At 38.0% G+C, this 130,684-nt stretch overlaps 8 protein-coding genes and 1 long non-coding RNA gene across 11 annotated transcripts; 5 read left to right on the top strand and 4 right to left on the bottom strand.

Moving 5' to 3' along the window:
• Nucleotides 1-1,621: 1,621 nt before the first annotated feature.
• LOC132106742 (Krueppel-like factor 11) lies at nt 1,622-5,289 on the bottom strand. Its single transcript, XM_059512706.1, has 4 exons — nt 5,114-5,289; nt 3,887-4,132; nt 2,434-3,313; nt 1,622-2,350 (listed from the first exon to the last, which is right to left on the bottom strand). The coding sequence occupies exons 1-4, from the start codon at nt 5,141-5,143 to the stop codon at nt 2,064-2,066; spliced, it is 1,443 nt and encodes a 480-aa protein (XP_059368689.1). The 5' UTR covers nt 5,144-5,289; the 3' UTR covers nt 1,622-2,063.
• Nucleotides 5,290-10,528: 5,239 nt separating this feature from the next.
• Nucleotides 10,529-15,240, bottom strand: taf1b (TATA box binding protein (Tbp)-associated factor, RNA polymerase I, B). Its single transcript, XM_059512704.1, has 15 exons — nt 15,215-15,240; nt 15,034-15,132; nt 14,720-14,807; nt 14,530-14,627; nt 14,352-14,444; nt 13,877-13,976; nt 13,617-13,791; nt 12,684-12,783; nt 12,449-12,596; nt 12,137-12,314; nt 11,954-11,994; nt 11,794-11,875; nt 11,640-11,710; nt 11,324-11,558; nt 10,529-11,200 (listed from the first exon to the last, which is right to left on the bottom strand). The coding sequence occupies exons 1-15, from the start codon at nt 15,230-15,232 to the stop codon at nt 10,948-10,950; spliced, it is 1,779 nt and encodes a 592-aa protein (XP_059368687.1). The 5' UTR covers nt 15,233-15,240; the 3' UTR covers nt 10,529-10,947.
• LOC132106741 (uncharacterized) lies at nt 15,070-18,849 on the top strand. Its single transcript, XR_009424191.1, has 3 exons — nt 15,070-15,215; nt 16,738-17,069; nt 18,334-18,849. It is a non-coding gene; the product is annotated as an uncharacterized LOC132106741 (long non-coding RNA).
• Nucleotides 18,850-37,509: 18,660 nt separating this feature from the next.
• On the top strand, nt 37,510-54,843 carry LOC132106738 (14-3-3 protein zeta-like). Of its 2 annotated transcripts, none has more exons than XM_059512702.1 (6): nt 37,510-37,616; nt 38,347-38,767; nt 47,881-48,004; nt 49,027-49,190; nt 53,513-53,608; nt 53,772-54,843. In XM_059512702.1, the coding sequence occupies exons 2-6, from the start codon at nt 38,474-38,476 to the stop codon at nt 53,829-53,831; spliced, it is 738 nt and encodes a 245-aa protein (XP_059368685.1). In that variant the 5' UTR covers nt 37,510-37,616; nt 38,347-38,473; the 3' UTR covers nt 53,832-54,843. The 2 variants fall into 2 exon arrangements, with proteins under 2 accessions (XP_059368685.1, XP_059368686.1); XM_059512703.1 differs by lacking the exon at nt 37,510-37,616 and adding an exon at nt 37,663-37,804.
• Nucleotides 54,844-55,336: 493 nt separating this feature from the next.
• On the top strand, nt 55,337-64,989 carry adam17b (ADAM metallopeptidase domain 17b). 2 transcript variants are annotated; one of them, XM_059512701.1, is made up of 20 exons: nt 55,337-55,457; nt 55,973-56,183; nt 57,039-57,171; nt 57,255-57,388; nt 57,476-57,564; nt 57,640-57,829; nt 58,036-58,163; nt 59,400-59,486; nt 59,574-59,684; nt 60,560-60,704; nt 60,785-60,876; nt 60,949-61,101; nt 61,185-61,384; nt 61,597-61,700; nt 62,678-62,812; nt 62,926-63,056; nt 63,171-63,249; nt 63,328-63,416; nt 64,406-64,462; nt 64,534-64,989. In XM_059512701.1, exons 2-20 carry the CDS (start codon nt 56,096-56,098, stop codon nt 64,915-64,917), a joined length of 2,529 nt encoding a protein of 842 aa, XP_059368684.1. In that variant the 5' UTR covers nt 55,337-55,457; nt 55,973-56,095; the 3' UTR covers nt 64,918-64,989. The 2 variants fall into 2 exon arrangements, with proteins under 2 accessions (XP_059368684.1, XP_059368683.1); XM_059512700.1 differs by lacking the exon at nt 55,337-55,457 and having other exon boundaries at nt 55,636-56,183; nt 60,785-60,880; nt 60,953-61,101.
• Nucleotides 64,990-66,664: 1,675 nt separating this feature from the next.
• Nucleotides 66,665-72,517, bottom strand: LOC132106735 (cleavage and polyadenylation specificity factor subunit 3). Its single transcript, XM_059512699.1, has 18 exons — nt 72,303-72,517; nt 72,024-72,087; nt 71,850-71,947; nt 71,646-71,774; nt 71,383-71,560; nt 71,218-71,307; nt 70,952-71,102; nt 70,699-70,874; nt 69,979-70,137; nt 69,750-69,896; nt 69,521-69,673; nt 68,813-68,921; nt 68,632-68,730; nt 68,435-68,529; nt 68,247-68,334; nt 67,345-67,411; nt 67,167-67,263; nt 66,665-67,078 (listed from the first exon to the last, which is right to left on the bottom strand). Exons 1-18 carry the CDS (start codon nt 72,371-72,373, stop codon nt 66,977-66,979), a joined length of 2,073 nt encoding a protein of 690 aa, XP_059368682.1. The 5' UTR covers nt 72,374-72,517; the 3' UTR covers nt 66,665-66,976.
• A 448-nt stretch (nt 72,518-72,965) lies between these two features.
• On the top strand, nt 72,966-93,230 carry asap2b (ArfGAP with SH3 domain, ankyrin repeat and PH domain 2b). The gene is made up of 28 exons (XM_059512697.1): nt 72,966-73,382; nt 80,083-80,155; nt 81,378-81,523; nt 81,738-81,812; nt 82,460-82,509; nt 82,957-83,086; nt 83,543-83,628; nt 83,714-83,789; nt 83,897-83,983; nt 84,077-84,180; nt 84,266-84,335; nt 84,813-84,900; nt 85,035-85,083; nt 85,213-85,379; nt 86,265-86,398; nt 86,479-86,570; nt 86,733-86,922; nt 87,145-87,230; nt 87,346-87,461; nt 87,631-87,698; nt 87,856-87,963; nt 88,339-88,585; nt 88,730-88,822; nt 90,914-91,172; nt 91,307-91,386; nt 91,511-91,578; nt 91,781-91,900; nt 91,983-93,230. Exons 1-28 carry the CDS (start codon nt 73,257-73,259, stop codon nt 92,055-92,057), a joined length of 3,063 nt encoding a protein of 1,020 aa, XP_059368680.1. The 5' UTR covers nt 72,966-73,256; the 3' UTR covers nt 92,058-93,230.
• Nucleotides 92,895-98,172, bottom strand: LOC132106734 (transcription factor E2f1-like). Its single transcript, XM_059512698.1, has 8 exons — nt 97,728-98,172; nt 95,596-95,734; nt 95,446-95,508; nt 95,152-95,353; nt 94,903-95,037; nt 94,703-94,817; nt 94,036-94,210; nt 92,895-93,414 (listed from the first exon to the last, which is right to left on the bottom strand). Exons 1-8 carry the CDS (start codon nt 98,097-98,099, stop codon nt 93,245-93,247), a joined length of 1,371 nt encoding a protein of 456 aa, XP_059368681.1. The 5' UTR covers nt 98,100-98,172; the 3' UTR covers nt 92,895-93,244.
• Nucleotides 98,173-99,205: 1,033 nt separating this feature from the next.
• On the top strand, nt 99,206-130,275 carry mboat2b (membrane bound O-acyltransferase domain containing 2b). The gene is made up of 13 exons (XM_059512696.1): nt 99,206-99,477; nt 117,022-117,167; nt 118,453-118,530; nt 121,900-121,995; nt 122,085-122,140; nt 125,502-125,556; nt 125,808-125,991; nt 126,206-126,398; nt 127,348-127,451; nt 127,536-127,600; nt 128,434-128,566; nt 128,759-128,910; nt 129,007-130,275. The coding sequence occupies exons 1-13, from the start codon at nt 99,394-99,396 to the stop codon at nt 129,161-129,163; spliced, it is 1,503 nt and encodes a 500-aa protein (XP_059368679.1). The 5' UTR covers nt 99,206-99,393; the 3' UTR covers nt 129,164-130,275.
• The last annotated feature ends 409 nt before the right edge of the window (nt 130,276-130,684 follow it).

The raw sequence follows: 130,684 nt of genomic DNA, 5'->3' as shown, positions 1-130,684 counted from the left end.
AGCCGTACGTAACCCCTAAATAATTATTTTTAATGGTGAACACAAAACTAGACGTGATCTTTGATATTACTAACGTTACCTTCATAAAATCACCTTATTGACGTGGCGAAAATATTTTGTTCCCCTTCTTCGTTTACAAAAAAATGATCCAACAAAAAAGATGATGTTGAGCATCATTCAGTAATATAGCATGCTACGTACGTGTCTAAAAAGAGAGATTCTAAATTTATGTATTTTATTGGCGATTAAACTTCACGCCACAACAAACTAACGTTATCAGCTGATAAGCCAGTTGCTCACTACAACCAAACCAAAACACGAACTCCCATGAGCTTTGAGATTAATTTAAAATAAAATCAATAACCCAAATCGTTTAAAACGTATTTTTCAAAAATACTGAAATCCATATGACGTTATATATTTTTTGTGTTTCATAACAAAAATATTTTCAGGACGCGGGAGTCGACAAAGAACAAAAAAAAAACGCCTAAGAGGTCACTGCCTGGGACAAAATACAGCATGCTTTTGAGACACTGCACCCTCGTGGCGGGAGGACAATAACCACACGTGTCTTTATACTGTTTCAGTCATAGAATGTGGTTTCTCGCCAGATAAGCTGTGATAACAAAGCGATACATCTGGGTTCATGAAGAAACTGCATACATGTCTTTTTCATAATATTTATTCTCAGACGACATTATTTATTTAGTTATTAATGTAATAATTTGTTCTATCTATTGTTTTGACTGAATAATAATACAAACAGAATAAATATTCCAACCCAAAATAAAGATATAAATAATTATACCAGATAGTATTTTCAGCTCTGGTGTGGAAATAAACCAATTTCTCGAACAGTTATGTAATACAGTAAACGGACTGTAATGCTAGAGAGACCAGCAGGGGGAGTCTCACCTCTGTTTAAATTTGCCGTTTTAGGGAAATTTAAAATAAATTGTATGCATTTGCGAAAAGTTGTTAAAATGCTTTTATTGTCATATATGACAAACAATTAATGGTCAGATATGGCATAAACTGGTTGGTTCTCCACAAGATAATAGGCCATTGTCGAGTCTTCCAATTTTGCTTACTTCTCACTTTAGATAATTATCATTAAAACAGAAAAAAATCAGCTTTCGGTGGAGTAAAATTATCTTTTGTTTTTTCTTTGTGCTTTCATTTTTCGTTTGAAAATATCGGTCAGTAAGGCAAATGGGCGGAGACCAAGGCTTGTCAGTCAAGCTGATGTTTACAACTCGTCATCCTCTGTGATTGGTCGCGCCCCCTAACCGCTCCACAATGAAGCAATCTGATTGGACGAGGTTTGTTACTGGGTGCTGTGGGGTGACAGTGTTGAGAATTGATGTTGAGCTGGTGTTGTGTAACTGTGTTGTCACCCCGGTTCATGGCTATGTAATGAATCTATTGTTTTCATCTTCTACGTTTTACACGTTTTGTAACGCCTGTAAACCTCCGTTTATAGTACGTGTAATATTTTTTGTTGTGTAATTTCTTAATTTTATCTGGTATATATATATATATATACTGGTATATATATATATATGTACTGGTATATATATTGAGGTCTCAATAAAATATCAGAGACAACAAATAAAACCAATTCTATATTCTTACTACAAATGTTTATTAAATAATATGGAATATTGCAGGTAGTATCACATACAGGAATACTGTCCAATTAACAGAAGTAACATCAATAACATTTATTCATATATCAACAATAAATGCCAATTTGAATACACATTACATTCATATAGATAGAGATATTTATATACAACTATACAAAAGTAAAGAGTAAGTAACAGATGAACTGATGCAAAAACTTTGGCAAAGGAGTAAATACATATTGGGAGACATAACTTATATAAAAGTAAACAAGAATTCCTTATAAACAACAATGATTAAAATAAAGATCCAGTGCAATGTCACATTGTTTTATGTACATGGATGTGTAGCAGCCTTGGTTTTCTTGTATTCCCCCTATTAAATGGTCAGTGGGATATTGTCCTGAGGTGACAGAGGTGAGAGGTCGGAGTCTTAACCTAGTTTGAGGAAGGAAGAAGCACACTAAGGGGCAAGGAAGATGCTGCTTGGGAAGTGGCCATTTTGTTCACATCACGAACTTCGTTGGGCCACGCTGTGGACCTCTTGGTTGTCATGTGACGTCTTGCATGCTTGGTCAGGTGGTCGCTTCGCATGAACCGACGCTCACAGACAGGACAGACAAACTTCTTTTCACCAGTGTGTGTCCGACGGTGCCTGGACAGTTCATCTGAACGGGCAAATTTTTTGTCGCACCCTTCCCAATGGCAACTGAAAGGCTTCTCACCTGAGATACAAAGAAACATGATCAACAACCATATTTTATGGGTACAACCTATTAGAACAAAAACATACCAGATAGACACAAACCTGTATGGGTTCTCAAATGAGCCTTCAAATGGGAACTTTTGAAGTAAGTCTTCTTGCATCCTTGGAAGTTGCAGACGTAGTTCCGCCTGCGCGAGAAGTCAGACTGTGTCACTCCGCTGCTCTGACCTGAGGGCACGTAGACTGGAGCAGGTGCCAAGGGCAGGAGCTTCGTGTTCCCAAGTGTAACAATGCTCTGTTGGCAGGTGGAGGATTGGGAAACCTGAGACTGCGGGACGACAAACATCACAGTGCCCTGAGCCACAGGTGAGCCCACCAGAAGAGGTTGAGAATGTGGGAGAATGGGCTTCGACCCCGAGGCCTGCATCTGAACTGTCTGCATCTGAGTCTGTACAAATGCGGAGATGATTCCAGTCTGCCCATTAACAGGAAACACCTGACAGAGCACCGGCGGGCTGGACATGGGCGACTGAGGAATGGCAGAATGTGATGCTGGAATAGCAATGCCTGTGGAGTGAGGAGAAGGGGAAGTTCTCTCCGTTTCTGCAGTGTCACATGGGCTACTGCAGCTTTGCAGTTCTGCTGTGAGGTTGGCAATTGGTTCTGTGTGCTGTAGAGAGTTTTCTGAGTAACATGGCTTCTCCTGCCCTGTGTGTGGAGATGGAATGTTGTGGTCCACTGATCTGTCAGCGGTGTGCCGTATAACGCTGGTGGCTCTGCAAAGTGAGGGCTGTTCTGTTGGTGGAGCTGGGCCGAGTAGGACTGTGGTGCTGGGATGCAAGTTGATGTGACATGCAGCCCTGTTGGTCAAGGTTGAGCATAGTCTGGGATGTGGTTTGAGACCTGAGCAGGCCACTGAGGTACTGAGAACCGCTGTACCTGAAGTTTCCGCAAAGCTTGGGCTGTGGGGAGGGGTCATGCACTGTTGGAAAGAAGAGATTTGCATTGAGCATTGGGAATTGCCTTTAACTGACTTAATAACTTGTACCCAGATTTTTGGCCCAAATTTAGCCTGGACGAGTTGACGCTAGTTGCCAAAAGTCACAGTGAGTCAGATTTTGGCCAGTCTGAGCTGACACAGAAAATATAGTGTGTGATAGACTTATTTTACCTTCAGACTAAGTGTCTATTCAATTGGAGGATATCATATATATTATATGTGCCAATTTTAGAACAAATATTGTTTTCATTTTAATGCATCTTGTTTTTGTGAGAGTTTTTAGTATTTGTAATGACTTCATAGTTATAGTCCTCTATGATGTTCAATGTTTCTCTGCAACCATTTTCAAAGTCGGCAAGTGTATGTTGCCTAGTGTTTTAAAATCACTTGTTTTAACACCACTACAATACACTTTTTTAACATTTGTATTAAGCCCATAACAACTTTTGCCTCAGCAGCATCCCCAAGCCTTTTTTGGATATATATATTTATAATGCATATAAAGAACTAGAACACAATCAGGTTTTTTTTTTTTTTTTTTGAAGAGTCACTCACCAGTGACGAGAGGGAGACCAGGTCTTTAGGGGACTCGTTGAGTTCAGGCTGCAAAGGGACAGAATCGCAAGAGTCTGAGGTGGGCGTCAGTGGGCGAGGCTTGTGCGTCCTCTGGCCCCAGGAGCTCATGCAAACCAAAGCCTCTGCAGCCTCCAGGTCATTGTATTCCAGAGTGGAGGAGCAGGACTTCTCAATGTCATGCCTGTTTCTCTCCATCATCACCTCACAGATGTCCACAAGGCTGGGCTACAAATTAAAAAAGCACATTTGTAATTTATTGCCATTGTAGGCTGATTGTTGAGCTACAATAACACTGAATATGAAATAACATGATCACTGTAATGAAACACATTCAATAAAATTGCATGATATAAAATAAAAATGGCAAAATGGCCAATGTTTGTCTTGCATCTGCTGTAAATAGCTTCTGCCATAAATAAGCAAAGAAAGGGCCCCAGCACTGGTCGACTACACCCACCTAGAGTCTTGCATAGCGTTAACCATGAGCTGCTGGGAACGACCCATTGCCAAATATAGATATAAGAGTGACGTGCACCCAACCAAAGCGCCATGTGAGAGTGCAATGCAAAAAGTAACATCCAAGGGTGGTAAACCATATCAAGGCATATTGCATTAATGTTACTGTTTTTGTCATAACGGAGCATTTATGATATACCAAGAGTGATAGAAACTATGCACATCGTTGCTGTTGATGTAATAACACAAACAAACAAAGCATTCTAAAATAACTGACAATTAAATGCAAAAATTAAGTGAAAACGTTCAAATTCAAGTATGTTCAAGGTTCAAATAAGGTCGCTAGCAATATATATATATATATATATATATATATATATATATATATATATATATATATATATATATATATATAACAGTTGAACGTAAGTAGCACTGCAGCTTAATGCAGGGGGGAAATGCACAAATGATTGCGGCAAACGGTTCGTCATGACTTAATTTAATTAAAGCAGTGTAACACAAAGAATGTTGCTCGTTGTTGCAAGTGTCAAGAACATCAGATATGTTTTTATGCGTGTAGACAAAAATTATAAACACTGCTCTGTTCAAAGTCAACAGTTCTCCGTCAATGAACATGAAATTATTTTATATGGGTCGCAACTTACAGCAAAAGTGGATGTCATTAGTGGGTCAATGCGCAAAAACTAAAAAAGAACCAATAAAACCACTTTTGCAATATAACCAACTTACCCGGTCGGAGTCAGAAGCAAAATTCAGCATATGTGTAGGTTTATGGAAAAACAACGGGAAGACAGCTGTGATACGAAGCCTCTCCGCATAAGTCTAACCACTTTTTACAGCAAGGTTCAAGCTCAGCTGAGTGAATCAGAAGCTCAAAAAAAAAAAAAAAACAACAGAAAGAAAAAGGAAAAAAAAAAAACAGAAACAAAATTCAGAGAACTCTGGCGGGTGGTAACATGTTACCAATCAAAAACAAAGGTGTATTAGGAACGCGCCAATGGGAAAGCAGGCAGCGCGTGATCAGTACGTGATCGCTCTCTGATTGGCTGAAACGGGGTGCGTGGCTGTTGGGGGGCGTTACAGAGGAGTCAGCGGTGTCAGAGTAAACCCGGTGAACCCGGTGCTGGAGAACTGGGGGAAAGGTCGGCGCGGAGAACCAGTGGAATCGTGAGATACTCGCACGCGTCTGGAGTGTGGCATGCGCAGACGAGAGTCCACACTGAAGTACGAGAGCCAACGCCTGTGTTCAAAACAAATTTTAAACAAAGAACCAAAGCCGTGTAGTGCACATTCTACAGAAAATATGGCCATTGTTTTGTTTTTATGGATAGACTGTATTGCTTTGATTATGGAAACTCTTGTTTAGTAGCCTCCCGCGACTGGTGCACAAAGGGGAAACGGGGACACGGTGAGGTGCTGCTTATGAAAGTAACAGCCTACAATGGAAATAATGGATAAGCTCTGAACTAATGATGAAACCACAATAATAGTGCCTATAAAGCAATATAATATCATATATAATTTATTTGCATATTTACTTCGCCTTCGATGAAAATAAACACTTTAAGAAAAATTTTATTTTGTGAGAGAATTTGTGTTTTTCTGTCATTTTATGTCTTCTCACAAAGACAGTTGTCACGAGCGTCGTCCGGAAATCATTGGATCTCCGTATCACGTGTACACACAGATCAGGTTTTAGTGAACTAAACTGAACTCAGGAACCTCTGCTTTCTGTGAAAGAATCCAGGGCGGAGCCTGAGTGTGCTGCATCTCTTTGTTGTAACTACGCTAACCTTGATGTGTCTCTTTGTGTTTAATTAGATTTGTGATAATTAGCTGTTTCTACACTAAAAAGATTAGTGAGAACAGGTGGAAATGTGTGCAAATCATATATATTCTAATTGTGTATCTCTGCAGGAGGGCTGTGATTTTGCTGGTCTGTCTGTGTGAGTAGAGCTGAGCAGACAAAGGCTTCATCAGTCGCCCCCTCCTCTTCAGAGAGTCAGATATCCAGTGAAAAAGACCTTATTTCTCTGATGTGCCATCATAAAGCCTAGGAAAACATTTGCTGTCCTTGGAAAATCTCAGTAATCATTAATATTGTTAGAATGGCAGTTAAAAAAATAAAGTCAATTTATTGTTGACATTCTAAAAGTAGTCTAATGTATCACATATAATAAGACAATGCTTAATGTCTTAAATAATATACATGATTTTTATTTAATTTTTTACCTACAGAGATGAACCAATAATATAAAACGAGTCCTAAACACATAATTGACACATGAACACAGGCAAGTATTACGTCCTTTATTATACAGCAATATTTTATTCTATATAAATACTAGGTTCAGCAAATTTGACTGATTATAAAGTGTGAACCTCTCTGCCGTCTGGTAATATTTGGTAATCCAATGGCACAGATTTTCTTTTAGAAGTGCTAAACGTATTAACAACAAAAGAGGATTTTTATTAGAGGAACACATTTCTTTATAGGGGTGTAAAAGGCAACATCTGGTTTTGCTTCATAGTTGTTACATTTTGAATGCAGAATTAGAATGTATCTGTAGTTTTTATATCTGATAAAATTGGTATTGTGGGTGTCACAAGTAAAGAAAAAAGAGACTTAGGTCTTTAAATACTGCACAGATTATTCCATGTAAGTCTCATTTAGCAAAATCTGTTAAAATAAAAAAGCAATATACTGAGACTGACAGTAAAGCAGATCTACTGTTGATGGAACAATGAAAAAGGTAAACGAATTAGAAGAAAAGTTGCATGAAAACAGTCAAAAGTCTCTTATGTTCAACAAGATTACATTTATTTGATCAAATATGTAGTAAAAACAGTAATATTTTGAAATATTACTAAAACATAAATGTCTAAATCTCTTTACTGGTAAGTTTGATCAATTTTATAATGTCTTCGTTTAATAAAATTCATTTCTTACTGTCCCTAAATGTCTGTAGTAGTGTGGATACTGGAATGCACAGAGGGCTTAGCTCTTTATATTCTTATAAACAGAATACTTTGTGTACATTTGTATATTTAATAATACAAATATATTTTGATATATTATTTAATATAACACCATTAAGCAGCTGTATTCAGAAATTAACGAAGGAATTAAAGGATAGAATTGTGTCATTTAAACACTTACAGAAAGCAGTTGTAATTTTAAGAAAAAATATCCACATATTAATCAAAAGCAGTACACTATTGTTCATTGTATCACTATTATCACTATTGTACACAAAACCAGATGTTGCCTTGCACCCAATGGAGTACTGAGAATGTAGTTTTGTTTCTCAAGAACTATTACACAAATAATGTTGTTCTGCTTCCTTCCTTGTGAGCTGAACTGCATATGAATGAAGATTTTAACTGGTGTGGGGTGTTGAAGGTGAAGTCTTGTTAATGAAGAATACAATCCTATAAACAATTCTGGTGTTCTATAAAACATGTATAACCTTTGATTGCTTTGCACACAAATTTAAAATGAAGCCCAGAATATACAAAGATTGTCAGACCCAAAATAACCCAATTTTGAAGTCTTGTAAAGACTCTAGATCCATCATCTGTGTTTTCAAGAGGCAGAGCTTCTCCTGATGGATGGTATAAGCTGTTTGAACACAGAGACCGTGGAATCTTGGGAGGGTAGTGAGGCCATTTATGGGGGGGGGGGGGGGGGGTTAGACTGTGGGCCAGAGGAGACAAGAGTTTGTGTGTGAAAGAGAGAGGCCAAACAGGGCATGCAAACACACAGGCTATAGGAGGGTTGGGTGGCAGATGTGCTGTCCGCTTTGGGCTGATGAAGAAAAACAGTTGAAACATTGGGGCTCAATCCAATTTGTGCTGCTGCTGAGCGTCTGAACCGAATGACTTGAGTTCAGATGGGTGGGGTTCTTAAAAAGTAGGTCACCCAAAAAGGGCGGGCATGCTTTTAACCTCTGAGATGCAACATGCTTTCTGTGTTGCGTAGCCTGAATCTTCTGCATCCTGCCCGTAAAAAAATAAATGTCCATATATAAATTATCATCATAAATTAAAGTAAGAGCATCTAGTGCTGGTGCTTTATTCTCACCATTTCTGTCCAGGAATGAGACACACTTACTCAGCGTTTTAAACAAGTTACATAAATTCTCAGAGGCACCGTCACATGAGTTGAGACTGTAAGAGCAAAACAGCTCTCGCCTCCACACCAACGATCCATACAGAAGGATGGAAAAATGTTCACAATATTCACACCAGTCTGTACTGAATATTAAATTAAATTCATGCATTTAGCAGACAACTTACAGTACATTCAGGCTATCAATTTTTACATATCATGTGTTTCCGGGGAATCGAACCCCCAACCTTACGCTTGATAGCGCAGTGCTCTACCAATTGAGCTACAAGAACACTATGCAACATAGTGCAAGAAATGTCAAGGTGTTCAGATTGAACAACACTGACCAATTTACTAACAGATACTAGCACACAACTAAAACAACTGTACACCAGATGGCCTACTCTTGGTTTAACTAAAATTAGTGATATATTGTAAACTATTTATAGTTTTCTATCTAAACAGGAAATGGATCTTAAACCATTCAGAATGTAATCTATTAAGTGGAACTTTGCTTTTGTGAACAACTGGAAAACACTTACTACTGCTACACTTCAGGTCCTGTCAAAAAGTAAATTGTGCACAACATATATTGTGGAAAATGCATACTTTCGTTCCATTTTATATTTTGCAAAGCACTTTTTCAAAAGCAGGCGTTGCGTATTGTATGGCGCAAACAAAGTAGGCCTAATACTCACATTTTAGTATTACACCATTTTATATACAGAGCTTTAAGGTTTTGTCACTGAAAGAGCATATTTATTAGTGATCTGGTAAAAGATAAAAAAAACGCAAAAATGTTTGAGGCAACGTCGCTTTTACGTCAAATATTTTAACTTATAAATGTAATGTAAATGTATTATATAAAACATAAGCTATAAATGGTTGCGAACACTTTCAGAGCACTGAACACTGATAGAGAAAAATATACGAACTAAACTTCAGCGTCAAAGCAACAAACACTGGAAGCATTGTTGCGGGTCAAAGAATGAAAGAGAAACATTGTTGGGGGAGGAGAGGAAGCATGGAGTGAGATTAAACATTAAAGATAAGACTGTCGGTTGTTTACAAAGAAATGAAGCCGGAGACTTCGCGGTCAGCGTGTTTATCTGTATGTACACAAACCCTGGTCAGCTAGAATGCGCTCGTGCAGCACAATCCACAGACCGAGTGTTTTACTTTCGGCACCGTGTGTGCAGCTCAAAATAGTGCTTGTCTGTTTGAGAGAGCACAAGTCAAACAGAAATCATGCCAGTAAAACTCTGCAGACGGTCCCTCTACACGTGAAGGGGAAAACAACAACAAAGTTTCTGAGTGTGTATGCATGTGCCTGTCATTGCGTCTCTTGCATACACAGTCAGCTGGTTTGGCTGGAAAATAATGCCAGAGAAACACCCCTGACAGCACACTGTCCTGGTTTCCCCTCTGGCTCCATCTTTCTCAAATTTCATCTTTCTTCCATCACTCCTGCCCCGCATCCGTGTTTTTCTCTCTAGAACACGCATGCTGGACTTAACTTGCTACAGAACAATTCCTCTTTGGCTGGTGATACTGTAGTCCTTGTAGTCATCAACTAAAAGTTTCAGTGTTTTCGTTTTTTCCTGCCTTTTTATTTTTACCTTTTTCATTAACACAAATGTGTATACTGTAAGCTATATAGAAGCTATATCAAAATAATTCCTATATTAGCTGTTCAGAAGAGCAAAAGAAACGCAATTAAAAACCATATAAACTCTTGTCATAAGAACCCTTATAATCATGTATTTAAATAGGTGTTTTTTTTCTCATGAGGCTTTTAAGACAAGCCTTTGCCATGTTATATTTGAGGCATAATCTTTGAGGCTTATCAAGGTGTATAGATAGTAGTGCTGATGTTGAGTACAGTGTGACATTAGTGGATTGTAAGTACAAAAGGACAGCATATATATATTAGTTTCAATCACAATGTGATCAAAAAACATTCTCCTGCGTGAGTCAAATCTTGGACTGAAAGGGGTGAAATGGCTAAAACTAATTAAGACACAAAACCCTCGTTCAGAAGAAAGACCTAGTATAATTACTTTACATTTATTACAACTGTCACTTTTGATCACACAAATGAAAAGACAAAAAATATTTTAGTGAGCTGCAGGACAAAGGAATCTATCAGCACTCGATTGTCAGGTACATTATGCCCCCTGTTGGTTCATCTGTGTAGCTACACTCAGTGTAAGTGGTCAATTTTTAAATCAAAATATAAAATACATAAAAAAAATACACTTTTGAGGGAAACAGATGCTGTTCATTTAAAGTCTCTTACCAGGTAAAAATACTGCAAGACACTATTGAAAATAATGCTCAAAAGTGAAAATCTGACATGACAAAGAACAAATCAGCTGCTGTTGGTGCAGAGAAACAAAAGAGCTCTTGGGAACTGATATGCAGATTTCATTCTCCATCAGTGATATTCTCTTCATGAACACGGGTTTTCTTTCCTGAGTTCACGGGTTGCGGTTTTGGACCTTTTTTTCGTCTTTTTGCAGGAAGTTAAAGTCCATTGAATCTTGGCCTGATGATTCCTTTTCAAAAAACGACGTTCAACGTTGAGGACCTCTTTGTGCACTTCTGCCCGACGGACTCCCAGAATGAAAGAGAAGAGATCAAGGACCCACACGTACATCCGGGGCAAACTGGGCTCAATTTCTGAGAAATGATCCCCACACATCCTGTGAGGAATTAAAAAAAATATATATTTTTTAATAGAAATAATAAATCACACATTACATTATTTTATTATATATAATAACATACAATAATATAGAGAAAAAAAAACCTTTGTTATGACTCACTTGCGTGGGCATAATCTCAGTTCAGGATGCCAGTATTTACGGTTGCAGAGGTACTTGAACCCATCTTTCTTATGGGAACAGTCCAAACGTTTGTTAAACATACTGGGTCCATCCGAACCTTCCTCTTTTCCCCAGCTGAAGTGAAAGCTGGCATGAGGGTTTGTTAAGGAAGACGACTGTTCTGGTGCAGAGTCACTATACTTCTGAAATTTCTGCTCCAAGTGTTCAGCAACGCCTGGAGAATGAAGGCAGAAAATAGATGACGTACTGAGATACAGTTTTGAGATCATTACTAGATGTTACTCGATCAGCTTACGCCTTTTTTTGAGAACCAAGCTCTTGCGTTGCAAAGATGTAATGAGAGGCTTAGTGGTTCCCCATTGCCGTCTGAAAGTGCAGAATGAAAACAGTTGTAGTAAAAGATTTGTTTTCAATAAAAGTCATGTAAACTATTGAAATGGTTATCTTACTTGGCTTCTTCTCGTTCTTCCCTCTTTCTGGCTTGCTCCAAGACAGGTTGTACAACATAAAACCACCTTTTTAACTTGAAAACTGTAAAAAGCATAAGAACATGCTGTGAACCAATAAATAAATAAATAAATAAAAATACTAGCTAAAAAAAAGTGTTACCTTTCTTTTTCTTCTTCTTGGCTGCTTCCTCAGATAACTTCCTTAAGACATCAGTGAGAAAAAGGGAACATAATTAGCATTAAAAAAAACATAACTTTACAATCCAGTGTAGTACTAAATCGACTTTTTGCATGGACTTGGATAACTCCAAAACCTTTAGTTACAAATTATGAAGTTATCTACCACTCCACATGATCATCCAACTTGAAAAGGAGCTTCAAGGCGACAATGATGACAGCTACTGCTTGAATGTCATAGCGCAATAGATGAGGCTTCTCCTTGCTGGGGTCAAAGGTCAGAAAAGAGCTGTCCCCCATAGCAGCTTGTCTAATAACCTTGTGGACCCAAACATGAAGTTCATCTAGGAAAGATCAGTAATATATGAAGTCAAAAGTATCAAAGAAACAGATCAAAAGACTATTATATGTGTTGGGTAAATTTATTTCAGATCTTATGCCATCGTTTGCCAAACACATTACTGTCAAAAACACGCACTTGGGAGGTTTGCCTCCAACAGATAGCGGACAGTGAGCGGTAACGGGTGGAGAAGGCAATCCTGAGAAACCGTTGGAAAAGAGGGTAACTGCAAGATCCGAGCCAGAGTCACAGCTTCTTTATGAACCAGCGAGTAGGACGGAAGGTACTGTGGAAGACCAGAAGTCGTAGCTATTAGAAATACAAAACAATGTTTCATGATTGAAGAAATGCAAACCAGATTCGTCTTCCTCACCCGAACATTAAAGAACTGGACATCTCTTCCAAACAGTCTCATCTCCGTGGGAAATGCCTCATGAATGTTCATGTAAGGAACACGTCTCTCTGTGACCAGCCTGCATGAAATATGTTTTTCAAATTATCCGGTACAAGTATACGCAGTATAAAAGCCATCATGTAATCAGGATATTACATCTAAACACACTGACAGCAATGTTAAATGCTGCACACCAAACAGAAACATTGCTTAGGACAAAACTTTGGGCCTAAAAATCATCCAGAGCAAACCTATTAAAACACATATAGCATCAAGTCAGTAAAAAAATTTGACTCCATTTAAATGCACGTAAATAAAGGAGGATATTTCGGTGTATGTTATGCAAAAAATAAAAAATAAAAAATCTTTACACCTTTAATTAATCTTAAAAGTGGACTGCATGATTTGAGAAAAAAAAAACTAATTGTTTTGTCAAATAAAGTTTTGCTGTGATTGTTTGTTGGACTACACCATTTTGTATATATCAATACAACTATACAATTATAATAAATAAACCCAAAAAATCTTATTATATACAATTTTACATTTAAGTAATCTCAAAAATAAATCTTAAAAAAAAAAAGTATTTAAAGAATTAAATTAAGTAAGTAAAACTAACTATAATATCACAATACTTGTATTGACATCTGGCTTAATTAAGTGAAATGGTTGGCACATTGCATTACTAAATGCTTGTTATAAGCGATCTAATTCTTTTTTTTTATATCGGAGTAGATGCAGAGAAAGCGATCATGTAGAGTGGGATTTACTGTGAGCCGAGCCGCTTTTATACTATGAAAGCACAAAATCAAGAGTCTGTAAAAGAACACAGTGCCATGCTAGAAATCCTGCTCGGTCACTTGTAAATGTAATATTTTCAATATGTGTTGGGCTGTTTTTGTCCTTTCAAACCTCAATAAGTCAGCCAGAGTGATGGCTTCTCGGACCCACAGTAGAGCCAGATAGCACAGGGCCAGTGTCCGTGGCATAGTCATAAGATTGTGCATTTTTGTTCCCTTTATATTTTGGTACACAACAGCATCCAAAGACCCTGAACATACTGATGACTGTGCTTCACTGGAGTAACCTGCAGGAAAAGAACTAAATGAATTTCAATCAACACTGTATAAGATGTAAATGGTCCAGCTGTCTGACAGCAATCACTGTCATACCTGAGACTGACATCTCTTCTGACATCTCTGAAGCAGCTTCGGTGTGATAAGACTGCTCACTTTGAGCGTTAGACTCCGAATCACTCTGTGCCTTCATGAACTTGAGGGCAAAAAGGCAGGAAGAGAGCAGAGCAGTGCTGTTAATCATTTTTGTTGGCAGAAATAAAGCTGAAGTAAAAATAAAATATTAATAAAATTGAAATGAAAATTCAAAATGTTTGGCTGGCAACTATAAATACAACAAAACTGAAGAAGTAAATAATTAAAACTAAAATACAAATAAATTAAAGCTAAACATGTTAAAAAAAAAAAAAAATCAAAATGACAAAAGCACAAACAAAGTAAAATATAAAACAACGCTAATTCAAAATAATCTAATAAATACTATAATAGGATATAAACAATACAAAAATAACACTGAAACAGAGAAACCAGAGAAATGGTGTTATTTGTACACTACACACTTTAAACGTACCACTGTAAACTTTGGAGTGTACACTGGATTTCTGGTGAAAGCTTGCTGTGTGTTGTGCAGGTATCTCTTCCACAAATTCCACAAAACTTCTGTCTGTCAAAACAAATTGCGATACTTTTTTTGTGTCATCCATACCATTGTGTGGGTTTAGTAGTCTAACCCAAACTAAACTACCAACCTCAAACTTGATGCAGACACCGAGACTGACCAAAGCCTTGGCCTGGTGTTTCAAGATTAACTGAAATCCCTCACAAACCAGCCACTCTCGCTCATTCTCTAAAAGCAGACAGAAGATACCACAAGATCAGAGAAAGGGAAGGATCTTAAAAATATACAGCTGAAAACGTCGACAGAATACTTTGACTGACCTTGTCTTTTCTTTTTGGGTCTTGTTATTTGTGAGATCCTGCTGTTCATACTATGAAGTGTGTTCACATCCACCACCTCCCTCGTTTTCTAGAAGAAATTGGGACAATATATAGCATGATTTTTTTTAAGTGTATAATGCAAGATTAATTTACAGTTTCATTAATTTCACCCCCTTACAACAAATTAATTCCAACTATCTATTTAGAATATGAGCCAGGGACTACATTGTCAATAAGAATTACTGCGTTAGCATTTGAGGATTTGTAGGATATCAAAGCCCTAGACATCTGATAATGTTCGTCTCTTGACCAACCTCGATCACATTGTGGCAGCTCTTGCAGTAGAACTGACCCTCATCGGACACTCCCCAGTCCACAGCAGCGCACTGGCCGCAGGGCTCACTGTATCCCCCCTGGAGGAAGAGTCCAACAGTCAGATATCGACTACATAACAGCACAGACCGCCAAACAATACTACCGAAAGGAGAAACTCACGGTAAGTTGTTCGTCCATGACTTTTTTAAAGACGTGCTACTGAAAAGTCGCGCGCGTATAAAGTTCCGTGTGTTTCATAGACAGTTGTTTTCGATAATCAAACAGCATGGGCACCACGCATTCAATATGGCCTCCGAAATATTTTTCATAATAAAAGTCCACCGTCATCTAAAAATAAATCATTATGTTATACGATTTTATTTTTATGGTTTATTATTATTGATACATTGCTTATGGCTTAATAAATAAATTGTTTTATACATAGGTCTAATGTAAAAACTGTAATGATTGTATACAAAACAATTATATTGCATAGTTATTTACAACTTTAATACATTATTACATTTTAATTAGGAAGTAAAACATATGTAAAAGGCATACTTGGGTATAATACTGCACATTTGCACACTATCTCATGTATGTAAGAATATTATTCTAGCCTTTATTATTTTATATATGTACTTCTAATTGTACTGTTTAATCTTATTTTTTTATATATTATTTTATAAATAGGTGTAATATAAAGAACTGTGTAATAATTGTATTACATAATTATATTATATATTTCTTATATAACTTATAGATCAAATAACTAAATTAAAAGGAAAGTAAAAAAATTGTAAAATGCATGTTTTTTGCACATAACACATGTGCAAAGTGTAAATGATTTTTTTTATTATTCTAACTCTTACTATTTAAAATATTTATTTTCATTTTATTATATTATTTAAATATAATTTGTTATTATTTTTTACGTTACCAAGTGCTATAATTAATGTATTGCATATATTTACTCGTCTATTCTTTTTTATTTTCCTCCAATGCTTGCTTTGGTAATAAAAAAAAACGGTTAAAATGGCTATTTACTAAGCCAATAAAACACTACCCCAATGTGCCATGTCCCTTCCTACATAACTAAGAAAGGTGTCATCATGGACAATAGACACTAGATGGCGTGTTAGTCCATGAAGCTGTCAGTACCTTTGGGTGTAAACTATATCATGGTAGCTACTACCTGAACTATACTGTACACTCCCTCCAAATTTTCTTCCCAAAAAGACCCGAGCAGCATTCAGTTTTTTCCATCGCTCTCCTCACTCCAGGACGACAGATATAAGAGTGTCCACATCTGTATGATTGTTATGGCATTGTGGAAAACCTTGGAAATTAGCAACAGCAAAAGGGAGATATGCCTCACATCAAGGGCCTCTAATTGACATAAAAAAGTACATTTACAGTGGTATTCAAATCAAACTTTTTTTATGACATTCCTTTTGTCATGTATAAGCACAACATATTTATAGCCTAATATGTTTTTATGAATGTAAGATGATTCTGTCCAGTAGATACATTTTATGTTCAAAATGAAAGCTGTAGGAATTTTTAAAAACACATTTTCAGTAAATAAATGTGCCAGACAAATTGAAGTTGGCTTCGCAATGTGGCATTTGTCTTTTGTGTCAGTGTGTGTTTGTGTTTGTGTGCATATGTGTGTGTTTTTTTTTTTTTTACATGTTCATCAGCAAACCTCCCTCAAATCCCCTTCCCCACCTCTTGGAGAAAGCTGCTTGTTTTCACCACTGGGCCAATTTCATGGTTTACTGCCTCCCACGCTCTCTAGTGTTCTCTATGCGAAATGCAGCATTGTTGCCAATGGAAATCAGGAACAGTCAGTAACTGCAGGTGTGGGTATTATTCTTCACACTGAAGCACAACGGACTGCTCTTCCTCAACTATGGCACGCTTTACAATCCCAGTCATCCTCCACAAATGTCGCATGGCGTGATTAGGGATTGTGGGAGGCTGTGGGCGAACAGAAAATTACACTGAGTCTTGCTCACTTGGTTCTTATCTGGTATAAATAATACATGCTCTCACTGCCCTTCCCATCATGACTCTGCTCCTGCTGTTCACGGCAGCTGAGCTGAAGTTGGCCCAAAACCAGCCACAGCTTGCTGTGTGCTGCACGAGACAGAGTAAGAAACCTTTCTGTAATTAAAACCAAAATATGAAACAATATTAACTACTATATATAATACTTAGTCTTAATTTAATGCACACATGCAATGCTTGATTGGTGTAACTGCTGTCAATTCATTGGAGTGAATTATTTACACTGGTTTCGACAAATTCGCTGGAAATTTATCTTACAGGTTCTCTGTAATTAAAACAAAATCATGAAACAATATTTGCTATGCCAACATATATGACTTTTGACTTAAATTTAACACTCCAGATAGTCTGGACTAGAGCCATTGAACTGATTCATTGGAGGGAGTGAATTACTTTGGAAACTTTGTGATCAATTCAACCCATTCAAAAGCCATTCATTTTCATTTTTCTTTGTAATTACCTAACCATGAAAGAATATTTGCTACCGTATATATAACATTTAACTACAAAACACGTACATTTGTATATAAACATGCAAGGAGCCGCTAAACAAATTCAATTCAATCGACTTAAAAGAGTCGATCATTCCAGAATTGCACTTTGCTTGTTCTGGTTCATAACAGCAGGCAGAAAATACTATAGCCTACACAAATCTTGTTAAAATATTGTCAAGGGAGCAGCAAAAAAAACTTAAAAAGCTAGACTACATGATCTTAAAATGAGAAATGTAGTGAAACTAATTGCTACTTTTAGCAATGCTTCTGTTTAACCCATTTACCTTCCTTGGTCGACCAGCTTCATTGGAAAGATGTTCTTTTTGGTAAACAGCATGGCTATGTTGGTCCACCAAGACCAGCACCAAACAAGCATAAACTACCTTGAACAAACATGGTCTAAAATGTTATTTTCAGCCACAAAATAGTCTTTCTTGGTAGGCACCAATATTTTATTTAGTTGGGATGAAGTCTGGTGTGATGCAATAATTTTAGTGAAGGGAAAGCCAAAGAGAATACTGATCAAGCCACGCACAACCAGACTCACAGCCATATTCAAGTCTCAGTTGAAAAGCACTGTACTGATATAGCTACTAAAGCCTTCTGTTTACACACTGCTGTTTAACTAAATAAAATGGATCGCATTTATGCACAAATACACAATATGCATTACTAAATAAGCCTAAAATACATAAGGCCTACAGTATCTTAATTCTTGCTTCTATTGTACAGATTCTCTCCAGCATCAGATACAGTGTTTGATATGAGATGAAGGCAGTGGAATCTTCATACACGGAAAATCCTATTGTTGCCCACCTCAGGTCTGCGTCCTGTCGGTTACCATGGCAACTACGTAGTGGCAGCCGGAGCGAATGGAGGGGGTAGATCATGCATAATCAGAAGGAGAGCGTGTGTAGAGTGCACAGTTCTCATCTCAAAGAGGCTGTCAGAACTGCTAGAATTATGCGCCCACAAAGTAGAAGATGTTTTGTGGGCTCTGGGTCGACCACCGTTTCTATTGGAAGCAATTAAATGTTACACATTCATAAGATGATTTGAATATACCTGTTTTAGTAATCATCTAAGGGTTAATATGCAGAGGCACATTTGAGTGGTGGTGTCATTAACCAATATTTTTTGACTTTGTTCATATTTAGGGTCCAAGAGACCCCAATGTTATACGAGTAAAAATAGTAATAGTAATTTAAGTTTGTTGCACCATTAACCTGTGGAAGTATAACTTTTATTCAACCCAGAAAAAAAGAGACTGTATTCAGGTTTTTTTTTTTTTTTTTTTCAAAAGTTCCACGAAAACCTAAATAGATATTACATTTTTCATGGGAAAAATAATCAAAATTGAGTTTATAATCTGTTCTCATACTATTAAAGTCAAAATGAATCAACCTAATGCTTCAATGTTTAGTATGTTTTCTGAGCTATTAAAAGTAAGAGTCAGACTTGTACATTAAATTTTACAAACGGCTGCAGCAACTCTTATGTAAAAAATAAGGTGAATATCACAGTATTATAAACAAGGCTACACACTTACATGTAATTTTCACTCAATCTATGGGTGAAACTTCACACACACACACACACACACACACACACACACACACACACACACACACACACACACACACACACACACACACACACACACACACACACACACACACCAGATTTTAGTTCCTCCCATCACTCTTGAACAAATGACCTCATTGCTTTCATTAGTCACTGTGGTAGCCTGTTTATCGATAACGATAATTACACTATTTTGCTGAGTGTTATTGTGCTGATATCTTATTTTTAATTGTGCTGACACCTGATTTTTTTTGTTTTGTTTACCTTTACACCATTGTTTCTAAAAGTGTGCACCATATTTTAGGTCAAATACTTGCATTTGGGCTGTTACCAAGCAAATGCAATCAGTATCAACAAAATTGATCTTTGCAATGCAGATAAAACAGAAGCTGCATCTGAAGTGCCATTTAGATGTTTTTACACACTGTTTAATGCAGCTCCGTGGATCATGGAATACTTTAACCTGCAGTTACAAATGAATAAATAATGTTTTGATATTTTAAAGAAAAAAAATTGAAAAATGATGTTTGAAATTATTTAAAAAATGAAAAGGTTCCATTAAATGTGAAATTAAAACCGCCAATAGGTGGCAGCGAGTCACTGTTAATAAGTGACTCATTGCGATTGAACCGAATCATTTAAACGGTTGATTCATTCAGGAACGAAACACTTTAATGTTGCTCAGAGACGCAAAACTGTGGCTGCAGCAGGTGCTGCACTTTTTTTTCCACTTCTTAAACTATTGTGAATTTACATTCTGCATTTAAATTAATAGGACCCACTGCAAATAATCCTAGGGGTGGCCGCAGGGGTGGCTTTATACCCCTTGGGGGCGCCCCTGAAGCTGACCCGTTGTTTACTTAGTCCGCCATCACTATGGTAATAAAAGCTGCACATATTTCCCCTTCTTTCAGAAATACTCTAGACAGGCATATGTTTAGAGGACAGCAGAAATCAGTATGACTGACCCATACATTAGCTTACACAATATCTCTGGAACACTAAAGCTCAGCATGCTTCCTAGATCTAATTGATCAAAGAGCTGCTCAGATTTTCCAGGTTTCCATGCATAAAGCCATCCAGACGGTTATTTATTCTTGCTTCTCGGCAGACAAAAGACTTTCCTACTTCCCCACAACAGCAATATGTTCTTCAGAGCATGATCAGTTATTGACTGGCATTACTCTGCCAGCCCCTTTAGGATATACTACGGTCAGCAGAAAGGAATGAGGCATTTCCCAGTATCCTGGGATGACTTTTGAAATCCAGCTGACTCCTTCAGCTTTTGAGGAGAGTGATTCACTTTCTATTTCTGGGGTCATTCATCAATAAACTTGCACTGAAAATTAATCTAAATTTACAATAACATTTAAAACCAACTGACACCATGCAAAAGTAACATTCCTGGAAGCCTAAGAAGCAAATTTGCTAAAACATTTTAATAGAAACAGAATAGCTTATAATGACTCTATAATAATGTTTGAGTATCAATTAAGTCAAATAAAAAAAAATAGATGAAGTGCAGCCTATAGACATTCAGTCAGAGCACCATATTTTGACAGGAAAGAAAATGAGAGATAAAAGGATGAAGGATAGAAGTACTGTGTGTTCAAGGATTATACTGTTGTTAACAACTGCTCAGCTGAAGAAAAGAAATCAGTGGACAAAAACTCAATAAAACAAATTTGAAAGTAGTGAGTTGTAAAAATTGCATGATGTAGGACCTTTATACAGTGTGCGCCATTGTAAATCCTGCAAGTCTATTACTCACAGCCTTGTTTTCATCCGTGTCAAATTCAATATGGCTTTTAATCTGAGTAAGGTCAATATTTAAATGCACAGCGAATGAGAGTCTGAAACATGATTGGGTGTAGTCTAGGCCTGTATCAAATGTGAATGTGTTTGTTTTAACTGGTTTTGAAAATTTGCACTGCAACATTGGAAAAGAGTCAAAACAGAGATGTACAGAGCGTGGCCTATTACACTTACAGAAAACAAGGTGCAAAAGTTGTCACTGGGGAGGTACCTCTTCAGAAGGTACACATTTGTACCTAAAAAGTCCATATTCATCCCATAAAGGTACATATTAGTACCTAAAGTGTACATATATCTAAAAGACACAGTGACAGCTTTTGTACCTTTTTTCTGAGAGTACTTTCTTCTTACTATTATTGGAACAGTATTGCACTGTGGCAGTCACATTACTTTTTTTTATTAAGCAATGCATCATGAGAGGCCATGTCATATTATTAATACAGACTGTGTTTGAAACCGAACAGTAAAGCATTTTTACATTAAAGGTACAAATATGCAGGGTGGCCCTGTGAGGTATGATCTTGTGATTGGTTACATACCCATCAGCAGATCTGATCTCCTCGGATCCCCCACCTGCTAAAGGGTCGTTCAGAATACAATTCCAAGCGTAGGATAACGGGGCTGTCTCCATAGCAACAAACGCTGGACTCTGTGAGAGATGGCATGTGTACGTGTGAGAGAAAAAGAGGCACAGAGAAAGAGGGAATCTATGGTAACTACCTCCTTGCAGCGAACTAAGAATAGATTCATCGTATGGCACGTCTCCCACATTCCAATGCTCCTTTTACAGTTATTGCATAGCCTTTTATAAAACACCTAATTTGAACATGCTTAATATCTTTTGAAGATAGTAAAGAACAAAAGATTTGTGTGGGTAGTGCATAGTAAAAGCCTCTTTGGTTTTGGTGGAGTGGCACACATGGAGATTTAAACACAAAACAAAGGCTTACTCTATTCAAGTGCGTGATTGCAGATACTTTTAGAAACACAAACTCAATTTTGTCTGCTCTTGTGTTCAGAAATGTATCAGACTGCAGGGATGCCAGTGTTTCACAACAAAACCCTCCCAATTGCTACTCAAAACTAGCCCAATCGCGTTTCAAGGGGGCCCCCGATAAAATTGCATTCTGTGGGATAAAATAAAATTTTTTTTGGAGGGGTTCCCCTGGTGAAATTTGCATATTAGGATCTAAATATCACGTTAAAGGGGTCGCTTTAACCTGCGGCAACAGTGTTAAAGTAGACCAATTCCACGGGAAAACCGCGGACTTGGCAGACTGTCATAATGGAGTGCAAGTACATGTTGCATTCTCAACACTGCCTCAAGTGATGATATAGTGGATATAGTGGATATAGTGGAAGTCTGTTTTTCTAGCCTGATCTTGTGAGAAAAAAAGTGATTGTGATCATTTTTATATGATTAAGTATGAAAACATAAACTTTTTTTCAGGAATAATCAGCAAGAAGATTCACCCCTAAATATAACCAGCAGTAGGGTTGAACAAAAATGTATTAATGAGAACGTACAAATTCATACAATTTAGCTACCACCAATACATCAACATGTAAAATAGTTATGAATTGCCATAACAGTGCATTGGTTCATGACAAAGAAAACCTAAGGAGAATCTTGCTGAGCAAGTTATGTTTATAGCTTAATAATAACACATCTTATATGGCACAAACATTCAAAAGGGAACACTATTGCCCTACAGAAGTTTGTTAGTGGCAGAACAACACATGGTTTCCAGTGCTAAGTTTGTTTGTGCAAAAAACATTGCATTAAAGCATCCCTGATCATGTCATGCCTAATGAAGCCTAGTCCACAGCAACTTCGAAGTAGCTATTATGGTGGAAACTGGCTGCCAGGTTTTACTAATTCATCCCTTAGGGAGGGTAATTTCATGCCTCATTCATAAAGCATTGCTTCATTTATCTAATTGCATACTGTTATCGGTATCTCTAACTGAGTAGATAAGAGATATTACATTTCCTGTTCACATGGGATGTGCAAACAATGACAAAGCAGCACAGTGTTTTTTTTCCCTAAGTTTTGTCTAATTTGGACGCATTCAGGGTGACATGGTTTAACTGATTTGTATGTTCCTGTTAGCTCCTGCTGGGATGATGTAACTACACAGTATGAGAGGAAAAACCATCTTTTTTTAGGTTCTTTAAAGTCTTTTATGCTTACCAAAGCTGCATGTATTTGATTTTAAAAATACAATAAAACAGGAATATTGTGAAATATGCGTGTGTGTGTATACATTTTTTTTGTGGAGGACTCTTTAAAACACAAATGACTTATATTTTTTGTTTTCTGCTGCATTTCATGTCACAGTTCAGAACAGTCAGTAGAAGAGAGAGAAAGAAAGAGAGTGGGGTGTGTGTAGGAGCATTTGTTTTACAACCAATTCCTGTCCCGATGAGCAGCAGACCACCTGTTGTGTGGCTCATTGATATGTTGTGGGAGTCTGGCTCCATCCTTTCTCACACAACTCTGTGAGGGTTGCAAGGACCAGCTTTGCAGCATTACTAACATTTACAGATGGACTGTGTTGTTAGCATCATTTTGTTTCCTAAAAACCACACATCTTTTATACTTTTTTACCCACTCACATTATAGGACTATGTAGTCCAGCTGAAAGCAAGGCAGACTTTTCCTTCTTTCTTCTAAAATTGTTTAGTTGTTTAATGTTAGTTTAACATTAGTAAAACCTACATGTTTTTGACATTCCCTGATTATTCCTGATATTAGGAAGAGAGATGTTTCATCTGTAGGCATTCAGTTACTGCAGTGCATTACCTTTCTTCTTCTCAGAGGACTCTAATTGCTGCCGTGGCTATATTGACCCATTTACTTGAATAGGACTTTCACACATCACAGAGATTATCAAGCCAAACATTAACCTGCACTTCAGTTTGATGACCTCAGGAAAACAGACAAATAGTAAGCCTATACACCACAAAATCATATTTCTGTTTCCATAGAGATATGTGTCTCCAAACTGCATTATTTGTTTGCCACATAAAATGTAAGATGCATTAGCTAGAAAAAAAGCACTATTGTTTCATGATTACTCTGCTGGCATGTAGCTGATACTCATCATAGAATAATGGCATCAGTGGGTGAGGGTCAGAACAAAGGATCACCATCTTATTTGTCATCAGTGTTAATTTGAAGTTATGTGGCTTTTAGTCACTAGAATTCATTAAAATTCTCTTGTCAGAATGCTGTGACATCTGCCCACACACATGAATTATGCACACACAGAATGATTGAGTTTACATGTGTGAAAGTGAGTGTGTGTGATTAAAGAGCTGGTCAGACATAGTGCTTTTTAAAGGACGTTTAAATATCATGTGACAATTCTTCAGCAGAAATGTACCAAATATTTTTATCCATTACAGTATTTCATACATCAATCATTCATACATTTGATTCTTCATAACATTAACATTGTGTTTATGTTAAATTTTACAATTCCACACATTTCTTTACAATGCATACATTTGTGCAAGTGAAGACCGCTGGACATTGAAAGGAATACTCCACATAAAAATGAAACTCCTCTCATTTAAATCAGATTCATTCATGAACAATGCAAGTGACCACTGTGTTAATGAATGGGCCATTGAATCATTGACTCACCTGAGTTTTTAAAAAAAAATGCAAAAACAAAACACTATATTTCTGGGAGACATAACTGTTCTGCGTTATTTGGAAGAAAAGAAAATTGCTGGCGAAATAAAGTAAAATCTGTCAAAATTGACAATGGTCAATTATTTAACTTAATGCATGTTTATTAAACTGTTGTATAAAATTAATATTAGCAGCCGTGCAGAAAGATATTCAGTAAAAGAGTCATTTGTGCAGCTTGGTGTCAATAAATTGCCTTTTTAGAAGTTTTGGGATCTGACATTGGCAGTGTTTCAAGCATCAAGGACTTTTATCACAAAAATGTGATTCTTTATAACATGAACATGAAATTCTTGTTATAAAGTGAAGCTGGAGAATTACAGTGATAGTCTCATTCTCTCCTCTCTTCATGTCAACTCAGTTGTATATGACTTAATGCAAATAAAGAAACTATAAACCATTATTTCAGACCAACTGTAATTACATTTATGCATTTAGCAGACACTTTTATCCAAAGCAACTTACAATGCATTCAGGCTATACAATATTATTTTACCAGTATGTGTTTTCCCTAGGAATCAAACCCATGGCCTTTTGCACTGCTAATGTAATGCTCTACCACTGAGCCACAGGAACATAATGAGCAGTTTCATTGATTCATTCACTGAGGTTGTATACCATCATGTTCACCTTGTGTGGTTTTTGAAGCATCACGTTTTGGGTGGACTCACAGTTTGTGTTTATCTGAAGAAAGTCATACATTTGGGACAGCATGAGTAAATGATGAGAGAATTTTTATTTTTTGGGTGGAGCATCCCTTTAATGGAAAGCACAGCAAACTACAGGAGAGCCCAGTATAACTCCCTCTTTCCAAAAAAGGGGCAGAGAACAAATGTTGTGGCAAAACCGTGGTTTGTCCTGAGGAGAATCTGTACCCTGTGTATGCTCTGCCAGCTCTCACACTTCATTATTCAGCACACACACACACACACACACACACACATACTGACAGCACAGAAAAGCTCTTTGGGCTTTTTTAGAGGATGTATTTTTAGAGTGATGAAATCTCATGACCAGACTGAGGCTGCATGTCTCACTCTTTGCTCCAGGCACTGTCCTTCCACCATCTCTCACCCGCTCACTCAAGGTTAAGCTTCTTTAAGTGTCCTGTTTTGTTTTCTACTTTAAGCTTCTACGGTAGTCCATTTTTCATATACAGTATATGTTAAAGTTAAGCAGAAGAGTGATGCTTTCATATAGATTGCAAACATCTGTGTGAACTAGAATGCTGCAGCAGTATCTCAAAACACATATTTAATGTTTATGCTTTATTCAGACTTTCACCGGATAATGAGGTAATGTGGGTGGAAGCAGCAACACAGTAGAGATCTTGAACATGTTTGTAAAGTTGAGATAAGACAACATGAATTATTGATAGTCAACTCTTCAGACTCTTCTGAAGGAGCCAAAAAAGTCCTCAAAGTATTTATGGACAATGAAATGCAAGCTGCTCAAGGAGATTTGCATACAAAAAGGTTTGAATAAGATAAGCATGTAATCATGATAGCTACATTGCAACTTTTGCAACTTTTAACCTGCACACATTAAACCCACAAATAACAGCATACAAACTGGGTTAAACATAATAAAAACACTGTGTTTATTTCAGTCAAATATCTTGCATGGGTGACGCACAGTATAACAGGCCTAATAGTTGTGAGTTTTATTTCATAATGCAGTTTTTGGTTGCAAAAAAGGATAAAGATCATAAAATAACAACATATCACATGACTGTTAGATAAGAGAACAGAACAACTTGCAAACATAGACAATAAATAATGAACAAGGAACTGAATTTAGGGCTTTAAACAACAGGGTCAAATCAAATAATTAACACTAGTATAACACATGAGTGCAAAACTGTACAACTCAAAACAGAACTCTTCAGATCTTAGTCAGGGTAGCAACATCTAACATGCAGGATGTTTGACAGGAATGAAAATGAGGCTATGAGGGATTGTTCAGTTGATAATGTGTTTCAGTAGACAAACACTCTTTAAAAAGTGACTTGCAAAAACTTGATTCAGGACCTTTATACAGTTTGTGCCTTCGGAAGTCTATCCCTCACAGCTACTGTAGTTTTCATCCATGTTAAATTCAGTATGGTGTCTAACCTGATTTAGGCCTACACTATAACAAAACAAAAACTTATTCCTGACATCTAGTGATTAATTAAATGCTGTGCATTTTGTACCAGTTTCATTAGCTACAATGATTAAATTGATGCATTTACAATAAAACATATATGCAAAATGAAAGACTGATGCCAACAAAAAGTGGTTTGCACAGCACTCTGCATTTATTAAATGTGTGCTGTAAGAAAAATATAAGCTGATCTCAGCTATCTGCTGAAGTTACAAAGGTATGCAATATAAATTGATTAGTAGAGGTAGTGTTGACAGAACTATAGTGGCCCCTGTTAAGGGAAGTTAAAATACCCTAGAGTTCATCGTAGAGGGCTGTTCCCCAGCCAGACTCCTGTGTGTGTGTGTGTGTGTGTGTGTGTGTGTGTGTGTGTGTGTGCGTGTGCATTTGACGATCACCACATGATAACTTGATTGAATTATGGCCAATATGATGAGAAGTCCCACTTCTGTGCCACTTTAAAAATGGAGGAAGCGTTCACTGTGTTTGAGCACGCTCAATGAATATTTCATCACCCTGAGAGCTGAGGCACGCTTTGAGGCTGAGTGGTCTACGGACTCCATATGTGGGCTCTCCCTTTCACTCTCTCTAGGACAGAGCAGCCCACTGGTATTCTGCCAAACCGGAGCTCCATGTGCTATCAGGGTCTGGAGAGCTAAGCCCTTACTGCGCTGAATGGAAATGCTGCAAATTCATGCTTGTGTGCCTGAGAACAAACCAAAGGAATGTTAAACTATGTGTGTCGGGGATGTAAAAAAAGAAGGAATAAGAAAATGACTGAGAATGTTCTTTTGTGTATGTGTTTGTGCTTGTATTGCATGTGATAGAAACCACAGCAAAGTAAGCCTTGCATTTGGCTTCTGGCTCAAATGACAGGATACAGGATGTGATAAAGCATTTGTCTGCAAGTGTTATACATTACGCTTGTGATCAAAGATTCTACTTATATAACACAGTGTAGGCAACAAAAGCATTAGACAGAAGCACCACAGGCAGTCATTTTCTCTTTAAACTATAGAACACCCCTACTCCCAGAAATGTGGTGACTTTAACACTGATCCATTTTTTGGGGGATTGCTGTAACAGTTCCCTTATGATTTGAGATTTACAGCAAATTCAAGCAAAACTAAGTGAAAATAGTGATATGCTAACTAAATTATTCAGTGGTGTATTTTTCCTTTCATGTTTTTAATGTCTGAGATGGGGTAATAATTTGGTTCTTTCTAAATGTTAATATCTCTTTCATATGAATTGTAATTCATTTCAACTAATTAGTTCACTGAGACAATTCGTGACTTAAATTATATACTCATAAAAAAAATCCTTTATTGCTATAGTGCTAGCAAAAAATAGGGTATAAACGTGGAAAATATGGTAAAAATGTTTGTATAAACATATATTAAATTAAATTATATAAACAATTATATAATTAGAAAGTTATTTTTTGTTTGTAGCTTGTAGTGTTGCTAACTACTTTTTCAAATCAGTAGCTTGAATATAACTACTACAAAATGTATTGTAACTTGTCAAGCTGCAGTTTCAAAGTACACCAAAAATAGTTTTGCATCGAAGCTATAGAATAACCATTTTTGGTTCCAAAGAGCCTTTCAGTGAGCAGTTCCTAAAAGAACGTACTCGGTTACTAACGTAACCTCGGTTCCCTGAGATGAGGGAACGAGTACTGCGTAAGCTAGCTTACGCTATGGGGAAAGGTCCCCTTTTCTCGAGAATATGAAGCCAAAAATTATCCTTAATTTTTAAATAATGTAAAACGCAGTGCTGCAGCACAGCAGACCCAAGCGAAGCGGCTCGCGCGCTTATTGGCTGTGCTGCGGCAACTGCAGCAACCTATGGTGAGGCGGCGGAGAGTAACGAACCAATGGACGTCAGAGCGCGCCAAAATAGGCGTGGCTGGAACTATATAAGCCACCGCTTCACCATAGGGATCAGGTTTTAAATCGACTGAAGCGATCACCCGGTCCGAGCACATAGCACGGCAGGTTACGCAGTACTTGTTCCCTCATCTCAGGGAACCGAGGTTACGTTAGTAACCGAGTACGTTCCCTTTCGAGAGTACTCTCGTACTGGGTAAGCTAGCTTACGCTATGGGAACACAATGTAAAACGCCGTGCGTGCTCGGGAACTTCGACCTGTCACAGCCCGAGACGAGAGCTCGGGGCTTTATAGCAGGAGAAATCCCAGTCCCAACAGCCAACCTTAGTGAGCTTTATATAGGGAACGAAAAAAGGGGGACGTGATAAGGCTTAGCACGTCTATATAGAAAGTACCCTGGCCTGCAGGGCAGGGACTTGCAGATTATAGAATCTAATAAATGTGGACGGAGAGGCCCAGCCTGCCGCCGCACAGATATCATCCAGTGGTATCCCGCAGGACCACGCCCATGACGAGGCCATACCTCGGGTGGAATGGGCTCTGATGCCGAACGGGCAGTGAAGGCCCTTAGATTTGTAAGCCAGCGAGATAGTGTCTACTATCCATCGCGATAGGCTTTGCTTCGTGGTGGCGAGACCTCGGGTGCGCCCACCAAAGCATATGAAGAGCTGGTCCGACCTCCTGAATAAGGCGGAGCGCGCAATATAGGTTTTAAGAGCCCTGACGGGGCAGATGAAGCTCGCGTTGCTTTCGTCGCTTTGCGAGGAAAGGGCTGACAGCGAGATGACCTGCGCTCTGAACGGTGTTGAGAGCACCTTGGGGACATAGCCGTGTCTTGGTCTGAGAATGACTCTGGAGTCATTAGGCCCAAACTCGAGACAGTCAGCGATTACAGATAGCGCATGTAAATCCCCCACTCGCTTGACTGAGGCCAGAGCCAGTAGAAAAGCGGTTTTGAACGAAAGAAGCTTCATATCGACAGACTGAAGCGGTTCAAAAGGGGGGCCCTTTAAGGCCTCTAGGACCGTAGACAGGTCCCAGGAAGGGATTGAAGGGGGTCGGGGAGGGTTCATCCGACGAGCTCCCTTAAGGAAACGAATGACCAGTTCGTTTTTTCCCAGTGATAGGCCGGCCACCGGAGCATGAGAAGCTGCAATGGCTGCCACATACACTTTGAGCGTAGACGGGGATCTGCCCGCATCTAAACGCTCCTGTAGGAAGGAGAGTATCTCCGTCACGTCACATAAGTGAGGGTCTAGGTTCCGTGTCCCGCACCAGGTGGAGAACACTGACCATTTCTGCGCGTATAGGCGCCTGGTTGAGGGCGCTCTGGCTTCCATAATAGTCTTTAACACTCCCTCAGGGAGGTTCCCGGGTACCCGTTGAGGGGCCATACATGAAGGGCCCAAAGTTCGGGGTGGGGATGCCAGAGCGCGCCCTTCAGCTGCGTGAGGAGATCTTTCCGCAGCGGTATTGGCCATGGGGCTGTACTGGACAGCTGCATCAGCTCGGAGAACCAAGGTTGGGTCGTCCAGAGTGGGGCTACTAGCAGCATAGCACATCTGCTCTTCCTGACCCGATCGATGACCTGCGGTAGCATCGCGACCGGTGGGAAGGCATAAAGCGGGCGTCTGGGCCAATCGAGGGCCAGCGCGTCCCTGCTCTTTGAAAAATATATTGGGCAATGAGCGTTGTCTTCTGAGGCGAAGAGGTCGACCTCTGCCCTGCCGAAGATGCTCCACATCAACTGAACCGTCTGTGGGTGAAGAGACCACTCCCCAGGGGGAACATTCGCCCTGGAAAGCATGTCCGGGCCCCGGTTCAGGATGCCAGGTACATGTGCTGCCTTTAGCGAGCGCAGATTGTAATGTGCCCATGTCAGAAGACGCTCGGTCATGGTGTGCAAGGTTTCTGACCTGACACCACCCTGGCGATTTATGTAGGCCACCACTGACATGCTGTCTGATCTGACCAGAACGTGGTGGCCCTTTAAAAATGGGAGGAAAGCTTTCAGGGATAGTTCGACCGCTATCATCTCCAGACAGTTTATGTGTAACAGTCGCTCCGGGCTCGACCAGAGGCCGGAGGCAGACCTGCCCTCGTACAGGGCGCCCCAACCGAGGTTGGATGCATCTGTCGAGACTACTTTCCATTTCGAGACAGCGCCCGTGCTTGCGCCTAACTGATACCAGTTGGCTATTTTCCAAGGGGCCAGAGCTGTGATGCAGCCGTGGGTCACCCTGATGCGCGCGCGGCCGGAAATCCAGGCGCACGCTGGAACACGGTCTCTCAGCCAGCGCTGTAGTGGGCGCATGCGCAGCAGGCCCAGTTTGAGAACCGCAGAGGCTGATGCCATCAGACCTAGCATTTCCTGAAATCGTTTGAGCGGGTAAAGAGACCCGGCTTTGAACGATACGGCTAAATGCTGAATAGTGAGAGCGCGCTGTGACGTCAGACGCGCTGTACATGTCACAGAGTCTATGTCTATCCCCAAAAAGGAAATCCTCTGGCTGGGAGACAGAGCGCTCTTGACAGTGTTGATCGTGAGACCCAGGCATTCTAAATGGCTGAGGATCCAGGATCTGTGTGTCGTCAGTAGTTCCTCGGAATGGGCTAAAACTAGCCAGTCGTCGAGGTAGTTCAATACTCGCACTCCCCGCATTCTCAGGGGTGCGAGAGCGGCATCCATGCACCGTGTAAACGTACGGGGCACTACGGAGAGGCCGAATGGAAGAACCATGTACTGATAAGTCTGCCCCTCGAAGGCGAATCTCAAGAATGGCCTGTGATGGGGTGCTATTTGAATGTGAAAGTAAGCGTCTTTCAGATCCACTGAGAAAAACCAATCCCTCGGGCGAATTTGCGCGAGTATTTGTTTGGTAGTTAACATTTTGAACGATCGCGTCATAAGCGCTTTGTTCAAACGTCTGAGATCTAGGATGGGTCTGAGACCGCCATCCTTTTTTGGTACGAGGAAGTAGCGGCCGTAAAAGCCTGACTCGCGCTGCGCAGGGGGGACAGTTTCTATCGCCCCTTTTGCAAGAAGGTTTATCAGTTCGGCGCGAAGGACGTGTGTCATTTCGCTTTTCACTTTCGTTTCGACCACGGCGCGAAAGCGCGGCGGTCTGCGAGCGAACTGGAGCGAGTAACCTCGTTTTATTATATTCAAAACCCAATTTGATATGCCGGGGATGGCCTGCCATGCAGCGGCTCGTGCGGCTATGGGTTGAATGTGCTTCGGGCACTGGCCGCCTGTTATGAGGGGACCAGTAGCTCGAGTATGCTGTGCTTGTGACACTGTGGTGACAGCGCTTATCTGTAGGGTTGCGCACTGAGAAGTGGGCACGCGCGCTACATTTAGAGCACCTCCGGCGCGAGCGGGAAGGTGGGCATGAAAGGAGACCCGAGTGAGTCTTTGTGACACTTGGGGGAGTGTGTATACATGTAGGGGTGCGTACTGTGTAGTGGGCACACTGCCTACATAGAAAAAGCTCTTTTTGTGCTTTATTGAGGTCGCCGTGAAAACGGCGTTTGTGTGCAGGCGTGCGTGCATTGTAACAGGCTCGTTTACTGCAGTATAGACATCTCCAACCGCCTTTAGTGAGGGGATTGGAGGAAGCATGTGAGGTTTCTTGTGTGGTGGTCCGGCCGCAGCGGGACTTAACCACGGTCTTTTCAGCCCGAAGGTCAGGAGGGCTTCGGAGGCTCGGGGTTCAGCACAATCCTGGGCCGAGGTCCCCGTCTCTCTGGCGGTTTGCGGCTCGTAGAGCGAGAGCGGTGCTGGGTTTTGGTCGCTGGGCGAGACTGTAAGTCTGGCTGCGATGGCTTCGAGGTCTGAGGGGGCGGCGCATTTCTACGGCGTCCCGCAGCAGAGCTAGAGCGTTTCGGCAGGAAGTGTCTCATTGCCTGTGACGTTTTCTGAGCCTCAGTGAAGCGTTCAGCGAAACCCTTAACCGACTGGCCAAAGAGGCCGGAAGGCGAGATAGGAGAGTCGAGAAAGGCGGATTTGTCGGCGTCTTTCATCTCCGTGAGCGTGAGCCAGAGGTGTCGCTCTAAAACAGCGAGGCTTGCCATGCTTCGGCCGATCGCTTGTGCTGTGGTCTTTGTCGCACGCAGGGCTAGATCAGTAGCGCTGCGGAGATCTTTAAAGTCATAGGTATCTGGGGCAGACTCGTCCAGGTTACGGAGAAGTCTGGCCTGAAAAACCTGCAGCACAGCCATGGTGTGTAGAGCCGAAGCAGCTTGACCAGCGGAGGTGTAAGCTCGGCCAGCGAGAGCTGAGGTGGTGCGGCACGGCTTGGATGGATGCACAGGCTTCGACCGCCATCCAGCGGCTGAGGGCGGGCAGAGGTGTGCAGCAATAGCCTCCTCGAGAGGGGGGAGGCTCTCGTAACCGTGGTCTCGGGCGCCGTCGACAGAGGAGAGCGCTGACGAGACAGAAGTCTTCAAGCGTGCGGAGAATGGGGCTTTCCACGACTTCGTGAGTTCATTGTGAACTTCCGGGAAGAAGGGGGCGTTTCTTTGCGGAGGGGCCGAAGGGCGCCCCTGCAGGAACCATTCATCCAGCCTGCTTTTAGCGGGCTCGTCTGGAGGAGACCAGTCGAGCTGAAGGTCGCTGACAGCCCTTGTAAGCACGCGAGTAAGCTCCGCGTCGATATCGGCGCGTTGTCCGGTGCAGCTGGGTGCTGTAGAGGGGGGGGGGGGTCCGCAATGGAGCCCGACCATTCCTCACTACTGGACGCGGCGAGAGAAAGGCTGTCGTGTCTGTCCTCTTCCGCCTCAGGTGCTCCGAAGGAGAAGGGGGCGCTGGTGAGCAGGGACTGGCGCTGCTCGTCCACGAAGAGGACAGGCGAAGGAGAGAGAGCGGGCGAGGCACGCGGGGAGTGTTCCGGCGTGAGCTCGCGTGTAGCAGTATGCTCAGGCATTCTCTGATCGCGGCGTTTCTTACGCGGCACTTGAGAGAGAAGAGGCGGAGCGGGTGGAGCATCGTGGCTGGTTTGAGCTAATCGAGCCCGCAGGGTCGATATAGCCATGTCGTCGCACTCAGGGCAGCCGCCCTTGAAGAGTGCGCTCTCAGCATGCTCGCGGCCCAGGCAGGAGACACAGATGATGTGGCGGTCCTCGCTGGGCAGAGGGCCTCGGCAGGAAGCGCAGGCCCGAGGCATTTGAAACAACGCCTCGAATTCTGGAGGAAAAAAGTGTGATGCAGCGGCAAACACACTAGCTTTGAAAAGGATATAGTCACGCCGGATGGCGCAGCAGGAAGCGAGTGCTGAAGGCGGCGTCGAGATGAAGCACGAGCCGGCGTCCTCAGATCTGCGTTGCAGTGCTATCCCGCTGAGAGGCTTTTCGACGGCGTGTAGAGGCTTCTCCGGAGAAGACAGCGAAGTGCAGGTGAGATCGCTGAAGGAGATGAAATCTGATCCCTATGGTGAAGCGGTGGCTTATATAGTTCCAGCCACGCCTATTTTGGCGCGCTCTGACGTCCAATGGGCGCGAAGCGCCCCCATTGTTTCGTTACTCTCCGCCGCCTCACCATAGGTTGCTGCAGTTGCCGCAGCACAGCCAATAAGCGCGCGAGCCGCTTCGCTTGGGTCTGCTGTGCTGCAGCACTGCGTTTTACATTATTTAAAAATTAAGGATAATTTTTGGCTTCATATTCTCGAGAAAAGGGGACCTTTTCCCATAGCGTAAGCTAGCTTACGCAGTACGAGAGTACTCTCGAAAGGGAACCAATTTTTCTTAGTGAGTAGAACATTTCATCTAACATTTTTTTTCCACTCTAAAGAACCTTTTGTGCATTAAAACATACCAAGGTTCTTCATGGGACCATAGATGCCAACCATGACAATAAAGAACCTTTAATTTTAAGTGTGTAGCTTCCCCAACACTGCATGCACTGCATTCTTACTTTTTTGACAGGTCATATTTTTCTGGGGATTTACAGAACCCCACACATGCACAGATGGGAGATTCTGCTCAAGAAACATTCACAGCAGCCATATTTAGCATCAGTGTTAAATACTTTAACAGCTTCTGTAAAATGACAAATGAACCCTGACGGCCAGCAGCATATTGACAGAGCCAGAAATGAGGGCGATATACACAGAAGCGCCTCAGAGATGATGTGGCACATAATGTTTCCATCTGCCTCCTGCTCTTGGAAGACCCCAGAAATTTTAATGGGGCTAAGCCATTCTCTTCAATAATATCAGAAACTCTTTAAATTGTGTTTAAAGAGCCATTGCTCTTCAGTTTTCAGCCTGCTCGGATGCAGCCAATATAAGAAAAGTGAGAGATTAAATAAACTGAGATGGTGCCAGCGGTGAAAATTATTGCCAAAGTTTTTTTCATCAGCACATGCCACTTCCAAAATTTGTTTATCAAATTGCTAAGTCAAATTGAAAAATTTTCATTTGCTGAAGGATCCATTATATGGAATGTTATTATAATAATTATAAACAAAATGTTAAACATGACTGTTCTTGTTGAATATCGAGGACAGGAGCAAGCAGATTTCAGCTGCTGTCTTGATAAAGTGGAGAAGAAGAGGGATGACAAGATAATAGACCTCAGACTCAGAGATGTGATTCCATCAAAGAATCTGATTCATCTGTGTTGGATCACCGGTTCACCGAAGACAGTCATGCTCAGGCACATTTGAGACAGTCACCTATGAAATACCCCACCGAGTTTATTTCTGCTCAGGTCACTCCCAGAACAATCTTTCTCATGCTTGTTTTTCTGTTTTTGGATAATGGAACACTGGACTATGATAAGGTTTGAGAGGAAATGTAATTAGAAACTATTGTATGTGGCCGTGATAACAGGTCTGAGCAAGCTTTGTTTCCAGGCAGGTTTTCAGGAGATGAGACAACGCCCTTGACATTTTTCCTTTTTATTCACTGGAAAAAAAAAAAAACATTACGTAATAGTGCTCGCCTGTGCAGAAAGTGTGAGCCGACAGCCTGACTGATTCAGTTTAAATGCGAGCGCATGACAGCAGACGGGCTGAGAGGAGATGGAGGAGAGATGGGAAAAGAGAGGGGGTGAGCGATGCAATATGCATTTCACTAGAAGGGTTTATCTTGCTCTGCGCTCACTATGAAATGCACTACATACAGTATGATGTGTATCTCACTATGCATTTCCTAATTTTCCTGATCCAAAAGACTGACAATAACAACATACTGATTTGTAAAACTTGATCTAATATTTAATCTTTTTTAAATGTTACAGGTTTATATAGCTCATGAGGACACTTAAACACCTACTGCATTTATCTACACTTTGTCTAAACGTTGATATAGTTAGATATATATAAAGAAAAAAATATATATTATTACATTTATTCATTTACAGAATTTTTTTTTTTTTTTCCAAAGCAACTTCTAATAAGAATTACAACAAGTGATTCCTCTTAGGAGGCAAGAGCAAGTGCTATCAATACAAAGTTTCAAACATTGTGCAGAATAGTATAAGCTACAACAGGGAGGGATGCAAGATATAGATAAATCATAGAAGAATTATATATTATGGTTTTGTTGCCGGTAATAAATAATACTATTTCGTGATCAATTGTTTCTCAGTGGCTGTCAAAAAAGAGAAAAGTTAGTCAAAGGAATAAATGTCCAGTCTGAAAAGATATGCTTTTACTAAATGAGACATTTTTGGTGCTTCATTTGCTAAAGTATTTTAAAGTTATCCAAATAATAATAATAATAATAATTTTTGTACATCAAGAAATAAATCAGTAAAATAGAATTCTGTATCACTTTTGCCCCTTATATCTACACTATATTAGAACAGTGCTCCTCTGGTTGCCTTTATATTTACAGGATTTTTAATTAAAAAAATATTGTTTATTTCCTTTTATGTTGCCCCATAAATATAAAAAAACTTATTAATTATCATATATGATTTTAAATGGTACTTGTAATCCCATATACCAACCTCACTGGAAACATCTTTCTTATCTTAGGCTTTTCTAATCAGGGAACACTCTCCCTCTCCTCTCTTTCTCTTCCGCTCCTTATAAACGTTTGCAGCCCTGAGGCCAGAGAGGAAGCAGCAGTTCAGAAACTTCACATAAATGCCCAGCACTCATCATATGCAGACTCTCACACATTCTCCACGGCTCTCAGGCTCCATGTGAGTGTTAGATAAGTCAAGTAGGCTGGATGTGTGCTGAGAAGGAGGCTCAGCATAGTACTGCACTCTATCACTGTAAAATCCCCATATCATTTTTAAGCCTGATAGAAGGATATAAAGTGGAGTAAGTGGAAGTATAAACTGGAAGATTTTGAAAGACAGCACTGTAATGTGGTGTAAGATTTAAAACTGGCCTATTAGCTCCTCTATCACTTTATATTCCTGTGATTCAGTGAAATATGAGCTGGTTGGAAGATCCAGTGAAAGTTGATCTGTAAAAATGTAAAGTATTTATATGTTGCACAACTTATATCTAACTTTAGCACATAATCAATTTTTCCATGTTTAAAAGTCTATTCAATACTCGAGGGTTATCTCGAGTATTGAACAGTCCATCCACGCCGGCTGAGTGCACAAGAAACAAGAGGCGCTGTAACCATCGTGATAATGATGACGTCCTCTCACTTGCAATTGGCGTAAACTCCATGGTCTCAGAGTGGTCCTCTTCTAACCCCGCCTTTGATTAAATATCTTATTGATTATTGGTCAATTTAGCTTGACTGACGTTAGAAAGCGAGGCACATCCAAGACATGATTGGACTTGTGTTCTAAAAGCCACGCCTACCTTTCAGTTCGGCTCGGCTGAGGTGAAGGCGAATCTTTTTCTCCCTCCAACCCAAAGCGGATATAGCTTTTGCGGAGTAGCTGATTGGTACCGCTCTTCAAGGTGGGACATTTTTCTTACTTCTTCTTCCCCGTTGTAACGTTATATGGTTCCTTACTTAAGTTATATAATGAGTATGATAATTTCTGATCGTAGCGTTCGCTGCCACGCGTTACTTCGTAAAATGTAAAAGCCAGGAGTGCAGTAGTTAGCTGTCAGAAGCTAACCAAATCAACTGCACGCGCTATCAGGTGAACTACGCTTTATTCAAAACTATGCAATAATTCGCCATTTATTTACTGTATTTAAAACGTATCTAACGTTACATGACTCACGGAGAGCTTTGCTGGAAGTGACAGGGAATCGAGGCACTCGTCGTGGTCAGTTAACGTTAGGAACCGTGCGGGTTATCCGTTGGCTGGTTTATTGACAGTATTAAATTAGACAAGCCTGAGGAACTCAAGGAGGAGAAATTTAAGGGTTCATATTTGATCTCAAAATCTCCATGCTATTTATTTTGTGATTTTTTTAAATAAGGTTAATAGGACAGTAGCGATTAACGTATGTGTGCCTCTAAACCGATTCACGTGATTTAAACGCACATCTTAAAATACGTATTGTGTAACATAACACTTCTTTGACAAGCTGAAATTCGGGAAAATATGCAAAAACATATTTCTTTAAATCTGAACGCTCTGCTGTGTCCGCTCTGAACAAGAATATGAATTAATTAAAACTCTCTTATTTCTCACATACTTGCTTCATTGATATCTGAGGGTTTTTTTCTCCTCAGGTGCTCCTGGGTCGCTTCACCCTCACCGCTTCGGGTAGCCAGCTTCTTCTATTCCCCCTTTACACACTGTTTTTCTCCTCCCCTCTTTGCCGGATTCACCATTTCCCGGAGTTTAAGCTATTGAATCATGGATAAGACGGAGCTGATTCAGAAAGCCAAGCTGGCGGAGCAGGCGGAGCGCTATGATGACATGGCCTCGTGTATGAAGCAGGTGACGGAGCAGGGAGCCGAGCTCACCAACGAGGAGAGGAACCTGCTCTCCGTCGCCTACAAGAACGTGGTCGGGGCCCGGAGGTCGGCCTGGAGGGTTATCTCGAGTATTGAACAGAAAACCGAGGGCAACGACAAGAAGCTTCAGATGGTGAAGGAGTACAGGGAGAAGGTGGAGGGGGAATTACGCGATATTTGCAACGAGGTTTTGGTAAGGCTCTACTGTATACTACAGCATATACTCTATTCTGACTATGTATTAACTACTGATTCTCTACTGGAGCATCACTTGCTATACTGTAGTGGGTGTATACGAACTATACCCAACACTGACTCTGTATTGACTAGATTTCTGTACTGGGTCAATCAATACTGCCTCTATAATTGCTGATGTGGATGTATATACTATACTGCATACACTCTATGCTGACTAAATTCTAACTATACTAAATTTGTACACTCTGTTACACACTTAAATCCAGTTTCAGTGTTTTTGTATTCATATGATGTTGTAGTGTGTTTTTTATATTTTATATTTTGATTTCTTTTTAATTCTATATTTTAAGTTTTCACTTTCATTTTCATTTAGGTATAATTTGTGCTTTTGTTAAAATCGATATAACTTTATTTTTATTTCAGTTATAATTCTATCATTTGTTTTAAAATATACTTCTTTTTTACATTTATTAAATGTTAGCATTTTTCATCTAAATTATTTATTTATGTTGGGTTGTTTTTTATTTCAGCTTTGCAAGAACACCTCTGGCCAGTTCACAGCTAAGATGATAATTGTAATGATATTCACTTTAAATTTTATGACACTAGGGAAGTCCATGCCACAACTGAATTTATTATTATTTTTTTAAATACAGCTGAACCTTGAGAACCAATCAGAATCCACCAGACTTTAAAGTGCTCAAGCATTTAAAGTGGCAGAAACATAACTGCAGTGTGCACGTTTTATAAACAAAGTTTAAAATCTCTTGTTGTGGATGCTAAAATCATTATAGTTATTTGTGTATTGTTTTCTAGCTGTAGTCGTACTCCGGTAGCCTATACTAGCTATATGTACTCGCGTTACTCTATTGGCTATATATATTCAGTGATACTCAATACTGAATTTGTACATGCTCTAAGATGGCAAAAATCTGTACTGGCTTTGCTCTGTACTTTTGCGGTACCATCTATAGTCTACAGTGCCAATATACTAGCCATACTCAGTGCTGTTTTATACTGACCATGCTCAGTACTGATTATATACTTCTAATTTATATTTTGTTTCTTTACTGAAAGTCCTGTCTGACCGCTGTGCATCAGTAGTACACATGGTGGATTATATATGCATATGCAAATGGAGCCTTTAAGGTTTAGGGATGATGAGGAGGTGGTTGTGAGCACCAGCAGGGATTTGTCACCATTAGCAGTGTGCCAGTGTCATCACTGGCAGTACATTGAACCCAGTGGTTGTGTTCCCACAACCTCATTGTATCAATAATAACTGTATTTATCTCAAAATGAGTGCCATAAAGAGTCATGGCACTTGGTTGGGAAAAACGGCCACATACAGTGATCTAGTGTATAGCTTGGCATCTCATCCCAGTGCTCTTGTTGTAAGAGGTTCTTGTGGAGCTATTAGTGGATTGATTTCTCCAAGCAGTGGTGCAGAGAACAGCAACCAAGCCTTCAGCTTCTCACAATCAATATGTATTGCAGGCAGAAGTACAGCATCTTTCTCTCTCTCTCCTCCCACATGCAGTGACAGGGAGGTTCTGTGTCTTCACTATTGGATTCCCACTGTCACTCCCCTGCTAGCCCAGTCATCTGTTTGGCACGCTTATCAAACCTTTGGTTTTAAGGAACACAAAAAAAATTCTTTTTTTCTGAAATAATTTTTCTTTTTTTCTCGTTGCAAAGCATTCTTTTAAATGCTTTGTCATTTTGATAGATAAAAGATAACTCTAAACAAAACATTATTTGAAATTAACTTCAAATAAAGTAAAATCAAAAACACACAAATAAAAGAAAAAATCTGAAATAGTGGCATTGGGATACTTTAGAGATATAGGAGTAGAAGATACATAAGGACTTTGAGAGAGAAATTAGAGATATTTCAAGAGTTATTCCAGTAAAATAATTCCTGGATTAATGTTCATTATATCAGTTGAACAAATCACAAGAGCTCAGTGTTTATTGTCTTTCATATTGTGAGAGCAGAACCAAAAAAAGTAATAAAATTGCATCCGAGCATTTGGTGACTAAGCTGAGCCTTACACTAATTTGCTGACAGATGAAGGTAGGGCAACATGGAAAATGTACAACCCTGTCCATCATAGTGGCAGATAAGTATTATTTTGTAGTGCAATCTGTAACTTTTTTTTTTTTTTAACTTAAACTCAAGCTGGGCTGCATATTATAAAGGTTTGTCAGTTTGAAAGGAGCTAATAATTCAGCAGCTTTCACTGTCATGAAGGGTTTCGCTGATCAGCTGAGCTCTCTGGTGGACCTCCAGCTTACCTGTATCTTTCTCTCACAGGTCTACTAAAGGAGCTTTTAAGGTTGTCACATTTTGAAGATAGAAAATATTTGTGATTAGAACAAGTTATCTCAGCTACTTTCCCACATGGAAAGAACCTATATGTGGATATATGTGCATATATGAAACCTATATGCAGTGTATATGCACATATATGCTGCTTATATGCACATATGCACAAAAACTAAGAATTAACGAAAAAAATTATGCAAGAACTTATGTATGTGCGAACATGGGAAATTGGTATCACATGTAATTGGCATGTTATGGAATTTAAATATGGCAATATATTAACATGATATACAGAGCCGGACAGTAACGGAGTACATTTACTTGAGTACAGTACTTAAGTACAATTTTGAGGGATCTTTACTTTACTCGAGTATCATTTTTGGGGAGTACTCATGACTTTACTCAAGTACATTTGAGAGGCAAATATTGTACTCTTTACTCCGCTACATTTCTATCCATAACCGTAAGTACCCGTTACTTCTTCGGCCCCGTCCACACGGAGATGGACCCCCGATCTTTTTTTCCCTCGTCTCAAGAAATATCCGCGTCCACACGAAACCGATGTAGTATACATGCCAGACCAGCATGTGGCGCTGTAATTCTGTCACAGAGATACACTTAAACCGGAGAAAAAGACATGGATTTGCTGATAAACCTTGCGTGTGGTACACAAGCGAACATGGAACAATACATTTATTAATCCGTGTTAAAAAAAGGAAAAAATAAAAATCTCGGACACCCTATCAAATGTCATTGGATAGTGCAGGGAGGAGGAGGAGGAGGAGGATGATGATGAGGCGCGTTATGACAGACCTTCAAAGAATAATAAAGATAAAAAAAATTTCTGTTCAGTTTTTTTGTCTAATTTTTGTTCTTGTACTATTTGATTGTTCTTGTAAATACATAATGTACATTTCTATATTTTGGACTTTTATTTATGTTGCCTAGCAGGTTTTTTGTCTTATTTTTGTTCTTGTACTATATTTTTTGTTTTGTACTATTTGATTGATCTTGAGTAAATAAATAATGTACATTTCTACATTTTGGACTTTTATTTATGTTGCCTAGCAGCTATAGATTTTAATTTTACTATTATAGGTAAACATATAGGTGCATATATACGTGCATATATGTACCTATATAGGTATATGTATGGACATATATATGTGTACATATGTGTAAATAATTGTGCATATATGTTCATATATATGTTCATATGTGTACATATATATGCGTGCATATATGTACATATAATATAGGAAAACAGCCAATTTTATATAGGTCACATATATTAAAAAGCTATATCAAAACCTATATTGAAACATATATGTTTATATAGGTTTTTTCCATGTGGGTAAACCAGCCGTTTAAACTGATTCCGTAGTGATGCATTGTCTCATGGTTGATGGTTGTTTTTTTTTTTTAATAGTGCAGTTTGTTTCAGGATTGTGGCAAGCTAATCCATCTGCATGGAGGGCTATCTTTAATTATGGGGCCCATCCTGGAACGGGGAGTGACTGTGTGCAAGCATAAGGGTACATATTAGGGCTGAAACGATTCCTCGAGTAACTCGATTACAAAAAATGATCGAGGCAAATTCCTCTGCCTCGAAGCCTCTTTTAATTTTTTTTTTAAATCTCACATCAGGTTCTTTCGCAATGATTTTTTCAATGTGACACAACGCGTTTACGTCACCCACAAGCGGAAGGAGACACAAGCGCTGCCCCCGAAGTCGCATACTGCAAGCAGGCGGCAAGGAAATCGACCGGAAGTTGAAGTCGGCCGCGAGCTGCCATCTTGTAGCAGAACTTCACTAGCGTTAGCATCCCATTGACTTTGCATTTATCTTGGCGTCACTTTGACAGCGAATAACTTTACATCTGAGGCGTTTAAAGACTCCATTTGTCCATTATTTATTTCTAAAGATACACGACAATGTATAAAGGGCTCCATTACCTTCTATGTTACATTATGGCCCCGTAGAAACAGTTTTTGTAAAAAAAGGCTAATGATTGCGTCATAACCACTCGACTCTCTGTCGCACAGTAGAGAAATTACCGTACAGACAGGAGGAGAAGCTCGCAGGCAATTAACTTAATATAGCGTACTAGCGTTACATTTTTAAATACTATACAAAATAATTAATCAGAATACTTACTCCTGCTCACTCACGCCAAAGAACTCCCCGCTCAAGCTCGCCATCTCTGCAAGATTAACGATGGCAGTTTGCACGCACAGCCACTTAGAAGATTTACATCTGTCAGACAGGTTGCTGACGTCATCAAGCTTAGTTTGAGTCTGCGCGTCAGAAACGGAAGTGCTAAAAATTGCTAAAAATGGGCTTCACTTGTCTCAATTGAGTTCCAATGGGGTCGCTGTGTCCATTTCTTTTACAGTGTTTTGATTTTTAGGTCGTGGGCAAACGTAAAGAGAACGTCGTGGTGTGTCTCCATTGCAAGATAGAGCTGGCATGCCACAACTAGGGCCCTATGATTTCCGCGATGCAGAAAACGCGGAGGGAATCGCGGAATCCAGTCATAAAAACGGAATTTACAGTTTAACACGGAATTGCACGGAATTTGCCAAATTTTGAATGAATTAATAAAAAATAGGTCATTGCACATCAAATCACGATATGGACTAATATATGTAAATATTAAGCAGGGAGAGTCTATTTAAATATGAATCCTGCATGTTCTGCGTTTCTGTGTTAATGAATGGAGCAGAAGCGCGTCTTCCTTTAATCACACACACTGAAGCATGCGTGACGCTCCGGTGATTACAGCTTCTATCCTCTCACTAAATAAGACGTGAACACATGAACAACATCTCCAGAACTGCACTGACAGTCACTTCATGAGCTTTGACCGTTTGATTTAAGTAAAACTAGCGTCACATCACATACACATAACTGTAAAGGTACATCAACCCGTCAAAATAAAAGTCCGGTTAAAGACTATTGTTCAGCAGAATGTACATAGCCTACTACTAAAAAAAAATCAAACATTCTTTTTTTTTGTTAGGTTTAATCCCACAACATTTCTTCCATGTTTTATTTTTAATAGTTAATCCCCTTTGTTTACCAGAAAGTTACGTTTGATTAATTTTCAATAATTAAAAGATACATTAAATTAATGTTTTATGTGTTTAATGTGCATCTCAGAAAATGCTTTATTTAAAACAACTAAATGGCACTTAAATGCACTTAATTCATCTGTCAACTTTGTCATTGTTCACAGTACAGGTACAAGTACAGACAGAGAAACAATGGATAATAATTAAATATTTATTTTTGTTGTATGCATTGCATTCTATGCATTTAAAAAATAAAAATATTTTTTTTCTAAAAAAGGACACTTAGTTGTTTATTTTAAGAGACCCTGGAGTCTTATTTTCTCTTGCATAATTAATATTGCACTTTAAGCAAAAACACATTTTATCCGATTACTCGATTAATCGATGGAAATTTTGGTAGAATACTCGATTACTAAAATATTGGATAGCTACAGCCCTAGTACATATAATGTTGCCCAAGGTGGCAGGAAATGGACATCATCATGTCAGCTACTGATACGGGGAGGGAGGGCATTTAAAGAGCTGGTTTCCTGTCAGACAAAGAAAGGAGAGTGTGTGAACTGTGAAGACAGGAAGGTCAAAGGCTGACCTTTACTGAAATAAAGCTTATACAAATAATGCTAAAATAAATTGTCTTGAAAAAGATATTGAGAACAGAGGGACTGTTTTCTCTTTTAGTGTGTTTTATGGGGTAGTTGCTAAAAGGCTTAATTTTGTTGGTTCAAGCCCTAAAAATAACAAAAACATGACCTTTCACCATTTTGACATTGAAAGCTCTTAACCTCAGGAAATGACTACTTACTTGTTCAATTTATGTACATTGTTTGCTGTTATTCAACTTTGTACATTCATGTGCAGATTTAAAGCTAGTTTTACCATTAGACTTCCAGAGATTGCTCATAAAGATATATCAAAACCTCTCAGACTACACATTGCAGGGTACTCAGTCTCTTTTCTTTCCTCAGTTGGGCTAAAATGTGATCATTGCATAAATGTTCTGCTCTCATTATCAAATCCTGTTCCAGTTCCTTTTCATGAGGTGGTACTTGATTATTGGATGGCACAGAGGAAAGTCATCCATGGCTTCATAGACATTAGAGCGGTGCTGATTATCTGTGAAACTTATTCATTTGTAAAGTTGGGTTAAATGTCATGCTTGCTTTTCTGATATTTAGCATTTCAACTTTAGTTGGTGCAGACCTGCCTCAGGTCTGAAGTCGGTCGAGTAGAGCTGAAGTAGAGCTGAAACAACTAATCGCCAAGTAGAGCTGAAACAACTAATCGATTTAATCGATTAAAATCGATTATTAAAATAGTTGTCAACTAATTTAGTCATCGATTAGTTGCTAAATAACTTTTATTTGCCGTAAGCGGCTCATTTCGTGCATATTTCAAATCTGCGGGGACCAAAGTGTGGCAGTAATGAGCCACCGGAGGTTTTACTCAGCCAGTACAGCAGGAGAAGTAGCGAATAGCCAATAGCTGGCTTCGTTTTATGTCACGTGCTTCCCTAACAGCGTCTCTGCAGCATTCAGCGGGATGTGGGAGTATTTTACTTTAAGCATTCAAAAAAGACGAGTAGCCTGTAAACTCTGCACTACTGAACTGTTTAAGGGGCCGTTCACGTATCGCGTCTTTTGCGCGCTCAAGTTCGTTATTTCCAATGTAGGTATGCGCGCTCATAATGGAAGCGTCTGCACCGCATCGAGTTAAAAACATCTCAACTTTTCAGAGAGCCGCAAGCGCACCGTGGGTGCGATTTTTAGAGCTACAAATCCATTTATCCTTTGCTGAAATTTCCGCGTTTTCAAGAAGAGAGCACGTCATGGTTGCTTAGCAAAGGCAGACGCCTCAGGGGCGCAAGAGCCCGATCGCTTTGGAAAGAAGGAGAAAGCGGCGCGTCTAGCGTTTTCCACGCGTTTTTAAGCGCGATTATGTGAACGGCCCCTAAGACTTTTATTTGTGCAGATTCTCCAGTACAATGTTGTTTGCAAATGTTTAGTTGTAAAAGCTAATAACTTTGCTCTTTAACAGTTAACATTTAAAGATTTACAAACATGTTCTGTGATCAGTTTGTCGTTTACCAGTTCATAATTCAGTCTTGCAGCCTAATTATGACTGAATGAGAGAGGTAAATGTTTAAATATATTTGAAATGCACTTTTTTTCTAAGTATTCACTGCTCTTTTTCACACAGCAGTTTTTTTGTGTGTCCAATTTTTTTTTCTGATGGATTTTACTTTAAAATGTGAGTTCCATTCAGGTTTCATGCCATTGGCACTTTTTTCGAAGGATTGTTTACAATTTCACAGCAAAAGCTATAAAGCTGTTTCCCAGTAAATAATAAAATGCAATGTACTGCAATTGTTTTCTGTTTTATCCTTCTTCTTCATGAAAATATGTTCTGAAAGATTCCTTAATAAGCTTTGTTCGGGATGTTAAACTACTTTAGGAGCTCTAAGGACTGCCATGGTGAAAACATTATTTGAAATCTCCTTGTGAAATTTGCTATGGGTCAGTGTTTTGATTGCAGAAGAGTTCGACAAAGGATTACTAACACATAATAAAACAAAACTCCAGGTATATTTTTGATGAGGATATGACAATGCAAAATGGTTAAAATCTCTTAAAAATCTATGCTGAATGATAAAGACCCTTTATTAATCATTTACTTGGGGAAAAAATGGGTAAAACTAAAATATAAGGACATAAACCGATTAATCGATTAATCGTAAAAATAATCGACAGATTAATCGATTATCAAAATAATAGTTAGTTGCAGCCCTACTGCCAAGTTTCCTAAGTCCCGTATAACTTGCAGATCGTTAATACCCTAACCCAAAGTGACCTTTATTTCATCAGTGTTCAGTTACTCTTCAGATCACATTCTTAACATGCTTTATGCTTTGTAAAAGCCCGGAAGAAATCCAGAAAGCGTTCTGGTTTCCTCAATATAAACATTGTAATGTTTCATTTTTATTGCCTCAATGCTGGCAGTGGCTTTTATGTTCTGACACATATCCTTGTCTGTGTTGTCATGAGGGGTGTGTGTTGCAGTGCTCAGATGTGCTGTTAAATCGGGCATTAGGAAGCACATGTGATGTGGCTGCTGCTCAGACTGTGCGATCGCAGGGTCATGTGGGGCCAGAGTATCATGACTGCCCTTTTTAGATTAAATGCGCTGATGTAATTTTTTATGTCTTGGTCAGTTCTCCTCTTTTATTTCTTATTTTAGTTTCCTCCTTCATTTTTGCTCTTTTGCTTGTATTTTTTTTTCTTTGACACTGGGTGAATGTACACAGTTGGCACAGCAGATCTAAAATGACAGACTGAGCATTGAAAGGGCTGGGCTGTCACACAGGAAGTCTGCACCGTTTGTGCTTTTCAGTTGTGTGTTTTTGTGTTTGCATGGTTTGTCTAACAGCCCTACTGAATCACCAACGCCCAGAATGTGGTAAACCGTGGAAGATGCTGAATATCAGACCGTGTAGTAGCCTCAAAATGCCGTGGAGGAGAATTTGGGTTTTTAGTATAAAATGTGAGAAACTTTGTGCTTTTTAAGTTAATATTTCATGTTTATAATGCCATAATACTGAAGCTGTTTCCACCTTAATTAATTGCTTCTGTTGTAGCAGTTATAAGGTAGATAAACAAGCTCTCTTTATCTGTCTATCCTTACCCCTTCCCCTCTTTCTCCACCCTTAGGGACTGCTGGGCAAATATTTGATCAAGAACTCAACAAATGCTGAGAGCAAAGTCTTCTATTTAAAGATGAAGGGAGACTACTACAGATATCTTGCAGAGGTCGCCTCAGGAGATGACAAGAAGGGTAAGTGTTATTTCTGCTATGAATAAAAGAGCTATATGTGCATGTTGTTTCTCATGTTTTAGCACAAATATTTCCATTTCAGATGTGAATTACTTAAATTTGGTCTATTTGGGAGACATCGTTTTTGCTACATCTTGTGCTTTGCTTTAGGCCAAATTAGGTCTCTGGACTTCAAATTCAGGATGAATAAGTCTGGATTCTGTGCCAACTTTTTAGGTGCCCAGGAGTGTTTTCTGCACCCTCCTTGAGTCAGCTGCTTGTCCTTCTGAAAGATAGTCTTCTGGGGCCTTTATTACACTTCTGGCATGCAGAACATTACCATCTCAACCTTTAGAAAAAAACCATACGGGTATACGTTCTCAGATTTAAAATGAGTGCTTGTAATGCTTTTAGATATTGTGTTAAGGCATTCTGTGATGGACAATGCTTATGTATTTTCATGTATATTATATTTATATTTATGCAATTAGCATATGCTTTGATCCAAAGCAACTTACAATGCATTAAGGCTATACATTTTTTTTTTTTTTTTGAGTGTGTTCCCTGGGAATTAAACCCGGAACCTTTTGCACTGCTAACGCAATGCTCTACCACTGAGACACAGGAACAGTTATACAAGTGGTCGGCAACAGGCGGCCCACGGGCTGAAACTGGTTCTGACATAGATATGTCATGACATCAACAGTTACTCACAATCATAGTATGTGAGCGGAGCGATGTGATTTTGGCTGGAGTGAGGAGTGGTTTTTTTTTTTTAATTCTGAGTGGGGTTTATACTTGCTCCAAGAGTGCACCACCACTCCATCATGAGTACAGTTCACGCCAACAGCATGTAATATTTTTGAATATTATCTTGGACAAAGGGGACTTTGGAGTCCAGTAAAAGGATTAAGAGGTCCACATTTCTAGAGTTTTGTTTTTGAGACAAAAAAACACTGACTCATTGCTGGAAGATATTTTACCAATCACTAATATTGTGTCATATAATTCTTCATATTTTCTTTTTTTTTGCGACACTACAGACACGATAACCAACTCTCAAGGCGCCTACCAAGATGCTTTTGACATCAGTAAGAAGGAAATGCAGCCCACACACCCCATCCGTCTCGGACTGGCTCTCAACTTCTCTGTTTTCTACTATGAGATCCTCAACTCTCCTGAGCAGGCCTGTGCTCTGGCCAAACAAGTAGGTCTTTAGATGACAACAACACACTGTTGCTATTTACCTAACTTATTAGTTGAATTGCTGTACAGTCGTGGCCAAAAGTTTTGAGAATTACATAAATATTGGAAATTGGAAAAGTTGCTGCTTAATTTTTATAATAGCAATTTGCATATACTCCAGAATGTTATGAAGAGTGATCAGATGAATTGCATAGTCCTTCTTTGCCATGAAAATTAAAGGGTTAGTTCACCCAGATAGCAAATTTATGTAATAAATAACTTACCCTGGTGTTGTTTCAAACCCGTAAAACTTCCGTTTATCTTCGGAACACAGTTTAAGATATTTTAGATTTAGTCCGAGAGCTCTCAGTCCCTCCATTGAAGCTGTGTGAACGGTATACTGTCCGTTCACACAGTGGAAAAACCTTTCCACTGCATTTCATTGCTGTCATTAAAGGACCTGCTGAGATCATTTCAGTAATCATCTTGTTAACTCAGGTGAGAATGTTGACGAGCACAAGGCTGGAGATCATTATGTCAGGCTGATTGGGTTAGAATGGCAGACTTGACATGTTAAAAGGAGGGTGATGCTTGAAATCATTGTTCTTCCATTGTTAACCATGGTGACCTGCAAAGAAACGCGTGCAGCCATCATTGTGTTGCATAAAAATGGCTTCACAGGCAAGGATATTGTGGCTACTAAGATTGCACCTAAATCAACAATTTATAGGATCATCAAGAACTTCAAGGAAAGAGGTTCAATTCTTGAAAAGAAGGCTTCAGGGCGTACAAGAAAGTCCAGCAAGCGCCAGGATCGTCTCCTAAAGAGGATTCAGCTGTGGGATCAGAGTGCAGAGCTTGCTCAGGAATGACAGCAGGCAGGTGTGAGCACATCTGCACGCACAGTGAGGCCAAGACTTTTGGAAGATGGCCTGGTGTCAAGAAGGGCAGCAAAGAAGCCACTTCTCTCCAAAAAAAACATCAGGGACAGATTGATCTTCTGAAGTTGATTGAGAGCATGCCCAGTCGAATTGCAGAGGTCCTGAAAAAGAAGGGCCAACACTAGGGCTGGGATAAACGATTATTTTTTAAACGATTAATCTAGCGATTATTTTTTCGATGCATCGATTAATCTAACGATTAATTTTTCAGACCGATTTGATTTCGATTATCTCCCCATTAATTGACTACTAACAATTTATACATGTTGATTTACATATCTGAATGAAAAAAGCATCAATTCCTTAACATTGCAATATGTTTATTGCTCTTAAAATTACAAAATAAAAGACTGACTAAGAATGCATTACTTTACACTTGAGATATAGAGATATAGAGATAGCATTCAATAAAACCTTGAAAACACATAGCTTACTGAAACAAGCTTACTGAACACATAGGGCCTAGCTTACTGAAAAAAGTTCTTCTTTCAGATGAAAATAACAACAACTTGATGTCTAGTATTCAATAAAAAAGGTCACCCAAAATACTTGTTTAGAGCAATTGAAAGAATACAGTATGTAAATGTAAACTTGAGGGCTTTAAGCTAATACAGAGAGTGCTTTTACAAAAAAAAAAAAAAAAAAATTAACAGTGGGAGCCAGCAGCCTGTCATGCTCCACGTGAAACTTTGATGTTCCGTCCTTTTTCTATCGTGTCTAATGATTTTGATTAATATGCACAAGGGAGGGAGAGAGCAAGAAGCGCTCGTGTTGTTTGAAGACTGTGAGTGCGCGCGCAGCCGGGGCTCTCTCTCGTACGCGCCCTGTCACTGTCACTCACCGATCAAATAAGGCTTTGACTGCCACCAAAAAAAAAGATCAATGCAGAAAAACCCCTGGATTGGTTATATAACGTTGGACAGAATGTTGATCCGGCCATCACGTATATTCAGCGCACATAAAGTAAACGTTTTGCAAACGTTTTTTAGAGAAATAAAAACAGGTCGACGAATCGATGCGCACATTTTGCGTCAACGTATTTTTTGCGTCAACGTCATCGATGACCTCGACGCGTTGTCCCAGCCCTAGCCAACACTGCAAATACTGACTCTTTGCATAAATCTCATGTAATTGTCGATAAAAGCCTTTTAAACATATGAAGTGCTCGTAATTATATTTCAGTACATCACAGAAACAACTGAAACAAAGATCTAAAAGCAGTTTAGCAGCAAACTTTTTGAAAACTAATATTTATGTAATTCTAAAAACTTTTGGCCACGACTGTACACATTTTTGACACTGTGTGTCTCATGCCTTAAAGGGATAAGGATCGACCCAAAAAGAAAATCATTTCATTCCATACCCATAAGTTTTTTTTTTTGGTTAGTCTTGGTGCTGGGCGGTATACCAGTTCATAATGACACTAGAGGATTTTAAAGCCGATTTTAAGCCTGATTTGCACCCCTGACTGATCAAGGGGTGTGGTCTGATTCGCAGCTTGTCGCAAGTCATTTTTTTGCCAAAAGAATCCTCTATTGTTTGGTTTCTTTACAATCATTTAACCGCTCCCAGTCTAAATGGAACGTCCTAATGTGCAAACTCCAATCTCATTGGCTGGCGCTCCCTTAATATCGTCCATTTTGTTTTCTCACACAATGTGATTAATATTCATGAATTCAGCAGCTCATTAATCCTTAGTGCATTATTAGCAGTAGAATTCAGAGTAGTGCTGCTGTCTTATCACTGGTATTATAATTTTTTTTTTATATAAGAAAACTAAATGACAAACAATATCTTCAGTTAAAATTAGTTTGTCAATCAACTGCAGTATTTCCTCTCTCAATCAGTAGAAAATGTGGTTAACACCCGGTCAATGCAAAAATTACCATCAATTGCTTTGTTTGCTGTATTTTATTCTTGGGTGTTTCAACACATAAATGTTTTACACTCTAAGAATATCAGCGCTTGTAGAGTTCATCCCACTATCTGACGTGAGCAGAAGTATTAGAACAGTTGCCTCATAGATCTTTCTGAGTGATGAGCTGTGTCCTGCTGCATTAATTCTACAGATATTAAAAGCAGGGAATGTGTCGTATCGGTTATATCTATTGCTTCTGTATTCTGTGTCTTCCAATCGATGATTGCACACACAAACCAGGATGGAGACGAGGGAGCTGACTCTGAGAGAGAGAGAGAGAGAGAGAGAGAGAGAGAGAGAGAGAGAGAGAGAGAGAGAGAAAAGCAAGCAATTAGGATGCTAACAGAAAAGAGGAAGTCAATTAGAGCTACATATTATGTATCTGAGCATGATTAGAGTTAGCAAAAGCTTGTAGTTTTGGAACAGATTTTTATGGACAGACGAGATGATGATTAACCTTTTTATCGAAGACTAAGTGATGGGAAAGCAAAAGTGTGGAGAAAAAGGGAACTGCAAATGTTCCCTAGCATATGACCTCATCTGTAAAGCATGATGGAGGCGGTGTCATGGCATGGGCATGCATGGCTGTCTCTGGAACAGGCAGTTGGAATTGGCTGCCTTAAAGGCTAGGAAAAGCATTTCAAATGATAAGACCAAGAGTCTAGTGATATCTAAGGGTAGCAGACTCACTGCTGTGATTGCACACAAATAATAACTTTTAATCTTTTACATCTGCCTGAAGTTCAGATGTCCCAATATTTATGCTCACATCAAATAGTGGGGTGAACTCTAAAAGTGCTGTCCTTTTTTATTTGGTAAAACATGTATCTGTTGAAACGGCTCATAATAAAATGTGACATTCTGTAGTTTTGTCTCGTATTCCTCTTTTAATCATATTTGCAAATATCCACATATGACTCCACAGCAAACAGAGCAATTTGTCTTTAATGTTCCAATACTGCACTGTATAGAGCACAGAACACAAAAGCCTAAATTAAATCTGTTAATTTTATGAAGTGATTGTAACTTTTAGAGGAACAGGAACCTCTCAGGTTTCATTAAAATATCTTGTTTCAAAGAGATTTGAAAGATATGAGGGTGAGTAATTGACAGAATTTTCTTTTTAAATTAAAGTCTATGATTTTGAAAAAAGCATCAGCTTTCAGCTTGACCAGTAATTATTTTGAGAAGGGACTACCTGTAAGAAGCTGTTGAGCAGGGATTTTACTCGAAACAAAAGCAGATAGGGTTGGGGCTAATTATTTTTCATTCTTTTAGGTGTTGGTTGCAGTGAAAAATACTCACTTAAATTAGACCTTTAGCTCGACACAGTGAAATTCCTATGGAAATTTTACCTACTTGTCCTTCTGGATTTTTAGCTTTTCATCAAGCGTTGAATTTCATCAGACACGTGGTTCACAAAAGTCAAGCCTCTGGTATGCTGTTCTTCACATACTTCAACTTCTTGTGGCCTTGTGCTTGCAGGCCTTTGATGAAGCCATTGCAGAGCTGGATACACTGAATGAAGACTCGTACAAAGACAGCACTCTTATCATGCAGCTGCTTAGAGACAACCTCACAGTGAGTTACAAAGGACTCCAAAACCAAAAACAATCATCTCTGAGACTATGGAATGTGTTTTTGATAAGTTATATTACATTCATTTTTACTGAGTATTCAAAATATAAGTGTTCCGTATTCAAGCACAGCTTTTTGTCCTGTTTTATTTTATTTTCATTATTAGTTATGGACCTCTGACAACGCTGCAGATGAGGGTGAAGGAGGAGACGGAGGAGAGAACTAAACACCCACATCAGTCCACAAATGAAAGAGAAAGAATCCTGGAAAAGGACAACTTTTTACACTTTTTCATTCCTTATTGCTTCACTTATGATTACTCTAGCCATGTAAGCCCATGATCATTTGAGCTGTGAGTGTGGGAATTTCAATCAGTCTGTTTTTTTGTTTTTTTTTTACTTTCTCTGTTTCCCACCACCTGGCTTGTGGTTGTAATGAAAGTATATATTAAGTTAAAGTAACATTTCCACTCCTGTGTCATGTTTTTGTCCTTTGGCCTTCTATTTGTGCAGTGTCTGCTGTAGAAAAGTATTAGCTTCACATAAAATCAATTGTCCTTTTAATTTTGACAAAGCGACTAATGTGTATATTCTGGTAAACTGAAACATTGGAAGCCTCGGTCACAAAATGCAAAGCGTTTTGCCTCAAGCATGGCTAGTTCCTGTCCTGCTATCACCTTCCATTATGTGTCCCTCTAGGGAGATCAACGTACACCTGAATGAGATAAATGTCTTGTTGACTGTCGTAGTGTTGGCTTAAAATGGGCCTGTGCTTTAGTATTGATAGCAGGAAGGCTGTTGTCTGATGTACCAAGTCAGCTAGCTTTGCTCAGCCAAGTATGCACTTTTTATAGACAATTTGCATCATTTCTTCATCAAGGTCACGAAACGCTCCTGCCTGGTTATGGTTTTCACTATAATGTGTTACCTTGCGATGGCTTGTGATGATTATAAAAATGAAAAGAAAAGATGAAAAAATATCATGCATGCCCATTTTTCAATATGCACTGGAATGGGAACCAATACTGCATACTTGTTCCACAGTTGGTTTAGTACTTTTCATTGCAGGTTTATGCACATGCTGAGAGGATGTTTGATTTGTCAATTGATGTCAATAGTAATTTGGACCACTTGTGTTTTTGCTAATCATTGACTGTTGTCCCCCTAAAGCCTTGTGAAAATGTACAAGCCCTACATAACAGCTATCAACCTGAATTAAAATGACCATTTTATAAACCATGCAGCTTTGTTTTGAAATGTTTCATTGTTTGCTTTCGGCCTGTCCTGGTGAATTTTTTGTGAGTTAATGTGATACATTTGACTGGGTTTTTATTGCCGTATTTCCCATTTAAATAGGACATTTAGTTCCCTTATTTTTTGGGGGGCCAGTAGCATTTTTGTCACACTTTACAGAAGTGTAACCTACAAACTCAAATGGTGTTATTCTAGAAAGCAAGTGATTGGTTAAAATGATTGAGTGCAGGATGAGTCATCAGTATTTTGGTCAATTTTGCGGAAAATAAAAACTGAATAATATTGTCAGCGTCTACGAGTAGGCTACACTATCATACTGGCCACCTAACAACTAATAGACGTGGATTAAAAGCCATAAACTTTTTATTTCTTTAAATAAAACCAGATATAATGACAGAGAAATACAAACATTACACCACAATTCGGGTGTTTGTTTTCTTCTAGACACCATTATTACAGATGGTTAATAGTTCTTTGAAAATAATTAGCACTTATAATAAAATTTGATATTATCTCCTTAAATAAAAGATTTACGGCTGCTTGTATACTCTCCTCTTAAGTGAGCCTAGACGCTGCTCTGAAGTTTCATGGGGTTTGAGGTAAGAATTTAAAAATAGAGTCTGGACGAGACCGAGGCTGTTCTCAAAACCAAGTGCTCTCTACCTTTACACACGATCACACGCTTGTGACCACAGACTGTAGAAAATGTGACGCACAGCAAATGCTGTCTATACAGGCAGCTTACTAGATTTTGAACCACAGCCAGAGTGTTTATCCTTTTGCGTAACTCAACGCGGATACAATGACTAATAGCCATTTGACATACCCCATGTACTGTCACTCGTGAATTTAAATCAGTTTTTTGAAAACGCATTAAACCCGTTCTCTAGATAAAAGTTTATAGTGATTTCCTGGCGTGCGGTGAATCTTACCCATCCATCCCACATTAAGTACTTCCGGGTATCTCACTACACTTCGATGTTAGCATGATTTGGGTTCGAGTAAATCATTTTTCTTTATAACATCAAGCGAAATGGATGAGAGCGTCTTGAAGTGAGCGTTTTTGGTTCTTCTTTGATACTCAGTTGATACTTTGTGGGTTTGTTTTATCCAGCCAGATGTGAGCGTGTACATTTGTTTGGCCATGTCCAGATGTTGATCTTGAGCAGACTGGTAAACCACTGGATTAAATGCTGCTGCTGTGTGAAGTACTGAATTGGACATTAAAGTACTCGCCATGAAACGCATCGTTTTCTTTCTGGTGTCTTTTTTCTTGACGGAATGTTCAAGAAGACCCATTAGGGATGTCCGAGACGACGAGTACGGTGAGTTATTGTGAATGGGAATACTTTGAAAACATCATGGATACATTTAATTTGAAAGACTGTGTTGTTTTGTTGACGCCAAAATAACCAAAAGTGCGTTTAAAAAATCCCTTACTGTCTTTTAAATCTCAGATCTTCATGTTTTTTCGTTTTTGTTTTGTTTTCGAATTTAATGATTTTGCTCAAAACAGTTTATGAAGAAACTAAACTGCAAGAGCTTTTTTATTTTTTGTTCCTGCAGCGTTTTTCCTACTATACTATGGCAATCCGATTTTTCACCAAAATATCACACTTTTAGTTATACGTATATAATTAATGGTATTATAAACAATATTATAAACTATAAACAACAGTATTAACAGGACTTGACCTTAACCTCACCAGCCACTGTGGCTAGTGGTCACTGGCCACAATTATGTTTTTGGGAAATTACATTTTGAAAATTCATGATTATGCATTATGAAAACTTTCAGAGAATTCAGAGAAACATTTTATAATTGTGTGATATAAATATGCAATTTTAAGAAAAATCAATAGCAAGATGGATATGAACTCACAATTGTGAAAAATAAAATTATTGTATTATGAACTCGCAATTCTGAGAAGGTCTTGATTGTCAGATATAAACTTGCAATTGCTAGAAATAAAGTCATAATTGTGAGAATAAAAGGTGCAATTACCTTTTCTATTCTGTGGCCATAGTTGAGAAAACTCTTTCTGAGCAATAATGGAGGGAGAAAAGAGACAGATGTCACAAGTCCTCCTTACTGCTCTTAAAACTTCTAATTTCACTTAAAAAAATTTCTTTTGCTCATTTTGTGACATGTATAAAGTTGTCCGCTGTGACTATTGCAGATCAGCTCAGCTCATTGCTGTCGGACTTTGATGTTCTTCAGCTGTCCAGTCTTCAACAGCATTCGGTTCGTAAGAGAGACGTCCAGTCGCAAACGCACGCTGAAAGACTTCTCGGTTTCACTGCATTACAGAGGTGTATACTCATGTACCCTGACACACAGTCACTGCCAAGATTAGTGTTCAATCATTTGATACACTCTCCTAAATATTTCACAGGCATTTCAGATTGTACCTGACAACCAACACAGAGCTCTTCACTCATGACTTTAAGGCCGTGGTGGTAGGAGAGAACGGCGCTCAAAAGATGTACGAGGTCCAGAGAGAAAACTTCTTCACAGGCCATGTCATTGGTAACTGTAACTCTGTGTCTTAACATCTATAGTACTTTTAAGTGTTTAAAATCTAGCAAACTTGATTGTTTTCCCCTTGATTTCTAGGAGAGGAGAATTCCAGAGTACAAGCACATATTGGTGACAATGCCTTTACTGCTCATATTCTTATTGATGAAGCAGAATACAACATTGAGGTATTAAAACGTCATAAATCTGATTTCGTTTATGCCTCTCAACAAAGACAATACATTGATTTATAACCCATTCAGCCACTGTGGAGGTTTATCGAAAACCCTCGTGACAATCGGCTGCTCGTATATCGCTCAGAGGACATCAGGAACGTGAGTCGGCTGGAGGCTCCGAAAGTGTGTGGCTACATCAGTGCAGATGCCAGAGAGATGCTTCCAGAACGTGTGCGAGCAGCCAGCCCACTAGATGAAGATGAAGAGGAGGAGGATAGTAAGTCATTGAGTTGATTATACATCAGGTGACCTAACACTTCAGCTCATCAGAGCCGAATCTAGACAGTGTAATGTGAGAAGCCGGTCTGTACTGTGAGACGCCACTTTATATAGTTGCTTTGTTACCCATGTGTAAAGTTTCTCGTCTTCTCACCTTTTGTCTATTTTCACTTTCTTTTTCTCTCATCTGCGTATCTTTCACAGAGCATTTAAGAGAGAGAAGGCAGGCGTTGGACCACAGTAAGAACACCTGCCCTCTGCTGCTTGTAGCCGACTATCGCTTCTTCAGACACATGGGCCGTAGGGAGGAGAGCACCACCCTCAACTACCTGGTAAAAAAAGCCTTCAGTTTCCATATTGTCAATGGGCTTTATTCCTGACACAAACAAAAAAGTTTCTGCATAAATTGAGTGTTAAAAATATTCAGTTTATTTGTCCTTTTCCAGTAGCCCCTCACTGCAGAACACAAGATCCAGGGGGCGTGGCTGGATCCACATCTAGGGGGTGGAGATTGGTAGGTTTAGGGGTGAAGCTCTGGGAGATGGGTAGGTTTAGGGGTGGAGATCTGGGTAGGTTTAAGTTTGCATATGTAAGGTGGGAGGAGTTGGATCTGGATCCAACCACGCCCCCTGGATCTTGTGTTCTGCAGTGAGGAGCATCTCACCTTTTTGACCCCATTGTCAAAGACATTATTTGAAGGCCCCTCTCTGCTGTAATGTCAATACTGCTCATTTTCAAATTTTATTTATAGAAACTAGGATTGTCAGTATATTTAAATCACTATAGACAATTCAAATGATAAAATTCCATGATTTTCCAATAACTGAATGTTCTTCAGTGTTCACACTTTTACATCAATTGACATTTTTCAGCCGTTAGTGATTTACAATAATGTTTTGTCTCTACAAATAGCAATTGTGACCTGATTAAATATTTTAAAGCTTGATATACATTACTGTTCAAAATTTTATGTTAGATTTTTTTTAAAGAAATTCATATTTTTATTCAGCAATGATGCATTAAATTGGTAAAAAGTGAATTTCTATTTCAAATGAACTTTAAATTCATCAAAGAATCCTGGAAACAAAGAATCCACAAAAATATTAAGCAGCTGTTTTCAACATTGATAATAATGATTGATAATAATGAATAATGATTTCTGAATGATCATGTGACTGAAGTTATGACTGCTAAAAGTCAGCTTTAACATCACAGTTATAAATAACATTATTAAATGTATTAAAATAGAAAAGTTATTTTAATTTGTAATATTTCAAGATATTACTGTTTTTATTTATTAATTTATTGAATAAATGCAGCCTAGGTAAGTTTATTAGAGACTTCTTTTAAAAACATTAAACATTTCAGACCCCAGACTTTTAAATGGTAGTGTAACCAGCAAAATCATTTTAAATATTGCGTCCCTCTTAAAAGTTTGCTGAGGCCTCCTAGTGGGCCACGCCCCCCGGTTGAGAACCAACTTTCATATCCATTTGAAATCTGTCACCTGAGAGGGCTGTATAAAATTTTCAGCTGATGTCTTACAAATTTGCTTTGGATATGTTTAGATTGAGCTGATTGATCGTGTGGATGACATTTACCGTAATACATCTTGGGATGAGGAGTATAAAGGTTATGGAGTTCAGATTCAGCAGGTAAGCTTGCTTCTTTATGGAAAACGTGGTAAAAAGCTCCACTGAAATGCTATTTTGGAGCCAGTAACATGAATTTGTCTCTTTCAGATCATAATTAACAGGACACCCACACCTGTAGAGCCAGGAGGTGCCCACTTCAACATGAGAGGGACTCCTGTGAAGAACAAAAATGTCTGGGATGTCAAGAAGCTCCTGGAGGTGAGCGAGCTATTAATGACTGAATTAATGAGCGCATCTTCTCTGTATTCCGTTCTGTACTCATTTGAAACTATGAGATGTGTTTCTACTTAAAAGGGAGGAATATTATTAAACACTTGTGTACTGTGTTTCACTATCCATCTCTTCTCGTGTCCTGCTCGGCAGAGAACCAGCAAAGAGAAAGAATGGAAGGATTATTAGAGCAGTTCAATTTGTAGACATAAAAAACCCATTGCGGTGAATTACACCTTTTTAACTGATTTGTGTGGGATTTTTGATTAAAATAAGTCTGTGGTTAAAATGAATTAAAGATACCTTCACATTTTGTTCTACATCATAAATTATTCATAGTCATACCTCAAATGCGAATGCATTTTAATAGATACATTACTGTTCAAAAGTATTAGGATTTCCTGTATTGTTTGTCAGTTACTGCATTTACTTTATGAAAAAAAGATGAAATAAAAACAGTAATATTGTAAAATATTATAACAGATTCAATCGTTTTAAATTAGTTTTGAATTTTCAGCAGCCATTACACTATTTGCAGAGTCACATGATCCTTCAGAAATCATTCTAATATGTTGATCTGGTGCTCAAAATACTATAATAGAATAGAAATCTTTTGTAACATTATTAATGTTTGTACTGTCATTTCTTATTACTTATTTAATGCATCCTTGCTGAATAAAATAATTCATTTCTATAAAAAAAGGAACATTGTAGTCCTTATATACCTTATTTTGCTTGGAGATAGAAAACCAATTCATAAAAGTGTGAATTTAGGGTTGCTACATGCCCTTCATATTAAGGTCAATATTGAACAGCTGTGCTATAAATGTAGTAAAAAATGTCTTTTTGTCTTCCTCCTGCAGCAATTTAGCACTGACATCGCAGACAATGCATCCAAAGTGTGCTTGGCTCATCTCTTCACCTATCAGGATTTTGATGAAGGCACACTTGGCTTGGCTTACGTGGCTCCTTCCAGACCAGGCTTTCCTGGCGGTCTTTGCTCTGAGAGTGAGTGCCAATACCATATTATGAATGAATAAATGACATTTTCACCATACTTAGACATTTTGTTGTTTGTCTTTCTTTAGAGTGTCTACCTTCAGGAAACAACAACCGTGCTATATACCTCAACACTGGACTAACCAGCACCAAAAATTACGGCAAAACCATTCTTACCAAGGCAAGTGAAATCCAAACAAATGTACCTGATGTAGTTATTTGTTAAACTGATTTTCTGACCATATACCAACAGGAAGCAGACTTGGTTACTACTCACGAGCTAGGCCACAATTTTGGCGCTGTTCATGACCTAGATGATGGGTCATACTGTGCACCCAGAGAGGACCAGGGGGGCAAATACGTAATGTACCCCATTGCAGTGAGCGGGGACCACTCTAACAATAAAGTATGTCCTTCTTCAGCTTGGTGTCATTGTTCAGAATGCCACATGATTTTTTGTAAGCGTTTTGTTTTTGTGCTTTCCTATAGTTTTTTTCAAACTGCAGTAAGCAATCCATAGCAAAGAGTCTGAGGGCCAAGGCCTCCACCTGCTTCAGGGAGAGGAACAGCAATGTGTGTGGAAACTCACGTGTGGAGGAAGGCGAGGACTGTGACCCTGGACTGCTTCACCTCAACAGTGACCGCTGCTGCACGTCAAACTGCAAACTGCGGCCCAATGTGCAGTGCAGGTACAGCTCCTCCATGTGGCCTCATGAAAACAATGCACAGATGTGCTTAATTAAAGCAAGAGTTAACCCAAAAAATATAATTCTGTGATCATTTACTCACCCTTACATTGTTATTATTAAATCTTCCCTAAATGGTGAATTATTAATTTGAATTTCTAGGCTTCATGGATTTTTTCTCCCTGTAACTTCTGCATTTTTTTTCTTGACACCAGTGACAGGAACAGCGCGTGCTGCAAAGACTGCATGTTTGAGAAGCAGGGAAAGGTGTGTCAGGAGCCAATGAATGCCACTTGCAAGGGAAGCTCTTACTGTACAGGTGAAGCAAAAACTCACAAACTCAGAGTTTAGATTATTGAATGGGCTTCTTTATACAGTATATCTGATTTACATGTTTAAGAATTCAGATTGAGTTTTAGTATTTTTTATATACTATGATAGTAGTTTCAATGTCATTTTAGTTTGCATTGTTAATTTAGTTTTTGCCATTTTTATATTAGTATATGCCTTTATTTTATTTCAGTTTTACTTTTAGTCATTTCTGTACTTACCGTATCTTAAATTTATTTCAGCCAAGACAACATAGATTTCTTTTTGTACAATAACTTTTTCTCATTTTCACAAGTTGAAGAACACGCTTACATGTCTATGCTTTGTTCAATTCTCATCTTATATTTGTATTTGATTTAATTTTAGCTTTATTTCTATTACCGCATAGCAGTTTATCATAGGTTTAGTTAACATTTCATAAAACTTGTCAGTAATATGGCTAGGTCATATTTAAACCCTGTATCAAAAGATAAGATTATAATTTTTTTTTGTAAATAATTATTTGGTACTACTAAAATATCTTACATTGTGAGATTATTACAATATTTTCAAAGCCTTTTTTATATATATAATATTTGTTTTTTATGGTACCTTTTTTTTTATAGATTTACAAGATTTTAAAAAATTATATTCTCATTAATGAAATGCAAAGAAATGATGCTGTATTATATTTAAATTATGAAATATTTTTTTAATCATGGTGGTAATCGTTGTACTCCGTTTCATTTATTGATATTTTATGACAATATAGAATCACTACACTAATGAGAATCACTATGGTAAATGGGAAATATCAATGATTTTGAATGTAGAGTATCCAGGTGCATTATGGTAATGAGAATTTGGGAAGAAAATGTTCATAAATGTAATGAAAACAGTGTTGCAATGCAAAACCATCTGCTAAAAAACAGGCAAAATTCCATAACCGCATTTGTTTGAAAGTCTTTTCTTCTGTGCTTCTTACAGGACGCAGCAGTGAGTGCCCTCCTCCAGAGAACCTCCCCAATGAGATCATCTGTGTTGACAACGGTCGGTGTCTGAAGGGAGAGTGCATCCCGTTCTGTGAAGCTGTGGTGAACCTGCAGTCATGTGCTTGCAATGGTAAACTGACCTGCTGATAATGCTTATACTGTTGCTAGATGGTGGTTACAGTTATTAAAGTCTGTCTTGAACAAACATGAACTTTTTTACTTTTCCTGCATCTCATTTTTCAGAGACAAACAACTCTTGTAAGGTGTGCTGTAGGGATAAGAACGCTGTATGTACTCCTTATGTCAATGACAAGGGCAGCCACCTCTATCTGCGGAAAGGCAAACCCTGCACTGTGGGCTTTTGTGATGGAGCGGTGAGTGCCAATGTACAGTTACAGTTATGGAAAAACATTTAAAAACTGGTTTTACTTACAGATTATTTAGAAATGGTTTGCATTCAGTTATTTAAAAATTTCCTTTTTTTCCAGGGCAAATGCATGAAACAGGTCCAGGATGTTATTGAGAGGTTGTGGGATTTCATTGAGAAGTTGGACATCAATACTTTTGGTAAGTTATCTGTGAACACAGTGATTTTATCTCACTTGAAATCCAAATAAGGAATGTAACCTGTGTGTGTGTTCTCAGGTAAGTTCCTGGCTGATAACATTGTTGGCTCAGTGGTGGTCTTCTCACTACTTTTCTGGATCCCTCTCAGCATTCTGGTCCATTGTGTGGTGAGTCATTTCCACTAACATCTAATAGCTACTTAGCTCTGAGGAAATGTATGATACTTTAATATACTGAGCTTGAGTCGTATTATAGTATAAAGGACTATTTATGCCAATACTTAAACAAAGAAATGAAATAAATTGCAGACAAAAGATCTATTTACACCAAGAGTGTAAATGAAAATTTGCAATCGTTCCGAAGAATAGTCTGCTTCCTCCAAGACTAAAACTAAAAATTGAAGAAATCACAGATTATTATAATTTTTTTTAAACTTCTTTTCACATCAAGAGCAAAACAATTGTTAAATTAATCACAAACGAAATGTCTGTTTACACCAAGACAAAACAAGAAAATAAATGATTCACATATTAAATATATTTTTTGCACCAAGAGCCTAACAAAAGGTGAAATAAATCACAGGCAAAATGTCTGTTTAAACCAAGAGCAAAATGAATAAATTAAGTAAATCATGCTTAAATTAAATACGTATAACATTCTTAAAGGATGCAACCCATCTGATGATACGAATTTCACTTGCTTCAGTGCAAAATTTGGCTGATTTCAAATGTGTACATTTTTTTTTAAAGCAAAAAAGCACAGACAATTTCATTCGCTTATATTAAGGGATATTAAAAGGATAGTTCTCACAATAATGAAAATTGTGTCATTAATTACTCGCACTCATGTCGTTCCAAACCCATAAGACCTTCGTTCATCTTACACACATCTCGAACACAAATAAAGATATTTTAGATTAAATCCAAAAGCTTTCTGACCCTGCATAGACAGCAAGCTCTCAGATTTCATCAAAAATCATACTTTGTGTTCCGAAAATGAACAAAGGTCTTATGGGTTTGCAACAATCTAAGGGAGAGTAATTAATGATAGAGTTTTCGGAGATGCCTTTAAATGCAAAACATGTTTGAAGTTGCAATAATTACAGGCCCCATCCCATTGTTGTTTACACAATGTTTTTGTGACTCTTTGTTTTCAGGATAAGAAACTTGACCAGCAGTATGAATTGAACACAAAGTCGCTCCTCTACCCCAGTGTGAGTACTAATCAGAAAGCTTATTTTCTTTAACGTAATATGAAGTGTAACAATTGACTGTGCTATCCCAGAATGCCGAGCTGCTGAGCAGTCTAGAATCAGCTTCAGTGCGGATCTTCAAAGCACCCACATCCTCAGGCTCCTCTGCAGTGCCACGCTTCCAGGCGTCTGGACCTCTGCAGACCAGCACACCACCTGTCTCCATCTCTCAGGTGGCTCCAGCTTTAACCCCAACCCCGTGTCCTCTCCCTACAATTGAGCCCCAACACATGGCCACCATCCAAGAAGATCCCAGCTATGATTCCCACCTGGATGAACAAGCCCTGGGACAGGACTTCCCTACCTCTGGCTCGGTGTCACGTTCCTTTGATGATCTGACGGAGAACAGAGAGAACGCCATGTCCTTCAGGGTAAATAGACATGCACGGAGTAACAGCAAGGAGACTGAATGCTAAGATTGTAATTGTATAAAATGGGGAAAAAAAGTCAATTAATGGAAAAAAAAATTGGACCTTGAATGATTTAAAAGGGAATAGGAGTGTAGCTGTGCAGAATGAATATTGCATAAGCATTGAACTACAATGAGTGCTTACAGCTCCAGCATTGAAAATAACCAGAATGCAGTATGTTTTTAAAGAGATAGTTTACTTAAAAATTTTAGGATTTATTCACCCTCATTTATTTCAAAGTTGTCCATCTTCTGTGGCGTATAATCGATTACAAGCTTGCATTCAGATCTGCCTCTTTCCATTCAACAACCGATGGATAGAACCAAGTCCCCATCCTACTTTTTCAGTCAATACAAAATAAAAATGATTTGCTATTCCATCATTGAAGATTATCAATGACAAATGACTTCAATTTTGGTCTGTTCCTCCACAAAGCAGTAACATAGCTTTTAAACACCATAGCACATGTTGGGTCAATCACTTTTCCTGCTACTTTTAAGATGCTGAAAAAAAGGATGTCATAAGTTTTGGAATGACATGAGGGTGAGTAAATGAGGACAGTTTTCAGTTTTGGGTGAACTATCCCTTTAAGAGCCCTGGATTTGATAAAGAAACAGAAGGCACAAATCCTTCAGTTATTAGGCATTATATATGGATTGAATGTTGTTACTCCTGTTAGGATTATGCAGTATACTGCACACATAATTACACACACACCAGATCTCATCAGCGTTATCTAAACATGACCAGCGTCATTGTTAAAGTTGAACTGCCCAATGCTAAGATGTTTACAGGTCTTTTTTTGTTTGGAAGATTGTGCAGATCTTGGAAACTGTTATATCATAAAAATACCTGTTATATTTTAGTAGATGTTTTTTCATGTGTGTGTGCTCTGACACTCACCAGCAAATTGTTTTGTAATCTCTATGGAACACAACCTTGTGTTTTTGCTTTTTATTGTTTGCAAGAGACAATCTGATATTTTAGGTGCAATTGATATTTTCAGATATTGTCTGTGAATTTGTACTGTTCTTTTAACAATGTGTATTAGTATACATAATATTTAAACATTTATACCAGCAGATGTTATACATGTTTGGTAAATGAGAAGTGTTTGGCTCATTGGCTTAATACGAAACACCAAAGTCGGACAATAAGGCTTTTGAAACTTTTTCTGCAACACAATGTTCATGAACGTATGCAAGAATATGTATCTTGCAGCTGCTCCCATAAGAATGTACTGATGAACACTGCTCTGAGATCAGTATCCAAAGTGCCTTGTATTCAGGTTTTTTATTTGTATTCTGAAATCATATTTTACTCCATGTGTTTTGCAATATAATTACAGGAAAACTCAAAAAGGGAATATGACAATGTTATTTATAGGTGGCTGAACAGTCACCTTTCTTCTGAATCTTATTCAGAAATTGAATTGGGAATGTTGATTCTTAAAAGCATTCTAGCAAGTACTAGATATTATTACGTGACCCAGCTATGAAAATGTACTTCGTTTTTATTCTCTGATGTCAAACCCTGTTAAATCTTTTTTGATGTTAAGAAATGTGCCTATGAATACTCTGACTGCATGGTTCCTCACACTGTTGTGATGGGACAAGAGAGAAAGTATTGAATATTAAGACGCTTTTTTGTATGAGTGTGATAAATGTTTGTATAACTTGGTTTATTTTGCAAGCTTTCATTTTTAAATAAAGTGTCAGCTTTAATGCGAGTCGTATTGAAATTTAAGCTCAACTTGAATCAAAGACCTCTTTTATTAAATCAGTACATTGGATCTTAAATAACAGCTCCTTTTCTATAACAAAAATGTAAAAAAGAAAAAAGATGACTTAATATTCTATGTAGCAGAAATAAAAAAGAACTGAGTCCTGGCTGCACACGTTATCAACATCTAGCTTTAACTGTTTTACATTTGTTTGTAATGTAAAAATCAATGCTTCGAAGTGCTTTGGCCAGTCCAGTATCTGGTGTCTTCAGTCTGGTTGAAGTAGTTCAAATTAGATGGACCCTGATTACAAAAGTTCTTGAAGGAAATTAGGAGCCCATCTCACATGACAGGGTTCATGGCTTCATACAGCCTCTGTACAGCGAGCTCCACCATTTCTCTGAGAGAATCATCTTCAGAACCGTCGTCCTCGTACTCCACGGTCTGAACACAAACATAAAGACACAAGAATTAGAAGACTTCTCTTCTTATAAACCTTTTGTGTGTATGCTTCACGCAGTATAATACTTACTCGGGTTTCCAGGTTTATGAAGGCAGTTTTCCCATCGACACTTACAGCAAGACAGTTCTGGTCTTTAAAGTCGACACACTCTTCTCCAAACATGTCTCTGCAGATTGGGGCAGAAGAAGAATTTAGTTCATCGTAAATATCATTGACAGTAAGGAGAGTGCTGTGGGGATGAACTTACTGGAACATCTTCAGTAATCTATTCTGGAAAACATTCATATCCACCTTCTTTTCTTGGGGCTGAACAACTGTGTTGAGAAAATAAAGAGGAAAACAAAAATGTTGGTGTAAATATGACTAGTTATTAATCATTTTTACACCACGAGAAAGGAAAAAGGAAGATTAAGAAACAAGGAAGGATAGAAAGAGGGAAGAGAAAGGAAGCAAGCAAAATAAAGTGAGAACAGGAGATGAAAAAAAGAGCATGTAATGAAGGGTAATATATGAAAAGTAAGAAAGTAAGCAAAAAGGGAAGAAGTTAAAATAAAGTGGGAAGTATTGGATGATAATAGAAATCACATGAGAACATGAGAAGAGAAAAAGATGAAGAATGACGAAAAAGTGTATAATAGAACAAAAAATGTGAAAAATGAACTAAACAAAAAAATGAAATAAGGGAGAGGGAAGGAAGAGCACAAAGAAACAGCAAGGAAATAAAGATGAAAAACAAAGGAAAGTGAGAAAGAGGAGAAAAGAACAGAAAGAACAAAGGTATGAAGCAAGATAAAGAGTATTAAAAAAGGACGAATGTGCAGAAGGAATAATGGGGGCAAGAAATAAAGATTAAAAATGGGAAATACAGGAGGACAAAAAGATGGAAAACTTCAAATGAAGCCAGAAAGAAATGTGAAAGAAAGATAAAAAGGAAAGGAGAAAGAGAAAGAACAACAACAGAAGAAATGAAGGATGCAAGATAAAGCAGTCCTAAAAAAAAGGAAAAGATTAAAGGAAGCCAGCAAAAACAAAGGCAAGAAAAAGAAAATAGAAAATAAAAAGAAAGGAAGAAAGACTGCAAAAGGGAAGCATAAGGTAAAAAGGAAGGAAGCATGATAATCACTCATAGTAAGTGATGAAAGCCTTCACCTTTCTGAGCTTTGGGGTTGGACTGCACCTCCAGCACTACTGTGGTGACGGCATCAGCGTACATGTCATTCAGAGGATTGGCGAACCACTGGAGGAAGAACACAACAGAAACACACACACAATCAAACCCAAGTCACTTCAGATGCCATAGTTAGACTGGTATGTGAAGGACCGGAGTGCCGCCTCACCTCCAACAAGACCATGTTTTGATCATGAACCACTGTGATGCTGTTAAAGACTCTTAGCGTGCTCCTCTCTGAGATCTCAATCTCCTCCACATCACCTATAACACACACACACAATGAGCTCCACATATAAACACATAATACACACACACACACACACACACACACACACACACACACACACATGCAGGTATACACACCTGTCAGGTGCCGTAGCTGACTCAAAAGCAAGGGAAAGGGGCCGGTGAAGGGAATAGCTTGAGTCTGTTTCACTGTGCTCATGGCCAGATCAGTGTAATCTGCATCATTAGGAAAAAAAGAGCAGGTGTGAGAAGCACACACTCAAGCACCTGAAGCGATCCCAAACAAACACCAACTCACTGGAGAGGTCAGAGGGGGCGAGGATGTGATAACTGAAGTTCTTTTTCACCAGGATGCCAGAGACCCGCTGACCCTGCACACACTTCTTATCCGCAAGAGAGCCCATCACCTTAAAAGGTCAAAGAAAAGGAAAGAAATTAGAAAGGACAAAAAGTATTCATCAATGAAATTAAAGGCTCATAAAAGGTCTTTACTATGCAGTGTTTGGAATGTGATTTTTTTTTTTTGTCTACTAATTTGAATGTTTTTATTGCAACAGCCTATCATTATTACAATTTCTACAGCAAGAGTTTATATCAGTTTATAATATCAATATTACTCATTATTATTGTTATTAATTATTATTAGTAACTAGACTGATGTCATGATTCACTGAGTTAAACAAGAACATCAGTAACTGATTTATTCAAAATTACCACAACAAAATAAAGATAGAAACAAACAAACAAAAACTATTTTGTTGTTCTGATTCAAACACTAGTGAGTTCCATACAAACAAATCTTTTGCAAGTTTAAGATCTCACGAAGGATTTATTAAATAAAAATAAAAAATAAACTTTTTTTAGTCATAGTCTGGATGAACCTAATCATTTTACTTGGCAGAAGAGCTGAAGTTTGTGATTATTATTTTGACATCTAACTGTGGGCATATTAGAGAAAACTAGGGAAAGCTAAAGAGACGTGGAGGAATGACAGCTGTGCTCTCACCTTAGCCAGTTTCTCTCCTCTGAAGTTCAGTGTGACCGCCTCAGTATTACGAGGGTTGTGCACCTCGATGTGAACCTCATCATTGTCCTCATACTCTCTTATCAGAGCAGCTTTCAGTCGAGCCATCTCATTCTGCTCTCCATGGACCAGGATCTGAAAATAACAAGCAATGACATGACACCTGATCTAGAACCTGATGGCCTGCTGCCCTTATGACATTATCACGTACCACATGAGGAGGTTTCAGAGCTCGGATGAACTCGCTGGTCTGCTGGTAGTCTGTATGAGCAGAGAAGGAGATATAGTCCACGGACATCTTCAGAGGAAGCTTCTGTCCTGACATGGTGGTGATCTCCTCTGGCTCAGACATGATATGCTGCACAGAAAGCAGGGGGAGGTCATAAGAAAGCCGACGCTGATCTGTGGTGATTTTGCTGCTGAAGTTTGAGGAGCTTCACCTTGGCGAGCGTTCCTTCCACACAATAACCCGCTATGATGACACCGTTCCTCTTGTCGGTGCACCAGCTCTCAAAAAGCTCTCTGGAAAGACCGCTCTGCATCATACCTGGAGACGCCATCACCACACTAGGGCCAATATCATCGAAATGGTCCATACTCTGGAGGACAAGACAAATTAGATCAAATTTTGGATTATGAAACTTGTATTTCCTATTGAACCAGTGTTGTTATTGTTAACTAAAACTTTTACAATTATTTGTTGGTAATTGAATTAAAGCTGAAATAAAAAAAACATACAGATTAAATTTAAAAAACGTATATGAAAATGATAAAAAAATTTCCTTGCCAACTAAAAGAAAAAATACGGAAGTACTACAAAAAGTGTAAAAAAAGAAAACACCTGACAAAAAAAAAGTAAAATATATAGAAACAACAAATAAGCAAATTATTTATAACAAAATGTTTAACAAGATTAAAATCAACACAAAAAACTAAAATGAAAGACTCAATATTCAAAATCTAAAGTAAATACAAATATTAGATAAATACCTCTTTCTTGGCAACTTACTGAAATAAGTTGAAACACAAAAATTGAAATAAAAAAAGAAATCAAAATAGAATTTTTTTTCTAAAACAAAAACTAGCAATTAACAAAATTACTAAACCAAACTAAAATCTAAGCTCTGTCTGATCTATTCATATATTGTGAAGATGCCAACCTTAAGATTGCTGATATGCTTGAAGACAAACGGGTTGTTGATGTTGATGGCCTTGCGGATCTTGTCGTTCATGGCGTTCACGTAGGTCTGGTACACCGCCATGCACTTCTTTGCCAGGGATGAGGCATAGTAGATGGGAATGTCATGGAGTTCAGGGTGATTCTGCCAGTATTCATCTGAAACAGAGGACATGCAGAAGTTCAGTGAGGCACTGTTGAAGATGAAGCTGAGAGTCTGAACTGCTGGACATTACCTAGAATGAGCAGCAGCTCCTGGGCTCGACCCAAAGCAAACACGGGGATGAGACAGCGGCCCTCACGGTTCACTATGTCATGAACCGTGTTACAGAAACGAGCCTCTCTCTCCTCTCTCTTCTCATGGATGTGTGTGCCATATGTAGACTCCTAAAGGTGACAGAAAAGGTGTAAAACAGGTTGTAATGCATTTCTTTTGTAAATAAAATGTAACTAACAAGTAAAAAAATGAAATCATGTCGCCAGCATAAAATCTAGTACATACTGTGATAAGAATGTCTGGTTTGACACTGGGAATCTCAGCTGCCATGAGATGTCGGTCTTCTTGACGTGAGAAATCTCCTGTGTACAGTAGCTGAAGACAATGACCATTAGCACAAACTGAGCTTGAGTGTTACTATAAAGATCTGAAAGAAATAACTACACTTACCTTCACTCCTGCAATCTCAATCATGAACATGGCTGCTCCCAAAACATGACCTGCGTGGTAGCACCAGAACTTAATGCCGGCCACCTCTTTCACTTCATGGAAGTTGATGGTCTCAATCTTGTCCATGCTTTCTTCTAGATCAGTCTCGGTGTACAGCATATCATCCGCTGAGATGTTGCTTCAGAATCAAGGAAATCATACAATATATTAGAGCTGGTTAAACCTCTTAGAGCTGTTTTATTGAAAGAAGCACTTTGGTATACCTGACTTTCACATAGTCTGAAAGCAACCAGCGGTAAATGGCTTTGGTGGCATGGGTCATAAAAGTCCTCCCTTTGAAACTTGTCTTTTGTAAAAACCATGGCAAGGCTCCACAGTGATCCAAGTGAAAACTGGCAAAGAAAAAGAGGAAGTCAGCAGATAGTAAAAATATCAATGAGAGCTTTCATTTAGAAAAAAGGGCTCACTGGCTGATGAGGAGCAGGTCAATCTCAGCTGGGTCGATCAAATCAATGTAAGGCAATGCATCCATGCCCTCCAATCCAGGGTGGATGCCACAATCCAGCTGCAAAGACATTACATGTCAAAAATACATCTGTCAAATCCATAAGAAGTAGGATAGAACACAAATTATTGCTTACCATGATTTTACGTCCCTTAAACTCCAGGATGATACAGGACCTGCCCACCTCTTGACCAGCTCCTCTGTTACAAACATCACAGTGAAGAAGACATACTAGTTGCAGTAACGTTACTCGGAGAAAGATTAACACGGGTGCAAAACTTATTTAATAACACTTTGGTCCTGTTAGAGACTGTATTTATTACTTGAAAAACTGCAAGTCAAACAGTAAGTCAGCAAAACATTTGGCGCGGAATAGAACTAGTACTGAACATGAATATGAATGAACTGAACTCACAGCGGTCTTATGAGGAGTTGATCACTCTCTTCTGCAGGCACTGGCACATCCGCTTTACGTTTTGTAGCCATGTTTGTGGTGTATTTTACACTTAACTAAGAATTACTTATTCAATATCCATCGATATTTCTAATAATAATCGACAACGATCATGAGCACTGAAAACCACACGCCGTGGACTTGAGACAAGTACTTCCGGTGTGGTCCTGAGTCAAAATAAAAGTTCGACGTGAATATAAAGAAAATGAAAAGGGTTTACTAAAGCTTGAGAGTTCAATAGGTTATTAAATTATATTGAAAAGCTTTGAGGCAAAGTACACAAGCTCAGTTAGGACAGCAATAAATAAATACATATATAAAAATATATAAAAAAAAACTTACGAATGAATTAAGACGAATGTTGTTGCCAAATAATTAACTATATTGCCACAGTGTACTAAAGTCAACACCATGTTAAAATACCGTGTGGAAAAATGTGTGCTAAGTTAAAAACGTATTGTTGACAAACTTTGTCTAACATTATTTCAGGTTTTCAGTGTTAGGTTACGTCCTTAAACTGTGATTGGACAGCCAGATCAGGAGTTCTCTCTCATTGGCGGACTGGATATGATTGACGGGCGACAAGATTCCGCCAACAAATCAATTACATGTACGGTGAAATTCTACTGTACAGGTACGAATGGGTGGAATCCAGAAGTGTTGATCTGGTCAGTTGCGCGTGTGATGGAGCTGTTCAACTCCCCAGTGCAAAGACGAATTTACTTCGCATTGCCTCTTTTTCTTTTTGATCTGTTTGGACTCCGTACGGAACCTTTTAAACTAAATACTTTAAGGAATGACTGACGCGAACTGAGTTTGAAACGGGTTTTGTGGCGGACGTTTATTAAAGTACAACATTTAACACATTTTTATTTTTCTCGTCTAGTTTTTAGTCTTAATTTAAAGGGAATAATCATGCCTGATCAACTGACAGTACCGGAGTTTATGGACATTACCAATGAGGACTATAAAGCACCAACGACGTCAGTGTTCTGCACGCGCATGGCTCACTGCAGGAATACAGTTGGAGCTTTGGAAGAGGTAAAACATCTTTACAATGTCAATAACACGAATAAACAGTATAACACGATTTACAGACTAGTGCGAAGTGCGCAGTTGTGCCTGTAACAGTACAATTGTATTACAGAATGTGTGCTAACTTCACAACATTGCTTCAGTAAATCAAAAAATAAAAGTTTATTTTGCAAAAGGAGCATGGAAAATGACTTCCTTCTTGTGGCACCAAAGCTCAATGTATACCGTGTTGGAAGTGGACCTCGCCCATGTTTCTCACGCACTGGTTCATGTAACTTCTTATCGCTGATATGTTGAGGCTACTCTTAACTTGTTAGGACTTCTAGTCATTTATAAGTCTCAAAATCACAAAATGAACCTGATATTACATACATTTACCATTAACAGTAATCTGTTATTAATAAATCCATCCAGCAGATTTTATGGACTAATTTACAGGCCTGTGCCTGAGGTAACAGAGCTGTTACTAACAAATACAGATAGGCGTTAGGCGATTACAGAAATAAGACAAACATTAAAAGATGGTGGAAGATATTATAATGCTACAATGATAAACATTTAAAACTATTCACAAGGACCTCACTAACAGAAAGTATCAAAAAGTGTAATGGCATTGGTGACATACTGTGGCTGTGCTTGTGCTACATTTTACTTTTATTTTACAGTGGTACTGCCACAATATACTGTAAAAGTCAGTAAAGTCAAAAACACAAGTTGTATTAAAAATATTTTTCTGCTTTTGGATCTAAGTTCATTAAGCATTTTAAGTTAAGCTGATTATTAACTTTGCATACAGTACGTGTGACGTAGAACTTGTATCAGTTTGTTGAGCAAACTTAGAAGGTTATACAGAGTTACTTACACACCAACACATACTGACTGAAATGGAGGAAACGAAACAGTAGAGAAAACTAATTGAAACATAACTTAACATTTAGAACAAAATATAATCGAAATGTTATAAAGTGTAAAGTTTATGGAGTTAAAACTTATATTAATTATGAATAACAAATATTTGTTATCATAAGTCCCCTTGCTTTGAAAAAAAAACTTAAATTCAAGTGCATCATCAGAGATCAAACTGAGCATGCTCAGCAGCCTTTTAGCTAGACCTTCCTTTCCTAACTTGACATTGTAAGTTATTTTTGTTTAAGTTGCTTAAGCTAAATGGCTTAAATATAGGCTTAAATTACATTTTAATGTAGTGTCAACATTATCATCATTCAATGGTTCAGTCTATCTTTTAAAATTGAGTTTGTCTGACAAAATTATTTGATTACAGAATACAAGAGATACACAAACCAATGGTGAGCAATCAAACATTTTTTCTAGAAATCTTTGTGTATATTTTCTAGTAAAAGTTAGTAACTAGAAACTTGTACTGTAAAAATATTGTTTCAGATAGCCTAATGTTTTTTGTAGCAACAACTATGTAACTGGCTTACACAAATATTAATGTAATTTTAATTGTTAGATCAGGTAGAAAGGTTCTTAACAAAACATTGTGTAATCTGATAGGATCCGCAATAGAATAGGAATAACTATTAATGCTCTATAGTTCTTCTAAAGGTTTGCGTTAGTTTCAAAATTGCAGTAACTTCTTCAATGGAAATATAAGTGCTTTGTTTGTGCAAACAGTTGTGTACTCTGTCACCCTGTTTCACCATCAGAATAGCAGATCTAGCTGAACTTTACTCATGTCTAAGAATGACCCTGTATTCTGTGCTATTAATCAGAAGAAGCTCTGCAGCTCTTCCTCTATTACGTCTTTTATACTTTGACTCTAACTTGAAATAAAAATGTTGACTTCTGATGAACAGGAAGAGTATCAGTCATTTCTGAATGATGACAAAGGAGTAGCCCAAACACTTCATAGGATGTGTTCCCACTTGGCAGGTTTAGTTTGATAAAAATGATTTCTGTAACTGCACTGTTAGTGAGGTCCATTTAAGTAGGTGTGAACGCTGCCATCCGAACCTTGGAGCGGGCCAAACGAACCAAAAAAAGGGATGTGGTGTCAGAAGGTGCGACAAAATACCTGTTTTTTCCTCATTATAGAAGATTTGATGCCCAGTATGGTTCAGTCCTGGCATCAGAACAAGCAGATCTGAGATATTTTGTAAGCTCTGATTTATAATTTGGTAAAATAGCACTATATGTACACATTTGCAATGAACACATTTATACCAGCATCCAGCATTTTTTCAGATGTTAAGTAAGTTTGCAAAACATATGTCATAGAAGGTTTAATGTTAAAAATGATAATGAATGCTTAGCATAACAGGACTAAATTTATCATTTACTTTTTTGGCCTTGACTTAAAGAACCAAGAGAACTGAACTACAAGAACTACAACCTATGGTGTGTCAAGGACAAGGTGATTTTTTGGAAAGCAGGCATGAGTAATATCCACTGCCTCAGGCTCTTAGAGTAACTGGCGTTTTCGTGTGACTGGGATACACAGAGGGAAACACTCTTTATGAGTTGCCCTTTGGCACTACCCCATTTGCATTTAGCCTCAATGGAGGAAGTAGCTGAGTTAAACAAAAGATGTTCATGGTTTATGTAAAGACTGGAGCTGGATCTTATGCACGTTTCTTTATGCATAAGTTTGCTTATCTATAAAGTGATGTCAGATAATGTGGTTGATTTTGTTAAACCTCTTAAATATTTGGATATGGTCTTTCAGTAGCATGAGGGCTACACACAACCACAGATAGTATACTCTTTGCTGTCGTTTCCGGTTCTTCCATCCCTGTGCGTGGTGTCCTGCTGAGACTTGCCTTTGATGGAAACCCCAGTGCAGTTAATATCTCTCATCTCTTTCTCGTCCTTTCTGTTCTCTCTTTCTTTCCCTTCATCTTCCCATTCCTTAAGGCTAAGGCGGGACGGCTGTCCCACTTCTTGTCCCAGCTTGTCCCACCTAATCTTCTTCTTGCACTCACATGTCTGCTCACTGTTTTTGCTGCGTTCCCTGTTCGGTTTTTCTGTTGAAATTTTTTTTGGATCATTTTTGTGAACCAGTGAGCTCAGACTGTACAGTTCCCTTTCAGTCGGTCACTCTCGACGTCATGTCGATGACCGACGAATAGGGGTATCGATTCGATAGACCAATCTACTTAGAGTGTAAACTAAACGAGCCATTGGCATGCAATTATTGCATCCAGCTGCCGCTGATCACAGTGTGTAGATATAATAAGGCAGCAGGTGCAATGCATACCAGCTTTTCACTAAGGAGCCGAGTGACAACATTGTTCTGCTCCATCCAAGTGTCTTCAGTGAGCTATGAGTTCAATGCGCTATTGGAAGCTTTTGGTGTTGGTGGTACGTTGCTTCAGTGGTGGTCATTGCTGTGTCGAGTGGGTTGCACATTTCAGGTTGCACTACCCCCTGCACGTGGCATTTCTCCTGTGTGCCTCAGCACATAAAAGAGCATTTCCCTAAAAGAGCAATTTCTCTAAAAGAGCAATAAACTGCTGCGTCTTTGTATAGACGATGGAACATCCTTATAAGGATTAGAGGTCGACCGATATATCGCTCGGCCGATATATTGGGCCGATATTTGTCATTTTTTAATATATCGGCATCGGCCGATATCCGTGTTTAGTAGCGCCGATTTAAAGTCAGGCACGTTGGCGGGCAGCCCTGTGTTGTTGTTGCAGTGGAAAGTGATGCTGCGCATGTGAAGGACCCCAAGCCAACACTACCTGGTTGCTAGTGTGTTTGCAGCACTATTTTTATTATTTTTTAATATATTTTATTTTTTTTATTTTTCAGTTTAAATTTTTTTTTTTTATAACATTTTATTTATTTTATTTAAATGTATATTTAAGTTTACATTTATGTACCAACAAACTTGAAAAATTCTGCTTGATAAATGCTCTAAAACTTTTTTGTAAATGATTGTCTTTCTGATTGACTTCTGTCTGTGCTCAATAAATGATGATAAGTTTAGAAATGTTGTGCATCCACTTATTATTAGTGTGACATTTTAGCATGCAAATGAAGGGGAAAACTTCAAGATATCGGCCCTAAAAATCGGCAGCACATATCGCCCATCGGCTGACCCTGAACTCTAAACATCGGCATCGGCTATAGAAAAACCCATATCGGTCGATCTCTAATAAGGATGCCATTTTACCAGTGCGTTTCGGGTACGTTTTCCCAGTGTTATCCAATCTCACTCAGTGTGGTAGTGCTTCGACAATGGTGAGTGGAACTACTTGTTCCAAGCCCCGGCCTACACCAAATAGGTGCACAGGCGGCTCGCACAGAGCACTGGAAGGGGCAGCACGCATGGCGCATTGGTAGGGATCCCAATTCATCGGTCACTGACGTGATGTCACGTGTGACCAACTGAAAGGGAACATCTTGGTCACGTATGGTAACCCTCGTTCCCTGAAGGAGGGAACGGAGACGTCACACCCTATCGCCAAGGTTGCTGTACCACCGCTGGGCTGCCAGGTCACCGGCTCAGCTCCTCAGCGAAAACCTGGTATGCATTGCACCTGTTGCATTTTTATACTCGTGCTGTAATCAGCGGCAGCTGGATGCAATAATTGTATGCCAATGTGCATTGGCTCATTTAGTTTACACTCGAAGTAGATTGGTCTATCGAATTGATATCCCAATTCATCGATCACGGACGTGATGTCTCCGTTCACTCCTTCAGGGAACGAGGGTTACCATACATAACTGAGACGTTATTTCATACAAGGCCAATTTCTACAAAGAGTAGCATTTGAACAGGCTAGCGATGTAAATATGGGTGTAAAGTGCTTGAAGTAGCGTACTTTTAAAAACTACATCTTTATTTTTCTTGCAGGTCATCTTGACAGTCTTTCCTATTTCTGCCCATTGTACTGAGCTTACAGGTGGATGAAATTAAAGTCCTGAATAAACTTGTATAGCCAATGATTATTTCATTTTATTTATGATTTTATTTCAAAATGATAGACTTAATTATTAAAACGTCTTTAATTTTAATTATTTGAAATTAACTCCAGTGATTCTTCATTGTAAAAAAGGCATCTCCACGCTGAGAAAACTGTGGTTAAACAGATTACTTTACAATTTTGTTTTTGTATGAATGTTACTTAATTACATCATTCCATTCCTAAAGCTAATAAAAAGTCACTTTTTATTTTAAAATACTAAAGTATAATTAAATGTGGAAGCTCTTTTTTGACTTTTTTGTATATTTTTACTGAAGTAAAAGCTTGATATGTTTCAGTAAGGAAAATGTTGGCAGACAGTATCTATATTTTCTCACAACTTTAGGATTAATGTTTCCATATAGAGAATCTACTAACAATAAATAGATGCTTACTTGATGGTTTAGAAAGAAATCTCTTTCATGCTCTGTTTTATTCTCACCAATAGTAGTTCAATTTAAAATACCAAGGAAAAATACTCCACTGATGGTAAAGCTGAATTTTCAGTATCATTACTCCAGTCTTCAGTGTCACATGCTCCTTCAGAAATCATTCTTATATGATGATTTGCTGTTAAAACTCTTTTTGAAAAGAGTTGCGCTGCTTATTTTTTGTGTAAACCTTGATATTTTTTTCCAGGATTCTTCATTCAATTAAAAATTTCAAAAGAACAAAATTTATTTGAAATAGAAACCTTTTGTAACATAATGCCTTTGTCACTTTTGGTCAATTTAGTACATCCTCACCGAATAAAAATGTGAGTTTCTTAGGGAAAAAAAAAAATCTTACTGTTCCCAAACCTTTGAATTGGAATGAATGTTTCATCATAACATTCTCAATACTCAATGACTAAAGACAGACTGTGACAGCCGGAAATGTATGAGTGCTGTTAGCTGGCAGGCTCCAGGCTTATCCCTCATCAGATGATTTTGTCTCGCACCAGACATGACTCCTGCATAAACATGGATTTAAGGGCACAAGTCTGTCTACTTCAATCGGCTCTTTTTGTGCAAAATTCCCAGAGCATGATTCAGCATGAGTGATGGGTGGCTAAATTACAGGCTGGATGTAAATTCAATCGTGTGTGAGAGGGAAGTACAAACACAATGCTGTACAAAACAAATGCTTTATACATATGTTATTATAGTTTGACCTGCTTTATGCACAAAACGATATTGGTTGTGTTCATTCGGCAATCCTGTAGCTTAAACAGTAGAGCACTGCACTTGCAATGCCAAGGTCATGGGTTTGATTCCTAGAAAGCTGATAAAATGTGCATCTCAAATGCAATGTGAGTCACTTTGGATAAAAATGTCAGCCAAATGCATAAATGTAAATGCATTACACTTTCAGAAAAGAAATATAAAAGCTGTCAGTGAGGCGGTACTAATATATACACTTTAGGTACTAATATCTTAAAGGTACCAATATGCACCTTTAAGAGGTAAATAAGGTAACAACAAGGTGTACCTTTTGAAAAGTAACCTCCACCCCAGTGACAACTTTTGTACCTTTTTTTTCTGAAAGTGTAGGATATGCTGCATTTTTAACCATTTTTAAAGCATTTTAAGGCAGTTAAGTGAAGATGCAAGTCTTATTGCTTCAGTTTGTTCCTCATTGTGTAAATAAACTATTTTACTTTGTTATCTTACTTTTTTATCATCCTGTGTATTTCTCTGTTTTTATACAGTCTATGGTATTTCTGTGTATTCCGAACTGGTCTGTTCAGCACAAAAAATCCCTTTAAGAAAAAGATTTGTGTTGTTTTGCAGGTGTTGGACCTGGACCGCAGTGTGTTGCACAAAATAAAAAAGTCAGTCAAGGCCATAAACAGCTCTGGTCTGAGTGAGTATTACAAATACTTAACACTTTGATCAATAACCAAAAGGTTTGTGCTAATTTTGCACTTTTATTCTGTAATTGGTTTTCAAAGTAATGTTTCTTTTTTTGTTTTGTTGCTATAAATAATAGTGTAATTGCTCTGTTAAGCCCATTTACTCAAACAGTGCCAAATGATATATAACAATAGCACTGACAAAGATTTTGGTTTCATATACAGTGTGATTCAAGTCGTTGTTACTCTAGCCAGTAGGTTTTGTGCTCTACCTCACACATTCCTCTCATTCCTACCAGAATCACCGATACCTGTTCCAGCAAGAACCTGCTTACTTCTCTCTCTCTCTCTCTCTCTCTCTCTCTCTCTCTCTTTAGAGCTAGATTTTCACATCTGTAGTTGTTCTTTAAATCTGTTGCTGGTGAGCGATTATCATAGTTCTAGAATAATCTTACCTGTTCTGTGCACATACTGTAATATTACACAGGAAAGTTTTTCAGAGTTTACTGCAGCGATGTTATTGTTGAAGTCTGCATGAAATCAAAATAGAGCATATTTACAGAACCCATTCTAATTAATCTAGAAAAAAAAGTGAGATGTGTGTTTAAAACTGGAAAATTGGCTTCCCTTCTGTTATGGCTTTCTTTTTATAATGTCAGTTTGATGGCTTGAGTAGAACTTTATTATATAAAATAAAGATAATTGGAAAAATTTGGGGGGTGGGGGCTAATAAAAATGACCAAAGCCCATCAAAAAAATTACTAAAACTTAAACTACAAAAAAAAAAAGATAAGATAAATAATAGCTTCTTTATTTTAAAGTTTTTTTCAAAATATGAATAAATACTAAAATATAATCTAAATAATTCTAAAATATTATTGGTTTACACAAACATTAACATCAGAATGAATACACTAAATAAATACACAGAATAAATTAAATACATTTATTTTTACAATGATTAAATTGGTGGCAGTTCCTTCTTAGTGAATTTCCTTTATTGCAGGAAGCAGACTTTGTTAGCACGTTGTTTCTTCTTTATAGTAACCCAGATCTTAAACAGCCTGTTGGCCTTTTGCTGTACTGCACACCACTGGGGAGTGTGGTTACCATGCTCTCTTCTACAGCACATCCACTCATAAACTAGGAAGTATGTTTTTTGCAACTGGTAAGAATGGAAAAGGTCCATAAGACAGGAGTAATTGACTGACAGGCTGTTTTATGTCTTCTTAGCTCACGTAGAGAATGAGGAGCAGTACATCCAGGCACTGGAGAGGTTTACGGATAACACTGTGTACAAAGATGACCCTGAGATGTCCAATTACTTCCTCAAATTTGCTGGTTTCACTAAGGAGCTCACTGGTCTCTTTAAGAACTTGGTGAGCCAGTCTCTGACATCCATCTGTTGTAGATCGTTCTGCTATTAATATTTCAGGCCTGTATTTGTCTTGCCTGTGGCTCGCAAGCAACTGACTGCACTCTTTAGGAAATACTGCCTGAGTTACATGTAGAGCATTTTCACACAGAAGTATGTTAATACACAAACTATACACTTTGTTTTGACACTTCTAATGTCTTCTTTTGTGCCCACAGCTGCAGAACATGAATAACATCATCACTTTCCCACTAGACAGTCTGCTAAAGGGAGACCTTAAAGGAGTCAAAGGGGTATGCAGTGATATTTGGATGAAATATGTGGTAGCACTTTGTTTATGGACCAATTCTTACTATTAACTAGTAGCTTATTAGCATGAATATTACTAGCATTTTTGCTTTTTTATTAGTATACTTATAAAGCATGCTTTATTCTGCAAAACCATATTTTAGATCCCTTGATCCTACCACATACTTAAACTTAACAACTACCTTACTAACTATTAATAAGCATCAAATTAGCAGTTTATTGAGGCAAAAGTCATATTTAATAGTTAGTTATTAGTGAGAATTGGTCCCTAAACTAAAGTGTGACCAAATATGTACCTTTCAAACATTTGATGTCAATAAAAAATGCAGTTAAATAGTCATATTTTGAAATTTTATTGCAATTTAAAATAACTTTTTAATTTTAATATATTTTAAAATGTAATCTATTCTTAAAATGGCAAAGCTCAATTTTCAATTATTTCAGTCTTCACATGATCCTTCAAAAATCATTGTAATATGATGTGAATAAAAAATCGATGTAAATTTTTTTTTTTAATACAATGAATTTTCACAAATACAATGATTATGGTGGTTTGTGTTTTTTTTTATATATATATATATTTGCCCTTAAGTCTCTTCATATGTTCACTGTGCTTTTATTTGTTCATCAGGATCTGAAAAAGACTTTTGATAAAGCATGGAAGGATTACGAAACCAAACTGTAAGCACTTATTAACCTCTTTATAATAATCTCAGAATATATATATAAAAAAGTAATAGTTAAAGATTTATCAGTGAACATTAAACTTAAACCTTTTACACTCATGAAGCCCTTAGTGAATGATGCACAAAAGGTTGTAATAACTGTAGATTAGTTTATCTGAATCTACAAATTCAGGGGAAGGGGAGGTTGCACTACATAGTAGGAGGTTTATTCATTTCAGATGTTTAAAGGTGAATTATCCCTTTAGTTCCTGGGCCAGTAGCATAGATAAAGAGTTTATCATAATGTGGGGCCACACCTTAAGTAAACAACAGCACCGGCATATATATATATATAGTGTGTTTATGCATTATGAGGCATTGATGAAAGCCTAAAGTTTGTGCATGGTTAAGTACATACGCTGTTATTTTCTTTTCATGTCAATGCTCTAAACTTATTTAAAAGCGGCAAGATTGAGAAAGAAAAACGGGAACATGCCAAACAGCATGGTCTGATCAGAACAGAGATCAGCGGAGGAGAGATTGCAGAAGAGATGGAGAAAGAGAGACGCCTCTTTCAGCTTCAGATGTGTGAAGTAAGGAATGTGGTTCACATACAGTACAACCAGCATCAGAAAGGGCATTTCTTTATTTTTTAAGTGAGAAATAGTGATGGGCCTAGTACACTTCTTGCCTTGGTAATATAAGACACATATTTGTTTCTGTGAATTGTGGAGACTTTCCAGAGACTTCTATTACTTTAATTCCTGAACAAACAATATGTTTTATCCCCATCCCATCCTGATCCTAAACCTAACCCTTACAGAAAACCTGTTTGCATTGTTACACTTTCAGATAAACATATTTTTTTTCCCTCGTGGGGACCGCAGGTCAGTCCCCACATTGTCAAAACTTTCAGGCTCTATATTGTGTTGCAAAAGAAAACAAGTACACCCACACACATGATTTTTTTTTTCATTTTGAACAATAGTTAATGAAAATACTAACCAAAAGAAAGCAACTGAAATGATTGTTTCATACTTTTTTCCTAGTATCTCATTAAGGTGAATGAAATTAAAGTCAAGAAAGGAGTTGACCTGCTCCATAACCTCATCAAATACTTTCATGCCCAGTGCAAGTATGTTGGTTTATAATACTAGTAACAATACATTTCATTTTTTCAATGAGACTTTTAAAAGAATTGGTTTCCTGTTTCCACACAGTTTCTTTCAGGATGGGTTAAAAGTTGTGGACAGCCTGAAACCTTTCATGGAAAAACTCGCCACAGACTTAACTGCAGTATGTTTTTTGACATCGCTGTCTGCTCTTTTGAAGATATATTCTTCATTTAGACAGATCAGTTCATTTCTTATATCGTGATGTTTGCTGTTGTGTGTGAATTGCAGAACAAGCAGACACAAGATGCAGAGAGAAAACAGCTAATGCAGCTGAGAGATATTCTCAGATCTGCTCTACAGTCAGAGAGTAAGGAGGTGAGCCCAAAAATATTTGGAGACCATGATTGATTGGACGATTTCTTAATTTAGTAGTAAGTCTTGTTGTCTTGTTTGTTTGTGTGTTGAAAGGACCTCCAGTCAAAGCAGAATGCAGGCTATAGTCTTCACCAGCTGCAGGGCAATAAAGCTTACGGCACTGAGCGCTCTGGGATGCTCCTCAAACGCAGCGAAGGGTGAGTTTGTCTGGCACTTCAGTGATATTTTCCAGTGCATCCTTTTTAAAAGTTTGCATGATGAAGGCTTCTCTCCATCTTACAGACTGAGGAAGGTTTGGCAGAAAAGGAAGTGCACTTTGAAAAATGGATTATTGACTATTTCTCATGGAACGGTAGGGGAATAACTCCTTTCAGAATGATGTTTTTGTTTTGCAAGGTTGGCTCCACCATTTTTACAGAGTTTGAGGGCAACAATGTGTAATCTTAAAATACCATTTAGTGGCACTTTCATAAGGATTTTATAATGTAATATAGTTTGTTCATGTATTAATAAAAGTACATATATAAATCTATTTATTATTAAAATTATACAATTGTAATAAATAAAATTACTGTATGTAAAATAAATTCAGAGAGTTTATATAATAGAATTATAATTGTTACATGCATAATTTTTTAAATATATATGAAAATGTTTATTGAATATATTTATTACTTTTATTAGATAACACATCATTCTTTATATTAATGTATGTATAAAGTATATACTCCATTTCATTGGGTATTGCTGTTAATGTGTAATAAATCTCCTAAATGTACCCATATTTTCTGCTCTTTCTTTCTTGCTCTTTCTCTCTTTTATCTTGCAGGCCAACGCACCGCCAGCAAACCTGAACCTCTTAACCTGCCAAGTGAAGTGTAACCCAGAAGAGAAAAAATGCTTTGATCTTATATCACGTAATAAACTTTTAACAACAAGCACAGTCCAGTACTCTCATAAATTCAGAGCCAGTATTCTTCTCAGAGTCTGTCATGGTTCATATGGTTGGTTGGTCATTTTTAATTGCTTACTGTTCTCTTCCATCTTCTAGATGACAGAACGTATCACTTTCAGGCAGAGGACGAAGCTGAGTGCCAAATGTGAGTGTGTGTGTGTGTGTGTGTGCTCTCACAAATTTGACATGATTTTATAAATACCATGTGAGAATGTAATCATTATGTCCATCATTTCTGTCTTTTCATCTCTTCATGTGTATCTGTCGATTTCAGATGGGTGTCTGTGCTCCAGAATAGTAAAGAGGAGGCTCTGAACAATGCCTTTAAGGATGATCAGAATGAGGGAGAGAACAACATCGTGCGGGAGCTGACCAAGGCTATTGTGGGAGAGGTGAAGAAGATGAGTGGCAATGACGTGTGCTGTGACTGTGGAGCTTCCAGTAAGCAATATAGGCTTGATGTAATTACGGATATGCCGGAATCAAATTTTCCTGTTGCGATTAATTGCTCTTGCTTTTTTTTCAATCATGTTATCGACATTTAGTTAGGTCATAATACAGTATTAACAGGTTAAATAAATTTTTTCTTATAACAAAAATAACTGAACATTTAAATACAATAACGAAATACAGAAAAATATATAAAGTATATAATCACGCGTGCTTGTTTACATCAGAGCACACACACAGTCTTTCAAGCAGCATACAGTGGTGTTGTGCATTTTGACCAGTTGATGGGAAAAGTATTCTTAAAATGCATTCCAACTTCTGAATAATTTGGAATATATAATTATTCACGGTATTTAGAAGTGCCCACGATAACAATATTGTGCATATTCATTATCGTGATATATCGCATTACCGAGTACTGGCACATGTCTAGATGTAATGAAACCTAGTGGTTAAACATCTGGGCTGGGGACTGAAATGATGCAAGTCTGAATCCTGCAAGGTTTGATCCCTGAGTATGAAATGTAGTTGGAAGGAATAACATGTAAATAATGGCTGATTCAAATTAACTACTGAATCGTTTTTGCTGTTGTTTTCTGCGTTATTTTCAAAAGCTAGACATTTTAGGAGAGTGATGATTCTTGCTTCAGCTCACTCTACTGTTTTTTCTTTCTTTTTTTTTTTTTTTATGAAATCTACACCCTGTGCTTCCTGTTTTGCATCTTACCTTTCCACTTCCCTTTGTACATTGTGTGGAACTTAGTCATCCCAGCAGAACTTGTTTTATTGTTTAGATCAAAGTTTTTTCTTAGAAAAGATAACCCTGTATGACATTCAAATGATACTTCATTGCCTTCTCATTTGTTGTAACTACAGATCCAACATGGCTCTCCACAAACCTGGGTGTGTTGATTTGCATCGAATGCTCTGGAATCCATCGAGAAATGGGAGTCCACTACTCCAGAATACAGTCTTTGACGCTGGATGTCTTGGGCACGTCTGAACTCTTGGTAAATTCTTGTAACAAATAGGTCATTTCTGAGAAGAAATTGCAAACATACTGATTGTGATGATTTTAAATGGGCTGCAGCTTGCTAACAGCGTCGGCAATGCAGGATTCAATGAAATCATGGAATCAAACCTGTCAGCAGAGATCCCCAAACCCAACCCTTCTAGTGACATGTGAGCGATCAGTTTCATTGACATCTTTTAACATTTTTGAATGAATTTTTTATATATACATTATATGTGTCTCACATTTAGATCTGCAGTTTTGCTTTCATTTTTTTTAGTCTTCACATCATACATTTCATTACAATGTTTTCTCTCGCAATTGTCCTTCAGGCAGGTACGAAAAGACTTCATTACAGCCAAATACACAGAGAAGCGCTTCGCTCAGAAGAAGTATGCAGATAACGCGGCCCGGCTGCATGCACTGTGTGATGCAGTGAAGTCCCGGGACATCTTCTCTCTGATCCAGGTGAACGCTGAAGGAGTGGACCTGATGGAGACCATTCAACAAACTAACCAACATGTGAGTTTTAGGTTGGAGTCATTGTGTGTTTTATTTTTTCTATTACCACCCGTGCAGTCCGATTCTTGAACAAATGACTCTTATGGGTTGGTTCATTTTAGTGAATAAAATACATATAGTGGGTTTTGCATCAGTATCTTTTTTATTTAATAAATGTTTTTAATAATGTACTATATAAAGGTACTATATATATATATATATATCTTTGCTTTTCACTGACAGGAACCAGGTGAGACAGCGCTACATCTTGCAGTACGAATGGTGGACCGGAATTCTCTCCACATTGTGGACTTCATTGTACAGAACAGGTACTCCACTGATGTTCTGTATTTTAGCTAAAATAAGATTTTATTCATATTTTATATGCATATTATTCAGACATTTTACATGTCCATATGTGTGTGTATGTGTTTGTGTATGCAGTGGTAATTTAGACAAGCAGACTTCCAAAGGAAGCACAGCGCTGCACTACTGCTGCTTGACTGACAATAGTGAATGTATGAAGCTACTACTGCGAGGGAAAGCATCTGTCACCATTAGTAAGAGTTCATATAATTTGCTCTATTCTTGGCAATTCAAACTACATACATGCACACACACACAAAAAACTAATAATGAGACGATCTGCATTTTTTTAAATAAATGAAGCAAAATTGCTAGTCAATGAAATAAGAAAAGTAAAAAACTTTTTTGTTGTTTTTCTTCCAGCTAATGATGCAGGAGAGTCTCCTCTGGATCTGGCAAAGCGTCTCAGACACACAAAATGCGAAGAGCTGGTGGGTACATTTGTTATGTTTAATGCCAACATAAATCCTGAAGTGCTGATTTTTGCTCTTCTTTGCTTTTCTTGAGAGCAAGTAATTTGCCTTTTCATGAGATTGTGTTCACGCGAATTCCCCTCCAATATATTCTTCTGTGCTGTGTGATCGACAGCTGACTCAGGCGCAAACAGGGAAGTTCAACGTCCATGTGCATGTGGAGTATGACTGGCGTCTGCATAACGATGACCTGGACGAGAGTGAAGATGAGATGGAAGACAAGGTTAACATACTTTTTATACAAAAGAAGCCATTTATTTCAGTTATACTCTCTTTAAGATTTTTTTTTTCACAATAAATTAATACTTTTATTAAGCAAGGATGCATTGAATTGACCAGAAGTAACAGCGAAGACATTTATAATGTTACCAAAAATTCAAATAAATATTTTTTTCGTTAGCTTAGTTAACACTGAGAGAACATAAGTGGTATTGTAAAGAATCATGCATATACTTTATGCAAACCTCATTCACTGTTCGCTACATAGTGAATGTCACATAGTTTATTACGTAAAGATCTAAATGTATTTGGACAAAGATAAATTTGAGCACTGTATTACCTTTTGGCTCATCCTTATGTCGTTGATTTTGTGTTTCAGCCCATTCCCATCAGGCGTGAGGAGCGTCCAGTTAGCTGTTTTATTCCAGGCACTGGCCCCATGAAGCCCGACATGAGCGCTCTGGCACGGGACGTGGCTAATGTGGTCAATAACAAGCAGAGGGCTTTTATTCCTAGCATGATCTGCAATGAGACTTACGGCACTGTGCTTGATGTTAGTCCACCACCTTTAGGTTTACCAGGGTTGTCAGGTTTTCCTCCTCTACCACTTCGTACCTTGGGAAGGGGTGAGTAGCATTCAGGCATGGTTGAGAACCTTCTGGTAGTAAATTCTGAAAGCTTTCATTCTTAAATAGCTTGCTTACAAATGTACATTCAGTAAAGTCATAAACCTACATAATAAACACATTTCTGTGTGTTTGTGATATCAGGGTGGAGTCCTCCAGCGGAGATGGTCGGGAGACAGAGATCATGCTCAGACCCTTCAAACCCTCAGAGTCCAGACAAAAACATCTCAGTGTATGGTGAGTCTTACACCAATTTCAACTATGTATATACAACCCGAATTCCGGAAAAGTTGGGACGTTTTTTAAATTTTAATAAAATGAAAACTAAAAGACTTTCAAATCACATGAGCCAATATTTTATTCACAATAGAACATAGATAACATAGCAAATATTTAAACTGAGAAAGTTTACAATTTTATGCACAAAATGAGCTCATTTCAATTTTGATTTCTGCTACAGGTCTCAAAATAGTTGGGACGGGGCATGTTTACCATGGTGTAGCATCTCCTTTTCTTTTCAAAACAGTTTGAAGACGTCTGGGCATTGAGGCTATGAGTTGCTGGAGTTTTGCTGTTGGAATTTGGTCCCATTCTTGCCTTATATAGATTTCCAGCTTCTGAAGAGTTCGTGGTCGTCTTTGACGTATTTTTCGTTTAATGATGCGCCAAATGTTCTCTATAGGTGAAAGATCTGGACTGCAGGCAGGCCAGGTTAGCACCCGGACTCTTCTACGACGAAGCCATGCTGTTGTTATAGCTGCAGTATGTGGTTTTGCATTGTCCTGCAGAAATAAACAAGGCCTTCCCTGAAATAGACGTTGTTTGGAGGGAAGCATATGTTGCTCTAAAACCTTTATATACCTTTCAGCATTCACAGAGCCTTCCAAAACATGCAAGCTGCCCATACCGTATGCACTTATGCACCCCCATACCATCAGAGATGCTGGCTTTTGAACTGAACGCTGATAACATGCTGGAAGGTCTCTCTCCTCTTTAGCCCGGAGGACATGGCTTCCGTGATTTCCAACAAGAATGTCAAATTTGGACTCGTCTGACCATAAAACACTATTCCACTTTGAAATAGTCCATTTTAAATGAGCCTTGGCCCACAGGACACGACGGCGCTTCTGGACCATGTTCACATATGGCTTCCTTTTTGCATGATAGAGCTTTAGTTGGCATGTGCTGATGGCACGGCGGATTGTGTTTACCGACAGTGGTTTCTGAAAGTATTCCTGGGCCCATTTAGTAATGTCATTGACACAATCATGCCGATGAGTGATGAGTGATGCAGTGTCGTCTGAGAGCCCGAAGACCACGGGCATCCAATAAAGGTCTCCGGCCTTGTCCCTTACGCACAGAGATTTCTCCAGTTTCTCTGAATCTTTTGATGATGTTATGCACTGTAGATGATGAGATTTGCAAAGCCTTTGCAATTTGACGTTGAGGAACATTGTTTTTAAAGTTTTCCACAATTTTTTTACGCAGTCTTTCACAGATTGGAGAGCCTCTTCCCATCTTTACTTCTGAGAGACTCTGCTTCTAAGACAAAGCTTTTATAGCTAATCATGTTACAGACCTGATATCAATTAACTTAATTAATCACTAGATGTTCTTCCAGCTGAATCTTTTCAAAACTGCTTGCTTTTTTAGCCATTTTTTGCTCCTGTGCCAACTTTTTTGAGACCTGTAGCAGGCATTAAATTTTAAATGAGCTAATTAAGTGGATAAAAGTGTAACATTTCTCAGTTTAAACATTTGCTACGTTATCTATGTTCTATTGTGAATAAAATATTGGCTCATGTGATTTGAAATTCCTTTAGTTTTCATTTTATTAACATTTAAAAAACGTCCCAACTTTTCCGGAATTCGGGTTGTACATAGTCTACAAAACTCTGCACCAAGACTGCATTTGTTTGATCACTAAAAGTTTATTATCAATGTAAAAAACAGCTACTTATTATTTTTGTGGAAATATGATCCATTATTTGTTCAGGATTCTTTGATGAACAGAAAGTTTAAACTAACATTTATTTGAAATAGAAATCATTTGTAACATTACAAATATCTGTACTGTCGCTTTGGATCAATTCAGTACATTCTTGCTGAATAAAAGTGGTAGTTTCTTCACAAGAATAAAAATGTAACTTTTGAACAGCAGTTAAGATGTTTTGTTCAACACTGTTGTTCCATAATGCTCTACTAGCTCTACCGGCAGGTCAACCAATTTAAACTACTATGGAACAGTTATAAACCAAGCACCATATTCGAAAAATCAAGCAGTTTGTTCTTGTAGGCATAGCATAACAGGTCTTGTCTCTCCTATAGTGCTCCCCCCTGCTCCACCACCTCCTCCTGCGGCCAAGAGACCACTGCCTCCAGATCCAAAGGCAGCTCTTCCCCAAGTGCCTCCGGTTCCATCTGCACCCTCTGCTCCCCCAGTCATACCACCCGCTCCAGCTAGACCAGCACCCATAGTACCACCTGCTCCAGTGTTGCCCACATCATTTTCATATAAACCCCCACCTCCTCCCATACCCCCACAGCCAAAAGCCCCTGCACCCAAACCAGTAAAATCCCCCACTAGGTAAGATGTGACCTCCCAGCTGCATTACAAGTAACAGATTATCAGATGCTGTGATTTTTTTATAGGGATTTCAAGTGTTGGTTTTGTAGCATTGGCTACATTATATCAGCTTCAATGTTCTATGTATTTCTCAGGAATCCTGTTGGTCCTTTTAGTAAAGATGCTAATGTAAATAAAGCTCCACCCACTGTCCCCAGACCAACTGACAAAACAGGTGAATTTAATGATGCTTACATACATGATGAATACAGCTCTCAATCCCAAATATATATATATATATATTAGGTTGAAATAAGCTTAAATGTCATTTTTATTCAAACTTTTTTTTTCTCCTCCAGATTCTGGGCCATCATCTGCCTCTCCACCAGCTCCTGTCCCTGCTCCCAAACCCAGAACGGCCCCACCTGTAAGTGACAGCCATTAAAATATATATATATTTTTCCCCTCAAAAGTACACTACCTAAAGTTTGGTGTAGGTGTGATTAGGTATGATGTTTTTTGAAAGACTGTGTGTACTTTTTATCAGAATAACAAGTAATGAAAATGTGCGTTTTTAAACCGTAATTGTGATGTCAGTGGCAAATCCAAAACATTTCTACTTGTTTCAGAAACAGAGACCTAAGAGAGTAAAGGCCCTGTATAACTGTCAGGCTGATAAGCCAGATGAACTGACCTTCTCTGAAGGAGAGGTGATAATAGTGGATGGAGAGGAGGACAAGGAGTGGTGGGTGAGTACGCAGTCATACTTTTAACACAGTACATGCGCACATCAGCTGACTAAATCATGTGTGATCCTGATGACTCCTGCAGGTGGGCCACATTGACGGGGAGCCAAACAGGAAGGGCGTTTTTCCTGTCTCGTTTGTTCACTTCATCACTGACTGATGTCATGCATTCCTGTCTTACCAAGATCACAGGCTTTTTGTGCCAGAAACCTGAGAATGCTGATTATTTAACTAGTGGCTGGATGGTGGTGTACGGGACATTCACAAACAACCTCAGGAAACGGCTCACTTTATCAATTATTCCGATTCCAAGTGCAATTACCTCTAACTTTAATGCAGAAATGATGAACTGTGATGAGCGCTATGCTTTATATGGGGACCATTCGTTTTTATAAACTGTAATATTGTTGGATCCTTACTCTCATCTTTATATAGCTTTTTTTTTTTTTTTAATCTATATCAGTTGCAGAGCAACTCTTATTTTGCAAGTGCAGTTAAGTTACATGTAGCTTGCATACAAGTGTTCGAGTTCTGTTACCGAACAAGCCATTAAACCTTTTAACTCTGTACATTTAAAAGACTGGTTTTATTTTCAGCACTAGATAGATATATTTTTACGAAAATAACTGACAGAATATCAAAGTAGTGGCTCAACAGTTCACAGTTTTGTTATATATCTTAATAGTTACACTACAGTTGAAAAGTTTGGGGTAAGATTTTTTTTTTTTTTAAAGAAATCTTTTATGCTCGACTGCACACAGCAATACTGTCAAATATTATTTCTATTAAAAATTACTACTCTAATATATTTTAAAATGTAATTTATTCCTGTGACTGTTGTTACTCCAGTCTTCCAGTGTCACATGATCCTTCAGAAATCATTCTAATATGCTGAATTGGTGCATTTCTGATTATTATCAATGTTGAAAACAGCTGCGCCGCTTAATATCTGAATGAAAACAATAGTTTTTTTTCACAGGATTCTTTGAGGAACAGAAAGTTCAAAAGAACAGCATTTATTTGAAATACAATTTTTGCACCATTGTAAATGTCTTTGTCACTTTTGAGTAATTTAATGTGTCCTTGCTGAATAAAAGTATTAATTTCCTTCCAAAAAATAAATAAATTAAATCTCAGACCTCGAACTTTTGAACCGTAGCATACATTTACAAAGCACTCTCCCATAAACAAGGACATCTTGTCATACTGAAACGGGATCCAAGGTCTGTCTTTGACCACCACAGATTTGATTAATTTACAGCATAGTCAGATGGTCGAAGAAAAAAAAAACCTGTTATACAAAAAATACTTTAAACTGTTTAAAATACTCATCCATATATTTACAAATCAAAAATCTCCATGAGATGTCTTTAACCCAGCAGAGTATATATATTCACAGTGGTCTCTCCAAAAAGGCCAACAAAGTCTGTTAAGATAGGATGTTTGTCTCAAAGAAGCAAAGGCTCTTCTTTTAGGTCCTTCAGTGCTTTGCACAGCTGCTACAGTATTTAAAACATCTGCAAAAACAAATGGGAAAAAACATGTTCAGTCTATCATTCTGCAGCCCTATCCAATGCAATATCAACTGCTGCAACTGAACAGTTATCTTGTTTATAGAGGTCCACAGGGGCAGGAAGCCTTTCTCCTCTGCAGTGGTGCTGGATCACAGTAGTCGTTCCACTGGAATAAGGTGAACAGTGAAAGCTCAGCACAGAGTTGAACTTTGAGGAAGCCAAACACAACGCGACACAACAATGTTCTGCTGCACTACTATCTTCCTGCCGTTGAAATTTAAACTTTCTGGATGCCTTTGCAACAATGAGATATTGGGTATATTTGTAACATTTCTATACTTTAAAAATGAATCATTGTTGAATCGTAGATAACGTCCATTGTCCATTGCATAACGCAGGTCTCAAATGTAGGACTTTTCTAAGTAACTATCCACAAGCACTGAGATTGGTTCGTTTACTGGATATTTTTGTTCTTTAAAAGCTAATACCATTTAAATGTTTGGGATCAGTAAGATTTTTTTGTTTTTGAAACTCTCTTGCTTAAACAAGGCTGCATTTATTTATTGACCCCAAACTTTTGAACACTATTGGCCACAATGCATCCAAGTGTGGAATACGGCTAACCTGATATTAATGGTTGTGTGTGTATCCGGCTCTCCTCTAGTGTTAGAAAGCAGGCTGGTTTGACAAGTTTAGATTCTGTGTTAGCTGGATCCATAGCTTCACTTGGGCCCTCAGGCTCACAGGTGAGTATTTGGATGGGCCCCCGGTAGCCTTTCAAGTGGATCTGGATTGATTCCTAGAACATAACGTAAATAGAAGTTCATATTACATATATTCCTTCCAGCTATCAGATGAGTGTCTTTTAATCATTATTCAAATAAGGGGTGGGCAAGATAACCAAAATGAAATGCAAATGTCCTTTCACTGTCATCCTTTTAAATCAAAATCCACCAAAATATTTACTTTTACGATTAATCGTGATTAATTGCATGCAAAATAAAACGTTTTTGTTTGTACTGTGTACTAAATTCATTATTTATATATAAAAACACACATCCATGTATATATATTGAAAATATTTACATTTACATGGATATGTTTATATTTAAATAATTTATATGATATATTCCTCTTAAATATATATACGTGCATGTGTGTGTATTTATATATACACACATGATAAATATATACAATACACACATATATTATTTTGAATGCGATTAATCGTTTGACAGCACTAATTTAAATATTAGATTTTAGAATGACACCCAAGGCTCCGAGTCTTTACCTCAGTGGGAGTGGGCACCTCTAGCTTGGACTCTTCAGGGGCCCTGATGGCTATTATAGTCTGGTCCTTGAAAACACCAATCTGACAGATGTCCTCATATGTCACATAAGCTGAGGTACAACAGCAGTTAAGACCAAAACAACTGAAAGGACTTCTATAACATTTGTTAGAAACACTATCATAGAAATATGAGAGGATATTCAGCATTGTCTTTGAGGTCGGTCAGAGCGAAGAGCTGTTGGGCGCAGTCTTTGATGAGCCCGTCAAGGGCCTCCTCCGTTGACTTCAGATGAACTAGGTCAGCTTTCGTCTTCCCCAAGTTTGTTGATGGATTCCTTGAAAATGTATAGAAAAATCACTTTGTAAATCAAACCTTAATTCATTGGACAAATTGTACGTTTACAAACTACCAAATCTTGTTGTGTAACTAGCATTCAGTGTAAACATACATCCACTGGATCTTGTTTTTGGATGTCTTTTTGATTAGCTGGATGCCGGCAAGCACATTAGTGATGTCATACACCCGCCTCTTTCCTGTGCCCAGTTTTCGAGTAACCTCATTGAGGTCAAGTACTCCATTCGGTGCCGAGTGAAGCAACTGCATGAAGCGTTTGGTCAGCCGTCCAAGAGCAACGTCAGAGCGATTCGGAACTGGAATGAAAATTGAGAGCTTTTTTAACCATTGGTCAAATAAACATTCAAATTCTGTGCAGCATCAGAAAACTTTTGATAACATGCCATACCTTGACTGGTGGATGCCCCTGTTGCTTGATTCATATTGATAATGTTGGGATCGCTAATTAAACAAAAAGAAAGGACATTATATAATGGATGGGAAAAATAATCAATATTCTTTCATTCCTTTCGTAGCAGTTATTTAATGTAGTGTTACCTTCCACTGAGACACTGTCCTTGTACTTGACTATTCATGTTATGTGAGCCATCATCTGGAAGACTGTGGTCTTCATCATCATCTTCCTCAAAATCCTCAAACTCCACATCATAAAGATCATCCTCTGCAGCAAGCCCACCCTTTCAAGACAAAATTAAGGTTAATACCAATTGATACTGCATAGCGTTATCCAACGTATTTCATAGCAAAATCTCCTATATATATATATATATATATTTTTTTTACTTTTCCCCATTAATATAAAAACACTTTCAAATGTACAACATAATGTGAATAGATTTGTTTTTTTTATTCAGAATGATTTTCACACTGTTTCCAAATATGATCATATGTTTATGTGTATTATGATGATCATGATTTATATGAGGCAGAGCATTTAATAATACATTAGTAATAAACCACTTCATTATTATATGGCCAAAATACAGTAGTTGTATCTGTATTATGTTTTATGGAGCTTTGATCAATACATGTAAAAAATATTGAATGACTTTCTGATGATTATATATATATATCATATATAAAACATTGATAGGTTGTGTTTAAATTTGCACGTTATATTGTAAGAATCATTAACCACTTGTGTTAAAAAAAATAAAATAAGACTGATTAGTGAAATGAAAGAATAGTTTAATAAAAAAAATATGAATGATTAGTAATTGTCTCTAATTGGCCTGTTTAGCTAAGCCCTTCTTATTAAGTGGTACAGTTTTGCATGATTTGTAGATTATACTTAATAGTTTACACTTTGCATAAATGTTTGCAATTCGTTTTTTAAAAGCTATCATTACATTCTTAAGGACTCTATGCTTACATTTCTTTTCAGGAGCACTTGTACTCCTAAAAAAAATTAGAAACACCTGATCAATGACAGAAATTAACCTTCCTATTATAAGGAGATATTTGACTCATTTACATTTGACATTTAGCAGACTCTTTTATCCAAAGTGACTTACAAATGAGGACAATGGAAGCAATTAAAATAAAAAAAATTTAGCAAGGTTTTTTTATTATTGTTATATGATAAATAAAAAGAAAACAACAGAAAAAGAAAAGAGCAAGCTAGTTTTAAAGACTTTTTTGCGTTTGTTAATTGTATATTAAATAAAAAGAAAACAAATAGTGTACAAAAAGATGTCTAGTGTTAGTTAGTTTTTTTTAAAGAAAACAAGCAGTTAGTAAATAAAGAGTGCAAGTCTAAAAGGGGCCAGTTTTATTTATTTATTAACTTTGCACGGCACAAATGTGGCATTACATTACAGACAAGACTCACCAAGGTGGCATTAATTCATTTCATAATAACAATGTTATGAAATTAATGTTTTAAATATAAAGTTTTGAATATAGAAATATTAAACAATTTAAATGAGTCAATTTATATTTTACAAATTAAACAAACCACCTGTAGGTGGCATGAAGTCACTGAATCATTTATTCAATCGATTCCTTTAAATAGCCGATTCATTCATTTAGTAAACCAAGCAAGTTACTCTCGATTCACTGGATTCATTCATGAACGAAACAGCGCTGTGTTTGCTTTGGAATTATTTTAGTTGACAAATCAGACAACAGTGTTCCTAATATGTAAGTCACTTAATATTAACTTATGTATAAAATCAAAAATGTATAAAACTGTTGTATAAATTCAGTTTCACATTTATAATCCTGAAAAACCTATCACAATTCTAAGTTCATCGCGATCTCACAAACTTTGCTTTAACGTTTTAATGAATGAAGCTCTCTACACTGCACACTGAATCTATAATTTACATCGTCTCTACACCTTGTTATAATGAATGACAAAACCTGCAGTCAGCTATCACGATCTCCATTGGCTGCAGTCTGCAGGTATTATGGCCAATCACAAAAGATGCAGCTCACCATAGACAAATATGTCGAGCAAGGTTTATGTGCAGAACTGGGATCGCTTGCGTAGTCTTTTGACACTTTTAACTTCCAAATAAACCTAACCAGTTGGAAATGAATCGCCGCCCCCCTGACAGCCAACTAATATATATATATATATATATATATATATATATATATATATATATATATATATATATATATATATAGTTGGCTGTCAGAATATATGCATTGCACCCTTCCAACCTCCTCCACCGGGTCCGAGTGCTCTTCCAGCTCATCACACGAGCTCCAGCCGGAGACCGGTCCCTCTAATGGGGGCATAACAGGAATGGCGTCCACGGTGATTCCGTTCGGCGTGATGTGATGGCTCAGGAAATGATCCTCGCATATCTGATGTTGATCTGTGATCTCGCGCTCAGTCTCCCGTAAAGCGGCCAGCCACACTTTAACTCGGGCCTTGTCTTTGGGGAATCTGAAAAACCTCTTGCGCGGACGGCTCGATTGCTCTTCAGGTCTGAGATCACTGTGGTTTATGCATCCCTGCACCAGACACTTCACCATCGTCGCAACAAGCTTCCAGATTATTTTGCTACATTCAATCAGATCAACGTGCATGTGCAATGTTTACACGCATCACGAGAGGAAACGCAAAACACGACGTCACGTGATCTCGTCTGACCAATCAAATGATTAGGTTCTCTGCTTCATGTTTTCTCCATTGAATATGCGCACCTATTGACATCTAGTGCAATGGAGAAGTACTACACTGCATTATCTGAATTGTCTTTTTTTATCGTTTACGTAGTTAGATATATTAATATTTGATATAGACTTTTACATTTTATATATTTCAGATCGCCAGGAAATGAGGGAGCAGATGATAGCGTAAAGAGAACAGCTGACAATACCTTTTGAACAGATATACACAGGGTGCGATTTGTGAAAAAAACAGAGGTTTTTTTTTTTAAACATTTTAATTCATAAAAATAAATCATGAGAACATGAACTAGATTACGTCATGCGCTAATTAACATATTTATGACGTAATTGCGTAGTATTGTATTGCCTCCCTATGCTCACATACTGCAATTTAATTCTCAATAAAATTGTTTTTATTACTATATTTTAATGTTTCTGTTGTCAGACAACGGAATTAATATTATAATGACTATATAGCCTTTAATAATATATATACTATATATAATGTCCATTAAGACTACATCAGCTCTCAAACATTAATCTGCACTAATGAAATCAAATACACATACGATAAAGTCAGTGGTTGTGCTGTGACTGATGTCTTGCTTGTAAAATAGAGTTAGAAGCAACAGAATATTTTATTTTACTGAAAGTGCTGGATAAATTTTTCCCCACCGGGGATAAAAATAATTAAGCAGAGGCAGGGATACATTGACCAGAAAGGGTGAAATCCCACGCACCCCCCCCCGGCAAATCGCACCCTGGATATACAGTTATAAAGAGAACAGCTGAATCGTCCATTAAAACAAAACAACCATTCAGAACCGTTCATTAAAACGAAAAGGAAGTTAATTTAAAGGAAGTTTTCGAAAGTTTCGCGGAAATGAGTCGGGCTTCCCAATCCATCAAAGTGAAGTCTGGCACCCTTACCAACGTCTGCCTTTTTTTTAACCAATCAGATCGAGCGAACGCCAAGTTGCGTAATTAATATTCATGAGTCAAGCCTTCACTGTAGTAGGATTTGTAAATACAACTGTAGGGTGTTGTACTGCCGTTTGTTACCAGCAGTGGACAGCAACAAGCAGCAACAGTCTCTCCAGACATACGCTCTTGTGCCAGAGGTGGATGTGGATGTATGTGGGATTGAATCAGGGCGAACTGGGCTGCCACTGTCATAGAGAACAGCACAGAACTAGTACAATAGCGAAACATGGCTACTGAGACGATATCAGCCTGCACCGGATCCAACTTACTACAGCCAATAAGCGAGATAACCAACCTTCCGTTAGATCAGGTACATTTCTATTATTTGTATTTTGTGAAGTGAGTAAAGTACAGGAGGAACAAAAACCCTCATCAAAGCTTTCATTGGCATCCAGGTCCTTCTACAAATCCTTTAAAGGCTGTGCACCAAAATATTTGGTAAGGACGATGAAAACGTTGCATTTTTAATGTTTCCTCCCGAAATCCATGACGTCTTCCCGGGCAATCGCATATTTCCGTCGGATAGAGTTGATGGTGTGCTCGAGAAATGTGTCATTTGCGTGATGAGATGGATGGTTGACTGCTCGAGGATTTACAAAGGTGGACATTAGCGAATTTAATTCATGTACAACCTAGATTAATGTAGGCATAGCTCATACAATACAGGGGAGAAAAAAACATTAGACAGTGTCAGGCACTTTTTGGAATAGTCACGATGTCGTGCTACCCAAGAGAGTATTTTTAAAGGTGTTTTTTTTTTGTGGTTATCATTTCTGTTTGCTTAAAGTTAGCACATATATTGCACAGGAAAATATTGCACATATGGGATGCTGCTCATAGCCTAGTAAGCTGTCTATGTAGACACCATTTTTAGGGAATGACCATGAAATGCTGTCTAGATAGGCAGCTCACTAGATTTGGAGACACAGCTATGGCTCTGTGTGTACCACAGAGAATGGCAGCCTGGGTAATTGCCTTGTTTTCAGTCTGTTTTCTCTAAAAGGCATTGACAAACTAAAACAAATTTAGTGAAATCACATTGCATGGTCAATGATATGGTCTCATATTCATCCAGGAAATATTAAAGGAATTTTAACAGGATGCTTTGAGTTTAAGACTTTCTCTGCATTGATAAATATCATTTCAAAACATTTCTGGTGAACTAGGATTTGTTTTCATGATAGATGGGAAAAAATCTATTATGCTTAAATTGCAAGAATTTACTCCTCAAAGGGCCATTTTTGTAAGTCTACATTTATTCATTTGTAAATAGCTTTTACTTGTATTGTATAGCTATATTTAAATGAGATACCAAATAAACCAACAATCAGGGCCTTAAGGTCAGGTGCAGAGAATTATGGGAGTGTGATTTTGTGGATTGTTTAGACACTGGTTTTATGAAACCATGAAACCAAACACCAAAATGGGCAAGAGTGGTGATTTATTACATTTATGTATGTAAGCTTCTATATCGATTTAGTACTGAGAGGATTTAAGTAAATAGATTTGAAGAGATGGAGCTGTCTGTGCACACATTTTTACTCCAAACAAAAGGCAAAAGTTTAGGGTCAGTGAGATTTTTAAATGTTTTTAAAGAAGAATCTTATGCACACGAAGGCTTATTAATTTGATTGAAAATACACTAAAACAACAATATCATGAAGTATTACTACAGTTTCAAATAACTGTTTCTGTTTTACTATATGTTATATATATTTCTGTGAAGTCAAAGTTGATTTTTGGCAGCCGTTACTCTTCAGTGTCACGTGTTCCTTAAAAAATCATTCTAATATCCTGATTTGGTGCTCAAAAATATGAATTATTATCATCACTGTTGCAATTTTTTTTTGTGGAAACCATGATTGCATTTTACTGAATAAAAGGACCAATTTTTTGAAAAATTATCTAGACACAAACTATGGAATGGTAGCGTATGCTCCATATATAGACACTTTAGATGTAGGTTTCGTAGAAAAGTTACCTCTTCTAAGGTGTCCTGGTGATGGAGAATAACTCTAAAGTGAGAACAGAGTGTAATGTGAGCAGTACACGGCTAGCAGTGCTTGCCCTCTGCCAGACACTGGATTCCTGTTACACTTGGGCCTAATAGAGAGAAAGTCTCTAATGCCTTTTGTCTCTTGTGTAGTTTGTGGTTAGTTTGGATCAGACGATTTCCCTCGTTCCTTCTACAACAGGATGTCTTGTTCTTTTCTGTTTTGTACACATTACAGCCGCATTCATCAAATGACAGCACATTTTATCAGTGATGTTCTGAGATCATAGCAGGTCACCAGCTTCAGGGCTTTTGATTCACACCAAAAACATGCCATTTCCCAGCCGTGCATGGTTGGGTCAAAAGATCAAAGCCTAAAGCAAAAATCTCTTCGGTAGAAATTTTTGATCATTGGTTTCAGAACTGACATTTTATTATTATTATTAATAATATACACTTTACTTATTTTTGTAATATGTAAAGTGTATTCTGGGGCTATGGTCATATCTGTATCGGCCAATATGTGATTCATTAGTGGTACCAGTTAGTATTACCAAAAGTTGAGGCATCTATCCCATCTTTTGTTAAAGGAAAACGCCACCGTTTTTCCATATTCCACTATGTTCTTCCCTCAGTTTAAAGTGAAAACTCCCCCTCTCCTTCTAACTTCTGTCAATACAACCAACATGAGGAGTTTTCAGGAGTGATGATATTACTGCGTCGAGGTCAAAGTGCTGCAAAGTGCTCTTCCGCTTAGGAAATCGTGTTTATCTTGTGTCACCATACTTACTCGTATAACTACTCATGTAACCGTCTTTAAATAGCGAAACATGGAAGTGTCTGGGGGCTTCTAAATTCATCCCTGATTGGATTCTAAGGAATGAATGGTACTAAACTAAACACTAGCATAGTGGCGCGCTCTGAGACGGGGGAGGTACCTATCAACTCGTCTAAGTTGATAAATAAAATAAAACTTTTGTTTTGTTTGTAATCAGCCAAACAAAATGATTTATATCTAATGGCACCCAATACAATATTATATTGTATATTATATAATATTATATTATTATATTTTTAATTTGAACCAAAATAGTCTATAGTTTTATATATTGTTGTGGAACAAACAATGGTCTTCTCAAAGTCGTAAAATAAAACTCAAGAAACGGAGTTCCATATGACTATTGGCTATGCCTGTCCAATTTGCCACAATTTATTTCTAACCCACCTTTTCCATGCTTTAATGGTGGAACTTGGCCTTATCAACCATTTTATGAAAACGTTTATTTTGCCGCCTCCTATTGGTTGGCGGTGATCCCAGGAGGCATTCATCAAATCTGTCAACTTCTGGAAATCCATACTTCAGTTCACAGGTGCAGTTCAATGGAAAACTACCAGTACTGCCCAATAGGAGGGCCTTTATATATCCAATCCTCTTTAAGACATCTAGTATTTAAGAATAATTCAGCATATTGATCAATATATTAATTACTTTCATAATCATGCATAATATTTTAAGATAGGTACCATATTGAGTAAATAACATAATATATAATAGAATAACACAATAATATCTAGCATGATTATCAGCCATAACATCAAAATAATTATTGGCATCAGCCAAAATTTCCATATAGGTGCATCCATGGTGCATTTAGTGATCAGTCAATTATAGCATTTCAAACTATTGATTTTATTTTTAGTGTAATTTTAAATTATATCATTTGTTTTTACCAAAAATATTGAATATAAATTATATACAGTATTTGCCATTTATTGATTATCTTCCATGACATTAAAATAAGTATTGGTATCAGCCAACATTTCCGTATTAGTGCATCCCTGGTTTATTCAGCAATCAATTCATTTATAGCATTTAAAACTAATTTTTTTTTTTTTTTTTTTTTTAACCAAGATGACATAATTTTGTATCTGTCTACCATTCTTGATTATCTGCCATGACAATGATTGTTGGTATTGGCCAGAATTTCCATATCTGTACATCCCTGGTGTATTCAGTGCTCAGTGAACACGGATGGATTGCTGAGACCTTTAGTGAATCAAGAAGTGGCGTGTTAACATTTTATGCTCTGCTTAACCATTTGACTGTGAGAGGTGTTGGTTTCTTGGGCTGAATGAACAGTGGAAGGTGGTTTTCTTATCTAACAATGCCACAATAACTGAACTTTGCTTAACAAAGACCCCATGCCTCATTAATGCAAATAACACCCATGTGTATTGTTGTGCAGGCCTCCAAATTCATTAGTCAGCTCTTATGTACCTAATCTGTGGAGCCTTTGTCGGTTTGATTGAGTTTAAGGCTTACACTAATAAATCATATGAAGTGCTGATCTGAGAGAATTTGCTATCTACATTTGCATCTACGTATATAGCAACTAACAACTTAAAGGGTTAGTTCACCCAAAAATGAAAATTAGCTCAAAGATTACTCACCCACTCATAAGTCATCCTATGTGTATATGACTTTCTTCTTTCAGATGAATCCAGTAGGAGTTATTTGAAAAATGGTCTTTGATCTTTCAAGCTGTTTAATGTCAGTCAGCTGGTGTTGCATTGCTTCAGTCCAAAAGAAGTTAAATAAAAAGTGCCCATCCGTAAAAGATGTGTCTCACATGGCTCCGGGGGTGAACAAAGGCCTCTTGTAGTGAATCGATGTGTTTTTGTAAGAAAAATATCCATATTCAAAATGTAATAATCAGTAGCTTGCGCCAACAGTTGTACATGGAAGCAACTCCGGGTGGATGATGTATGAGGGTGTTGGGTGTTATATTTACATGTAGTTGAGGAAACAATAATTCACACTCTAAAATTAATCTTAAACTCATTCTGGATGTGTAGGTTATTCAGAGAGTCATCATATATTTCTTTGTTTTTTTTATTTTTATAATTGAGGTCTTTATTTTTAACATTAACAAAACAAAACCAAACCCCCACAAAAAAAAAAAAAAAGGACAGACAGCTTCCAAACACGTGATTAATTCACATTTGAATTTTGGGCCCTTTATCAATAACCACTACAGACAAACACACACACACACAAAAAAAAACAGTACAATCAAGTTATAAAGTGCCTATTCATGTAACACCACAAAAATAAAGAATGAACAAAAGAGAAGCATTTCTTTGGTTCTTAAATTGGCATCATGCTCTCTTAATTTGGAATTTGCTTGATCATTTTTCTTTGAGTAATGTGGAGCAGTGCGCTCTTTGAGTCTCTCAGAAGATGCAGATTAATTTAGCAGGTCTCCAGGGGATATGAATCCTAGCGTGAAAGTGTTTTAGAGACTGCGGTTTACTCTGTAACGCAGCATATTCACTCGTGTGCTGGAGGAAAAACAAATACTCAAGTTGCCACATTGCTGTTTTGCGGATTACATAACAAACAAGGCCTATCCAAGAATTAAGTGTGCAGCCAAAGCTTGGCCTTATAAATATTTTAACTAAGACAATTAAAAACACAAGTGATTATTCTAAAGGTCTTTTTTTGTGAAATACTACACATTTAAAAAAATAATAATCTGGCATGTACATGTGATGCATTCTTGTCTTCATAAACAGCAGATGGAACACAGCAGAAGAGAACACATGTTTTTTAAAGTGGAATAATACATTTTAATAGCTATTAAATATTTATCTGTTATGATTCACTATTACTTTTTTAAAATAATTCATCCATATCAGTTGATATTGATTATACATTTTTTTTGCATTTAGATTATCTTTGCCATTATTTCATAATGTAAATTTGAAGTTATTTTTGATAACATTTATTATGTGCATATTATTTAATCTGTTATCACTTATTAGCATAACATCAATATACTCGTTTTAATATTGTGCATCCCTAATGCATAAAGACCCCGAAAATGACTCCTAATTGTTTTATATTTTAGTCCTTTAAGATTATTGCAATTGATAAAAAAATTATTAGAAATGACATTTTATCTCAAAGTATTTTGTGAAATGTTGTTGCATGAAATTACTTTCTTTGAAAGTTTTTTGTGGCCAATCCTGTGGCATGAAGAGCTCTGTAGAATCCATCTAAATGTAATAATAAGATCATTGGATCTATAACTGATGCTAAGTGCAAGCAAGGATAACTGATATCCATTCCACTCCAACTCCAGTCCATTTCTAAGATAAATTAACCAACTTTTGCCTTTGAATACCCAAGACAAAAGCTCATTCAATCTTAATAACCATCACACATTGCTTTTGAAGCTCTCATTGGAGTGGTCCATCTCCTCCAGATTTTCCTGTAGCATCAAGGGCTTAGTTTATTTGTAATTCCAATGCCATAGCCAAGGGCAGGCATTTGGTTAGGAAGATGAATGGGTTAAGTGTTGTAGAGCTCACCCTACCATAAATGCTTCTTGCATAAATGTTATGATGGACCCTCATGGCTATGAAGCAGGATTGATAAAAAGGTTTGATTTCAGATGTTTGATCTGTGACTGGGCACTGGAAGGAAAATGGGAGTATGAAATTACATTTGAAACCACAGTGAAAGAAAAATGCAGGTGCTCTGTTATATTTAGAGCCCGACCGATATGGATTTTTGGGGGCCGATGCCGATATTAACTCGAAAAGAGCCGATTTATAAGCTGATATTTTGATTTTAAAAATAATCTGGATATTAGACCCATTTCCTATAAACTGCACTTACACAACATTCAATAGCAAAATATCTGCCTGTTCTATGTATGTGGGCTGTATAAACCATTTTCCAGAAGGGATTATGTTAAAAAAACTTAGATTACAGTCTCAATGACTAAACAATTGCACATCAAAAGTATATATTTTTTTAATGATCAAAAAACAGTCTGGTTTTAAACATTTAACACTTTTACTTTCTTCCAGTTGAAGCTGGTTTTAACAGTCTGTGTGTGTACTGTAAATAAATTATAATACTAAAGTTAAAGTATTTGCAGAAGTAGTCCCACACTTTGCTGCTACAGCATTCACCTTTTTCAGCCATCTGTAGGCAGAAAGAGAGACAGAGAAAGAATAAGCATGTGTATTAATAATATCACCATGTATCATTACTCATGTCATCATTAGAATTATAATAATAATAAACTGGGATCTCCTACATAGGCAAAAATGAGAAATATATATATTTTTTTTATTTGTCAAGCAATAGGTATTACCTACTTATATTTAACAATATTATTTCAACATTTTCCTGTTATGTCTGTAAAGCTGCTTTGAAAAAATATGTTAAAAAAAAGCGCTTGTTCAGCTCACATTTATTTACATGTCCCCTCTGGTTTAATCATTTCTGACGCACCTACTGTAGTTACTGTAACTACACTATATTTGCTCTCACAGACACATTCACAACGGACCCGTATATCTTCTCCTCTTCTCTTTGTGCAGTCTGAATCAAAACATCGTCTTGCCTACTATTACCGGAAGATTACGGAATCAATTCGAAGTTGAATGGTTAACGTTAGTGTCATGAACACACCGCTGTCAATTTTGAGAAGAACCACCTTCAAACAAGTTAATAGCAAGCATTTAAGGGGCCTGCTAAAAAGGAAGCTACAACCCGAATTCCGGAAAAGTTGGGACGTTTTTTAAATTTTAAGAAAATGAAAACTAAAAGACTTTCAAATCACATGAGTCAATATTTTATTCACAATAGAACATAGATAACATAGCAAATGTTTAAACTGAGAAAGTTTACAATTTTATGCACAAAATGAGCTCATTTCAATTTTGATTTCTGCTACAGGTCTCAAAATAGTTGGGACGGGGCATGTTTACCATGGTGTAGCATCTCCTTTTCTTTTCAAAACAGTTTGAAGACGTCTGGGCATTGAGGCTATGAGTTGCTGGAGTTTTGCTGTTGGAATTTGGTCCCATTCTTGCCTTATATAGATTTCCAGCTTCTGAAGAGTTCGTGGTCGTCTTTGACGTATTTTTCGTTTAATAATGCGCCAAATGTTCTCTATAGGTGAAAGATCTGGACTGCAGCCAGGCCAGGTTAGCACCCGGACTCTTCTACGACGAAGCCATGCTGTTGTTATAGCTGCAGTATGTGGTTTTGCATTGTCCTGCTGAAATAAACAAGGCCTTCCCTGAAATAGACGTTGTTTGGAGGGAAGCATATGTTGCTCTAAAACCTTTATATACCTTTCAGCATTCACAGAGCCTTCCAAAACATGCAAGCTGCCCATATCGTATGCACTTATGCACCCCCATACCATCAGAGATGCTGGCTTTTGAACTGAACGCTGATAACATGCTGGAAGGTCTCCCTCCTCTTTAGCCCGGAGGACACGGCGTCCGTGATTTCCAACAAGAATGTCAAATTTGGACTCGTCTGACCATAAAACACTATTCCACTTTGAAATAGTCCATTTTAAATGAGCCTTGGCCCACAGGACATGACGGCGCTTCTGGACCATGTTCACATATGGCTTCCTTTTTGCATGATAGAGCTTTAGTTGGCATCTGCTGATGGGATGGCGGATTGTGTTTACCGACAGTGGTTTCTGAAAGTATTCCTGGGCCCATTTAGTAATGTCATTGACACAATCATGCCGATGAGTGATGCAGTGTCGTCTGAGAGCCCGAAGACCACGGGCATCCAATAAAGGTCTCCGGCCTTGTCCCTTACGCACAGAGATTTCTCCAGTTTCTCTGAATCTTTTGATGATGTTATGCACTGTAGATGATGAGATTTGCAAAGCCTTTGCAATTTGACGTTGAGGAACATTGTTTTTAAAGTTTTCCACAATTTTTTTACGCAGTCTTTCACAGATTGGAGAGCCTCTGCCCATCTTTACTTCTGAGAGACTCTGCTTCTCTAAGACAAAGCTTTTATAGCTAATCATGTTACAGACCTGATATCAATTAACTTAATTATTCACTAGATGTTCTCCCAGCTGAATCTTTTCAAAACTGCTTGCTTTTTTAGCCATTTGTTGCCCCCGTGCCAACTTTTTTGAGACCTGTAGCAGGCATTAAATTTTAAATGAGCTAATTAAGTGGATAAAAGTGTAACATTTCTCAGTTTAAACATTTGCTACGTTATCTATGTTCTATTGTGAATAAAATATTGGCTCATGTGATTTGAAATTCCTTTAGTTTTCATTTTATTAAAATTTAAAAAACGTCCCAACTTTTCTGGAATTCGGGTTGTATATTAGCGTTAGAGTAACGTAACCAGCCTGAATTCACCAAATTGTTCTCTGGACCTGACGGTAGCCTCTTGTTCCTTGCTTCTCTCTTAATTCTCATCAGCAGGACTAGCGCTATCGCTCGCTTCTTACAACGGGACAGATGTTGGCTGCTGACCGAAAGGAGGAACAACAGACTATGAAAGAGCACTCGCTAAACGTTTTTAAAACTCCGCCTACGCCATAGCGCAGCGCAAATCGCGTTGTATCTGAAGGGCAACGCTGAACCCAGCGGCAAGCGCCGTGCATACCGCGTCCTGTGTGAAAGGCCCAATTACGCGGTCATTATGTGGGAAACACACCGCAATAGAATAAGAATAAGTTAAATGCTAACGTTATAGTTTGACCTCCTATTAACGTTCGCGCTCTTCCACTGATAAACATGGTATTAGCTTTGTGGCTAATCTAATATAGCAATGCATTAGCGGCTGAAGTGATATCGGCCGGCCGATATATCGGTCGGGCTCTAGTTATATTATATTTAGAAGTAATAATGTTGTATTAAAAATCTCTTGCATAAGCACATTTTTAGACAAGAGTGAGTAATCAAAACTATTTGTCAAACGATAGATTGCCAATGCCATTATTATCGGCCAATATTTGGCATTTTTTAATTGTCACAATTGGCACATAAATTTTTCAATAATTGTTGGAAATGTGACTTCTATTTTGACAGGACTGCCTGAGTTAAGACACCAAGTGTAGTTAGTTTAGTTTTTTTTGTCTTTGTGTAACAGAACGTCACATTAATGTTATTTCCACTGCATACATGAAATTACTTGGAATATGATTCTTAGTGTGGCTAGAGTTAACATTACTTAGTGTGCAACTGATTACAAAGTTTACTTTATTTATGTTTTTCCTCATTTCCTTATGGAAAAAACAATGATTTAAAGAATCAAGCAAGAAGTTGCTACCTGTTTTTTGCGTATTTATTTTTCGCAAGCTCACTTTTTAGTTTTTAATGGATTCCTTTTGAATTACTTTCCTCTAATTATTTTAGTAAATATTCTGTAAAATAAAGATTGATTTAATTTCATGATTGTTATGCATGTGGTATTTACTAACTTTAAATTAAATAGTGCTCTATCATGTGATCTTCTATTGGCTTTATCATCTTCAGCCATCCAAAAATCAATGTCGGTCGACCTAAAAACATTCAAGATATGTTTAGAAACCAATAATAAACCAATTAATAAATGTATTTATTTATTTAGTTTTAAGGGAATTTTTGTTCACTTTTGTCATTTTAAATTTTGTGTGTGTTGGGTTGCTTAGTGATGTTGAAAATCTGGGTTTTGAAGTTAAACCAGATGAATGTGATCAACACAGTACTAAGAGGGAAAATATTCCTGCTCTATATCACTTTATATCCCATGCAGAATAAAATTTACAATTTGATTTCAGTTGCATCTCACTGCAAGAAATATGAAAAAGGTTACTTTGCTTTGATCTCCATAGAAGTGCTCGGAGTGGAGAGCAAATCAATCAGGCCAAGCATGTGTCCAGTGACAACTCAAAAGACTGATGACTGCAGAGGGCAGCTTTCATTCTGCACCTCAGTGTCCTCTTTTATTTTCAGGAGGACCGTGTCTTAGCGACAGGCTTCTCAAGGATTGCCACAAAAAGCTGATGCACTTCAAGCTAAAGTGAGTCATCTTTGCGCCTCTAGCGATACCAAAGGGAAATGCAAAAATAGTGATGGTTCTTTAACAGGTTTCCCAAATACTTTCCCTTTTGCTTATTGGTAGGCCAATCAGATAGTCTCTTTTAAACTAAATTGCTATAATCGAAGCAATAATTCTCCATTATTATAATTATTATAATTATTTTTGCTCATCATACAGGCCATTTAACATATAGAACACCATAAATATGCCATAGTATGCAAAGCTCATCTGAATGTAGCAGTTTTTACTGAACGATATGAAATGTGAAGGTTTTTAAATGTAGTGCTTTTAAATGTATGTGGAACCCACATATACAGCTTATATGTTCACTATAACGAGTGCAGAAATTGTATTTGTTGTTTGTTGTTTTACACATTAACATTTGTTGTGCTTTGTTTTGCTTTTTGATTTTTTGTAACCGTATTCGTGAGTCAGCATGAAATATATATTTTGACCCTATAGTTACAAAAGGACATCACTCAAGACTTTATCAGTGCACATTTTTCCCAGTTTTTCTCTTTTGTCAAGAAAACTCTCCCTCTGAAACTTTACATTTTTGCTAAAATCGCCAAGTACTTTTGAAATCCCCTGTTCTTTTATTCATTCTCTGTTCAGTCTCAAGTTCATTTGTTCTGACAATTGGCACATTTAGTATCTCAGCGGTGACATTCACCACCTGATGAAGTGTAGAGGCCTTTCGCTTTCCCTGCATCAGCTGACTTTGATGAATCTCCAGGATATTTGTAGCCAAGCCCAAGCACGGTCCTCTGCCTCTGAGTCACACATACAGAAAGAAATCAGATTCATCTGCTGCTTATCAGAATTTGTAGGTTTGGCAGATTCTCGGATGTAGTTAGATATCTCCAACAGGGTGCAGACAGCTTTAGCCTGTGCTCTGAGATGATGGACCTCTGCTCAGGTGACACTGGAGATCAGGCACCAGGTAACCTGGACATAAAGGAGACTAGGAATGTAATGAGACACATTAAGGATCATTAATTAAAGAAGATAGAGAGAGAGAGAGAGAGAGAGAGAGACGGAATAAAGGAGAGGTCCAACTTTTCTGGCTAGCTTGCTTCATAGGAACAGTAACACGTCAGCATGGAGCAGTGCAGACGTGCTGAGTTATTGATGAAGGTGAGCAGGTTCAAGGCTGTTATTTGAGTTCCTCATGTCAGTTGGGTATTGGATAATATGCTTTAGGCATCCGCTGTACTTTGACAATACGTTATGGGACATGAGACCGTTAGTGACACTCACGTGGTGTTAGCATACTTTATCACTGATGAAGTGAATTAAATGCAATATTTGTCATATACACAGCCGTTTAAGAAACATTTCCATGAGAAACATAAACACTTTTTATATAATACAGTGCCATCTATTCAAGAATAAAGTTCAAAATAATCATATTAACTATTTGAATACTAATAAAGTGGTAGTATATATGCTTTTATAAGTGTTGTATGATAAACGTGACTCAATACAACATTGCTACTACAATACAAAAATGCTTTTACCATTCTAAAAACACAGATTTGTTGCCATTATTGGAACTGAAAAGGTTTGTCTAACCCGAAACACACGTGATCATTGTCAAGCGGTGAATCTGGCCAATCGTGAAGCAGCTGTGTGGTCATCAGCGCTCCTGCAGTCGCTCTAGAGAAACTGCGGCAGCTGAGTCAGCCGGCTGCTCTCAAAACACTCTCGTGGTACTTTGATACCACACGTGATAGTCATGTGGCGCCTGCGCTGTCTCAAGTCAGGCAAAATTTCTAACTGGCATGCACTGCTTCAAGTCAGATTGCGATCGGGTTGCGCAGTGCTGCGTGAAGTCGAACGCACCTATTGACTACTGCTCTCTCTACTGGTGTGATATCGGTTATCATATGATATAAATATGAGACAAAAACGCATACAGGGGCATTTATTTAGATTTTTTCCCAGTGTCTTGAATTTTTGGGCATAATTGAGTTGTATCCCTGCATCATATTTGTCTATAGTCAGCTGTATGAAATGTAAGATGACGTACAGGTCTGGGAGTGGGGCCAGTGGGTTAACTGTGCTCAAATATTTGAATCGTGTTATATTTCATAATTAATTATTTAAGTTAACATGTTAAACTGACAGCGTTAATACACACACACTGTAATGAATTACAACCTTTGTAATCTTCGGCAAGAAGGAGGCGGGAACCGGCAGACAATCAACATGAAACTTTAATAACAAAATAAACACAAAACAGCGCACCAGCCCCTCACGGACGACTGGTGCGCGCAAATAAAAACCAAAACACAACTAAAAGCCCAGGCCTGGTCCTCTCTCGTCCTTCACTGTCGTCGCTCCAGTTTTATATCCTTCCATCTCCTCTCTGGGACTCAAGACCGGTGGTGGGTCGCAGGTGTAGCGGATTTCCCAAACACTCCACCGGCCTCACTCGTGTTCCCACATCCCTTGGCCCCGCCCCACTCGTCACATACCCCCATCGCCCCTCGCAGGCCGGGGGGTACCCTCGAGACTGCGCTCTACTCCCCCCCCCCCCTCCCTCCGGGGGGGAATGCTCACGGGGACCTGCGGGAACCTGGGGGTAGGACAGACGAGGCGAGAGAAACGGAGATGGAAGGAGGAGCGACAGAGATGAGAGAGGGGAGAGAGGAAAAAAAAAAAATTCTGGTTCCCAGACGCACTGCTGCTCGGCCCTCCACCGGCTGGGTGATCTCCTCCGCGGTGCCTGGCGGTGGCACTGGATGGCCCTCGGCGGACGGCACGACACTCCTCCGCCGCCCGGTGGACGGCGATGGCTCCTCCGGTTTTGGGCAACCGGCAGGAGTCCCCCGTTGCCTGCTCCTCCGGATACCTTCACGGAGGCAGCAGGCTCCGGCCCTCTGGCGAACAGCGCCGACTCCTCCACTCCCTGACGGACAGCAGCCGCCCCTCCATATCGTGGGCGGTCGGCAGCGAGCTCGCCCGTCCCCGGCAACTCGCTCCAGTCCACCGCCTCGAGCGTCCATGGCGGCATCCCTCCTCGCCTGCTCGATGGCACCGCGGATTCACCACAGCGGCGAGGGATCTTCAGCAGCGCGTCCCTCCTTCTCCCAGGTTTCGGCACCACTGTAATGAATTACAACCTTTGTAATCTTCGGCAAGAAGGAGGCGGGAACCGGCGGACAATCAACATGAAACTTTAATAACAAAATAAACACAAAACAGCGAACCAGCCCCTGGTGCGCGCAAATAAAAACCAAAACACAACTAAAAGCCCAGGCCTGGTCCTCTCTCGTCCTTCACTGTCGTCGCTCCAGTTTTATATCCTTCCATCTCCTCTGTTGGACTCAAGACCGGTGGTGGGTCGCAGGTGTAGCGGATTTCCCAATCACTCCACCGGCCTCACTCGTGTTCCCACATCCCTCGGCCCCGCCCCACTCGTCACACACACACACACACACACACAATTTCTTCTTCTTATGCGAAATCACAAAGGAGTTTCCTTGAATTCCCTTATGTTATAGCACAGAAAATTACTACTTAGCTTTTATGATTATATTAAATCACCCGAATGTAAGTTTAATAGTTTCACTAGAAGTCCTTCTTATCAAGACCTTTTTGAAAAATGATAAAGTAGTAAATACACAGAAATGGGCTCATTTTGTTGTGTCAGAAGGTCAAAAGTTTACCAGCATCTGCATTGCTAAACAAGAACATTATTTTGTGTATTTGGTGTAATGAAATGTTTATGCTTTTTACGGTTTAAAAAACACATTATTTTCCACATGCTGTACATTATTGTTTCTCCCCTATGCCCTGCCTTTCTTTCTTCGATTTTTACAAAGCTCATCGTTCTGAAAAGCGAGGTGTGCGCTGATTCGCCAGCTATCCAGTGCAATGTAATTGGCTGAATGCCTAAAGCTTTGATGGAAATGTTACCCCCTTTACCATATTGTGATGCCATGGCCTGGTGCGACGAGAAATAAAAACAACAATACATTGCGCCGCGTTAACATAAAACCATGTCTGCAATTGTGATCAGAGAAATGACAGTATTTTCGCTTTCGCAATAAAACACAGTGTCTCCACAACATGGCGGCGGTGGCAGCAACAATACTACAGCAAGAATCAAAGTATGCCTACTTTCTTTGCGTGAACATTTGGGTGGTTTTATGCAAATCTTCCCACACAGTGATGTAGATATGTGGGGTCATGGTTAAACGAAGCATTTTAGGAGGGCGTGGATGAGTCTTTTAATTTTCATGAAGAATATTTCTTTGGGTTTGAGACTTTAGTCTTTGCAAACTTTAGCATATTATCTATTCACGAACAGCTTGTAACACTCCAAAGAGAAAGGAAAACTTGAAATCGCATCAAATGACCCCTTTAAGGCAGAGCTTGTGAATGAGCCTTTTTAACGTTCTTCTGCAAAAATGTTTGCTCAAGCTCCTCTTTCCTCTTCTCTCTCCTTGACTGCCCTTAACATTGAGCACTTACGAGAGCATGCTTTATAATCTGTATTGATTATATTGAGTTGGTGTTCTCTTTCATGGCACCTTTTCTCTGAATCTCTGAAAGTCTGAATCTAAGCAGTATGTGCTCTCTGTTTACTGGGGACTGAGAATCAGAAAGCAGTCTGCCACTGCAAAGTAAAATTAATTTGCTCTTTCTTTTGCAGACACAAATGGCCCTTTTCCACTGCATGCTATGGCATAGTACGGTTCGGTTTGGTACTAAACTGCAGTGGAAGCGCAAACTGAGTCGAGCCGTGCCGTACATTACTGAACCTTACCGACTCGTACCACGCAGGGGAAAAGCACCATAACTATAAGTTTATTAATTTGTAGTATGATTTGTTTTATCACAATTAGGTTGGAACAGTTCCAGAAACTTTACAAAAATCCCTGGAATATTCCAAATAATCCTGGGGAGTTTCCAACATTTCTGGGAAGTTTCCAAAATTTCTGGAATATTTCCAAAATTTACTGGAAACTTTCCATCTTTTTGCATCCCTAATCACAATGCAGCTAAAATGCTTTTTTTGTGACTTGTGGCTTTGTGTTGAAATGTTTGACACTGTGGCTATAGCTCAAGAATTTTATGTTGCTGGTTGGGCCACCATGAACGTGGTGCTGGTGTCAAATATTTATAATTTATTTAATTTTGTGGCGATATTACAAGGCCATTTCTTTATTTATGGCACATTTATGACTGTTTTTGACCTTTTAACTGTGTGATTTCCTATAACTTATTAATAACTAACTGGCTTATTTAGTGTTTTGTATTTGCTTGCTGCAAGTGTGACAGATGGACAGATAAAACTGAGTGAGAGAGCAACAGGAAGTCTGCAAAGAAGTTATAGAAGCTGGCAAACGAGCCCCTGTCAAAACCGACTGATAATCCTTCATCTGTCAAGGATTATTTTATGTTGTGTCTGAGACATTATGTAAGCCTTCATAATTATAACTAACTCAATTTCTTACCAGCATTATTCAGTCTCCGCATCAAACAGTGTGCTTGGCATTCATGAGCATACAGCATTGCTAGTGCTACATACAAGTTAAAGCATGCAGCTAAGAAACTCCCATAAACCTCTTGGCCTGGTCTGCAGATCACACTTGACAGATGTACTGGATATTGCAAAAACAAGTGGTGTCTTTGTTGTGGTGGATTTATTAAGTGCTATTCTACAGGTGTTGAACGCAGATGTTGTTGAGGTCGGAGGGCAAAAATAGATTTTATTGTGTGGTGTGTGAATTCTGTCTTTGTTTGTAGTTAACAAAAAACTAAACTAAACTTAATACAAATCTCGAAGTATCTAAAATTGAGTTTAGTTTTGGGTTTTATGTTTAAATATTTTAATATTTAATAATATTATTATAATGCTTTGAATGTAATGTTTTTAAAGGCAATTCTTTTAGTGACAATGAGAGTATATGTATAAAGCATAGGAATAAAGCTCTTTACAGATGTAAAAATGTTTGAATTTGGTTGAAGATATATATCTGTCTTCAGATGATTTGAAGTAGAAACTTCACAGTTTCCACTCAAGAAACAACTCCCAGTCTCATGCTGTGGATGTCTTTGGCTTTCATGAGAAGCATGTCAGTGTAAAACGCGAGGCATTGTCTTTAAAATAGGTCACAAGGCTTGCAGGGCCCTGAAATACTGCAGAAACCTCACTGAGTCCTGCCAACCTTCTGACGTTCTCCTGGAACAATGTTGAATCGTTGTTCTCTCACCCTGTTAGTTGTGGTTTGTTTATTTTTTCTTCTAAATTCCATTGTCTTTAATAATAATCTTCACACCTGGGGCGAGTGACATGTTTCCAGTGTCAAATACTGTAGTTTTTCTATGCACACTGAATATCAGAATATATTATATGTACAGATATGTGTAGCAGTATTTGGGCCAATGGGGTTTCAGTGTGGGCGGGGCTACCAAATGCAAACCAAATGACAACAGAATAATGCTTGATGCTTTTCACTTTATTGTGTTGTGCTTGGGATGGGCATTTTATGAAATTTTCTAGTTGATTTTGGTAAGACATAAAAATTTGTAACTAATTACTTTAAAATGATAAGGCATAGTTCACCCAAAAATGGAAACTTGCTGAAAATGTACTCCCTCTCAGGCCATAAAAGATGTAGATGAGTTTGTTTCTTCACCAGGTATCCCACAATTGGAGAAATTTTGCATTATATCATTTACTCACCAATGGATCCTCTGCAGTGAATGGGTGCCGTCAGAATAAGAGTTAATAAAAACATCAAAACAGCTCCAGTCCATAAATTAACATCTTGTGAAGTGAAAAGCTGCCTGTTTACAGCATTTTTACATGTAAAATGCATTTAAATAAATACATGTTTATTAAAATAGCTCTGCCTCAGAAGTGACAAACGTATCTGAAAAGTTATACATCTCATTTAAGTATCAGCCTTTTGGCCGTAATGGTTCAGTTGATGATCAGTTGTGTTTTTTGTTGGTTTCTTTGTTTTTAGGTGAACTTTGTAGTATGTCAGCTCTGTGCCCTGCTCACAGCCGTGTGGTTCAGGCTCTATCTGCACCCCAGCAAAACCAGTCCTTTTGTGCGGCATGTGGTGGCCACACTGCTGGGCATCTACTTTGCCCTCTTCTGCTTTGGCTGGTGAGTATGTGCCTGCTGTCCATACTGACACATCCCTCTCTGTGTGTCCGCATTGAAACTGAAACCAGTTTTTGCTTGTACTCCCTGCTGCTGGACTGCAGGATTTGTGCTGGTCTGACATTCCAGAAAGATACAACAGACGCCAATCAATAGAAAATGTAGCAGTGTGTGAAACGAGAGAGATTTGATACGGAATAAACAAACGGTTTGTAGGACAATAAAAAGAGCTGAAGCTGACGTTTGTTGTACACTGTCAAGTATCCAATGATGTGGTATGTTTCAGTTGTAAATACACCTGTTTGACTCTCTCAGCTCAGTGCAACAGCAAGTCATCTGTGAGATGAGAGACAACATTACAACTTTTGATTCAAACTAAAACAGGATTTGGAAAACAGAAATGCGAGTTTTCATGGTTACAATGAATTTTGTTGAGTGGTGGGTCCCATTTTTGGATTGTGACACTTTTTAAAAGAAGGTTTAAAGGTTATGCACATACAATGCTCTGGGTGTGTGTTCACAGTTTGTGTGTGTGTTCACTACTGTGTATGTGCACTTGGAAGGCGTAAATGCACAGCACAAATTCCAAGTATGGGAGACCATACTTGGCCACACGTCAGTTTACTTCACTTCACTTATATAATGCTGCACTTTTTTCCCCACAATATTGCATATTCAGAAAATATTATTGTCGATACTAACATAGTTTAAGAAACATTAGTGTGTGTTTTGACTCAGCTCACACAAGCTTGTATTGATGTGTCAGCGGAGACTAAAATCCGGAACTCATTAACATCTCATTTAATAAGACAAACAGATCAATAGGCCACACTCATGATAATAAAGGATAGATAAACGTCTGGCTGCTCTTTAGTATCATCTTTTCAAACCATTATTAAATTCTTAAAGTGTGTCTTACAGATAAGCTTCTATATACGTTTCTTTTCTTTACATAAACGGAGTTTCATTTGTTGAGTCTGGGTTTAAATTTTACAATTTTAGCAGGTATTCGCGCTAGCAGCTAAAGGTATCTTGGTTCTTTAGCTTAGATTACACTAAAAACTGTTTTTATGCTGATCCAGATAATGTGTATTTACATCTAGCCTTCACCTCTATCAGAAAGTCTATAGGCTGTTCTGCAAGGTGGAAATCTGTTCCTACAACTGCCATATTAAGAGTTAAGAGTCCTGCCTTTCATTTTTCAATGAGTAGTTATATACTGTAAGTATCATTTGAAAGCAAAAATGTGCTGTATTATAGAAACAACATTTTTCTCTCTCTTCTTCAGGTATGCTCTTCATTTCTTGCTCCAGAGTGGCATTACTTATGGAATAATGATTCTGACTGGAGTTGAGCACATGCACAAGTGAGTTCATAATTTCATAACTATAACAACATGGAAAAGTACTCAAAAGTGCTTTAAAGTTGTTGTTGCATTAAAGGCAACATTAAAGTGACTCCATTTACTACTGAAAAAGCCCATGAAATAGCTGGACAAATACAGCATTTCTTGTGTTGACTCTACAAAAATGGCCTCAAAGCTAAATCTACTGTTTCACTAGGAAATACATAACAACAGAGGAGTAAATCTGGTTGTGAACACCAATACATTACTTTGAATTCAGTTGAACCCAGACGTGAGTGAAAACTTTATGGCCCCCTTTTCATTTGTAAGGTGAACTGAGGTCCATGCTGATAGAAGCCGTCCCCTCTCTTACAGACCATCTCTTCTGATGAAAGAGTTGAAAACTGACCCAGAGATAATTATAATGAGAAAGAGATCATTATCTTCACCCGCTGGCCATCAGTCACTGTCCTCCTCACGGGTGTAATAAAATCTTCCATTATTTCCCCTCTGCTGTCTACTGCCAGCTGCCAGAAACTTTTTACTAGATGGAAAATATAAAACTGCCTCAATATCAGTCTTCTGCCAAATGGTCCTTTAGGGACATTTTGTTTCAAATGAGGAGATATTACTGTCTTAGGATGATTCAGGGGTAGTTGTTGGGGTAAACAATTCTTCCTCCTTCTTTTTCTGTCTTCTATTGGTGGGTTGTGTAGAAAGGCTATTGACGTTACTGGTTGTGTCATTTTGGGAAACATACTGTGGTTGAGACCATTCTATTTTTGGCATTCTGCTAAACACACTCACATTGTTGAAAGGTAAGCACACACACACACACACACACCTCGTCTGTCTTCGTTCTCACACCTGCAGTATCTAGGGACCTGAGCTGAATGTGTCGAGTGTGTGTACAACCCGAATTCTGGAAAAGTTTGGACGTTTTTTAAATTTTAATAAAATGAAAACTAAAAGACTTTCAAATCACATGAGCCAATATTTTATTCACAATAGAACATAGCAAATGTTTAAACTGAGAAAGTTTACAATTTTATGCACAAAATGAGCTCATTTCAATTTTGATTTCTGCTACAGGTCTCAAAATAGTTGGGACGGGGCATGTTTACCATGGTGTAGCATCTCCTTTTCTTTTCAAAACAGTTTGAAGACGTCTGGGCATTGAGGCTATGAGTTGCTGGAGTTTTGCTGTTGGAATTTGGTCCCATTCTTGCCTTATATAGATTTCCAGCTGCTGAAGAGTTCGTGGTCGTCTTTGACGTATTTTTCGTTTAATGATGCGCCAAATGTTCTCTATAGGTGAAAGATCTGGACTGCAGGCAGGCCAGGTTAGCACCCGGACTCTTCTACGACGAAGCCATGCTGTTGTTATAGCTGCAGTATGTGGTTTTGCATTGTCCTGCTGAAATAAACAAGGCCTTCCCTGAAATAGACGTTGTTTGGAGGGAAGCATATGTTGCTCTAAAACCTTTATATACCTTTCAGCATTCACAGAGCCTTCCAAAACATGCAAGCTGCCCATATCGTATGCACTTATGCACCCCCATACCATCAGAGATGCTGGCTTTTGAACTGAACGCTGATAACATGCTGGAAGGTCTCTCTCCTCTTTAGCCCGGAGGACACGGCGTCCGTGATTTCCAACAAGAATGTCAAATTTGGACTCGTCTGACCATAAAACACTATTCCACTTTGAAATAGTCCATTTTAAATGAGCCTTGGCCCACAGGACACGACGGCGCTTCTGGACCATGTTCACATATGGCTTCCTTTTTGCATGATAGAGCTTTAGTTGGCATGTGCTGATGGCATGGCGGATTGTGTTTACCGACAGTGGTTTCTGAAAGTATTCCTGGGCCCATTTAGTAATGTCATTGACACAATCATGCCGATGAGTGATGCAGTGTCGTCTGAGAGCCCGAAGACCACGGGCATCAAATAAAGGTCTCCGGCCTTGTCCCTTACGCACAGAGATTTCTCCAGTTTCTCTGAATCTTTTGATGATGTTATGCACTGTAGATGACGAGATTTGCAAAGCCTTTGCAATTTGACGTTGAGGAACATTGTTTTTAAAGTTTTCCACAATTTTTTTACGCAGTCTTTCACAGATTGGAGAGCCTCTGCCCATCTTTACTTCTGAGAGACTCTGCTTCTCTAAGACAAAGCTTTTATAGCTAATCATGTTACAGACCTGATATCAATTAACTTAATTAATCACTAGATGTTCTCCCAGCTGAATCTTTTCAAAACTGCTTGCTTTTTTAGCCATTTGTTGCCCCCGTGCCAACTTTTTTGAGACCTGTAGCAGGCATTAAATTTTAAATGAGCTAATTAAGTGGATAAAAGTGTAAAATTTCTCAGTTTAAACATTTGCTACGTTATCTATGTTCTATTGTGAATAAAATATTGCCTCATGTGATTTGAAATTCCTTTAGTTTTCATTTTATTAAAATTTAAAAAACGTCCCAACTTTTCCGGAATTCGGGTTGTATGAGAAATAATGAGAATGACTGGGAGCTTCTGCTTTTTCTGTGATATTAAAGGATCTTGCATGGACTAATGACCTTCTGTTGTCATGTGAGGTGAACAGAACACAACAGAAGATGTGTAAACTCTCAGTCAGTACGTTTGCATGCACAGCAAAAAAATAAAAAATTGTTTTTATGCACTGTGTTAGCATCTTTTCCACTATGCTTTTTTTCACCATCTTAGACATAACTCAGTGGAATGTACAGTTAAGCTTATATATATCTAGTTAACTTAATGCTAAATCTACCAAACAAAACCAGTAACCTGGCATAAAGCATGATCAGAGGACACAGAAGAGTTTTGTGAAGGTTTATGATAGTGACAGGTAGACTTGTGCTGGTATTCGGTAATGCGATATATTACGGTAATGAATATGCGCGATAATGTTATCGTGGGCACTTATAAATACCGCAAATAATTATATGTTACAAATTATTCAGAATTTGAAATGCATTTTAAGAAAACTATTCCAATCAACTAGTCAAAATGCACAACACACACACACACACACACACACACACACACACACACACACACACACACACACACACACAGTGTCTGCTGTTCAGCCTCTGCAGATCAAAAGCCCTCATCACCACTGAAAGTTCATTTCTAGAAACATCTTTGAGCTCTTTGTTAGCGTACTTTAAAAATGATGTTTGTGCTTGTTTCTTGGTTTTAATGGATCATAAAATTCTCTGTATGCCATCCTCCAGGCCCTCATGATATCAAAGTACTTGTAAAACAACAATTTATGTGTAACATCTGAAGAAAAATGGTCATAAGTACATTAATGCATCAGAAATGGCTTGCAATCTAAAACCTGCTGTTTGGTTCACATTGCAGATACTGTTTGGTAGTCGCTCTGGGTTATTTAAGTTTCTGCCAAATTACCCGGGTTTACGTCTTTGATTACGGAATGTACTCTGCAGATTTCACGGGGTAAGACTTCGCCTTTCTGTGAGAAGTTTCTGAGCTTCGTTGTCCTTATTTTCTATTAAAATGTCTCTTTTTCCTTTTCTCTCTGACAGGCCGATGATGGTCATCACACAGAAGATAACCAGTGTGGCCTTTGAGATCCATGATGGTGAGTGAATGTGTGTGTGTTTGGTTAAAGTTGAGAATACACACTGGAATGATGCATCGGGATTCAGTTCTGGATGCTGTTCCAGGCGACTGCAGTTGTGATTGTCAAATGTGCTGCCAAAGGGCCTGAGAAACTAATTAAAGAAATGGAAGGCAGCGGGATGAAATGAAGGCAAATGAAAACAAACCTCCCTCCTTCTCTTCACCACTCTATTGTTCCACAGGGTGACAGATTACCCTTATGATGTGTGCTCCCCACACCGCACTTCTTAATATTACCGTTATCACAAATGCATTTCTTTGTCCTCTGCTGAGTTCAGCTGCTGGCCTGCAAACCTTTGTTATGGAGATTCTACTAAACAGAGTGGATTCCCTTAAGATGTATTCTCCTCACTGAATGTCTACTGGTAGATTAAGTCTGGATGATATAACGATTTACAGGTTTAGTTTTTTTTTTTTTTTTTTTTTACAGTAACATTTTTGTAAAATTTTTGTTGCAAGTTTAACATTCATTTTAACAAAGCAGTGTAGTTTTATTGCTGTCTAGTGGTAATTTAATTTAGACATCATGCCATTGTAGATATATCCATGTGAGGGATGCAAAAATGCAAAGTCAGGGCTAGCAGAATTTGTTATAAATAGGTGTAACAATAATGTTGAACAAATGTACTAGCTATCAGTTTTTAGTCCCATTTTTTTATTTTATTTTAATATTAGTTTTATGGTTTTTAGTCTTTTTTTTGTAGTTTATATTACATAACATGATGCTTTTTTGCACTGATGTCGGACATATTATTCATTTGTTATGAATAATTGTATCTTTTAGTCTTCATAGTCAAGCTAAATATAGAACATAATCAAATGAGATGAAGAATATTTAGAAATGGGCATTACCATGTGGTTATATGAAGCAATTTTCATTGATTTCCAGTACAGATTTTGTGATTATATTCTGTTACTGTGATATAAAATTACTTGTTTTGTAACATAAATTGTATGTAAGCCTATAAAGTGGTTTCACTCGCCTGATGTCCTGAATAACCTGTCATTGATATTCCCTATGGTCTTTAGGACACTAATAGGACAAAATCCCCTATAGAAGTCCTTGCTGACCCCTTCACTAGCTCTGGGACATGTTGATGCTTACTGTGGGTGAAGCTCTGTCTCTGCACTGCTGCTGCTCACAGAGTTGGGCATAAACCGTAATGAAAACATTTTAAGTGGCTCGTCTTGTTATATGCACAAGGGTGGCAATAAAACAACGAAATTATTCAAGCCACTTACCCTGGGTCACCCTGCCTTGTCTTATCGTGCAGGAAGACAAACAACTGAGGCTGAGGAGACTCATGAGTCGTCCACGTGAAGCCAAGTCAATTTACAGCACATTTCTTCCCTCTCTAATTACTTCTGTAAATCAGAGGGAGGCCAGGGAGTGTTAGACTTTAGGATTTCCCAATAAATTGTATTTAAAGGAATAGTTCACCCCAAAACTTGCCAGTCTGCCATAATCATTCCATCATCCCAAACAGTGTTAATTTCGTCAACAAAGATGAGGACAAAAACTGACGGGCTAAAACTAATATGTGATGATAAATATTATGACAAAATTTATGCCGCGTCTCAGTCATCTTAAAGGGACAGCATTAATTAAGTACCTATTCGTGTCATTAATGTTAAATGGATACTTCACCCCAAAATTTAATTTTTTTTGCCATTAATCTCTTATTCACATGTCGTTCCTAACCCGTAAAAGCTTAGTTCGTCTTTGGAACACAATTTAAGATATTTTGGATGAAAACCAGGAGGTTACACTGTCAAAATCCAGAAAAGTATGAAAGACGTCGTCAGAATAGTCCATCTGCCATCAGTGGTTCAACTGTAACATTATGAAGCGACGAGAATACTTTTTGTACACATTTTGGAGATTATGAGCTGAACGCAGGCAGCGTACGCTCTTCTGAGTCAGCCGCGCCACAAGGTTGCGCTGTTTTCTTTCAAATCAAATCGTAAATATTCGTAAAAAACGTATCCTTTTGGCTGATGTGGAGAGAAACAGAGGAGAGGAATTGTTGAATTGTTTTTTTCCTGTACGAAAAGTATTCTTCTCACTTCATAATATTACGGTGGAACCACTGATGCCAGATGGACTATTCTGATGACGTCTTTAATACTTTTCTGGACTATGACAGTGTAATTTATTTGGCAGTCTATGGGACAGTAAAAAGCCTCCCAGTTTTCATCCAAAATATTTTAAATTGTGTTCCGAGCTTTTACGGGTTAGGAACGACATGGGGGTATGGTTAATTATAAACTTTTCACTTTGGGGTGGAGTATCCCTTTAACCAACAAAAGATGTTAAATAAATGTACATGTCAAGTAAACCTACCATATCTGAAAAATTAGTTTAATTTGTATATCTTTTGTATTTGTCTTATTATGCTTCTTTTTCAAAAATTATGAATTATATATATTATCTATATTATATATGAACAACTATTATTTTTATAGCTGCTCCCTTTTCACTTCTGTTAAAGGGATAGTTCACCCAAAAATGAAAATTGGGGAAGTCGTGGCGTATTGGGTACGACTGAGGTGCCCTTGAGCAAGGCATCGAACCCCCAACTGCTCCCCGGGTGCCGCAGCATAAATGGCTGCCCACTTCCCCGGGTGTGTGCTCACAGTGTGTGTGTGTGCCCACTGCTCTTTGTGTGTGCACTTTGGATGGGTTAAATGCAGAGCACGAATTCTGAGTATGGGTCACCATACTTGGCTGTATGTCACGTCACTGTCACTTTTGTCATAATTTATTCAAATTTTTACAAATTCAATCCTTGATTCAAATTTCTCATAAGCTTAATTGATTTGGTCTAAAAAGGGAGGAATTAATGACAATTTTTTTTGTTTGAAAACTACATCAGTAGCAGTAAAATAAAGTAGTAAAATAGCTACCAAAATAAATGCTGGTAACTGTAGATTGACTGAAATAATGGCTAAAAGTAATGACTAAAAGTTGACAAAAATTCTATGACTTTTTAGTCGACTAAAACTATAAAAGACTCAAATGACTAAAATGTGAGTCTGTTAAGTCTATTAAGCATTTTCGTCTCAAGTTAAAAACTAAGACTAAATCAAAAATGTCTGTCATAATTAACACTGATCCCAAACCCGGATGACTCGTTTCTTATGTGGAAAAAAGAAAAAAGGAGATATTTTGAATAATATACTGGTCCATCATTTCCATGCATTTACCTTGAATGTGGGCTGAAGCTTTATCTACTATCTATATCGATTATCTGGGATGTTTATTATGGATTGATTGTGTTGGTATTGATATTTTTTTTTTTGTTTGTGTGTGTTTACAGGAATGGCAAGGAAAGAAGATCAACTAAACCAAAGTCAAAAACTGTTGGCCATAAGGTATGTAGACTAAAAAGACTGTTACTATTAAAATGTTGACAGTACAAAGACAAAATTAAATGAAGGAATGTAGTTTTTGATTGTGTGTGTGTGTGTGTGTGTGTGTGTGTGTAATTGTGGTCTTAAAAACTAGTTGCATTGCCCTTTATATTTTAAACTGCTATCTCAAGTCTCTTTTCTAGACGTGATGTTACATTTGTTCTAATGCAACTTTAAAATCTACTTTTCCTCTGTATTTGTGTTTTATTCAGACGAATGCCCAGTTTATTGGAGTACTTCAGTTACAATTGTAATTTCATGGGGATTTTGGCTGGTCCCACCTGCTCTTATAACGATTACATAGCCTTCATTGAGGGCACCCCCTATCGCCACAGAGACCTTGAGACCAAAGGAAAAGTCAATGGGAAGAGCAGACTGAACGACCCTTCACCAAATGTGTGTTTTAAGTTGTTTCACATTACACACCAATTCATGTCACAAGTAGCTTAAATGTTTACCCTTAGAAGTTTGAGGTAAGATATTATGCATTTGTTTTATCAAAAATACAGTAAAAACTGCTCTCGCAATGCATCAAAAAAATTTTTTTTTTGTTTTCCGAAGATGAACGAAGGTCGTTCATATAGGTTTGTGCATTTCTGTTTCTCAACAGACAGAGGTCATCCGGAAACTGGCCACCTGCTTGATCTCTCTGCTGGTCTTTCTCTCCGTCTGCAAAGTCTGTCCTGTGGAGCGTAACGTTGATGATGATTTTATTGCCACCACGCCCTTCTATGCTCAGGTGGTCTACCTGTATTTGTCCATGCTGACCACCCGGCCTAAATACTACTTTGTTTGGACTCTTGGTGCGTGGACTTTCTGCCTCTCCTTCTCTTCCCATCTGGCTAGATTTCTCTCTCCTTTTCTGTTTTGATCTTTACTGAAAGATATTGGTTTGTTTCATCTTCTTTTTGTTTATGTTCCATTGATGGATATCATGTTTTTCACAGGGGCATCATACACTTATTTTTCTGAGGGGGAATAAGACATGATCCATCTGAGGAAGAAAAAGACTTGATACTAGCCTGATAAATGTATGAATATGTGTATATTTATAAAATCTCAGGCTAGTCAAGAGTTTTTGTAGATTGATCATGTTTTATTCCCCATGCCATTTTAAACAGGCATGACACTTCTTTTATTAGTCCGTTTTTCTATTTCCAAATCATCCTTTCTCTCCCCCTAATGTGTTATATATGTGTCTGTTGAACCATACTGGAAAGAATAATTCAATCAAGCACGAGCTGTAGTTTGTCTTTCACGTTCCATCATCATCGTTTATGCTGTACCTCGGGCACGATTAATTGCGCATTAGGATGCATCATCCATCGTCTGTTGTGCAGACTGGTTGTGTGACACATTTGAATTAGGATCAACATCTTACACAACACAGCCTAGGTCCAAATGGCTTGTGTTTACTGCCCTCTTCAGATAAAAGATGGAACTAAAACTCATATTTGTCTGCAGATATTCAATTCATGTACCGTAGTAGGTTTTGACATGGTCTAACAAGAAAATTCTACCAATGTTTATTGTATATTTTATTACAGGCTTCTTTGAAATATGAAACATCAAGCATTTTCATAATTCACTGAATTCCTAATTTGGAAATTACATTCTTGCTCCATTCAAACACTTTTACACCTATAAAGGTAGAAAGAAACAAGCTGGTTGCTACAGGATGTATTGTGGGTTTCATAACATTTATTATTTCTGATGTGATTACATTGACACTCTTGCTGTATTTCTAAATAGCTGATGCAATCAATAACGCAGCAGGATTTGGATTTAATGGCTACGACAGTAATGGTTTGCCTCGATGGGATCTCATTTCCAACCTCAGGATCATGAATATAGAGGTCAGTTCAGCCACTGTTACGTTGGTTTTATTCCCCTCTGAGTGAATCAGAAGTGTTATAATCAGTAATCTCTTATATTTTCAGCTTGCCACCAGCTTTAAGGTATTCCTGGATAACTGGAACATTCAAACAGCACATTGGCTTAAAAGGTAAGAACAGGAAGAGCACATTTTGCTTTTGTACACTACCGTTCAAATGTTTGGGGTCTGCAAGATTTTTAATGCTTTTGAAAACAGTCTTTTGTATTTGCCAAGGCTACATTTATTTAATCAAAACTACTGTTAAAACAGTAACATTGGGAGATATCATTACCATTTAAAATAATTTTCAACTTTAACATGTTTAAAAATGTAATTTATTCCTGTGATGGCAAAGTCCAGTCTTCAGTGTCACATGATCCTTCAGTAATCATTCTAATATTCTGATTTTCTTCTCAAGAAACATTTCTTATTATAGTCATGTTGAAATCATTTGTGGTGCCTAATTTTTTTTTCAGGATTCTTTGATGAATAGAGAGTTCAGAACAGCATTTATTTGCTATAGAAATCTTTTTGGTAACATTATAAAGTTTGATCAATTTAATGCTTCCTTGCTGAATAAAATACTAATTGCTTTAAAAATATATTTTTGAATGGTAGTGTAATTACAGTACCTGTCACTGCTTTACCTGACTGAATGAGGAGTATCACAGGTCTCAGTAATCTCTGTGTGAGGTGGCTCCATCTACTGGTGATTTTTCACAATTATCCACTTTAGCTGTAATTAAAGGGATAGTTCACCCAAAAATTACAATTCTGTCATTAATTACTCACCCTTTGGAACAACACGAGGGTGACTATTGACAGAATTTTTATTTTTGGGTGATCTATCCTTTATTCTGAGTGTAAGCATTAGATGAAAAGATGAAGAATAATTTCTTTTCTCATTTTGTTTTTATACTAGCATTATTGTTGTATATTGTTTATTGTGTGTTGTCTTGTAGGGTGTGTTATGAACGTTGTCCCTACAACCCCACTGCTGCAACTTTCCTGCTGTCAGCCATGTGGCACGGGGCTTACCCAGGCTATTACCTCACCTTCCTCACTGGCATCGTCATCACTCTTGCAGCCAGAGCTGTGAGTGACAGCACATTCTACCAAACATAAATTGCACTGCACATAGGGAATATTCCTGTCCCTTTCATGTGATCTTGCCATTTGCTTGGCCATAAAAAAATATCACATCATGAATATCAATGCCTGGAATTCTGAGGGTTGTTAGTTGTTATTCATCCCTTTTTTAATGTCATGTCTTCTATTCTCCTTCAGGTGAGACACAATGTAAGGCCGTACTTCTTGGGGTCTCCAGCTCTCAAGTTTGTGTATGATGTCATCACATGGGCAGCTACACAGATTGCCATTTGTTATACAGTGGTTCCCTTCGTTCTGCTTTCTGTGGGTCCCTCTCTCAAGTTCTACAGGTGGGTTGGACAAACAAAAATAAATACTAAACATGCATAACTTTTTTTTTTTCTTCATTCGTGAGTTGTCATTCTACTGTCTCCATCACTCTGTAGGTCATGGTACTTCTGCATCCACATAGGCTGTATACTGCTGGCCATCGCGTTGCCTGTGAAACCACGCCACCTGCGGCTGAAAGAGCAACAGCCTGCTGTACAGCCAAGTCTGGAGAGCACAGACAGCAACAGCAACCAGAAACAAAAAGCCACATGAGTCCTGGAACACCTTACCAATCTTCTGTACACACACAGACTGGGCATATGTACCTATTCTCCAGCCACACATGAAGAGAGTCAGATAAACTAAAGCTCACCAATAAACCAACCAACCAGCCTCTGGCTGGACTGATAGAGTAAGTCATCCCTTGGCTCAGTATAGTGGTACTGGGATTGGACAGTGATTTGAGATGATGGAATCAAATCTGACTGGTATAAGAGGAGTTTTATTGCCAAGAAAACACTGTTGTTTAAAATTATGTGACCATGCCTTTGTAATTCAAATTGTCACAGCAAGTATTAGTGTCTTAATCTGGTGTTCTTGTATTGGGCTTGTAAATAGGATTTTCTTGCAAGGGACAAGGCCAATACCACTTGCAGAAAGCTGACAATATTAGATTTGAAAGCAAAGATTTTTAATGTGTTAGCGGTAAAAATAAATATTCCTAAACTAAAATCTAAGTAATAATTTTAAATTCTGAAGTAATAAAATGAAAAAATAATGAAGTTATTGGAAAAAAGGAAAGAAGATCAAAGGATGATGTCCAAAAAAATTAAGACAAGTTGTTTTTTGAAGTCACCAAGACTGAATTAAGATTTAATTCCATGGCTTCGCCATTAAAAACTGGGCTCTTGGCCCTTTGTCATGTTATGTTTGTTATGGTCTGTTGTAGCGTCTCGTCCATGTAGTCTTCACATAAAATGCTGAAAGTTACACATAATACATTCCAATCTAAAGACCAGATATTCTTTTCTCATAAACAAAAGTGTTTGTTAGACTAATTCAATCTAAACGTGGAATTTTGGAAAGTAGTGGAATGTAAGAGTAACATCCAGCAAAAAAAATGGATAGTACTGTTAACTGCCTGACTTTTGTGAGTCAGGCAGGTGGTGATCCTGTATGCACAGTAATGCACATTTTGTATGGCCTCAGTAAGCTTCAAGGTTTGACCTACTTAGGGTTGGAAATGAAGCTGATGTTTGTGTTAAAGATTTACAAAATTGTAGAGAATGTCCACTGGACTGGTTTGAAACATTATGTTCTCTGTTTGGGTCTGGAACATTTGTTTTTTGGAATTTATGTGATTAAAAAAGGTCTTTTTATTACTCCATTGTGGTCCATTTGTGTTCTGATAAACCATTTTGTAAAGGTAATGTGCATGTTACAGTTGCACATTCAGTAGTGAAATGTTTGAAACACATTGGTAATTTACCCTTCCGTTTTCTCAAATGCCTCATCCTGGATGAACATCTGCCCTTTACTCTAAACATAAACTGTGCACTTTGTTCTACTACACATAACAAATAGTTACTTGATTGTGCTAACATATTCGAGGCATTTTACTTCCACTACCTGCACATTTATGTCCAAACAGCCCTTCTTTTTCTTTCTTTCTTTCTTTCTTTCTTTCTTTCTTTCTTTCTTTCTTTCTTTCTTTCTTTCTTTCTTTCTTTCTTTCCTAAATTTAATTAAACATTACAGAACCAGAATTGCATTTAGATAAAAACATTTTTTAGA

The sequence above is a fragment of the Carassius carassius genome, chromosome 27, assembly GCF_963082965.1.
Source record: "Carassius carassius chromosome 27, fCarCar2.1, whole genome shotgun sequence".
NCBI lineage: Eukaryota > Metazoa > Chordata > Actinopteri > Cypriniformes > Cyprinidae > Carassius > Carassius carassius.
This window is presented reverse-complemented; position numbering and strand designations above follow the sequence as displayed.

Bases quoted from the DNA above. Each gene is read 5' to 3' on its own strand.
- LOC132106738 (XM_059512702.1), top strand. From the start codon at position 38,474: ATGGATAAGACGGAGCTGATTCAGAAAGCCAAGCTGGCGGAGCAGGCG. The intron at 38,768-47,880 runs GTAAGGCTCTAC...CTCCACCCTTAG, and splicing joins ATATTTGCAACGAGGTTTTG to GGACTGCTGGGCAAATATTT. The intron at 49,191-53,512 runs GTAGGTCTTTAG...TTGTGCTTGCAG, and splicing joins CCTGTGCTCTGGCCAAACAA to GCCTTTGATGAAGCCATTGC.
- adam17b (XM_059512701.1), top strand. From the start codon at position 56,096: ATGAAACGCATCGTTTTCTTTCTGGTGTCTTTTTTCTTGACGGAATGT. The intron at 57,565-57,639 runs GTATTAAAACGT...TAACCCATTCAG, and splicing joins AAGCAGAATACAACATTGAG to CCACTGTGGAGGTTTATCGA. The intron at 58,164-59,399 runs GTAAAAAAAGCC...GGATATGTTTAG, and splicing joins GCACCACCCTCAACTACCTG to ATTGAGCTGATTGATCGTGT.
- LOC132106742 (XM_059512706.1), bottom strand. From the start codon at position 5,143: ATGCTGAATTTTGCTTCTGACTCCGACCGG. The intron at 4,133-5,113 runs GTAAGTTGGTTA...TTTAATTTGTAG, and splicing joins TTGCTTCTGACTCCGACCGG to CCCAGCCTTGTGGACATCTG. The intron at 2,351-2,433 runs GTTTGTGTCTAT...TTTGTATCTCAG, and splicing joins TCATTTGAGAACCCATACAG to GTGAGAAGCCTTTCAGTTGC.
- taf1b (XM_059512704.1), bottom strand. The intron at 14,628-14,719 runs GTCAGTCAAAGT...GTCTGCTTTTAG, and splicing joins ACCCAAAAAGAAAAGACAAG to AGAATGAGCGAGAGTGGCTG. The intron at 11,995-12,136 runs GTAGATAACTTC...TGATGTCTTAAG, and splicing joins TTGGATGATCATGTGGAGTG to GAAGTTATCTGAGGAAGCAG.
- asap2b (XM_059512697.1), top strand. From the start codon at position 73,257: ATGCCTGATCAACTGACAGTACCGGAGTTTATGGACATTACCAATGAG. The intron at 85,380-86,264 runs GTAAGCAATATA...TTGTAACTACAG, and splicing joins CTGTGACTGTGGAGCTTCCA to ATCCAACATGGCTCTCCACA. The intron at 86,571-86,732 runs GTGAGCGATCAG...ATTGTCCTTCAG, and splicing joins CCCAACCCTTCTAGTGACAT to GCAGGTACGAAAAGACTTCA.
- mboat2b (XM_059512696.1), top strand. From the start codon at position 99,394: ATGGCTACTGAGACGATATCAGCCTGCACCGGATCCAACTTACTACAG. The intron at 117,168-118,452 runs GTGAGTATGTGC...TCTCTTCTTCAG, and splicing joins GCCCTCTTCTGCTTTGGCTG to GTATGCTCTTCATTTCTTGC. The intron at 122,141-125,501 runs GTGAGTGAATGT...GTGTGTTTACAG, and splicing joins GGCCTTTGAGATCCATGATG to GAATGGCAAGGAAAGAAGAT.
- LOC132106735 (XM_059512699.1), bottom strand. From the start codon at position 72,373: ATGGCTACAAAACGTAAAGCGGATGTGCCAGTGCCTGCAGAAGAGAGT. The intron at 71,775-71,849 runs GTGAGCCCTTTT...TTTCTTTGCCAG, and splicing joins GACCTGCTCCTCATCAGCCA to TTTTCACTTGGATCACTGTG. The intron at 67,412-68,246 runs GTGAAGGCTTTC...TTCTCAACACAG, and splicing joins CAACCCCAAAGCTCAGAAAG to TTGTTCAGCCCCAAGAAAAG.
- LOC132106734 (XM_059512698.1), bottom strand. From the start codon at position 98,099: ATGCACGTTGATCTGATTGAATGTAGCAAAATAATCTGGAAGCTTGTT. The intron at 95,354-95,445 runs GTATGGCATGTT...TTTTCATTCCAG, and splicing joins AGGGGCATCCACCAGTCAAG to TTCCGAATCGCTCTGACGTT. The intron at 94,818-94,902 runs ATATCCTCTCAT...CTGCTGTTGTAC, and splicing joins GACCTCAAAGACAATGCTGA to CTCAGCTTATGTGACATATG.